Here is a 132,783-nt window from a genome sequence, read left to right as displayed (position 1 = left end):
GATCACAAACCTGACATTTCGGTGCCTGCTTCACAGTGCCAGGCAGGCAAAACTGCCGGGGACAATCAATTTTCCCCGCATCGTCTACCGGTGCCATCCAAAACATTTAATCAACACAAGATCAACCCTTCCGGCAGCTCCCCGCTCGCTTTTTTCCCAGCCTGTGAAAATACGCAACACCCCAAAACCGAGGGATGCCAGGAGTAGAGGTTGGAGCTGGGTGGGAGCATCCCTGCTCCAGGAGGGTGGGAAAGGTAAGGGGGCAGCTCGGAGCAGACCGAGCAATGGGGTCTCAGCAGGGAAACCCGTGCCCCCTCCGCAGACAAACTGGTTTCTGCTGGGATGGCTGTGGAACCGCTCTGCCTCTCCTCCAGCATCGCGTCTGCAGCCCAGTGAGGGTCAAATCATGCGAGCAAAGGGGACCCCAGCCTGCTGCCTGCCTGAAAGCGCATAGTGGAGTCTGGGGGCTTCTAGGGAACAGGATTAATTGGATTTTGGGTCCCAGAGAGATACGCTGGGTCAACACTTCCCTGGGCTTCAGGGGGTGCAGCTGGGTCCTCGGGTGCCACGGCTGGGTGCTCAGCTGAGGTCTGTGCCGCCAGGCTGGGCGTGGGGAATGCACCTACCGCTGGCTCCGTATCCACAGAGGGACCCTCAGACCCCTCCCGCAGGGAACCCCCTCTCACCAGGGACGTGCAGGCACGCTGGTGTCGCCATCCCATGCGGTGGGTGGGGATGCTGCGGCACAGCGTCAGGAGCGAGCCCGGGACGTAATAACTCCCACTGCAAACAACAAAGCGGTGATGGGGCCTCCCAGTCCTCCAGTGTCCTCCCACCAGTGTCCCACGGGCAGACGAGGGGACTCCGGGAAGGGGGTAAAAGTGGAAAAGCTGGGGCTGAGGTTGCCATGCACAGATGGCATCCCCTACTTCTTCCTCGCGTGTTCCCGGGGCTCGCACCCCCAGCTCCGCACCCAGACAAACTCCTGGGGGTCCCAAGGTGGAGGAAGTTCTGGGGGGGTCAGTTGTGGGGGGACACGTGGCTCCAAATAAAACCCACGCATGCCGATCCGCAGGGGAAATGCACAGGCAGGGAGGGAAGAGCCAAAGTGACGCCCGTCCCCCAAGAATGCGTGTCCCCCTCCCTCTCCTGCACGCCTGGCCCTAATCCGGGGGTGGCAGCGGGATGTCTGGAGACAGCTGTGCCTGCCCCCCGCAGCACTGACATCACCCACCCGCTATGAAGGCGCTTGCCTTGGCCAAGGGGTCTTTCTCCAAGCGTTTGCAGGGGAGAACGGGGGCAAGAGACACCCGTGCTCCCCTTAACCCTCTGCTAGCAGAGGGGAAACCTCGACCCTCTGCTTGCAAAGTGGCTCCAGGTAGCGCGTGGCTCCCTAGGAGAAATCCTTTCACGAGCGTGCAAGGCAGGGTCATTCCTGGTGCAAACCCTGCTGCTGGGACAAAGGCGGCGTGACACCAGCCTGCTGGAAGCACCCGAGTGCTGCGATCGGACAAAGAGGCACCAGCTGACCAGTCTCATGGAATAGCCCCAATGTTCCCCCCTCCCACCCTCCCCAGCTGCCCAGAATCCAGCTGTGAGCTTTGTTTTCTCAGCCCCCAGTCCAGGCTACTTGTGCCTCAAAGCAGGGAACAAAAATAGGTGGAAGGAGGGAAGGGTGCAAGCAAGCTCCAGCTGGCTGGGCCAGACGGACACCCAGCAACGCGCCTGCTCCCCTCCTCTCCTCCCTCTGCAGCTCTGGGTGCTGCTGTGTGGGGGTTAGGCATCAATACTGCGCAGCAAAACAAGTCCCAGGGTGGTCTGGCTACAGCTAAAAAGGATGCTGGTACCAAGGGAGCTGTGCTAGCATCCTCTGCTTCATGTAACAGCTAATTCCCCTGCTCCGAGCCGGTAACCGCGCTGGGGCTGCACGTTAGCACCGCTGCAGCTGGTTACCTTCGGCATTGTTCTGCACACTCAAGGGGTTTGCTACGAAGGGCAATTTTAGACTATACACCAGAGTGCAGCTACCCATACAGACACTGGGAACGCCACTGGGATAGTCCGGGGGTTAAATGGGCAGGCAGCTTTCCATAGCTGGCCTACTGGCACCCCAAATTCCCTGCGAGGTATGCTGGGGAGAGGCTTTCCTCCAGTGTTTCCCATCACCCAGGGCTGGACATGACCAAACCTTCCCCTAAGCTGCTGCTAATGGCTCAAGGCTGCAATCAGAAGTGACACACCCAGGCACGAAGCTCAAGCCCCAGAGAGATGCTGATTCCCCTCTGCACCTCCTTTGCCCTCCATCCCTGGCTGGGTAACAAGTGGGACGACTGTAACTGGTCCCAGCTTGCTGCTGGTCTTGCCAGCGGGGATAGGATGTCAGCCGGCTGCGCCTTGAAAACGTGATCCCCCCTGGGCCGCTCTGCCTGGTATTTTCACTGGAACCATCAATCAGCGCAGGAGACACGATCATATTTTATAGCCAGAGTGGCTTGTGAAACTCAAGCTCGTCATGGCAGCCGCTCTCTGCTCACTTGGCAGAGGAAGGCGAAGCCTGGACACGTCTTTAACCCCTTGTGACAGGGTCCTTGGAGCTGCAGTCCTGCAGCAGCTCTTCTGCATGTGTGATTTCATCCCCCCAGCCTCAGCAGCCGATGCTGCAGATGCAGCGCAGGGTGCTAATGAGACGCCAGCCTCTCCTTACGCTCCCGAGAAGCTCTGCACAAGCAGGCGGCACGCAGAGAAGCACGGCTGCACACAGATGCTCCTTCCCACATTATTTACAGCCCACAGCTACACATTCCCCTAGACTCGCTACAAACAGATGACAGCATAAAACACAAGCAGGTCTGCACGTTCCTCCTCGGCTCCCACGATACCCAGCCCTGACTGCAGAGCCCAAGATATCCCCAACGCATTTGCAGGCTTGCAGCTAAAATAGATATTGCACAGGCGGCTCCTTCTCCATGCACAAATGCAAGCAAATCTCCCCCCTGGAAATGCTCCTCTTTGTCAGACCCCCATCAGCAACGCTGCTGCTATTAAACTCAAGTCAAAGCAATGCCCTGGCCGGAGAGCCCGGCTCTGGCTTCAGAAAGTTTATCCCGGTGTCCCGCTCCTTTTGTTTCCCCTCTCCTTGGGGAGCTTGTTGCTGGCCATCGTCCCACTGTGCAACGCTGTTCTCTGGGAATTGCTCTGGTGGCTTCGGTTACGCTTGCCCAGGAACAAAGCGGCTCTCCCCGACAGGCGAGCATCCTCCCCGCAGGGGAAGAGGAGCCTTGCTATTGAGACCAGGGGCATTCCGGAGGCCACCAGGATGTTTTTACAGCCCAGCTATGCCAGGCTGATGGATTGCTGATTGGAAATTAGATTCCCAAAGCTGGAAGCAGTCATAAGCATTTGGAGAAACGATGGCTCCCACAGGGAATGAATGCAGGCAAGGGGAGGACGCGGCTGAGGTGGAGACAAGTCCCTGGGAGCCATCTGGGACGGCTGCATGCGGAGATGCTGGGTGCCCGCTCCGCACCACACAGGCTCTCTGCATCCCCGAGGCAGAGATGCGATGTGAGATCGCTGGCTCTTCTGCCCTGGGCACTGGCTGTGGTGTAGTTCAAGAGCACAGAGCAGCTGCATGACGTAAAGCAGCGCCTGAAGGATACACGTATAGGCAGGGAGTATTAGGAATTAGCTAAACCGAATTTTTGACGGGGTGAACCACCCGTGCCACACGGCCCCATCCCTCCTCCAGCACAAGGATCCCCAAGCTGGGATGCTCAAGGGTACCAAGGCCTCTTGGCACAGCCCTGCCCGCCCTTATCCAAATGCCAAAGGCATCGGAGGTTTGCACCCCCTGCGCGTGCCAGCCTGTGCAGCCGCTGTATCCGCCACGAGACCTCACTAGCAAACGGCGGATTACAAGCGAATAAATCTGTCGAAGGAAGAAATTGAACGCACACCAAGGGAACGAGCTGGAAGCAGTTTCCACGCTATCAAAAATAGGAACTGGCTGATTAAATCAGGCTTGATTTCCAAGAAGCTGACTCCAGGACTGTACAGTCCTGTACCCAAACACGCCATGAGCTTGTGAAGTCGCAACTTCGTGGTTTGGGGAGCTGAGGGGGGATGTGACGGTGCTGGGAATCAGCTAAAAGCCTGACACTGGCCCACCCGTGACTTGGAGGAGCCAAGAACTGAGGGGTTTAGTCTACACCAACAATAACTTGCTGTCGGCTATGACCAAGCAGCTGCTCCCTGCCTTGTCCCGCACCTTTTGGGTGCCATCCTGCTCTCCACCTCGCCTAGGGCTGAAGAGGGGTACATCAAGCAGATCAACGACTCTTGGAGCAGAATTTCTGGTTCCCTGTTGAGGGGCAGAGACTAACTGAACATAGAAGGAGAAAAGAGGGAGGAAAGAGGCAAAACCACTGCCTTTTCCTTCTGCTTTGGTTACTGAACACACAGCTGGGGTGTTTTGAGCCCCTCAGAGGACATCGGTGCTCACCAAACCCCTGAATCCCAACTGGGACACTGTCCATGTCAAGCACCGTAGCTTGGGATCTGCTCCCTGAGCCCAAACTCCCTGCTGGCTCCGAGCATCCTCAGCCCCGCAGGCGATGGAGCAGGGCTGATTTACTGCTGCCCAGGCTGTGGGGAAGGTGATAATTCCTCGGAAACACCTGCATGTACAGTCTGCTGGGCCGGGCTGCCTCCCCCACTTGTCAGCTCCTTTTAACCACAGCTGATAACTTGTCAGAGGCTCTGGCCGTTGTTTTTTCCCGGAGCTGGGCAATGTGGCGAGCAGCTGCGTGCGGGGAAAGTCTCATCTTTCTGCTCCAGGAGGGAGAGCGCGTCCGTAACCTCCCCACCTCCCGTTTTCATTAGGGATGCTAAGACTTTGGCACCACTTCAGAGCCTCCCTCCTGTCCCAGGGACGGGGGGAAGCCAGCTGGGATGCCTTCTCACAGCCTGGGAAAATAGTTCAGGGCTCTGCTTTTCCCCGAGAGCCCTGAAATTCAAGTGGCCAGCACTCTCGCTCCCTGCTCCCTCCTCCATCCTTCTCCCTTTCCTTTGCCCTCCTCTTTTCTCACCCCAACCTACGAAGCCCTCGTTTAAAATTAAGCACTCTTCCTTCCTCATTAGGGGCGAGATCAGGCCACCCATCCCGTACCCTACCTGGAGCCTCAGTGCCCTATGCATCCCACACATTTTCCCTAGAAATATTAACCCATTCCTTCTCCACCCCATGATTTTTGGGATAGTAATTCCAACCATTCCAAGAGAGTCCTTAAAAACGTACTCTTTATTTCCATTTCACTGCATCCATACCTGTACGGTGAGGCTGGGAGCACTACTGCTGCTGGCCATATGTTCCTATTCTTCAGGGTTGCAGTTCCCACAGAGCCCACTTCTATGAACCTCCAAGACCTCCCAATTAATAATTAAGCTGCCAATGCATCCCTGTCTTAAGAAGTATCGTGCTGTTCCCCCGTGACAGGTGAGAACGCTATTTATCCCTCTTTTATAGATGGGGAATTGAGGTGCAAAGAGATTTTACAGGTTCCCAGTACAATAGAGCAAGGCCAACGGACATGAACCTAATTCCCACAGCTACCCAGGGCTGCTATTTCGGTGAGCTTATCCCTGTTTTACCACTGAGGAACTTCCCCAACACATCACAGATGGTGATTTCTGGAGTTCAGGCATGAAACCACGGTGCAAAGCCACCTATTTCCCCAGCAGGGAGTTGAGGGACAGCCAAGGCTGCTGTTTTCCAATTGGATTCCCTATTTTTGCAAATATTTGGCATCAAACCCAGGTAATGGATGCAAAATAGGTCATGCAAATGGACTAAATATCCAGTAGAGACCTTCGAAACATCTGTCAGCACCTCCAGGCAATGCCTTGCTATGCCCTTCTTTGTGGAAAATAAGACTTTAGTGCTACTTGGCAAACAAAGGACCCAGCTCCCTCCCAAAGCTACTGATGCTCATGCAAAATGCCACCGAATCAGAGTAGTAACGGTTTGCACTCATTTCTGTACTACAGAAATGGTGCAGTACTACAGAAAAAGATGCAGTCAATAGCCAGCGCGCAGAAATAAAGCCTCTTCATGCAGACAGAGCATCAATCCCTGCCCAGGGTGCACTCAGCATCCAGACAGAAGGGTGGCTGCATCCCACCGGTGCAGCTGGACAGAGGGTACAGCTTGAGTGGTTTGGGAAGGAAAGGTGGGTGTCAACAACATACGTTTTACTAAGGTAACACCCCTCTCGCCTTCCTCCTTTGTTGTTCTACAGGAGGGAAGGGGCTGCTCGAGAGGCCGGGGGTCTCTCCAGGTCTGAAGGAAGGTCAGTCCCGCAGGGACCGCTGCTAGAAGCTTTGGATGAGCATCTCGGTCCCACGTGGTGGATGATTTGGATTAGCGATTTGTCACAACCCCCTCAACTCCTCGGGTTTCAACGATGGGAAAGACGCACAGATGTAAAATCTCACTTGTGTGGCTTTGATTTGAAGTTGGATTGACAACCGTACGGAGCTCGGGGTTTGATTCAAGTTTAGACACAGCTGAGAGATGTTATCCCAGAATTGTGACCCAATAGGATCAATAAATTTGGTGGCGGGGACAGAAACATGCAGGAAGATTTTCAGACGGGGAAATCCAAACTTCAAGACAAAGCCTGAGCTCCTCAGAGCTCCAGCCTCCACCTCCACTTGCCAACCATCACTCAAACCACGTTTGCTTGAAATTTGGCCAAAACACCACGTACGCGAGAGGCTCACAGATGTTGCAGAAGCTGGTTTCTGTTCTCCCCCCTGCCTGCAATCGGATGAGTTTGGGGAAAATGAGATCTTGTACCTTTTCCTGCAAAAGGAGGATTGCCAGCGTTCCCAAACCAGCCAGGTCGGCTGGATGCCTTCTCTTCCAGGTGCAGGCAGGGCGGCCTTGGCGGTACCCTGCTTGGGATGCTGCCGTTCTGCCTAATCACTGCAATAGGAGGCGGCAGCTTTTAACAGCTGTGAAATGCTGCAGGGATCAGAGCGGCGATGCTCTCGCCAGCTCGCTTCTTCCACCCCTGACACAAGTCATTTATTTATTAACTTCCCCCCTCGCCTTCCTTCTGTCTCTCTGATGCTGGGGGTGGGCAGAAAGGGTTGGATGCCATCGAACCATCCCAGAAAGGAGGAATCCGCTCGCAACGGTGGCAGGTTCAAAACACAACCCCCCAGCCGACCCCCTGTCCCCACCGCTTACCGTCGCAGGAGGCACGAAGGGGCAGCAGGACGCTGGGAAGGCCAGTGGGCTGAGCCAGGCTTGGGGGAGCTGGTTTGGAGAAGGTCGTCGTTCCTCTTCGTTGCGTTTAATTGCGTTTACACCGCAGCAGCAGAGGTGGAAGCAGCTGCTGATGACCTGAAGCCCATCCTCGGCTCTGGTTAGAGGAGATGTCTTTACGTGAACACAAGGAGAGCGGACGGCTTTCCCGGAGGGGTCCTCAGCGTCGGAGATGACCCTTCCTCCCACAGCCAGCGCTTCTCCCTGCGGAGAAGGGTGAGAAGTTGTGTTACAAAAGGGAAACGGCCAGTCTGGGGAGGCAGAACCAAAGGGTTGCATGGAGGACTTGCAAAGAGGATCAGAGCAAATGTTGGTGGGTTTTCTTAGTTTTTGGCCGGAGGGGGTTCCTAGCCCAGCCGCTCCCCAAGGCAGGGCTGCGGCCAGCACCAGCTCTGGTCAGCCACCACTTTCCCCCGCAGAGCCTCAGTTGCTCACACTGAAGAACACCCAGTTGCTCATTTTGGATCAGCCCCCCCCCACCCCCGACGTGAACAGAGGGTTTAGCCCCCATGGAGAAGTTTGGGAGGTTGTCGACACCCACATTTCCTTCCCAACCCATGAACTCTGGGCAAGTTTGTTCCTAATCATGAGGCCTCGGGGTCCCGTATTCCCCTCTTTTACACCAATTTCATCTCAGGGTGACTCTTAACAGCTCTTGCACCTTAACCCCAAGGCAGAGATCAGGCCACCGTGCAGCCCTGTCCCTGCGTTTTTGGGTGCAGCTTGGTCTCCCCGTCCCGAGCAGCGGGTTTTCCCAGCCCTGCGCACCTGGAGGATGGAGGACGGAGCAGGACACGATGGGAAAAATGACAAACAAAGCAGAACAGCACATCTGACGCCCTGTGAATTAATCAGAGAGCAGGGCCAGCATGCTGGGCAAACAAGACCTGGAATTGCATCTCTAACCTTGATTAAATTAGAAAGCTCTCCAACTAATGCAAACGCCCCTCGGTAAACAAGGGAACGGGGGCTAATGAAGTGGATAAGAAGCAACTTGACAAGTGACAGGGCTGGCGAGGGAGAGGCAGGAAGGGAGCAAGGCAGGGCCAGAGATTTAGAGAGGAGAAAAGGGAGGACGGAGCCACAGACAGACAGGATGGGGAGAAGAGAGGGATGAAGGGAAATGGGAAAGGTGATTTCCTTCCAAAACATTTTCCTAAAAAGCCAACACACAAAGCACCTCTCCTCTGTTAGAAGAGCTCCAAACACTGAAAAGTCAGAAGTCACCGGCGAAGGCGAGGGGTTCCGGCAGCGGTGCCGATGCCCACAGAAAGGCACGAGGAGGGCTCAAGGCTGAGAGCAGTCAGGCTCCAAACTGGCACGGCTCTGGCCGCTCTCGGCTGACTGGTTTTGGTGGGGTCAGAGCTGGCACCACCAGGCCACACATGTCCGATATGTCGATTAAAACTCAGTAGCTGCAATTCTGCAAACAGGCAGGTGGCTTTGCTCACCGGCCGGTGCCAGGCTCCATCCCTACACCCACCCCATCCATGGGCTCCTGCCACCCTGCCCCTTACATGTAGACCCTCCTCACTTCCTCATTAAGCTGTATGTAGAATTTACTTAATTCAGATGCAAATTACAGGACCAGCTCTGGTGTAAACCAGGAATGAGCTGACTGAAGGCTCTGGAGATGCATCAGTGTCCCATGGGAGTGAGAACAGAACCCAGCAAGCCCCTTCTCCTTCCATTTTGGGAGCATTTACCCTCCACAGCCAGGCATAAGGAATAATATAAACGTTGCCGAGACCCTCGTCCCTCCCCACAACTCCCCAGAGCCCAGGCCAAACCTTATCTGAACAAGTACCACCCAGCTACGGTGAAAGGAACTGGGGTAAGGGAAGACAGTTTCTTTCCTAACACCTTGTCCAGCATCAGAAGAGCCAGAGCAGGGAGGCAACGTCCACCAAGGGCTGTGAAACGATGCTGAGCTCGATCTGCTCACGTTTATCCTTGTCTCCCATCCCTCCTCACTCACGCATCCTCCACCTTCTCCTGCTGGCTAGTTAGAGAGAGGTAAGTTTTTTGGGTTTTTTTTTCCTTCCTTCTTCATTCTTTTTCTTCTTTCTTCTTTCTTCAGTGCATGGCAAACCAGGAGGCAGAGCAAGTTGATTCCCACCCCTCCCCACCTCCGCTATGCCAGCGAATTTCCAATTTTCAGCTAATATCAAGGTCGTGACAAAAAGCGCAGAGGCCCTGGTAGGACATAATGGCAGAAGAATTGTAAATGTTGCTTTTAGTGAATGCAGAATGAGGAAGGGCCAAGGAGGGGAAATTTTCCATTCAGCGCCGGCCTCTGAAAAGCGAATACATTTTCTCCTCCAGTGTGTCGCATTAGATTTCCAGAGGTGCTCGGCACCAGGTACATGTCATTAGTAACAGTTTGCGTGGTAATGAATCCTTTTATTTCTCTTCCACACAGCTCATGAATACATAAAGAGGCTGGTTTTAGTCGCATCTGGTTCAGCTGCAGGAGCCTCACATAACTTAATTTCGCATCCTCTTCAGTAGGGTAGCAAACCCAGCTGGGGCCAGCCTTAAAGGCACAGGGAGGTTTGCAAAAAAACTAAGTAAAATCTAGGCTCGGAGGCGAGGATTTGCTTGAGGGCGCCTCGGAGCTTGCTCTGTTCCCTGATCATCTTCCTAGAGACGCAGCATCCTTTGTTTGAACGTGGAGGAAGGGATGTGCTTGAGTTCAGCCAAAAGTTTGCCTGCTTGGGGCAACAGTGGGTACCTCCTCCTGTAACATGCAACGCATGGGGCTAGCTTGTGCTTTTGGTGGAGGAAAATCCTCCTTCCTTGCCCCGGGAGGATGAAGACTATGCCCGTGACTGTAGGTATTTGGGTCTTTCCTGAAGTTAGAAACTTGCAGCCAGGAATTCCGGCTGCATTAATATACTCGTTCTGCATGCAAGGAACTGCTGCCAGCAGTGTAATTGCTGTGCTTCCCCTTCTGAAGTTTTATCTTTCTTAATTAAAATTAATTGCTTTGCTATTTTAATAATAATAAAACAACTCTGCTGCTTTTGGCTCTCTGCACCCACCCTTCGGGGCCACGGCTGCAAAGCCTTGCTGCAGGAGCTGTCGAGCGGTGTTAGCAAGAGGTGGCTGCAGGGGAAGAAGGATTCCCCAGCCCAGCAAAAGCGCCTGTTGAGTGTGGCTGGGGAACAAATTAAGCCCAAACCTCCTGGAGCCACCAGCAAACCCAGCCGAGGCCAGACTTGCACAACATCTCACTCACAGAGCCTCAGTGACCTTCCTCCTGCGGTGCCCAGCTGGCACTGGGGCTCAGGAGCATTCCTTCAAAGTGATTTCTCTAACAAGGCACTGTCTGCAGCACGGGTAGGCTTCTAGCTAGAAATAAGATGCCACGAAGATATTAAACATTCAGGTGCCCGGTGGACCTACAGCAGGAATGAGCTGAAGCCACCCATTGAAGTTGAGGGTTTGGGAAGAACACGGCTCCGGACAGCACTAGGCTCCCCAGGCTAGGCACAACCCACCCCGGAGCAGGGGCTTCACCCGAATAACAAACGAAAACTCATCACCTCCTGGTGTTACCAGACCCCACGGGCTCAGCAGGGCCAGGCTGGACCTCTCCCAAGGTTTTGGGTCAGTCTCAAGGGTGGCTCTAGCCGAGGGCAGCTCCCACGCTGCTCTCTGGAGCTGCTCGGGAAGTTGCTTTTGAAAAAAAAAAAAAAAATCGAGAGGTGTCACCTCTCCTTGCCCAGGCAGGGCTGGGATGTAGGTGGGGTGTGTGACAATCTGGCTGGATGATGGGAGCTTTGGGGTGAACATTATGGTAGTGAATAACTGCCCTCTTCCAGCATGGGGGGCTGGATGCGGACGTGCTCTGCCCGCATCCTGATCACTAGGGATCTGCTGGCTCCCTGGGACCAGCTGCACCTCTGGAGGCAGAGTTGTTTGGGTTAAATGGCAAGTGAAAACACGTGAAGCGTTCTTAGCATAGATTTCAACCCAGGACAGGAGAAACCCGTTTGTCTGCAGCTTTGGTTAAAAGAACAAATTCCCGGTGGAATTCAGGGGACCCAGCCCTGCATGACCCATCCCAATCCAACCGTCCTGCTCACTTTTCCTTTCCCTGCCAGACCCCTCCTGTCCTCACCTTCTTTAGGAGATGGGGTGGGATGAAGACAAAGCAAAGTGTCTTGAGCTAATTTTTGGTTGTTTCTTTTTTTTATTTATGGGCAAACAGCCTCCACGCTGCCCTGCACCGCCTCTGCAGGCACCAGGCTTGGAAAATGGGAGATGCTCCTTGGGATGCTTCTAAATCCAGAGCATCTCCACTGCAGGCAGGGTATTCAGTGTAGTGGTTTTACCCGAGCAGTTAAAGAGAGATCAGAACCTGCCTCTTCTTTGTGTTTCAGGTGATGCTGGGGCTGGGCTGGGATCCAGTGGAGATCGGCAGAGATCTGGTTCCGCTGGCTGAGGCCATACAAACTCAGTTCAGCTGTGACCTCAGCCCCTCCATCCCAGCAGCACAGCACACCTGGTCCTCCCCCAGCCCCCATCCCAGATGAGGGGGGATGCACACCACGTTTGGTTGCCAGAGAGCAAAAGCAGCAGGTCCAGCTGCTGTCCTAACCTTTTTCCTTGCCCAAGCAGTAATAATTTCTTAGCTGAAATTACTGATTACATTCAAAACAATACGCAGCATTTTTCTGCACTAAAATAAATGTTTGTTATTAAATATAAAGAATTGCTAGATTTTCTAGATGAAGACAGGAAAATGTAAAAGAATACATTAATAAAAATAAAAATGTTTATAATGGGAGAGGGAAATAACTTCCTGGCCAATTCCAGTATCCTTCTCTAGGTTGCTCCTGCAGAGGTAATGGGGCTTTGAGAACTCACACGAAACAATTCTTAGCTCTTTCTTACTCAGGAGCACCCAAAGCACATGATTTCCACAGGGACAACTAACAAAACTTTCAAAATTTGGTTAAATACCCAGCTTAGATAATTAAGGAGTCTCAGGCTGCCCAGTCCCTCGTGGTGCAGCACGAGCAGGTCCAGGGGATGCTCACCTCTGCCATCTGCAACAATATTTTGCCACAAGCTCCTCAGAATCTGCCGATTGATAGACTACTTTTATTTTTCCCCCCTCCCCGACACGCTGTTGTGCTGAACCCAGATCACAGGGTGTGAATTTTCAGTAAGAAATGACGCTGCTCGCAATTTGGGGAGCAAAATCTCAGAAACGTGAATCAAGGTCAACAAACCTCGAAGCAACAAAGGCTGGACCCACCACAGCAAGCTCCCTGTGCCCCGTAGAGATGACGCATACAGAATTTGGGAGGGAGGAAGGGATGGAAATCACAAAGAAAAGTTATTCCATGGCACCCGAAGCGATGATTATGTGCTGCAGTGGTGTTCTCTGCCAGGGGAGGACCGAGGAAGCAGGACAACCTGTGCACGAGGTTTCTGAAGAGCACTCTCCACGGTGTAACCACACACAAAAAGCCACAAACATTTTAATTAAAGAGCTGGTCACGCCCACCGTGAGGCCAATATTCAGCATTATCCCACCTCACACTGAGTCTCCACGCACATGGTTTTAAACGGAGCCAAGTTTTAAATTCAGGCCACACCACAAAGCAAGTAGGACACCTCCCAACGCCCATCCTCCCAGTTTATTATCCCAATATCCCAGTATCCACAAGAGATCAGAAAAAGAAAACACATCTCTGCCAATTGTGTGCTGCCACAAAGGCACAATTTCAAGACGCTTTTGGTAAGTGCTACAAACCTGACGGGGACTCTTCCAGCACAGGATGGGTCCAACTCCTCCTTGGCTAACAAACGGTGGTGCGAAGGCTTTGGGCTTCATGACAATGGCTTTCACCTGTACAACATGGGGTTCCCATAAAGCTTTGGGCTTCATGACAATGGCTTTCACCTGTGCAGCACAGGGCTCCCATCAGCAGGCTGCAAAGGCACGTCTAAAGGACTCCGCTTCCCTTCCCAGCTACAGAACGTGATTAATTGTATCACACATTTACCCTCTAAAGATATTCGGTTGTGTTCTAGGTAGCAATTTAACCCCAGCACGCACCCACCTGGTAAAATACTCCTAGGACCCATTTTATAGAGGAATTTTAAAAGGACAAGTCTGATGCAGACCTACCGAAGCGATGTCGCTCCTTTTCAGGCACAGTTCATTCTCCCAGCCCACTAATGGCTTTTAATTGAAGTATATGCTAAATATGAGCGCAGGTTAGGCAGGAGGACAAAGGGACAGAGCTTGAGACCAGTTCCAGCCCGCCACCCACCCCACAGAGCATCGGTAGGTGTCTGGGTGTGATGCTACGAGCCCCCAGCAAGCAGCATCACTATAAATGGGGATGGGTTGGTGAAACCTCGATAGAGGCACCTTCAGCTACTCAAGCACTAAATTTTACCCCAAACATTTGTCTGATGTATCAGAGCCGGGTGTCCAGCTCCTACGTTGGTCCCCACGGTGCGTTTCCTTGAACAGTGGTGGCAGGGGGCAGGAATCACGGCGTGACCTTGGCACAAGAAGCGGTCAGCGTGGGTGAAGCTGGTCGAAGGGGACCAGCAGAGAGTGTGGCACTGCTCCTTTGCAAAAGCTCCTTGCAAGCAGGCGGGCGTCCAGCCCCCTCTCGCCCACCCTCCTCTCCCCACTAAAGTCCACCTACTCCTGCAAACTTCCCCGTTGTTATTTCTTCTCCCCCCACCCGCTCCACAGGCAAGCGTGTGGGTCACAATTTCTCTGATTTGCCTTGTATCTCCAGCTATAAAAAGAGAACATAATGGAAAAATAATTAAAAAATAAAAGAGAGGAATAAAAAACAACATTTTAAGGGAGAAAGGGGAGGGGGGCCAGGAGATCTGCGGAGCTAGTAGATAACCAGCAGATGTGATTTTTGCAGATAAGCGTAGTAATTTAGATAAATCTGGAGGCTTTAGAGCCTTTCGCTTGCGTTCCTTTTCTTTCTGTCTGATTTTTTTTTTCAATTTTATCTCACAAGTCAAGAGGAGGGGGAGTGAAAAGGAGGGAGGGGGGGAAGCTTAATCTTTGGGTAGTTTTTCTTTTCTTTTTAATGTGTTTTTCCCCAGAAGGTGGGATAATGCGAGCTGCTCTCCCCCCCCCCCGCACATACACACACACACATACGCACATGCACACAGAAGCTGGGGCTATGTTTTTTAAAAGCAGCGGACAAAAATCAAAATATTTGAAAATGTATTTCATGGTAATTATGTCATATTTCATGGACTGATGCCACTACTGAAAGAGAGCCTGAATGCCTTAATTTGTATAGAAATTGTAATCATTTGTTCATTTCAAGGTGAAAATTGCATTTTTTAATTTAAATTGTATCCTGCGTGATAGTCTATTATCTAGTAAAATTGTCTCCATGTCTGAATGCCTTATATGCAGCTGCAATGCTTGTTACAAATCCAGTTATATTCATAAAAGCTTTGTCGATGTCTCGGGAAATGTGAACAGTTTCTTGTGGGTTTCTTCTCTCTCTTTTTTTCTTTTTTCCCTTCTTCCCTCCCATTCTCATCCTCCCTCCCCTTCCCCCTTCGTCTTTTTTTTTTTTTTTTTTCTCCAGTTGAAATAAACCCATATCTACTATTAATAATAATTAGCCTGGGTATATACAAAAGACAATTCTGTGTGCAATAGGGTGAGGGACGTGCAGAAAGCATTCAGGATTCCTGCTTATTTATTTATTTCCGAGCAAGCCACCTTGAGGTTGCGTATTGCTGGGGAATAAGGGACGAGAGAAGAGAAAGGACACGATAAAGGAACGCAGTGAGACTAGGGGAGAGGTTTTATGTGGCAGCTCCTGTAAATAAAGCTCGGCCCCAGAGGATGGCACGGGCAGGCAGGGGCAGAGGGACTGGCACTGACGTAAGAGAGAGATTTCAGTCCCTTTGGTGTTCCAGAGGTTTGGGACCGTGGTGAGGAGGGAGGAAGGGAGGTAGAAGGTCACTTTGCTGCCAGCCCCTGGTTTCCAGAAAGCCTTCGGATTTTCTATCCTGAGACTACAGCGAATTGCAGCCTTGTCTCTCCTGGTGTTTGCTTTGATCCCCGGTGTGATTTAGGGATGCCCAGCATCTGCTGGAGGGGAAACAGAGTCTCAGAAGTTAACCGTGGTGTCCAAGATTCCCCTCAGCACTGGTAAAAGGCCAGATCTCCCAATTTCCTCTCCGCTGCCACGTTCGCTGCGTATTCGAGCTCCCTTACTGTCTCGCAAGAGGGAATTTGGATAAATGGAATCGCAGCCACCCCACCCGCACAGCCCCCCAGGGAGAGCAATCCTTCCCCCCTCATCTGACTTTGCCTGGGAAGGCGGAGATGGATGCGCCTGCATCTCAGCCTCCTTGCCTTCCACTCCTGCTTCAGCCAAAGAGCCGAGGACACCCCACCTCCCAGCACCCGGCTTTTCTAGGGAAACGACAAAAAAAAATAGTCAGCTCGGAGTAGAAAGGCTGGGAATGCTGGCCCAAGGATGCACAGCGTTAGGGGAGGACTGACAGGGATGTTACAGGAATGCAGGATGAGCTCGCCGGCTAGTGTAAATCAGCGAAACCAGTTAAAATTCTGGGCTGGTTTGCACCAGGTGAGAATGTGGCCTGCCCGGGACAGGATATTAATCATATTAATCCTTAAAAAAGAAAGAAATCGGCCTCACAAGGAAATCCTTTTTCAGTCGTTTAATTCCCTTTCATACACCTCTCCCTGTTCAGAATACCCTGATTTTATGCAGGTCCACAGCCTATTATAATAAACTTCTCTACACCTATTCTGAAAAGAAATTGCTCATGAAATGCTGTAAAGCTAAAGGCTGCTGAGCCAAATTTGCCGGCACAGTCACTGTCTGACAGTAGCTATAACCACGGAGACGAGCAACGACGGATCTAAACACAGGTCATGAGATGGGTCTGACCTCCGAGCCAGGCAAACATCCCCCAAGGATTAAGTCTTGGAAAGGGGGGTACCAAAATGCTGATAGCATGACGGTTCCTGCAGGGATGCTTTCGGTTAAGCATGCTTTGTGTGCACGTGCGGCTGTCTTAGGATTGCTGCAATCATGCCTTTTGCAGCTTCGTTCGTAATCTCCCCAGTTCATCAGAGAGATTTAGCAGCTGTAAAGAGCGAAAATAGCGGCAGCTGAAATACAAGGTGGACCCTGCATCCAAGGGGACGTTGTAGGGCAGGAGGCATTGCTCGTGACAAGTGATGGAGCTGGAAAGAAGCAGGTAGGACAGCATGGAGGAACCGTCATCCCAAAAAAGACGTGTCAGTGCCCTCCTCAGCCCCCCTGCCTTGCTATCCAACAGGTTGCATCAGCTACACACAAGACATCTGAATTAATCCCACAGGGGATTTACAGCGGTGTCTGAGCCAGAGGGGAAAGGCCGGTATTTTCCAGTGATTCAGGTTGCTACCGTAAGTAGACCCTCATGTGCACAGGATGGGTGCTGTGCACTTCCCAAAAAATCAAGCCACTGATGCCAACTGGAGCTGAGCAAAAATGACAAGCCGGTTTTAAAAGTCTCGGTGCGCTGCTTTAAAGGGCACCTGGTGCCCTTCCACCAGTCTACAGACTGGTGTTTGGAGGTGGAGATAGGTGCTGGGACAATACCTTCCAAATTTCCCTTGGGGTTTGCCTAGATTTCCTAATGCACACTGCCGTGGTCCCTGAATCGCACTTTCAGAATGTATTTTCGGCGTCAATGCCAAACAAAAAACCAAAACCTCTGCCAGCATTCGCACCTCACTGGGCTCAGGCCAGGCTTTCTGCCTCCCAACCTCCATCGCACCCCAGTCGAGGTTTGGGGTTTGGTCCGTTGAGGCACAAACGAGGTTCGGCCACTTAAACCAACGTGATCCTGCATAAATCACTTGACTTTCATCTGTCAGTAAAACACCTTTCGAAACCATTACGTTACAGCGACGCTGGAAAAGGTGATGTGATGGAAAAGAGGAAAGATTAAAGGTGGTTTAAACAACTTTTTCCAAAACATTTTGGTTTTATAATAAGGACCTTTCCTTATTGTTTCAAATAATTCAATTATTTGAATTATTCCTTTTTTAGTAAAGAGAAAGGAGGAAAAATTTTAGTTTCTTTAGTTTTAGCTAAAAAAAAAAAAAAAAAAAAAAAAAGATTTAAATCTCAGGTTAGAAAGGCAAAAATGTTTTGCTTCCCTTCCAGGTAGTTCTCTTTTCTTGTGCACCTTTTAAAATGAAAAAGAAACAGAAAAGTGGGAATATCCTCAGTCTTTCAGATATTATTTATTCCTTGTATTTCCTCTGAGAAATATATTTGTGAGAACATCCAGGAAAATCATGTTAATACATTCAACTGTTTTTTGAGTCATTCAAAGAAAAGTGCTCGTTACCCTGTCAAGTGCTTCTGCCCTCCAAAACCACGTAGCAGTGAGAAATCTGTGTGTGTATTTATTTGTGCTCTGTGTCTCTGCTCGCTCGGGGTCGTGCTGGCGGGTGCTTTCTGCAGCAGCTCAATGCAGAGCGCCGGGGGAAGATGCTGTGGGGGACTAAGAAGAGGCACGTGGGCGACGGCTCAGGTCCCACAGGGCTGTGGAGGGGGTTGCTGGAAGCAGGAGGGAGTGAAACCCAAATAAAAACCCAAATAAAAACTGGAATAAAAAGCAGAGCAGGAAAGGCACACAGAGTTGAGAGAGGAACAGCCCCTCTCGTGCGAAGCGCAGGTGGCCGCACGCGGCGCCCTGGGTCAAGTCCAACGCCACGGGACCGACACGGACGCGATGCAGCGCCTGGGGTCAGCGCCCCGTCCCCAGCACGCAGGATGCAACGCCTTTGCCAAAGTTAGCAGCTGGTGTCGGATTGACTTGAATTTGATTTATCGCCAGCTTATCAGCAGATTAAAGTTGACGACAGCTTGGAGCCATAATTGACCAGTGATACTCGTAGCGGGAGCTGTATCGGCCTGAGCAGCTCCCTCGTGGGCTAGCTTGCGCCCTTGATGGCTTTCAGAGGGCAACGGAGCGACTCTGGCAAGGCCGGGGAAATATCCTGCGCTCCTCAGATAAGGTCTGAGTGGTTGGGAGAGAGGATGAGGAGCTCGGGGAACAGCTGAGGGCAGTGTTGAAACGCTCGCAGCTGCAGGGCCAGCAGCGACCGAGCCTGAACGTGACCATTGCTGGAGCAAAGTCATTTCGGGGGGTGGGCTGGGAGGAAGCACCAAGCCGTTACCTTGCAGCAGCAGGCCAGCACAGACTGAAAAAAGGGGGACGTGGCTAAGAAATAATGTTGTCCTGCTTGGGGGCTCCCGGAGAATGATGGTCCCTTTCTCTACAAACGCCTCCACTCACCAGCGGGCAGTGTGGCTGGCTTGGCCGCTGCCCAAACACACCGGCTCCGGGGTGAAAAGCAAGTGCTGCTAGCGAGTGCGGGTCTGAGGTGGGAAGAGGGGCTCCAGCATGGGTGAAATTTGCAGATGCCAAATGTAATTTCCGTAGGACACAGCCGGGGATAATACTCCTCCTCTGATGGCTGAACTTGGTTACGGTTCCTACACAAAAGCAAGCCTCTCCATTTCATAATTATCACCAAAAAAAGGGGTTTCTGACAGCACAGTGCCCTTGGCATCACGCAAGAGCAGCAGTTTCCAGCCTTTTTCCCATTTGGAGACTTGTAATATTTCCCAGGGCTTCCCATCGAGGGGGAAGCTTCAGCGTGTGCAGCCCCTGCGTGCCCTGGCCCAGGCACCCTGCACTCCCCCGTACTGCTGCCCTGCTGCAAACCCATCGCTGGGGTGGTCACCCCTTGGCTCGTGTGTCCCCCATTTTCCCATTTTCCTCCCAAATGTGAATTATCCAGACAGTGGGAGCAGGCGTGGAGTCACACCCACACTTTACCTGCTCTAGGACAGGCTCTGCTGCCCAGATTTTTTTTTCCTAGGACCTGAGGAGGCTTTTCTGTCTTGGTGAGGGAGGCTGATTTTCTTAGCGAGATGTTTCCCTCACTCTGATGGACAGGGAAGCTGTGACCAGGTTTTCTATAGCCCACCTAACCTGGGGGTGGCTTTGCTGGGCACGAAGCTTCAGAGCCCTGCTGTGCCCAGGGGACTGCAGACAAGGCCCACACCTTCCCTGGAGGTCTCTGACTCAATCTGGGGCTCCAGGCACTGGATCCGTGTTTCTTCAAAGACATAGTACCGAGGGGAGCAGAATGGAGTTATGGAAGGATCTCAGCAAGTGCTTGATAACGAACTAACTCTGATGCCAGCCACGACCAGCGTCGAGGACCAGAGGAGCCCTTGCTCCTCCGTGGAGCCTGCTTGTGCCGTGGGAGGCTCCAGGCTGGCAGGTCACTGCCTTTTTCCTCCACAAAAGACAAATGCATGAGCAGCATCTCATCCTGCAGTTGGTGTATCTTATCTAATGGTGATCTCATCTGGGGTTGGGAAGCCACTTAGCTCCTGTGGACTGATCCCTCTGCTGAGAGGCAACCAGGGAAAAACACCCAGCGGCTCATTAGGCTGGTTTCTGTGTGCGGATATTCGTCCAGCACGACTTGGACGAAGATCAATTTATTTTACAGAAAGCCAAAACGTCTTCAGATGGGAACGGCTTTTGAATTCAGTGCTTTGTTTAAAGGCAAAATGCTTTATTACTGATTGCCGAAGCCCCAAGCCATGTATTCCTCCGTAGGGTTTCAAAATATTTTTTCCGCCTGTTGATGCTGTGCTTTGGCATTTAACGAAAGCCAGGTGCCTGCAGAGCTCGGAGGTAAGGCAGCAGCCCCGGCCAGCACAGCCTGCCTTCCTCGCCCATGCAATAGCTTGCCGAAAACATGAATGCATAAAGAAATGGTTGTATTTAGAACAGGCCAGGTAGTTGTTCTCCCCTTGTGAAAAGTCACAGTGAAATTAAATGTTTTATTTATTTACGTATTAATGAATGAAGCACAGGATTTTGCTCTTTAGCGAAAACATCTGTCGTTTGTATGTATGTGTATTTTTGATTTACCAGCGTGTGTTGGCACGCTGCAGAGCAAGTTAAGCAAACAAGCCACCCAAAGACACTTTTAATTCTTTTTTTTTTTTTTTTTAATGTATAACAGTTATGCCTGAGTTACAGAGAGACACCTACAGGCAGCAGGTAGTTAAAGCAAAACCAGTTTCTCTTTCTACTATACTACTCCATATAGCTGAATAAATTATGGTGCGATTATATATATACACAAGCACGCACGCAGGCACACACGCGCACGCACGCACACTCACACGCAGGCATACACATGGAGCAAAATGGCTATGAGTCAAACACAGAAGCAACATATCCGCAGTTACTAGGAATAAGGAATGTCCTATAGTGCTATGTAGATATTCCCCAGGTGGGTATATGGAGGTGTTAGGGATGACGAGTTAGAAGCATTAAATACACAAAGTCTCTGAGCGACAGGAGCCAATCTGCTGAGTTACTGGACACAGTGAGGAAATGTCCATATTGTGGTCTCAGGATGGTGCTGAGAGGTGAAGGCAGGGGCACGGGGAGGTAAAAGAAACCCGCTCGGCGCTTTTCCTTTCCCCCAGGGATGTCAGTTCTCATCTGCAGGCATGGAAGGAATGTCGACCTGAGAGAACATCTCTGGAGCGTGTCCTTTCGCTTGGCGGTTTGTTTGGATGAGGTGCAGAACGAGTCTTGGATTCCCAGGCACCCTCACAGTCACCAGTAGTGGAGTACCTGCTCAGTCCCCGCTTGCTCTGCTTTGAGCGACCGTGACCGACCGACGCTCTTCAGGGTCCTGCTGTCCAACGCTTGTCTGCTGCCCATTGCTACTCTTCCATGCTCGGTTTTGTTTCGCCTTCAAGGCACCTCCCTCTGTTCTGTCCCCCCCTTCCCCATCCCACCCCACCCCCTGAGTTTGTCTCTTTTCAGCAGAACTGAGGTTGGCAATCCATAAAACCAAACCAAACCAAACAAAAACAAAACAAAAAAATACTTGGACTTTCATACATGAATGTACCTTAAAACAAAACAAAGAAACCAAAAAAATTCCCCAAATCAATCCCATCCCACCCCAAAGATTCTGGAATGTATTTTGAAAAAACACGATAGGCAAATTTCTACAGTTCATCCCCCCTCCCCCTCTTTTTTTTTTTTTTTTTTTTTTTTAACTAGCACGGCACTCACTGTGGTTTTAGTATAAAAAAAATGTCAACTTTCTATAAACATACAGCACATGACCAAATTTCCAACTAATGTACAAAGTGCGACCACGAGGGAAAGGTCAGAGAATAGCTATTTGCGCTAGCATGGGGTGGTTTTCATATTCCTCTAAGAACTCTATTTACAGCAGTGCCCGGGTGTTCGCGGACTTTCTGGTGAAGGTAATTGGCAAATAGGTTTCTACAGTGCTCCCTCTTTTTAATCTTTTTTACTTCTGCGGTCCTGCGCTGTGCGCTGAGCTCAGCTGAAGTCCTCCTTGACAACACGCTGGCGGCGAGGACCGACTGTCCGCCGTTGAGGGATGCTCAGGAGACGCGTGTGCACACACGGGAGAAGAGATCAGAGAACGGCGGGGAGAAGAGAGCTGACAGGTCTTTGCGAGGGGGAGCAGCGGACAAGCAATTCTCATGACAAACTGAAACTCTCCTTCTAGTTTAGCAGGCAGCTAGGAATGCATTTGGTCAGCAATTTCAGTATAAAGAACAAGGGGTTGTGACTGTTGGGGGTAGATATGGGGCCAACAGTCACCGTCTACAAATTTCATCTTCCAGTGGCAAGGAGGGTGTAGATTTGTAGGTGCTCCCAGATGGGGTGATTATCGGCATTTGGCCTCTTAAATACGATTAAATGAAGCACAATCATGTGCTCTGTTGTTTTAGCCGTTGGCTCAGGATGATACTGAGACACTGGAGCAGATTCAAGCAGGTGCTTCGGTCATTAATCCCTACACGAGCATCCGTCACGGAGACACCCTTGCTCCCACCCTCAATCCCCCAGTTCAGGTGTGGCCGAAAGTTACTGTTGTTGAGAATGACATTTAAGCCAGGAATGGAATTCTTTAGATCAGCTCTAAAGTGTAAACAACATAAACCAGCAGCTTTTGTTTCTTTCTGAGATCTCAGACTGGCACAAAGCAGGGAGAGCGCGTCAGGTAATGCAATCGGTCCCAGGCGTTTTGGCTCTTCAGTCACCTCAAGGAAATCGGTACCTTTGGCCTCACCTATTCGTCCAGCTGTAGGTGCTATACATTGCCCTGAGAAAGGATGTGAAGAATGCAAGCCTCGAGAACTTCAAAAGCTTTGTGAGCCAAGGAAAGACTTTAGCAAGCAGGGGGAAGCTTTATGTCTGATACAGCTGGGCAAGCAGAGGCTGAATTGGGATCTCTGGAGCATAAGTAACAGCAATGCAGCCTCTGGATGCCGATGTCGCCCTGCAAAGGACTCCTGCACAGAAACATGCATGTGAGAGGCCAAGCTGGTGTATGAATATGTTTTTAGGAATGTAGAGTGGGCTCTGTCACAGCCGTAAAGCAAAGCTGATGAAAGCCAGATGTGGCTTTGATAGGATGCTGAGCAACATAAGCAGCAAAACTCTGCTTTGGTCAGAACAGGTACTTGTCCATATGGCTCAAGAGAAAGTGGTTTGGTGGTTCATGATAAATGATGCTGGGGCAAGGCAGGGGATAGTTCCCTAGAAAAATGTTGTTTCAGCTGCAAAAACAAGATCAGATTATTTGGGAAGGACGGAAGAGGCAGCAGCAACAGAAGACAGCGCAAGGGGAGCGTCTCCTTTAACAACATAGAAGCGTATGCTAGACCAGAACTCACCCCACCACGTGGTCCCCCATTACCACCAGTGGACAAAGCAGACATTCATTATGGGAAAGCAGACATATAAAATAGTAAGTGTGTTATAAACCCTAACAGTCTGTGGATGACTTTAAGTACTGCCTGTTGCCGTTGAACTTTACACATCAGCTACTGGCTGACACAGATTCTGTGTCTCAGGGTGGTTATCTCAGGGACAGCTTTCCTCGCCCTCTCCAAGTCAAATTTCAGCACGTTCTTGAATGGATCCCTCTCAACACAGGAAGGTGAGGGGGGAAAAAAGTCTGTAATATTAGACATCTGCTTAAGAATAATCTAGGATCATCACAACATGCAAAAAGGAAACTATTTAAAAACCCATGTGGGCCATGACTTGGCAGTAACCTCTTATTGTTGGCTGCTTTTATCTGAGCAGCGTGATGAGCAGAATTGTGAGGCAATACAAAAGCGAGAGCACTGGCCGCCTACAGAAAAGTGGGGTGATAAATCCAGAGAACAAGATCTGGCTTAGAGAGAGACAAGCTCCACGACCAAAATGAAAGCAGAGGGAAGGGACTGAGAGATTTGAGTTGTACAAAACAGTACGTGAAATAAGAGGGGTGGGGAAGAGCCAGGAGGATGGACAAGGGGAAGCATTTCTCCTGGCACCTAGAGGACAAAGAATGCCGTTGGTAAGGTAAACCTTTTCCTGCAGTACAAATAGGTGCAATGCTGCAGCTGAGAGCACCTTTCCTTCCTAGCTGCTGTTAGAAAGACTCTTCAGGTCATCTCCTCTCTGACTCCACGGCTACATTCATCCCTCAGTGAGAGGCAGCTGCGGGAAAGCATCTTCAGAACAAGCACCTTTTTCCTCCAGGTGGCCCTTTACTTGTAGAAGAACCTGGCTTTGCGTACTGACCCCTCCAAGCAGGCAGCTAACGAACACCTCTGACTCTTCCCTCTCCTGTCTTAGTTCTCATGGCCAGCTTCTCTCCTGCTGAGCGAAAGAAGGGCCACTGAAAGTCCTTGCCCTTCTCGACTGGACAGGCAAAAGCTCCAACACGACCGGGTGCCCCGATGCCCTTCCTCTGTGTGTGCAAGGCCAGCGGTCCCTATCGCATCTCCTGCTGCTATCTGACGCCTGTGTCTTTTCAGTGATAATCAGGTCTAAATTGGTCCCTAAGAGGAAAAGTAAATGTTGCTCGTGCCTGTGCCCATAATCTCCAGTCCTCATGCAGCAATTTACATTTACACTTTCCAAAGGTCCCAGGCTGGATGGCCTTACATCCTGCCCCTGCTTAGCAGCAATCTGGCCTGCTTTGGCCCTGCTTTGGGAAGCCACCAGTGAGAACGGAAGGGTACAGTGGGGTGGGGAAATTTGCTGTCACTTTAATATATGTTTTTCTGGTTTTGATTGTGGTTTTGTGTTGGTTTTGTTGTTGTTTGTTTGTTGTTTTTTTTTTAACAAGTTCTTATATTTGGTCCATAGGTCTTCTGTGGTCTTGAATTGTATCACCCTTAATGATCAGCTTGGTTATTCCTTCCTATACAACATTCACCAAATTTACAGCAATGGAAAGAAAAGGAAACAAAATGAAACATTTCTTTTTTTACAAAGAAAAAAAGATCAATTTGGCTTTGACTATGCCAACTACCTAGATCAATGGAAAGTCCTTAAGTGTGGGCAAAATGCCATGGCCAGGTAGGTTAGAGGGAGGGCATGAGCTCGGGGTTAATAAATGTACCCAACCCGTTGTCTCTGGCCACAAGAGGAGTCAGGTCACAGAGGCCAGGCTTGCCTCTGAGAAGAGTGCTCCGGGAGGAGCTGGATACTTGGAGAGCCCTCCCTCTCTTTCCCGTCTCCTTCACAGCTCAAGTTGATGCGAGGTGGAAGGGAAGGAGTAGGGTCCGGGTACAGGTAGATCCCTGGAAGGCTGGTGGTGTTTTCTCCAGTGGTACCAAGTTGCTGGAGTGGGTTGTTGGCACAGTCGGACTCTTCAGTAAGCTTGGCCTGTCTCTACTGGTAGGAGGCCCAGAACGGCTGAGTGTTCTCCGAGCTTCATCCTACGCTGTGTAGACAGACTCACGTTCTTGGCCAAATAATCAACAGCGGCTGAAGAGGAGGGGGGAAGAAAAGAGGGTGAGAAAACAGCAAAACGTTAGCATTTAGTGGAAATAAGGCTTTCAGCATCAAAGGGTGTGTAACCAACGGACCCTGCCGACTGACTCTTGCAAAGAGAGGCCCAACACAGTGGCTGTCACAGACATGGGGGTCCTGCTGCACCCCTAGGAAAGACTGCAGGCAGATGATGGCCCTGCCAGAAACACCTGGCAGGTGCTGCTGGGGTTAAGTGCAGCTGCAGCGTGCAGAGTACACTGCACATGCTGCTGCAGTCCCTCGAACCGCTCTGTGAACCTACTGAAAAGAGCTAAAATTCTACTTCTGCCATGGAAAATGGTGTTTCCAAGGGAGCTGCCTGAAGATGAGCCTGAGCAGAAAGCCAGCAGGCTAAGCTTTCCAGCCTCACCTCCCTGTATCATCGCACAGCGGCAAAGCCAACTCCTGCACTCAGTGATGCTGCTGTAAATGATTCCAGAGATTTCACTGGGAGCTCACCAAATCTGGACAAGGCTTGAATCTGACTCATCCGCTGCATGCTGACTCATTTCTGCGAGCTCTGCCACCTGCCTTCATTCACCCTTCCTAAGGGAAAGTGCTTTGCTTATCTCCAGCTGGGAGAGAAACACAGCCACAACTCCTGAGGCAATGCGTGAACCTGTACCCCAGCTCCCCTGACTGCCCCATGGTCTGAGGGGGAAGAGGACCAGGGCAGGATGGTGACATTGCTTATTAGCTGAGCTTCAGTCAAAGTCTCTCCCTTTCACTAGCTTTAATGTCTCAAATTAGATTAATAAGGAGCTGGCAGGAGACGTACAATTGGTGCCAATGAGTAAACAAATTTCAGCCATCAACGTCTTGTCAGACGCCTGCCCCAGAGGAGGTCCCTTCCAGACACAAATTCTTATTAGACTTGTCATATCTATTAGAATTCCTTTCACGCTTCTGCGTTCCATCACCGGCATCATTAACACAGCTCCGGCCTTTGGGAACCACAAGGACCACATTAATCTGGCATTTCTGCTCCTCACTGGCTGGGACAGCGAGGCTGTGCGAGCGTGGGCAGGCTGGCACGCTGGCAGCGAGCAGGCTTGGCGCAGGGTGAGTTATCCAGGGCCGGAGCGATGCCTGCCGGGGAGCCCAGCTTCTGCAGGCGGCAGAGTCTGAAAGGAGCGGAGTTAGGCAAGTGGAGCTGGCTGACTGGCACTCCTCGGGGACTGGGATCTGGGATCCTGGAGCGCCGGGCTCTGTAATGGTGCACTGTGGTGCCTCTAGCTTCAAGGGGGGTTGTACAGAGGATTAGATGCCAAGCTATGGCGCTTGTCCAAGCCTTATCAGCTTGGTCCTCTGGTATTTCAGGTAAACGTATTAAATAATGTCTTGGAGAGGCTGGAGGTAAAGAGGAAATTCACTCCTCAGGCACACTGTGGGTGCATGGTGGCTGTGCCTCTGTTCCTGTTGTCACCCGTGCTCTGGGTGAATTCAGATGGCTGCTTGGGAAAGGAGGGAGGTGAACGGCCAGAGCCGGCCACCCCACTCCGGGCAGTATCCAGCAAAAAGGAAATCTGATGGCAATCCCTTCCTTCTATAAAAACCCAGGCTAAACTCCCAATATTGTTTTTTTTATGCCAGTGGGAAGAGTGGCTTGTTGGTTTAATACAGTGGAAACCAAAATAAAACCAGAAACTTACCAGAAGTACTCTGGGTGTTTATTTGCTTATGGGAGAAAGTGTGGTTTTGTGTTTCTAAAATAGAGAGTAAGAAGGAGAGAAAGTGGGGATAGAGAGATTCTCTGCAGGCCAGGTTGAAAGCCAGGTACCAAGGCTACAGAGCTCTTATTTACAAGCCCTGGTTACGTCCATGTTACACAGAGCCTGCCCCCACCATAACAACCCCCCGTTTTTATTCTATCACAGTGTTCACTAAAAAGAGTTTTGATACTTCTGTGCCGCATCATATAAGCAAGAAACACACGATTTGAACTGAACATCAATAAATGATCTTCTGGAGCTCACCTCAAACTGATGGGCATTTAAACAGCATTTGAAAAGAAGCAGTGAAGAATTAAAAAGCAGGAGGAGTTAGAAGTACCTGCTAAATACAACACGCACTGAGAAAGACAAGGAATAGTGGTGTTGTATCAAGGTCAACTTCATGTGATTGCTCTAACAGGACTAATTACCAATGAAAACTGTTTCCTTGCATAGAGATTATTATAAATGGGGGTCATTATAAGAAAGGTTTATAGAGGAGTGGACTTATGGACTGCCTGTGCGGAGCTGTAAATACAAATATCTATACATACACATGCACACATGTGGAATTAGCTGCTTAACATAGATCCTCCCTTAGAACAGCTACAGCTGGTTGTGCAGCATTGCCATGCAGCGTGGCATTGGCTTTGGCTGTAAGACCTGCCACCCCACTGGGTGTGACTCCAGCTCCCAGCACTGGGAAGCCCTGGCACTGTGGTTGACGCATGATGGTTTCTCACCTACCTTCCTTGCCCCAGCAGGAAGAATGCCTTCATGACTACCTCCCTGCATGTCTCTGGGCATGGGGCACATCTGGACTAACTCTGTTGACCATGCAAGACTTGATGCTGGGCATAAACCTGTTGGCAGCCTGGACTCTCATGACTATTAACAGGAAAACGTTGCTGTTCTGAACCGAGCCCAGTGGGCTTTAAACTGGACTTGTAAATTGAATGGGTGTCCAGCAGGACAGAAGCCATGCGACAGAAATCAGGAAAGGGGGACAAATAAAGCAACATAAATAGGGCTGTGCGAGCAGTTTTTCATCAGCACAAGGAGAGGCCCAAGTAAAAATTCCTGCAGCAAACCAAGACAAACCCTTCTTTCTCTTTCCTCCTCCTTTGCTGGTCTCTCTCTCTCAGAAAATGTAGCTCGTCCTCCTTATTTTATTTTTTACACACATGGGTGTGACTAACGTCTTGCCCAAGGGAATCTTTATTGGAAATACATGGTATTGGAATTTGTTTAAGATTTTTATCAATAGCACGTGTGTCCAGCCTCACATCCAGAAGCGAGGGGAAGGTCAAGGGGTCACAGATCAAACTCCCGAAAAAAAAAAAAGGGAGGGGTGGGGGGAAGCTGCTATTGATCCCGTCTGCTGCCACAGCCGGTTCTCATTTAGCTGTAGAAGTTAAAGACATTAAAGGGCTGTGACGGAGAGGGGAATAAAAAGCCACAGCCAAATGGAAGGAAAGGTCACTAAGGACAAGCTCTGGGCAAGCAGGAGCGCTCCCGGAGGAAGAGGATGCACCTTTAACCCTCCGCAGATCACTCTCTCACACCACCACACTTATTATTAGTTTAACACCGGCAGGTGAGCCCTTTGCCAGGCTTGCTGGTGGTTTTGTGACCCAGCCATTCTGGAGGAGAAACAGACTCTCCCAGGATCCCTCTGCCTTTCAGGTTTGAGGTTTAGGTTCAGGATTACAATTCCAGTCTCACTTCAGCTTTCACAGAACCACAGCCCAGTTGACAGGCAAAGGCTTAACGTATTTTGTAGCAAAACCTCTGAGCGTGGACGCAGCCCTTGCCTTACAGGGGGCAGGGGGGAAAGCAACACATATAGTTCTGCATCCTAAGGGACGGCATTAAAATCCCAGCTTTCCTTTGGCTGAGCAGGGTGAACATGTTGTAGGGCTTTTGGAGAAGTAAGAATTGGATATGGGGAAGGAGAGAGGTCTGGAAGTTGTCCTTTTCTAATAGAAATGTTTTACCTCAAGTGTTTCAAGCACTTTTGAATTGGACTGCGAGGGTGTTGGGGAGGCTGTGTGGAGCAATAACCATCTCTGTCTGGTGAGTAGAATCCCTTTTTTCTCTCTAGATGGACAGATTTCCATGGGAATCCCCTCCGATACAATATCCATACTTTCTTACATTTGCTCCCTCTCTTCTCCTGTTCCCTATGCAGGGGGAATACAATCAGTGCACTTACTTTGTCCGTACTGTCCGTATTGGTAGCCAGCCACTGGGTCCACACTGTAACTGGTGGTGCTGTAGGTGGGAGGACAGTAGGACTGGGAAGTCGGGAGGCTGTCCACAGACTTGATGGAGTCACTCCGCTGGCTGCAGCTGGCAGAGATGGAGTTGGTGGTGTCTAAGCCACCGTGAAGGGGAGAGATGGAGAAGTCAGCTTGGGGTTGCGGAGGAACCCCGCTGGGGTTGCTCAGGATGCTCATCACCTGGAGAAACACAGGAGACAACACGTCAATGTCTGGAGGAGAAAGGGTAAGCGTGCAGCTGCCTTCATGCATACCAGGGAGAAACAGCCTGCATATAATGGTGCTCTATCAGTATAATATACAATATCAATAGAGGTTTGGCCGGGCTGGAGAATGAAGGCCTGCTACCATAAAATAAAACCTCCGCAACTGGCTCCTCTGCATGTAATGCTTTATTTCAAAAGCTTACTAGGGATAATTCAGAAGCTGCTGCCCAGCACACTCAATCTTTGGTCTGTCTTTGCTGACCTGCCAACGTTAGCTGTGCTTTTCAGCATGAACGCTGGAGAAAGGAATAAACGGGACAAACCCTCTCGACATGCACTGCCGTAGGCTGGCACGTCTCCCTTTCTATGCCCAGCCCTCACAGAGGAAGAAACACATAAGACAAGGAGCAAACCCCCTTATTTTCAAAAAGGGATGCTGAAGACTTTCTTTGGAAGTTTAAGTGGAGCTCGGTTTGCAAAGGTCCCTAACCAAACCAGATGCAAATCCTTTCTGGCTTTGATGCAGATTCAGCTTTAGGGACTGAAATGTCAAAGTTCTCTTTACCCTCAAATGTTAAAGGATAACAGGTCCTGGCTCGGCTCATTTCAGTGTAGTGCTTGGTTTGAAAATGTAATTAAATTTGCACACAAGCGATCTTCCTGCTTTGAGACCTGAAACAGATGAACTTTTTTTTTTCCCCCCTTCTTTTGCAGCGAAAATGCCAGATTTGTTCCTGCGGGTGAGTTTGGGGTAAGCCGCTGCCTACAGGCCTTCACACAAGGACCCTGATCCCACTAGCACTTTAATGCAATTGCCTTCTGCAATCAGCAAAATTACCCCCGGGCTGCCAAGTTAAGAGTGTAAAGAGTTTGCAGAAGCGGGGCTGTGGTGAGGGAAGGAAGGGAACTCCTGATGCCTCTCGGTTGATCTCCGCAGCCGCCGCAGGCGTGCCTTGCCGTATTTGTGCTGGGGAAGGGGGGGGAGAGGGGACAGCCAGTCACCTCGGGGGGCCAGGCCAGTGCTCAGATGCCGAGCGGCTGAAAATCTCCAAATTTAGCATAACCTTATTGACATCAATTAAAGTGGCAAATTGGAAATATTTGGAGCCTGGCAAGTGGTAAAATGAGCCCTTTATCCCCCACCAGCGGCCTGGTGAGCTATTGTGCAGAGGATACATTCTCTGCAAGGACACAAGAGGGGTTGTATAGAGCGGCGTCCCCCCTTCCTGCTCACCCCGACACCTTCCCCATCCCCTCCTCCCTCACCTTCCTGCCGGAGCAGCGGCTTAGGCTGAATGACCAGCTACGTGCTGCTCTTTGCTTTCTAAAGCTTCTCCTCTTGCCGGAAGGCCTCAGGAGTCCTGCAAAGATGCTTTCCCTTGATGTCATGCCACCTCCCGACTCAGCCAGACGGAGATCCTTCCCAGGCATTTGTCTGGGAGGGGAATTTGGGAGCAGGGGTGGCTGGACCCCCGTGGAGGGGGAGGCAGTGGGGAGGGACTGGGGGGGGCCGGGGGGGGGGGAGTGTGTTAGTTAAAAAGCCTGGAAAATCAATCTAACCCCAACCACTGGGTTTGTCTGCCGTGTGGTACAGAGGCACAGGAACGAGTTTTGAACAAGCAAAGTAAAAGCAGTGTAGCAGCAGCAGCATAAAGCTCAGGCAGTGGTCATTTAGCTGCTCCTCCTTCAGGGGTCTGCAGCCTGTGCTGAGCTTAGAGTTTGCTGCTGGTCCCCAGAAGTTAAAACTGGCTTAGCTGTCTCTACGCCACGGGGCAGACCGAGTCTAAATTATCTCCAGCTCTCCAGGCCCTCTGGGCACAGCTTCTTAATCACAGTGATTAAGCCTCGAGGTATCTAGATGAAGTTGTTTAGCCATAACACCGTGCAAAGTGTGCAGGTGGAACTCCCTGCCCCATGACAGCCCAAAGACTGAAAGATGGGGATGAAGAAAGGAAATTGCATTTAAATATGCAAGAGAGTAGATTAATATGAAAATAGGGCTGTCATGCTTTTCTGTGTAGATGTAATGTAAACCTCTCTGCCTCCAGGCTTATGCAGCAGGGAAATCACGTGAGTGCAGCCTGAAGGTAGGTTTCCCAGCTGCAAAGTTATTTGTGACCTTCCACTAAAGCTGGGTCAGGAACTTTGACCTGGCTCAGCTACGAATCCCCTCAAACACCCCTCGATCCCACCGGCTGCAGCCAGCTCTCACAGCTTCAGCACCACCTTAGCTGCAGGTGTTATACCCTGTGCACCTCTTTGCCCTGACAGATAACCAGGACACTCGCATATACAGCAGCCACAAGACATTATTGGGTTTCATTCGCAAGCAGAATCAGATGTTTAAAACAATGAACATCCTTCTTGCATGCGCCACGATACAGTCATATGAATTACGAGTTATTTGGGGAAAGCTCCACCTTGGGCAGCACAAAGCTGGGCCATTTCACTTCTCCCTTCCTGAGCTGTCCAGGGCTGGCAGTGCTGCCTGACCAGGGATGTGCTGCCCGCACCGCCAAGCCCTGCAGGTGCAGAAAAGAAATTGTGCACTATAAAATGAAGGGCAACTGGAACCACTCAGAGACCAGAGGGTTTTCTAGTGCTCTCCCTCCTGGCCAGCTCCCCAAAAGAGTCAGCTGCTTTATATTACCCAGAGAAAATAAAAGGCTCTTAAAGCAAGCAGAAGTCATATTAACACTTCCGCTAAAGCCTTTTTAAAAAGAAAGCAATGTTGGTAAATGAAACCCAGATTCACAGTCTTCGGGTTCAGAGGAGCTGAGACCGGAGAAGACACTTGCACAAATCCTACTAAAGACATTTAATTGTCTTTAATCAGTCAGAATCAGGACTGATTTCTAATCCCAGCTCTGCTACTGATTCACAAGGGTTTGTGCAAGTCACTTAAGCTAGGACTCAACTCAACTAACCTTAGGCATCTGAAGTTAAGTTTCTAGTCTCTGCTAATCCTCTAGAATCCGTCTACAGAGAAACTGACACTTCTGAAGGACAATTCATCCCCTCCTAATACAGGCTGAATTTCCTCTGGCAAAACATAGGTGCGCCAATATTTCATCACAACAATGCCAGGGTGGTGAACGGGTATGTAACTCTGCGGAGGCTGGAGAGGAGAGATGCTGGAAGGTGGTTACAAGATGCACATCCCTGCTAGGTGCTCCCATGGAGGCAGGGTGGTCTCAGAGCTGCAGATGAACGCTGACAGAGGCTGAGCCAGGAACCCCAAAGATCTCTGTTCCTTCTTCAGCAGCACTGACGGTGGGAAGCATCTGCCTTTTCCAGGCACGCTGACAGCAATTTGGAGCTGAGTTCCCCTGAAACTCTGTTTGCACAGGTTTATCAGAGGACAGCATCCGATCTCCCCAACCCCAGGACAAGAGTAAATCGGAGATTTCTATTCCCTCTCTGCTACACAGCCACCCAGCATGGCTAACCCTACACAAGCCCTCCAGCCTCAGCAGGCCCGTGTTATCTGACTTCTTGTTTCAGCTGGATAAACTCATTTTCCAGGCAACTTTTGAACTCAGGAAAGTCTGGGGCATCTGGAGAAATCCCCTCCTCAAGAATGCAAAGTCCTTTTACCTTTTCTTTTTGACCTTGCTTTCTTATAATTTATTACTTCTTGGTGCATTATCATCACTAACTAAAAATCAATACCCACTTCACATCTGTAAGGTTTTATCTGGAGGGAAATCTGCTACCTGTCCATCACAGTGATTGACAGCCTTCCCTTTCCCCTCCCTCTCGTCAGTTGTCCCTCTCCCTTGCCCCATCTCCTTTCCTTTTGCTGCTGTCCCAAATCAGTCACAGGCGTGGCGTGGGCTTGCACTTCGGGGTAAGTCAATAACAGCCATGGTGCTAGGAGCCTTCAGCCTTGTTCCTACCCTTTCCGGAGGTCATTTGTCATGGGGGAGAGGGGGTAGGGGTCTTGATGTGTTGGGGAGACCAAGGTTAATGCACAAAGACCCTCCTGGATGAAAGAGCCAACCCACCCCCCCTCCCCACCTCCTTCTGCTGCCTCCCTCCCCACCCTCATCTCTGCAGCTCCCCCCTGTTCCTCCCCCCCCCGGGACGTTTCATCACTCTCTCCCCTACTTTAAAAGAAGGGGAGTTAAAAAAATGTAATTAATTCCCTCCATTTCTGAGCTGGCCCTCAGGGCCTCTGGCCGTGGAAACTGTAGCAGGGGAAATGTGCACCCTTTATGATAAACGAATGCGGCTTTGGAAAGGGAAGTGCAATTAGGGCCTTCAATCTGTGCAATCAGGCCTTCAGATTTTAGGTTGGGGGGGGGGGGGTTGGGGGGGGGCAGGAGGGGCTCAAGGGGCAGACAAGCAATAGGGAGACATACCACTTAGCTGGAGCAGGGTGTGAGGACGTCAGGGAGGGGAGCGGGCGGGTGGCAGGTGAGTTCCATGACAAAGCCTTGTCCCAGCAGACCTGGCTGCTGCACCTCTGCCGTCAGGAGCTCTACAGCAAATACCAGGGCAGCCCAGGCCATGCCAGTCATCCTGAGAGTCCCTACACCTCCTACCCTGCGTTCCCAGTTTGCTTTAGGCTTGCTAAGATACCCAGCTGATAGAGACATCAGGCCCTGACCACAGCGGGCTTTATATATATGCTTCGTGATGCTGCGCTGCCCCACGCCCAGGAGGACACGGAGGTGCTGCGAGGAGATCAAACTCAAGCAAGCAAAACGATGGGGAGGCAGGAGCCTGCAGACAGCATTTTGCAGAATGACCCCTGATTCTGTGGTGTCTCCATTTGTGGACACCCAATTTGACACAGCACAAAGCGTCCAAAATCAGAGGCTGCCTTAGAAAAATGCTGCATTTAGAAACTGCTGAGCCTGGCTAAGTTCAGAATAAAGGGAAGACGTAATGATCTGCAACTAGCTGAAGGGTGTTAACTCCAGAGAAGCTGCCGGGTGGTCCCAAAGGAATGCAAACTGGATACCAGGCAGAAACCAAAAAGGAAAGGTCTCTTAGCAGTCGGCAGTATTTCTGAGGCTGTGGTACAGCTTTCCTAGGAATGGGTAGAAATCCCGTCTCTTCAGGAAAGGCTGGAAATGTGATCCGTTGGAATATCTGATACTACATCACTAGGAAGTTCTCTGTTACAAAGAGTGTTTGTAGGCTGAAATCTCTGTTTCAGCTTCTGTGGTGTTAACATTTATGCCACTTCCTAGGGAACAGAAAGTGTGACAGGGGCCTGATGGCTGCGCTGGGAAACATGCTGGATCTTGTGGATTCACTAACGACATGCACCAGACTAACAAAGTTCCTCCACAAGGGCTTGGACTCTCTGCCATTTGTGGTTGATTCAGCTTCTGCTCTACATAGGTCATGCTCTGTCCTCCAAGACTTTCTTAGCTACTTGGTGGGGACCCAGCTTAATCTTTTCCATCTTTGTTTTGCAGCCTGTTCAGCTAATCTTTTCCTTCTCTCTTGCAGAAGGCAACCCTTCCTCATATTAATGCTTTTTGATCTCTGTGGATTCATTTTCACTTGGTGGGAAGAGGAAGAGTCGATTATTCTATACATACATTAAATGGAAACAAAATGAAGAGGTGACTGTAGGACTATTGAAAGCTGAAGAAAGAGTTAGGAGGAGATAAATACAGTTTCCCCAAAGATCTTCACTTGAAAGGAGGATAAATATATGCAAATATGCCCCTAGGTAGGACTAAAATGACTTATGTAGCAATCACTAACACTGCACTCACAAAACCAAGCAATTAATTTTGAATATTTTCTAAATCACTAGACCCAGATGAGTTGTATCCCAGTATGCCAAACCAATCCGGTAAGTACACCCATTAAATTTGATTTTGCAATCAGACCAAGGATCCAGACAGTGCTTCACACTTCTTGCACCCAGAAAATGCCTGATCTGGGTAACAGCAGTCCCTCGCATCTAATGTCACTTCCAACTAAATTTTGGAGCCAAGGGAGCAAACTTCACATCAGCCTTCTGTAAGAGTAAGTACACTCGCTCCAAGCACAGTCCTGATTCACACTGGCATAAATGAACATGTGACTCATCTCTCCCCTTCATTTTTGTTGTGGGTTAAAGTTTAAAAAACCTGATGCTCCACTGCCTCATCTAGCCAGTAGTGCTAAAGAGAACAGTGTTAAGAATACAAGCTAACATCATCTTACAAATCTTTACGCTGCGGCAGGACTCTGGGGCTGAGGTGGCTGCTGCTGTATAAGAGTATTGTCTCCGTTTCCTAACCTTCCCCACTCCATTGGAAAATACGTGGAGGCCAGAGAAATGCCTTTCCCAAGGCCACACAAAGTGTGTCAGAAGCAAAGCCGGGAACAGAACGCAATGTTCCTGAATCCCTTCTGGTGTGTATGGGACATATCATACCAGATCCCTTCAAACTGCTCAGAAATGGTTACTGTGGGCCTGTGCTTGAGCAGTGGTACAGTTTGGCAGTGAACAATAAACCCAGAAATATCATCAATGCCTTTCAGTGACTTAAAACATCTGAAGGATGTTTTAGCGCCATAGGGGAGTGGTCTAGGACACAGCGGGTGAAATGGAGATGAGCATTTGTGTCCTAAAATGACCCTGTTCACTTAACGGATGAAAAACTGCCACACACTCATGATGGAGAGGGCTTGGGGAGATGCTGGGGGTGAGATGGAGCTGAGGATGCAATGGTGAGCTGCAGCAAAGCAGACCAATGCAGGCTGCACAAGGGGAGGATTAAAAAAAAAAGGCGATGGGAAGTTATTACCTGATTGTTCAAGGCTATGGTGAGGTTCCACCTGGAGCACTGCATCTTGTTTTGGGCACCCTGCTTCTGTAGAGATGTACAAATTATAGAGAAGGTCTAAAGAAAAGTTTCTAAGCTATACAAAAGAATGGGAAGGTCTTAGCTATAAGGGTAAGAGAAAGTGATTAAGTCTGGATGTTCTGGGAAAGAGGAGTGGGCTCTTCTTGCAGTGGAAATAGCGTAAGGAAATTGGAAGTACCACAGGGTTATACATCCACTAAGGGCTACGAGAAACCCTGCAGCAGAAGTGTAATTTGGAGGGGAAGGGCGGAGGCATCACTGTGAATAGGAATTACATTAAAACTGCTTGATCTAGAAACATGAGCCACTATCCCTGGCATTAGGGCACACAACTCTCCTATCACTTACATAAAAGCAGATGGCAAAGTTTTTAGTAGTCTGGATAACCAGAGAGGAAACAAAAAGCCAAGCTAGCGCGGGCTGTTTGAGGCAAAGGGGGGTCCTAGTTCTATGGGCATCAATTTCACTACCAAGCAGAATCAAGTAACATGGGCTCACCCCTTCCAGAAATGGGAGACACTCAAGCCAAAAGGCTAACTAGCACCTTACCACCCTGAAATGTCAAAGGGGTTTGATTTGCATGGACCGCTGAGCATCTCCCCCCTGAAAATGGGCAGTTTGTGCTTTACTAACCACCAACTTCATTATTCATCTTCTGCTACCTAAGCATGAAGTGTTTTTCCTGATTATATTGCAGTTGCTATGACATTTCATATAACAGTAACCAAAAGAAAGCCAATGCTCCCCAAACGTGCTGGTCAGCAAACTGAGCCCCCCCACGTTCCTTACTTCTAGGCAGTAGACTGCATTAACAGAAGTCACCACAAGCAAACTACGCTGATGCTGTTCTCCCCATGAATACATTTTTCTGTGAAGGCCAAGTGAATACATTGGGAAGGAAAGTCTCCACAGGAAAATCCCTTTGTTGAGATGTAGAGCATCTCTGGGCAACTTGACACAGGGTATTAATTCCAGGAATACAAATCTTGCTTGTGGCATTTTGGAACTCACAAAGTCACCAGGGATGAGAAAGCAGAAATGCACAACCATGGAAAACTGGAATTCCTAAACTTTTCCAAACCAGCAGAAGGAGTCAGGTTAGGTTTGGTTTTGGAAATGGGCTGGACTTGTGCCTTTTCTTCTGCACCTATTTTTCCATTCTTAGGTAAGCTCAGACATGCTGATGGCAGGCAGGGAATGAAAAGCTTTTGGGGCTTGGGGAGAGATTAAAAATAGCAAGAACTAAACAAAACAACATACACCAATGTTTCCTGCTAAATCAACCCTAAATCTAATTACTGTGCATCTGCCTGATGTGAATAATGGCAGGGTGGGGAGACCATGCAGTACAGCTAAGTCCCAGCAAATTAAAGCTGGTTTATAAACTTCTGTTATTCCTCTCTTCAGCAGCCCCACGCTGGCAGAGACTAACAAAGACAAACCAAAATTCACAGAAAGGTCTCCTCTTCCCCTCCTCCCTTTCCATTTCTCTCCCTCATTTTTTTTTTTCTTTTCCATTTCTCAGCTAAGCTGATCTGTGCTCGCTCACTATCACAACCCCCTGCGGACACTGGTAATGGAGTGCGGGTGCTGACTTACTGCTTCGAAACAAGATTTCCTGAGATCCTTTGAGTCTGCTCCATGCCCCCCCTCGCCTGCTTTTCTCTCTCTCCGTCTCTCTCTTTTTGGAGAGTGGAGGGGAGCCTCTATAAATGTGAAAGGAGCTGCACTACAAAGAATCCCCCGAGTGGCATATCCCAGCCCCAGGCGAAGCTGCTTGGTGCACTGATAGTCCTTCGTATCTGCTCTAGGACTCCTCTTTCTCTTCCCCTCCCTCTTTCTCTGATCAATCAAGGGCTGTAATCAGTTAAGGTCCAGCTTAACTGCAGTGTAAGATACACCAGTTAAGCAAAGCCAATGCCTCCAGGGTTCCCATCGTAAATATGGAGAGGTCATGGGGAGATGAAATAAGCCTGATAAGTTCAGCAAGTGCAGGGCTAACTAGGCTCGCACCAAACACTTAATAACTCAAGCTGGCAAAAGAATGGAAGAAAGAGAAAATCAGAAGTGATTCCTATCGCCAGCTCCTCTGCTGCTTGTTTGCTTTCTCTCCCAGTTCCCTGCTTTCCAGGGGGAGTGCTTGGTGCATTTTTTAAGGTAAGGGTTTTTCTTTGCAGCTCACCCTAATGAATGAACAACCCAGATCCCGCTCCCATCTGGAAGTGCCTCAGCTCACTTTGGATATTCTGAAGGATGAATTATTCAAGTCAAGACCATTTTTTCTTCTCACCATAGGAAAATCACAGCTCCTGAATCCAAGGCAATGCCTTTTGCAGCCCTACATAGTGCCATGTGCTCTCCCTTCGGACTCCTCTCTGCTGCTAGGGAGCACTGTGGTATTTTCAAAGACAGGGAGCTGCTTGCTTTTGCCAAGCACGAACCCCAAAACCCTCACAGGATCTGAACTCAGGGATAATGGAGCTGCATCCACCAAGGTGCAGAGTATTAGTGTAAACAAATAGCAGAAAAGTGGGGATTTGTGCTGAAAACACTGGCTTAAATAGAGGATCACCCTTAGAGCTAAGAAGTTCTAGCTCAACAATCTCTTTGCCTGTTTTGCTCCATAGTAAGGCTTTTCCTTTCTCTCCAGAAATTTCCATTCTCAGAGATGGTCCAGGGAAAACAAGCCCTTTGTATTCATAATTTGCAATCACTTGTACACAAAATTCTTGTTGGTCTGGATCCAAAGAGCTTGTAGTTCCACAATCCACTTCTTGAAGAGGAGGCTGAGGACTATCGGACTGTCCAGGGGACTTGCCTGTGCAGGACAAGCTACTGTCTGTTTCTGAACCCCAGAGCTCATTTCTGCCCCTCAGATGTGAGAAATCTGGCAGGATTCGATCACCATCAAACCCACCCCCAAATTCTACCTGGTCTTAATCCAAAACTCATATCTCTAGGTGAACACAACATGAGGTTTGGATCCAAATACCACTGCGTCGGCTCCCGTTTAATTGGACATTGGCCCACTAGGCATTACAGATAGGGGGGAAAGAAAGCATATAGGATTTATTAAAAACGATGCAGACATACAAAGAGCAGAACAAAATCTTTAACCAGGAGCGATAAGAAAGCCCTAAAGGATTTGAGTTTAGATAAGTATCCCTCTTTGAGTCCTCCAGCTCTTTAAAAGCTATTTGGACTGGAGTTTTCCTGTGGTGTTATAGGTGCTTACTTAAGCAGGGGATGAGATTAATTCTTCCCTGGGTATTTTGGCACTCCTGCACCCGGGGTCTGCTGAGGAGCAGCACAAATGTCGGTAAGTTTGCAATGATTATTTGAGTAACAATCACAAACAGGTGAAGTCTTTGAACAATAAAGTATAAATGTATAAAGCGTAAAAGCATAAAGCTGAGCTAACACATCATTAACTGCACTTCCTTCTTATTTGTCCAGCACAATTTCATTTCAGCTATGTCTGATGGCACTGCAAAATAAAATATGTTTTAGAATTATAATATGAAGCCACCAGGAAGCGATCTCAAGCATCAGACTAGTGAAACACCAATTTCTGAAACCTTGCTCTTCTTATGAATGTAATTTACTGCTTTGAACTAAGTGATTTTTAAGAAGAAAAAGATACACTGATGAAAGGTAGCTGTCTGCTGGCAAAGCTACGTCTGTGCCAAAGGGAAGGGTCTTACCTCATTAAAATTAAACCTCTTCCAAACGAAAACAGCAATACATTTACTAAGTGGGTATGTAAACCAGCACATAGCTTGCTCTCTTGTACAAATGCAAGCAAAGAACTTTATACATTAACCCCACAACTCCTGGCTGAGCTACAAGCTCTCTTTTCTGAAAATATCTTGATCAAAAGCCTCCAAAAAATGGCAAATCCTCTAACTTGCTGAGTAGAGTGGTGCCCCTCACCTGTCCTCCTTGCTGCAATGCCAAGGGCAGGAGTGAAGGTATCGCACCCTTGTATTACTCAAGCAGAGTTTTTAAGGCATCTCCTGCATGCAGAAGTTTAAAAGCATACAAGCTACTGCTGATCCAGAGATAAATGGTGGAAAAGGGATTAGAGATACTTAGCAGAGGAGAGGGAAGACTCAGGAAGGGCTGATTATTTTAAAGATATGACTATTTAAAGATAATGATTGCATAAATTTAATTAATGCATTTTCATGCTGCAAATGGCCGTTTTGTAATTAATGTATCTGGCCTCGCTAAGCATGGGAGATCACATCTCCCAGCCCCCCCTCCCTTCTCAATTCCCCCCTCCGCCTCTCGTTTAATGAAAGACAGAAAGCAGATGACAGAAACAATTTGTCAGCCAGTACGGGTGTCAGATGCCTAATTGGTTGCGCTGAGTTAGTGGAAAGTAAAGGGGGAGAGGGTCGAGGCTGGGGGGGCTCTTTCCTCTTTATCCGAGGCTTCAGGGTGGGTGTCCGTATTGGTGGCGGGGAGCGAGGGGGCGAAAAGTGTTTCTTGTTAATTGATGGAGATTAGGACACAGATTGGCTGTGGCAGGGACTGGGCAGTGACAAGAAGGGGACAGGAGAGGCTGGTTAACACCCGTGCAAACAAGCTGCCATATCTCACAATACGTTAAGTCCCAGCAGCATTGACAACACCAATGGTTTTCTCCTGTGCTCCCCGCTCCCACTGCACCCCAGTACCCCCCGTCACAACTGCTGGGGGAAGAACTTAGCACAGAGATCTGCAGCCCTGGGCACAGCTCTCCTCTGGTTTGCACTCTCCAGTTTGGAGAGGAATCAGGACCCTGGCGGAAAGTTCGGGATCCTGGGGAAAGGGTGCTGTGCATGGGAGGATGCAGGGCTGAGGCCATGGGCAAAGCAGAAAGACCAAAGCCCAAAACCAAGATCACTGCCTGGGTCTTACTTGCTCAAAGCCTTGCCCTGGGTTCAGACCAGGGTGTCAGTGTTAGCACGTAAGAGATCCTCAGAAAATTTGTGTCCTGTCTCCTCCCATCCCTGCCCCACCAAGAGACTGTCTTAAAAACTGCAAGATTAAGTAAAACTGGAGTTAACGTATGTACCAGCTGGAGCCTGAGCTTTGTGGGTGCATTTGGGTCACCAGTAATAAAGCGTCCACCTGATTAATTCTCCTCTGGTCATTATGTGGAGAGGAAAACCTCCTGTCCACACAAAATGGCCCAGGAGTCTGGAGCTTTCTGTATCGGGGAGCTCACCCCCTGAACTCCAGCAAGAGCTGAGCATCCTGACCCTTCAGACACAACCCAAGAAAGTAGCAGGACAGATCACGTGCTATCCAAAGTCACACCTACGTAAAAAGCAGAAATGTGTCTTCTTTCTGCAGCATTCTTCTTTCTTCAAAGATTGTGGTGACCTGCTTTAATGTATTTATCATCAGCCCTAGGCAGCGTGGGGCTGCCACCTCTCACCTTACAACTGGAAAAATGAGCCCAATAAAGGCTAAAACTCAAGATGGTGCAGATTTATGGGGGAGCAGGAATCTGAACAACCCAAAGCCAAGGCTGATGTCCTCCTTCCGGACAGCCTTATAATAAGTTAAGCACAGCAATGAGGGGAACTTCAAAACATTAGTGCCACATGATGCTGTTTGGTGTATCTATAGGCCTTTCCCTGGAAGATACAAGAAAGTTTTACAAAGGTGGCAACAGCTTGATCAGCTCTGTTTCACTGCCACACACAAAAAAGGTGGTGGGTAGCAAGGAATGGGGAGCTAAAAATAGAAAATGTTGAGTTTTCATGCTGGGTACTGATCACATTTAAACATGCAGCCTGCAGTAATGAAAATACTATGAAGCTTCTGCATTATATTATAGGTCACTCCAGAAAAGGTTTACAAAGGGTCGACAGGTGATGAATAAATACTATGAAAAAGATAAACAACATTTTCTTTTACATGAAAGAAAGCCTTTCAAATAGCATAAATGCAAATGGAAAGGAAATGGGTGAGGGATGCACGCGCAAATACAAACTTCTCATTGAAAGATCAAAATGAAGTAAAACACTGCAATTTGTAACAAAAAGATACTGAAAATAAAATATCCAGCTGCAACATTTTTGTCCCTTTGCTTATAAAGAAAGACAAATAAGCCCTGCAGAAAGTGTTGAGTGAAATGAAACCATTTTGCTTTCCACAATGTCCCAGCAACCTGTCCCCTCATCTGTGGTGATCTGTTATCCTTTCTACCGCAGGGTAAGCGTGTTACAGACGCACCACAGGACTTGGCAATGTATAATGAAGCCATTCCTACTGCTATTTATTTGTGTTGCAATGACACAGAAGTGCTGTAGTCAAGGAGCATGTCCCACTCCTCAAGACCCTGCACAAAAAAGCAGCAAAATCCAAAAGCCCCCAAATGCCAGATATTTCAGCTCTGGGGACTGGTTGTCTCCCCTCAGGCCTCGCTCTCTTTCTGCTCCCACCCCAAGAAAGCAGACCAGAAGAAAAGGAAAGAAGGGGAATGCACCAGATTCCTGAATCTCTTCCCCTGCAAAGTCAAGAGAGTAGAAGCCAAGTCTGGTCCAACTCTAAGAATGAAAAAAAGGGCCTAAGGTGCTGCAGATAAAATGGCAGAATGGGAATTATTAATTAACCTCTTCCAAAAATTCACCATGCACAGGCACTGAAGAAGTACTCTGCATTTACTCCTTCCACAAACACAACCCCCACACACCCTGGCATAGTCCTTCAGCCTCCTGTGTTGAGTGTGAACCACTGAGCGGTGGAGCTCTGCTGACGAGGAATGTGGTCTATTGTGTCTTAAAACAAATGCTAAATGATTACAAGCACCGTACCGGCTGAGAAAAAAAGCAGGCTGCCGTGAGTTGTGCCTGTCACGTCACTGCTCCTGCTTGGCAAATAAGTTCTAATGCACAATTGGTATTTATTAGATGACATACAACAACTGCCTCATTAAATCAGGGCTTGAGTGTAGGCCGGAAGTCTTAATTTAAAGTGTCACCAGCTATTGAAATCAGATGGTTTAGGCAGGAGCGGAGTGAAGGGAAGGGGAAAAAAATTGGGACCTCAAGAAGTAGGAAACCGTCACCGGTCCTAACTCACCTTTTGAAATGGGTTGCGATTTTTATGCTGGTCGGGGCACTGGTTCGAAAAATATTTGTTCTGCATTTGCTTTCTCTACGTGCACTTTCAAACTCTCCCCCTAATAAACGGTTGGGCACCTTTCTGTGTGTTTTAAATGCAGTGTCGAAAGCAAAGGTTAATGCTGGAGATTGCATTCCAATTGAAAACGCGGCAACCGGTAAATTTGGTTTGTTTAGAGTGGAAATGCTTGAACTGCTGTAGATGGGTGGCGGGTGCGAAAGCATGGGGAGAGGGGGGTGGGAGACGCTCCCTGCGCCCCAGCTCCTCTCTGGACAAAATTAAATTTCAAAGTTTAATGAGTTGCGAAGGGCGCTGGATTAAAAAGCCTGGTCCCTGCGCTGCCAAAACTGAAGCAGTGCGATGAAGAGAGAGAGAGAAAAAAAAAAAAATCCCACCGAACCCAAAACGTCAGGGAACAGAGCAAGTGAAAAATGTCAGGGCAAATTGTTCTTGACAGTGTTAATATCTGCACCTCATAGCAATAATTACATGTAAATAAATAGTGAAATAGCTCTCAGCTGGAGTCTGTACTCCGAGTGCAGATGCCACTAACAGCCAGCTGGGGACCTTTCGCTCTTCGACTGCCGTTTCCCCCCTTTCTTCCCTCCCTCCCCCCGTTTCATCTATGCCAGAGCAATTGCTAGCGACTGCAGATCTGTTCACAGCCCTCCCCCCTTTCTCATGGCACCGTGTTCGCTCCCTCTTCATATCACCCTCCCAGCCAGGGGCTGCTGTCGGCTGTCAAGGAAAAGTACGTTGTTTTTAGCCCCTTGCTAGGGGAAAACAAGCTTTACTGGATTCACGTCTGGCCATCGCATGAATAAAGCTGAGGGAATGGGAATGGCGTGGCTGACTATCCTTCCATCTCTGTGGGCTCCTAAAAATGTCAGGAGGGATGGAGCTATCTGTTTCAAGCACTGGGATTATGTTCTTCTTATCACCAAGGTTGTCTATATTTCTAAAGGACACCAGCGAACATACGGTTTGGCATCAGGATGCAAAAAGATGCTTCATTTCCACAGGAGATGCATCTCCCACTGCTATCAGTAGCATCCACAGAGATTTATAAGCCTGAGCCAGTGCCTCCAACCCTTGCCCCAAACCCACACCATTCCTTCCAAGGGCATCACTGCAAAAAGCTGCCGAAGAAATCATGAATGATATTGAGAGGGTGAAAATCATGTGAGGCCCAGGAAAGCACCCTATGCCACATCCTCATGCAGAGTTTATGTTTATGGTTGCTATCAGCGAGGACCCACTGGGCGAGGCAGAGCTCAGCCCCAAGCACTGTGGTTGTCCCCAAGCTCCCGGCAGCTCCAAGGAGAAAATTCCCATCGTTTCCCAGGCACTCGGATCATATGGCCAAAGGGCTGTGGGCCTCTGAGTGGGGAGGCAGGAAGGGAAGACTCCAAAGGGCTGAAAATAAACAACAACTGCACAGGAATATGGAATTACTAAATACAAAGCACTTTTACAGAGAAGGCCTTTTGGGCTACCAAAGGGCCTTGACAAAGTCTCAGGTTCCTACCTTACATTTAAACAGGATAAAATCTCTGTGCCTCCATTCTTGGCCTTGCAGATAACAACGTTCCCCATGGGACCGCGAGGAGAAACACATCCCAGGATGATGAGATGCTCAGATATTACGATGAAAGTCTTAGATAAAGTTAAGCTCATTATTTTAGCCCTATTCTCTTCCGCTCAGCCAATTTCTCTCTCTGTGCCCTCAGTTTAGCTCCCAGCCCTACAAGTCTGGGTCTAGTGGTGAGCCATAGGGCTCTGCTAACCATTTAGGAGACCCGTGATGCTCACTGCTGAATGAAGCTGGCGTGTGCCTGGCCCCGCCACCAAAAGATGCCATGCTCTCAAGCCGACACAGCTCATTAGCCACTCCCTAATCAGCATCACTCCGGGGCCAAACCACTAGACCAAAGCAAATAAAAAAAAATAACCTGCCACTGATAGGAGGGAGACATTCCTGCTGAACCACAGCCTTGTGTAAGGGAGAAAAGCTTTGAGGCCTTTCCTTTCAGCTAATGAAATTCACAACACCACCCCACACTGCACTGAGCAACAAACACAGCTCCATTATTTGGAAAACAAATATGTTCTTTAGAGCTTCCTGGTTGTCAAACACCTTTTTGTTTAGCTCAACAACTAATCCACTTATCAGAGGATAAAGCTGCCAGTGAATCACCAGTATGATAAAAGCATGCACAAAATTAGCAAAAATTTGCCTATGGCTCCTGCACATTTAACAAACACCAGCTAAGAGAAAAATGATTCCTTTTTTTTTTTTTTTTTTTTTTTTTTTTTTTTTAATAACTGAGATCCCCATGAGAGATTCTGTCAGATAGTGGCTTTTATTTTGCTTGCAGTTTTTTTTCCCCTCTCTCTCGCTCTTCCCATATAACCCAAGCACTGAGGCTGGGAGATGCTGGGAGCTGATATGAGATCCACGGAAATTGGCAGTATTTGAATAAGCAATAGATGCAGCCAGGCAAAATTTTAATAAGTTAGGGGGGTTTTAAATAATAATAATTAAAAAAATAGCACTCAGGCATTGGCTGCTTCCCTAGAACCTCAGCGCTGCTGGATGCTTTGCTGCTCAGGAGGTTTTAACACCTATAGGATTCCGGATTTGTCCTTCCCTGCTCTTCAGTGTGTTTTGTAGCCCTTTGTGATATTAGTCTCTCTGCATTCCTGCATGGCAGATCCACACTAACTTTCGTTGTTACACAGATGGGGAAACCCCTGCAGACAAGAGCAAGTAGTTGCCAGAGTTGGGCCACCAAGTCAGCAGCAGGGGACATCAGTCCAGTGACTTCCAGTTCTCTGCTGCCACAAACATTAAACCACCTTCCCTTTCTTGAGCTTTTCCACTAAAACCTTCGGCAGGACCCTGCACAGCATTAACTGGGCAAATGGGATTTAACTACTCTCTGAAATTCACTCAGCTACGTAAGCCTTGGGGATTTCTCCAGCGTGGATGTGTGCAGAGATGTCCTGGTGAGATTTCTGGCATTTCTGGACACTGTTACAAACCAGCGTGTGTGAAAAAGGGAATGAGAAAGAGGGAAAAAGACTCAGACTCTAGCAAAATACTTGTTCCAATAAAGACAAAATATATGTCTCCTTAGTCCAGGGCACTCAGTAGAGTGGGATTCAGTTTTTCTGAGGTCTGACCCATTTTCTGAAGATTCCTGTCTCTCTGCACTCGTCATGTAGAGCATCTAAAATGACTGAGCCCCTAATGGAGTGTGTTAGTTAAGAGGAATGAATTTGTGTGATACTGTGCTTTGTTACCTTTAAACGACGACAGTCTGAAAGGGAGAATCACCACAGCATGACCATGTGGCCTTCAAGATTACCAAAATCATGCTAGCATAGCTGTTACTGGTCAAGAACCCACACAAGCTGACTGACGTACTTAGCAGCAGCCAGACCTCGCAGAGCTCACAAACCTCATCAGAGCCCACCTCCAAAGGCTCAGGCCAGCTCAGATGATGAAAATGCTCCCTTGATCCTAAATCCTTATTTTTTTTGTACCACATCATCCTCAGCTGGACATTTGTGTCACTGTAGATCAGCAAGAAGATGCAGTTAGTTCAGAACTGCACCATAGCAGCCGTGCTGGGAGAACTGGGGGCTTTGAAGGTTTCTGACTTTACTTTCTGAGTACGCATCTTTACTTGAAAGTACTGTCAGCATGACAAGTGCTGGAGGTGAAGATCTGCAACTGTTCCAGGCCATGATCCCACCGCAAGAGCTGGAATGGACAGAACCTGATGCATTCCAATATTCTCCTTTTTTCACCCCTAACTTTGCCTAGGCTTGAACGGGACTAGAGCACATGACGACGGGAGCATTTAGGGGAGCTGGGAATTAATCAAGAGGCACCCACCTGTCAGGCTGGTATCTGGAACTAAATGGAAACACTTGCTAGTGCTTGACCTCTCGCCCTCCAGACAAGCCTGCGGCTCTTGAGTGGTTTGAGAAACCCTCTTGCAGGGACTGCAGCTCTGAGACCCCGGGTGAAATAAAGCAAGGGGAGCAGGCAAGGAGAGACACAGGAGCTGGGTTATGAGCAGCGGGGGAAGGAGGAAGAGGCTGTAGCTGGTGGGATTGATGGGGAGACCGGCAATCTCCTGGCATAGCTGGGAGAATGTAGCTGGAGAGCTGGTGTAATGACACGGACACAGTGGGGAAAAAACAGAGCATGCAGGCCAACAGCAAGAGCTGTCTGAGGCTCAGTGCTGTAGGTAAAAGAGGCTGGATAGTAAAAGACACTGGAAATATTTAGAGTCACATATCCCCATGACTTTCCATATATCCCCTGGATGGGATCTGTGATAGGTGAGATATATTTGATACATCAGTGCATGCTGATTAGCAGTCCAGCACATGTTTCAGTGTTAAATCAGCCTTTCTTGTAGTTAATGGAGGCCAAAACTCTGTGCTGATGATTGTTCAAACAGCGAAACCTGAGGCAATGCTAACTCCACTAAACAGCAGAAGAAAGCCCTGCATGCATGCCAAGGGATTTTGAAATACCAATCTTAAAGTATGGGATTAAGATCTTAATTTTTAAAGAGATGTAGGGCACTTGCTCTTTAAAATGCATGAACAGATTCTAAGCTGATATAAAATGGCTTGGCCACTCTGATAACATTGACCTCAGACCCAGATGATGTGACCAGAAAGATGCCACCTTAGTTCTGACTTTCAGATTTTCAGTTTTAGGACTTCTGTGGTGTCTGTGTAAACACCTGTGAGAAGGGAAAGGACAAATACTTCAGGAAAACCAGCCCTTTCCACCAGACCCAATACTGAGGAGAAGAGAGAACAATACAGAACAAGTTCGCAACAGTGCAAAGGGGTTGGGACACCCAATGCCAAGCTGCAGCATCCTATAAGTTTCCACACTCTAACAAGTGCAAGTCAGTTTGCCAGTACAAAAGACACTGATGTTCCCAACAGGAATCTGTTACACCTGCTTCCTCCTCATCTGAAATAAAAACCTCTCCTTTCCTCGGCAGCAGAAGTCACTCAAGCATTGAAGTTACCAAGAGCCTTAAGTCTTGCCTGTGAGAAACCTTAATACTTCAGTTCAGCTCCCCCAAAGGCCCCTGGATCTATATGGTATGGACAGAGTTTCTGCTAGAAACCTGCTGGAGCTGGAACACAGACCCTAAAATTCTTTGCATGAAAGATGCCACTTTATAGATGGTCATGGAAATGAGGTAGGGAAAGGGGAATGGATATTCATGGGAGCTGGGCAGAGACTGAGAGCTAAGGGAGCAGCTCAGAGCAAGGAATTTATTTGTTTTGAGAGGTATAATGAGCCCGTGGCCTGGTGATGAGAGCAGGAGGACAGAAGTGGCTGCTACAGAAACCAAGGAAGTATTTTCTGCAACTAGTGCCTGCTTTTTCTTCTTCATTGCTCCAAGCAGTGTTGACTAAAATCCCTAGGGAGAGCTCAGAGCCTCTGGTGCTGTACAGAAATGTGGCTGAACCATGTTTCCTTGGTCTAAAAACCTGGAGCTATGGATTGTGCTGCAAGAAATGCTTTTATGGAGTCTCCAATGCAAGGAAGATCAGGAAACAGCATGGATCCAGCCAAGGATGCAAAAATGTCTGGGACACAGCAAGTAGCTAAACTGAACTCCTTAGAATACCTGCTCTGTCTGGCACTGAAACCACCTTGGTCCCTGGGAGAGCAAAAGGCACTGTGAAACCATGCCACAAACTAAGGCAGAGCAAATTCCTGTAGAAGCAGGCAGAACCATGTCCCTTTCTCACTGCAGCGTTAGTGGCCACCTCCAGCCCAGCTCTCCTGCATCACTGACCTGCTCTCACCGCTGCTGTTCATTTTTAGGGAACCCTGTGCCCCCCTCCTCGCTGCAGCCTGCAAGTCCCATAGCAGGAATCGGTGCCCACCTGGGATGGCTCCTGCCCTGTCTGCCAGGCCGGAGCAGGGCAGAGATGCTATTAGCAGCACGCATGGCCCAGAGCTTCATTAGAGCTGGTGGACCCACGCCCAACAGAGCTGCTGAATCCGGTGTTGGCTTTTAGGGTCAGGGAGACCCCATGTGGCTCCTAATTCAGGGCTGGATTTGTGCTCAGCTGTGCACTCTAATCGCTAATTAAAGGTTTGCCATCATCCTCCGGCAGCTGTTAGTGTCCTACAGGTCGATCCCCAAGCAACACTCTGCTGAGCCAGAGCTGCCAATTGGAAAGTTCATTGGATGGGCAGTGTCCAACCCCCTCCCCAATACACCCAGGTATTTATTTCCTCATCAGAAAAAGGTTGCAACATCAGACAATGCTCTACTTTGCACCACTTCTTCCTTTCCTGCAGTCAGCCCCCAAATATTTCTTGCTTTTCCCCTCTCATTCATTCTTTATTTTCCTTTCTTTTCTTTTCTTTTTTCTTTTTTTTTTTTTTTTTGAATGAAAAAATGTTATTTTGTGCCTCCTGAGCCTTGCCGGCTGGGCTCGGCGTCTGTATCAGCTGGAGGAGCTTATGAGCCTCGTCTCCTCGGATTTAGACTGAAATTTTGATTTTCTGCCGCGCTCAGATAATGTGGAAATCCTGTTCCCCGATATTTACTGTTTATCAGTGCAGCACAGCGCAGTTCTGGGGGGAAGGGAATCTCTCCCTCCGTGTGTCCCCCCTCGCTCCCCTCCACCCCCTATCCTGCATGTTAATAGAGTTTGTCTTCCCAGCAAAAGCTGCAACAATAGCCTAATTACAGCTAGTGGAGGGGAAGGGGAACTCCCTGGCAAAGAGGCTCTGTGTTTCTGGGATGAACTCTGATCCCTGTCCCCATCACCTGAGCCAGCCAGAGCACAGGGCTGGTCCCTCAGCCTGTCAACCACCTGCCCCCCTCTAGGCCCACTCCTAAGCCAAGCTTTGTCATCTCAGGCAGATCCCAAGTCCCCTCCAGCTTTATGAAGTTGAGGATGGAGAAGTGCAGGAGCACGGTGAGCCATGCCATGTCTGCTTTCCTCCAGCTCCTCACCTGGATTAAGCAGTCCTGTCTTGCATGTCCAAGCCAGGTTGCCCTCAGCACAACGGTCTGAGGCCACTTCCCTGTCCCTTTCGCATTGTGTTTGTCCTGGAGGGATCCCATGTGTTTGGGGACGCCCCTGACAACCTGGCTGCAAGCACAGTCCCTTTCCAAGGCATGTATCCTGCTCCCCAATGTGCCAACCAACACGCACACCGAGTCCTGCATCCTCCAGTGAGGATTAGCATCACTGAGCCCTTGCAAACTCACTCCTGAAAGCAACCTGAAGGCAAGAAGGGAAAGGGGGGGGACACCTCCTTGCATGACATGAACTAGGCAAGAAAAATAAAACAATCATAAAAAATCTGGGGCTCAGCAGCAGGGGAACAGCTCTAAGGACCACTTAAGTGGCCAGTGGTGTATAATGCCTTGCTATTAATGAGGCCTGCTGCCGATCCCTAAAAGGATTGGTTATTGTCAGATAACATACGGGGCTTTCTCTCTCCCCTCCAGCCCCTTGCGGGGAAGGCAGGCATTTCCCTGTGGTTGGGATTGAGCTGAATAATGTCCTGGCCACCTGCAAAGGCATTGGGTTTTCTCTGCAACTGCATAATTAGAGGTAGCATTGGGGTAAGGTGGCAAGGTAGCACAGCATGTAGAAAGAAGGGAAAGAAAAATGGGAAAAAGAGGGTTTTTTTTAAAGAAAAAAAAAGGGTGGGGGAAAGAAATGGAAAGGGAGACAGGAAACATGATAAAGCTCAGCCAGGCGCTCTCTGCTCGGCTGTTCTCTGTGCAGCTTGGCTGTTGGCTGGCTCTTCTGGTTTAAAGTGACTCCGCTTCTTATGGAAACGGAGAGGCGGTATTAAAAAAAAAAAAAAAACCACCCAAGACACAGAGAGCTTCCTTATCTCATGGAGACAGTTGTCAGGAATCACTTTGACTGAGTCGTTTTGTCTCCATGCTTTTTTTCCGCTGTCAAGCAGGCCTCAGGACATGGATCAAAGGAGAGGCGCCGAGCGCTCGCTGAAACTTCTGATCCCTTCTCGGTACAGACGCACGAGTGGCAGACAGCTCTCCTCCACATCAAATGGAAGGAGAGAGGAGAGGGAGGAAGAAGGGAAGGGAGTGGAAGAAGGGAAGGGAGTGGGAGAAGAAAAGCTGGGAGAGACATAGAGAGAGGAGGCTGTGAGGGGCTCTCTCTGCCGCTCTGGATCTCGGGGGAAAGAGAGACAACAGCAGACTTTGCCTTCCCTCTTCCCCATTCCCCATCAGGAGCATCCCCCCGCCAGTGTCCCTCTGAAAGGGCAGCTGGAGGGATGTGTGGGGCATGCAGCAGCGCAAATATTCCCCCAGACAAACAGGTGAGCTCCCCACAGGGCCTACCTCAACCCAGGCTTGGCCCCACGTGTCGGTGGGTCCCAGACCAAGCATTGCACTGAAGACCTGTGGTGAGCAGCGTGGGCTGCTCAGACATCCCTATGTCGGCTCTGCACTGGCTTGGTGGGTGAATTCCTACCCCAAAACAACCCCCTTGGTGCCAGCCTTGCCTCTTTCCCTCTCTTAAACCAGTCCCTGTGATTTTCTTGTATCTGCTTGGCAAGCAGCTCCCTACCCTTTCCCCTACGTGGCTCACAATTCCCTTTCAGGTACTTATTCCCTGAAATAAGATCCCCCTCATCTTCAAACTGGATAGGCTTAAGGGCTGACTCCAGCTTAATGCAGCGAGCTAAGACCCTCCGCACCTTTGATCACTTTACTACTCACACACCCCAGACCCTGCTAGGATTTCTGATCTTCAGCCCCTGCTGTAAATTGATCTCGTGCACGCCTGTCTGATGGAGGCAAGAAGCAGCATCTTGCAGCAGGAGGCCTTGCTGCACCCAAGCCATCTTCCCTCACATCCACCACTGTGCGAGGGGGAAGCTCCCGTGCGGCATGCACCCCACAACCCGATAGCCCCCCATTAGTGCTCGGTTGCGCACGCAGCTGTATGCCCTCTCCTTTGCACTTCGCATGCTCCCTGTGCACTACAGAAGCCCCTGCGCAGCCCTGTAACCCCAAACTGCTCAATGACGTACTGCACAGCCATATGCTGCTCCCCTCTCCACACGCAGTGGATCAAGAGAGTTGGCAAGATGAACGCTCTGCAAGCTGATGCGGTACCCAAACTCCCTTCCATCTCACACAAAAGACCAGGGCAGCATCTTTTTAGGGTACATCTCCCCCATAAGCCTCTCCTGATGCTTCAGGACCTAATAGCTCTTCTGAGCAGTCCTCCAGAATGCTCCAGAGATGGATATAGCCCCCGCCACGTCCTCCCTGTCCTCTTAGTCCCAAAATGACCTGCTCACAACTTGCACCCCAGGATGATGCAACCTATCTGTCAGCAATCCCAGCAGCTGGCTGGCTTTGGGATGGGAGCGAATGTGGATTTCTGTTGTCGTTAGCACACAGATGATGAAGCAAACAGAAAATAAACTGTACAGAATAATGACCCCTTTCAAAATGCATCCATTAGCTCTGGGAAAGCTGGAGATCATGGCATATCCCCCTAAAATGATTGAGCAATGCACAATCTTGTGTCCATCTTCAGTGTGTAGTGTTCCCTGAGGTGGTGCAGGCTTGAGGCTTGCAAGGACAGCAATAGGCCCACGTACACCTGCGATACACTGTCCCACTCCCTTTCCCAGCATGGGATATCGGCTGTTCTGTCACACCCACTGAAGTTAAAACACTTTCCACAACCCTTCTTTGTGGGAAAAAAAAAAAAAATAGTGAGGCAGGTTGGGGTTAGTGCCTGATCCACTGCGAAGTATGTTGCTGTAGATTTTTCCTATCATAGATGGCTTTTCACAACCAGGGCACAGCTGGAGCACAGCTGTTACACCATTGCTCGATTTTAATAGGCACACACAACACATGGGCACACACACTGGTGTGCACACGCAGAATGTGCACGCAGAACATTGATGCCCTTGTGCACACAGGCGTGCGAGAGCACGCGTGCATGCCCCTGCCTCTGAATCCTAATTATTCCTTTTATTGCATTCCTCCCTTTTAAGCTTCCCCTCTATCTCACTTCCCTCATTCCAGGGCTGCCTTTCCCTGCTGCGGTCCCTTGATTCCTCTCACGGCTCAGCACCAGCTCCCTAGTCCCTGGGTTATTGCAGCTCTTCGAGCCATGCGGTGAAACACTCGCCTCTGAATGCCAGAGGTCGCTCAGAAATGCCAGTCACCAGGCTGGATGCTGCATTAATTGCTAATCTCTCATTTTCTCTATCCGCCCTGCCTGCCTTGTCTCGAGTTCCCTTATTTAATCATAAAGCAGGGCAAATCCTGCATTTGAATTCTCCAAGTCTGTGTCTCCTGGCCAAGTCCCTCTTACCCTCCATGGTGTAGAAAGGAGACAGGACCCAGAGGAGAGGTGCTTCAGCAGAGCTGAAAGCCCCACCAGTCCTGTCTGGATTTCAGCAGGAATTACAGCCCCTGCAATGCCTGTTCCATCCACCCTGCTTTGGCTTTGCTCCCACCACCCCATAAGTGGGTAGCAGGGTCTGGGTGGGAAGGGATATTTAAAGATTTATGGGTACAGATTTCCGTGTCTTAGTCCAGGGTATGTTAAATACATGCTCCCTGCTCCACCGTCTGGGGGCTTATCAGACACTTTCACACCTCCCTCCATTTCTTCTTCCTGCTGTCATCAGTCTCGTCATTCTCCTCAGGTGGTTTGTTTTTTTTTTTTTTCCTGTATTTCTTCTCCTGTTTTCTCCTTATTCCCCTTTCTCCCCAATTTGACTACTTCTGACATTTGAGTTTACAAATAGTGCAGTAGTACCACAGGGGCTGACCCTGGACCCATCAAAGGGAATGACAAAGCTCCTATCGAATTCAAGGCTCAGGAACCAACTATTTGCTCTGAAATCTTTCAGTGTTTCTAATATTTTAATATCACAGTAATATACATAGAGAACAATGTCTGGAGTGGAAATCACATAGGAATAAATGCAATCTGTGCCACCCAGAGCATTAGAGTTAGGGTTAAGGTAATAAGATTCTGGTTTAGTTGTTTCTAATCAGGTTTCAGTGGGACCAGAGCATCCAAATCCATCAAGGAAACTCATGAAACCTCAAGACTGACAGAAAGTGAATTGGCCCATCAGATATGAATTTCCCCCTTCCCACTCTACTCCTTTGTTCACAGAAACAGAGTCATTAGGAATCAGGGAAATAAATACGTATCTATTTTCACATGAGAAAAATGTTCCATTCTCCCCTTTTCCCGTTGCTGGGAGCAGAGGCGTCTAATTGACAAGAGCAGATGGGCTTTGTTTGGTTAAATAAAAAAAAAAAAAAGAAAGCAAGAAACTTTAGTGGAAAAACTACCAGCTTTCCTGGGACACATAGGTTAAAAGTTTAGAGAGATGGAGCTGCATTTGACACCAAGCGAGGGAAAACGCCAACGCAGTCTCAACAGAGCCAGTTTCTCCCAGAGAGAAACCCGGAGCTCCCATGCCCCCTTTCCATCCCCCTGGCAAAAAATGGACATGGATTTTAGCACATGTTCACCTCCTTCTCCAAAAATGCTGTGTGCAATCTGCCGCAAGGTCGTGGGGAGGCTGAAGACAGCTCACTGGGAAAGAAACAGGGTGCGAGGAATAATTGCAATGCTGAAAAGGGACAGCAGCCACTTTCTGAAGGGCAGACACTTCATTTGAGGGAATCATGGTCCTCTAGAGAGATGGGGCTGCAGGGGGAACGTGGAGGAGGCAGCATGGGGGGAAGAGGGCAGAAATGACATGAAAAAAACTGGAGTGGAAAAGGAGGGTAGGAGAAAGTGGAAAGAAAGAGGGAAAAGGGAGGTAAAGGAACCCAGGAGACAAGGTTAAAGAAAAGCCCTCGTGTGGGGTGGCACCCAAGAGCGTCAGAGGTTAAAGAATATTAGAAGAACATGTTCCTACACTAAGATAAGCCGGAGAAATGAATCCTTATCCGTCCAAAACCAACCCTTTAAAATTCGAGCGAGAGAAGGGTCTCCTTTCAGGGAAACGGGGAATCCTTAATGCTTCCTCCCTCAGCAACTGTAATGCCAGGATGTTCCCAATCTGCTTTGAGGGATGGAAAGATTAAGAATAATAAAAAAATTGCAATAAAATATGTGTGAACGAGGGGGTAATTGTGGACAAATGCAGCATTCAAATTCATTTTTCAGCTCTTTTACACACCATTTCAATCTTATTTTCTGCTTGTTAATGAGATCTTGTTGGTTGGGGTGGGCACGGCTGCCCAGTATCGCTTGGGTAATTGCACATAATTTTCTCTCTACTAGTGATTTGCATCAGATTTTTTTTTTCTAATTCTTTGCTATTTAAACCCCCTCCTCCCTTTCCCCCTCCCCCCCCAAATCTCATCCTCTCCTCCCCCTCTTTCTTCCCCTCCCCTTCTCCTGGCCCAGCAAGACTCATTTTGAATGCTTATTATAGGCACAGTGTCTCCGACAAAAAAAAAAAAAAAAAAAAAAAGAGAGAGAGAGAAAAAAAAAAGAGAAAGAAAAAGAAAAAAAAAGAACCAGACAGAAGGGATCCGTGTCACTGAAGGAAGGAGCGCTGTCTCGCTGGAGCCAGACACCGCAATGCCTGCTCCCCTCTCACCAGCTAACATCGTGTCCTTCCCAGTTGCCAGGTTTTCCCCCCAAAAAAGGGCTCAGCTGGCTCTTCTCATTCTTCTGCCAGGATCAGTGTGCCTCTGACAGGGATTCAGATGATCTCTAATCCCACCCCAACGAGGCTGAGGAAAACCTGATAACCTGGATGGTGGAAGAGAATGGAGCCCTGGGATGATGTCAGGAAAAACAGAATTGTGCTATGGTTGTACAGACTAAGAAGATCTCTGAGTTTAGAGTGTAAATTTGTTGGCAGAGCCTGACCTGTGCCTCAAGTGTCCCTCCAGGAACACTATCAAGAAATGGTGATAAACCAGAAATTGTAAAATTTGGCTCCAACCTTCAGATACTGCCACTACACTGGAAATGAATTTGCTCATGGAGTAAAAAAAAGCCAGCGAAAGCCCTGAGAAAATTAAAGCAACAAATACAAGATTGTGAACAAGTTTCTCTTGGCTCTTCATATTTCTGGAATTGTCTTAATCTCTGGGTGATCCTGTGGGTTTGTTAAAAGATTCAAAGGTCTCAGAAATAACATGTTATGAAAGTACAGAAACACCTGACTCTTAACTATATCTTAGTATGTTCTCCAGCTACACAGGGGCCACCTGCAACAAACTAATATTCTTTTGCTTTTGAAGAACCCCTTGCACAACTTGAACATGCTACAGGGAATGGTCAGACACATTTAAGATACAGACCTGGATCTAAAAAGGCTGCAGAAATTTTAGGAGGTGAAGCAGTGGGCAAAATGCTCCTAAAAACCACAAAGACATTTTAAAAGGCAGAAGAGATGTGCTAGTGATGAAAGCAGCCCAGAATACAGTATGGTGCTACTTCTTTGCCGTTTGAAAAGCACCCGGGGATCCTCCCATCATCACAAATGGCAGAGGCAGAGTCAAATGTGGCCCTCACTTTTCTCTTTATGTTGACTTGTAATGTACTGCTTAATTCACCTAATTTCCTCCCACCTCAGCCTGCACTGCAGCATACACATTTCTTGAAGGACTGTCAGATGCTCCTCAGGATGTAACGGGGCTTAATACTGAGATAAGCACTATTTTGTGCTATTTGTCACAAGCCTTATCCCAGCCACAGTGAGGGGCACTACTCAGCTAGCACAGGCCTGAACTTCAAAACCAAGAGATGCAAAGTTTGTTCTCGTTGACAGTGTGAAGCAGGAGCTAGCTGAGGAAGCCTTGGTGCCTGGCCTTGTCCTCATTGAGGTTGATAGGTATTCTCAGAGAAATGGGAAATGATTCCTATGTGGGATGAAAATGAGTTGGAAATATTTACAATGTATTTATGAGATCCCACCCACCCACACTTGTTTTTACAACCCACTCTTGTGAGAAAAGACGAGACAGAAGCTCCAGGGCTGGAAATCATACTCTGTATGACTGCTAACCAGTTACTCACTCTTCAAATTTAACTTTGCTTCAGGAGTCCACATCTTTGCTGAGTTTTGGCACAGGCATGACTGCCAGCCTGGAGGCAGTTATGAGCCACTGAGTCAGCCCAGCTGAATCTGTGACAGCTGCTGCTAACCCACACGACCTTTGGGGAGCAACGGCAACCTCACTGCTGCACATTCTGGCTCCCCAGTACTGAGCTACCTTCTGATCATCCATGACTGCTGCAGCCACCAAGTGCATCCTGACAGATGCAGGGTGACTCATCTGGCTGCAGCTGGCCAGCCTGTGAAGTTGACTTTCTCAAACAGGCAACAGTCAGAGCAAAATCTCTCTCTTAAAAAGGCTGCCCCAGCACAAACCCATCACAAATCACTGCTCTGGTTACCCTAAGGTCTCTCGCTAAGGTCTAGGAATGAGTATGACATGAAAGATCATGCCAGGTAGTGGTTTAATCACATGGGACTATCCATTGTACAACCAAGTTGGTGTTCTTTTATGAACTGTCACAAAAAACATCATCACGGGATGAAGTAGCTGAAGACAAAACCTCCCAGCTGACCTCTCACTCCTCAGGTCTGGAACAGAGGCAGGACAGCCTTGACACCGGGGAAAGCGCGTGGGAAATGCTTTGGGGATCCAGCAGCAGAGCTGGACAGGCACAAGGCTTCGTGTGCCTCAGGCTGGAAAACAAGCGAGAAATGGGCCATTTCCCAAGTGAAGGCTGGGTAAAACTTGCAGCGGTGTCTGCTCATTCTGTCAGGAGGGGGAGGACTAAAGTACGTGTGTGCGTGGGGGACTGAGCCCACAGTGGCCAAACGTAATCCCCTTTTCTCTGTTGTGAGAATGGAAATGCCACACTTCTCCTCTAGAATTTCAGCTGCCAGCACCGAGCCCGTCTGGTGGATTCTGGCTGGGACACCCAATCCTGGGGTAACTGGATAGCGTGCCGAGCGGCAGCAAATGCTGGGAGCTCTTGGCCAGGCTGGCCCCCACCTCCTTGTCTAAACTGCAAAGAAATCTCCCTCCTGCTGCTGCTAAGGGATGAAACCAGAGAACTGTCTGTTTGCAGCTCAGACAAACAGCCATCATTTTAAGTTCCCAATTTTTTTTTCCTGTCTCCTGAACTCCCTCCATTCCTGCAGTTGGTATTTACCCCTGCAGAGAGCAACCAGATACCGCAGATAGCTGTACAGGAGGATGAGAGGATTGAGGTGCAATGGGTTTTACCTGTAATGTCGGGGAATAGCTGCATTATGTACGGAGAAGCATCCCATACTGAGACCTCACAAAACTCTTAGCCACGCCAGTACATAAAAGAGGACATCTAAGAGTTCTCATGCGTGCTGTTAGGAGTATTTCGTGCATCCCTCCACTAGGAACAGCAGAGGGCTTAGGAAGGCAGGAAGGTAGCATGATAAGTAAATATAAAGCAGTCATAAAATAACCTGGGTTAGCCTTTCTATACACAAAAGAAATAGAAGAATTTATATGCTGATATCTTGGCCCTCACATGATTAAAAGCATTAGGAAAATGGGAATCTCCCCTTCTTGGGGGTGCAAAGCTGTCTTTTCTTCAGGTCTGCCAGATAATGTATCCTCTTTTTCCCGTACAAAGGGCTTATTGGCTCAGGACTCTATCTTCCCCTAGCCTGAGCCTGGGGGCAGGGTAATTTGGGATAGGGATAAGCATAGAAAAAGCGTTGGTCTGGTCATTTCAATGAGCCTCTGATTTAGTGAGCAGGACTAGTAAGTAGATGATGAAGCTACAGAAATGGAAATTGCATGATGGACTTGTATATGTCTACTGCTTGTGCAGCTTATCACACAGATCTCATCCTTAACTTATTCTATGGTGCTAAATTGCACTTGTGATAATCTGAATTAATCACGTGCCCTGGACCATCTAACCTGCAGTCTGCCTTTGAATTCCATACTATATGCCTATCTCCCAAGCCCAGTGCTATTAGAAATCCCTTGTCAGAAAGATGTCTCCCTATTTCCCCCACAAATTACACTGTTTGAGGCAATATTCAGCCTCATGCCAGTCACACTTTTACATTTTCCATCTCGTGACCATTCAAAGCTAGAAGTGGGATTTTTATACCATTTCAGAGAAGCTGCAAAATTTCCCTCTTTCCATTGACACTCAATGTGTGTTTTCACACTCGAGAGATCACGAGCTATTGGACCTTAAAATCTATATACCTCTCTGATGTCCCCGTTTATTGGACTCCTCTCTAAACAGTTGTAGCCTTTTCATTTCAGATGCCTACCTAATTTCTCCTTGTAGTTTCAAATTATTTTGCACTTCCTGTCTTAAATAGTGTTACTGGCCACTCTGAAACAACGGCTAAAGCACGCTTCATACGTCTCCATATATCACAAGTGACTGACAGCAAAAGTAAAATGCATTTGGTACCCCTTCAGGATGGCAGGCACCACCTGAATATGAGTCCTTGCTGTTAATTTTAAGCGTACAATACGTGCCTTGTTCCACTTAAAAGCAAATGTGCATTTGGAAAACAGATTACATCAGGTAAATCAAAGAGAAGGTTGAAGGCTTTATCTAATGAGGTGACAGAAAATTAGAATTCTTATCCCAGGACAGTGATAGAGAGTGGGCTGTATTCTCAGGTGGCATACATCCTGGCATCTCCACTGACTTCAGTGGAGCTCACTGGCCAGGAACGTAAGTCCGCTGCCATAACACACACATAGCACAGGCTCTGCTCTCTCTAGACCTGCTGGTGCTGGAGGTTTAACCTCTCTGCACTGCTGAGCCTTGCTTCTCTGTCACATGCAGCACTGAAAAGCAATGTACACAATTGGCAGCAATCTGATCAAACCTGGGACAGGGCACTTCAGAAGGCAGCTGCGCTGAGGCTTAGAGCACGGGTCCCAGAGTCAGGTCATGGGCGCTCTATTCTGAGCTCAGGCAGTGATTTTAAAATCAAGGATGTATTACATGGGGAGGCTGTGGCTGTTACCTGGTAAACTTAAAACACACGCCTGTGTGTGAAATATATCTTTTCCTCCTTTAAAGCTTACCTACACCTCTTATTCTGACCTTGTGGAAAGCATTAGCAGAGTTGTTTGCATGACAATTACTTTCTCAAAACTAAATCCTAGATCTACATCTCTGTGTTTTGAGGAAGCTCAGATCTGTGGCACTTTCACGTTCCAGACTTGGACAAGCTGGCTTCAGCTAATCTCTAAATGAGTTGCCCACAAATCATGGACTGCTTCAAAAGGGAGCCTGCAAAAAGCAACTAAAAAGGTCGAGCGTGCTGTCATTAGGCTAATATCCACACTCAAAGGGCCCACACCTGCACTAGAATTCTTTTGGAGGGCTGAGAAGACAAACACCAATGCTTTAGGTCCTGGTGTTTGTGATTACAGTGTGCTAACCCGAACATAGGAACTAACAGGATAAAAATGCTCTGGCAATACAGTGCTGAGCTCAGGATAGAGATACTGCTGATAAATTAACTAATTGCTTTAACTAGGCTGCCTCCAAGAATTTGTGACAATAACAATAACTCCCTTGTTAACCATAATACACTGTGATAGCCTGAAGCTTGCCCTGTTCTCAAAGGATCTGAACCAGCCAAATACTGTCAGCCAAAGAAAGAGAATGGAAACGGGTCACATACCTGTGGAGAGAGGCCATTGCTAACAGGATTCATGTGGTTGGCAGGAGCTGCTGCATTCATGAAACTGTCCGAGTAGCTGGAGAAGCTGTGTCGGGCCCCATAGGCAGAGCCGGTGTCAGCAGCGGCGGCTGCAGCAAGCCCTCCCTGGTGCATGGTGGATGGCGGCAGGGGCTGGGGTCTGTGTACAGTGCTTCCCCCATCTGTGGAGAGAGCATTCAGAGGTGAGCAGTGGTGGGGTGTTACAGCTGGGACTGTGCGAAGCACGGATTGATGGTATGCCTGTCCTGATCTCAGCTTCGGGGTCCCACCACCTCTGTGCTCCAGCTGAACACAAGCATATCATGTGACAGTACAAAATATGCAAACCTGGGATGAAATATCATCATTTTCTCTTAACAGACAGAATCCATAAATTCCTTTGTAAAAACCAAGGGCAAAGCCAACTGGAATTAGCAATACTCCTTCCCTGAACTCCACTATGGAGTTTTATCTAGAACAAGAGATCACCTACATGATACTCACTTTATAACGATCTGCTGCTCATCACTTTAAAGCTGAGCAGCACTACAGTCATGAGACAACATTGGTCCAGCAGAAAGGACCATGAGACAGAGGAGAAAACTGTGGAGTTTCCATTGACTTGAGGAAAAACCTGGTCTTCCCAACTAAAGAAAAACCACCTATATATTACAAGAGCCTCAGTGGGATGTCACAAATCAGAAAGCGAAGGGACAATGGGATGATGCAGGGCAAGAAAAGAGGAGCAGCGCAGGCAAATGGGTGCTCACCTTGGGAAATGGTGGTTGTTGGGTAGGTGGAGTCCGGCAGCTGGTACGGGGGGAGAGTCGGCATTCCTGTAGGCGGGAAGCCCCCCGGCAACAGGTGATTGAAAGCTGCAAGTTGGTTCGCTCCCGCTTGTTTGCGCCATCTCGCTCTTCGGTTGCTGAACCACACCTGATGGGGAGAGGAAAGACCACGTGTGAGCTCTGGGCTGCTGATGGAAACACACCTTGAATTACACCACTGGCCAAAAATAGGTTCAAGTTGCTGCCTGACACAGATTTTGCGAGTATTTGTCGCCATTCCTCAGTTTCCTTTCTCCCAAATGACAGTACTACTACAGCCCTGTCTCCTGGGTGAAGATACATGCGTTTAAAATTGTTACATACCGCTAAGAGCATGGGAGGGTGCTATCAGCCATAGCATGAGATGAAGAGGAATAATTTAGCCTGTGTATTCCGAGAGAGTCCATACTGAATAGATGCATTGCTACCACCTGGCCATTCTGCCTTGTTATCTGACAACTATGTGAATTATGCTGAAGGATTAAGTACCATAATAGCAACACGGCTGCACTGTTAGGAGGGATAAATAGACAGATTAGCATCATGGTTTCTATGTTAGACAAGCTAAATAGATAGAACCACACCGGAGGGAATACAGGGTTTTCTTAGCTTCTCTGTACTGCAGCAAATCACCGTTGTCTGTTGGCTAAGACACATTCTCCTTGCAAGAGGCACTGCAGTGTGCACTAGAATTGTACTGCAGCCAATTTAAATCTCTGTGCATTAAAATAAACCCAGTATTAATGCATGTGCAAAGCTGGGCTCATGTTTCCTACAGTGCTAGTTTACCTGTAAGACTCAAGGGGAGATTGTTCTAAATGTATTTGACTGCCCTGATGTGTTTTATCATGGGCAATCTCCCTTCTGCATAGTGGAAAGGGCTTCTCAAGCTGTCTCTTGGGCTTGGTTTACTTCATTTAATCAGAGAGGCTCTCAGGCCCGATCCCTGTTTGGGGTTCAGAAGTATGCGGATAAGCTTTCAAGCCAGATGAGAATGCAGCTGCTGGACTTTGTGAGGCCTAAAGGGCTAGAAAACACGATTAAATTTCACAGCAACAAGAAAAAATGGAGCAAAAATCAAGAGTGTAAAGCATTTGGGGGGAAAAATATCCTCCATCAGGCTTCCAAGCTGCTCAATGTCAGGTCAGAAGCTGGGGTTACAAGGGTTTGAGGCACTACAGTCCAAACTGTCCCCACATCTTGTGAACCAAAACAAAAGTCTCTTCCCTAGATACATCAGAACTTTAGTCTGATGCACCTTGCACTTCAGACATGATCCAAATCTCCAAGTGGGTATCCTTCTCTGGCCTTTAAATTGAGTTTCCCTGTAAAAGGTCACTTGTTAGTTTGCCTTTTTCTTATTGGCACCTGTGGGTGCATACAATTCACTTGGCACGACAAGGCAGCAAGGCAGCATGTTTTCGCTGAGGACTGCTTCTTTAATGGAGTGTTGGCTCTCAGTCCACATGCACTAAAGTGTGCTTGCCACAAAAATGAGCACGCACTGAGCTTCACACACAGATTTCTGTGAGGTTCTCTGCATCACAGCCTATTATTGCTCTTTCGATGTGTTACTCATCTACTAGTGTGCTGTGGAAACAGTTTGATTAAAACCTGCTAATCATAGCTCTGTGTGACCTGCTGGCAGTGGCTAGGAAGGACCTAGCCCTGCAGAGTCCTTCACTTCACGCTGTTATTTACATCCATGTACAGTGAAAACAAAAAAAGCCCAGTTTTCTTTGGAAGAGTTGGTCTAAATTAAGCCCCCTGAAATGTATACAGTGCTGATGTCAGGTCCTTGGCACCAAACACATCTTTTTACAGACCTCTTCCTACTGCACTACTGGCTGAAGCAGCATAACCTCTTAGCACCTTCCAAAAGCGTGACAGAAATAGGTCAGCTTACATCCGATCTGCATTGATCAACAAAGTCCATGCAGGTCAGAGTCTCTGTGTCCATTTTTGGCACCAAGAGTTGCTAGCAAAATCTAGGACAGAGTTAAGGAGAGAGAAATGAATGAACGTTAAGGTCTGTAGCACTTCACAACTCTTATACAATCCTATCCGTGGCACAGTTTCTAGGAGCAATGAGCAACACAACTTAATAAATAACTTTTTGTTTGCTCTGGTCACGCAAACTGGACAGTCCTGTCTCTTTCTCATGCATGCAAGTATGTGTAATTCATGCCTTGAATTAGGGATACAGAGCTTGGCTCCTCCTCTCATATAATTTGCTTCCACTTTCACACTTAAGGTCATAAAAACTGTCTGAATATTTCTGTTAGCTGAACATAAGGAGATAAATAAACCTCCTCTCTCCAGAGAAAGGCCCAGTCCCAGGCTGGAAGAGGTTTCACTCCAAAAAAAAAGGATCTCAGTGCTGAGAAGGACATATAAAATTCAAACACCTGAAGGGAAAACATAACCAAGCAGCTATGAATGCAGGAATCAAAAGGGAAAGAAAAATTGAAATTGAACTCCAAGAATGTAAAAGCCACTCTAGTGATTTCTGACACACTTCTGACATCGCAAAGGGTGGGAAAGTTCTTTTTTTATAACCAAGAGCCAGATGCTGGCAAATCCACTCAGGATTAGAAGTTCAGAAGAAACATGTGGAGCAAGATGCTCTAGTACGGGACACGTTTCTCCAACATCCCCGCAAGCACTCAGCTCCCTTGTGGTGGTTTGTCAGTTGGCTTGGCTAACATATGATCAAAACAACTTCGAAAATATTTCTGTTGTCTTATGTTACACCACGTGAGGTTGTTGCTGTCCATACACCAACATACACGTTTGCATCTGTTGTTCAGAATTAAAGTTCACACATGCATGTATGACTCCTCCTGTCTTGCTTCTCCACATCCAGTTAACGGTGTGTAGTTCCTTTATTTTTTAGAGGGAGATAAAAGGATGCTCTGGATCCTTTTAAATCCAGGTAGGGTTGACCAAAAAGGCCTGTGCATTGGCTGTTCTTGGGGTGTCTTGGTCTACAATGGGCACGTGAAGAAAAGAAAGCTAACTTTCAAGACAGTGGACTCCCACCAGAGAAAGTCAGTCAGTTCTTAATTATGCTACGGGCACCTTCTGTGACTTCAGGAAAGCTACTGCTTTTCTGATTTGAAGTCAGTGGAAGCATGGCTGCATTCGACAAATTTTGCTCCTTGCACAACACGGGTATCAGATCACCACCTCTAAATGGAGGATAAAAACCATTTTCCTACATTTTGGTTTATTTCAGCAATCAGCCATCTAAGATAAGAGGCTCTCTTTAACTGCCAGTAGGCACCATGCCCAGCACAGCAAGATCCCTATCTTGGCTGAAGCATCGTATCAAAACAAATAATAAACGATAATAATAGTAAATACACATACACCAATAAAATTCACAACTACATGCTTAAATGTAGCGCTTCCTAACAGAGACTGGCTGGAGAATCCAGCCACAAATACACTGAAACCTTCCACAAAGAAACTGATAGGATTTATCTTCCCGTGCAGAGGAAGGGACATTTCATGGCCCAAACAGGTTGATTCTACCCCTTATTTATCACCCACAGAAAAAAAGAAGATACATTCCAGCTAATGACGTTAGCAATTCTTTCCCTTCCCCCGCCTTAAAGGTGGCTCAGGCCTTTATGCTTATAAATCATTTTATTGGTAGTTAAAATATAGAGGCTAGAGAATCTAACTGTAATGCGAGGTGTACTTCAAAGGGAACCTGCTTTCATTTCACAACAGTTAAGGTTTTATCAGCCAGTAAAGATTCCCCCCACCAGAGGATCCTGTTACACCATGTTAAGCCTGGGGTGAAGGCTACGGCTGCTAAAACCAGACTGGTGGGAAGAAGATGAGGAAGAGGAGGAAGTTCTGAAGCTGCTGGTCTGCCTGTGGAGACATTGCTCTAGATGCTGCAGGGACTGGGTCACACGATTGTGGTTTTATGCTGGGAGAAATGTAGCCAGCACTTGGGAAAATGGCTGTGTGAAGAACCCAACAGCAGAAAAAAGGCATGTCAGAAACCTCTGCTTTTTCTTAAAAAGACAGGTTCTTCATGATTATTTCTCTGTGCATAGCAAAAAGATCCTGTGCTATGTAAATGTGCTGCTTTCCAAGGGTATGGCAGTGTAATACAGGCCACTGAAGACAACTGTTTGTACCTCCTAACGACATTTGAGGGGTTTGTCCCTGTGAATTGCCTTCCAAAGAACGTGTTAAGAAGATGGAAGATGCATTCTAGAAACTGCTCAGCTCTGCTGAGGGAAAGTGGATAGATACAGGAATTCCCTCATGGAAAATAACTCAAAAGAAGATATCCAAGCGGGTTTTCCATGTTCTAGTCATGCCTATCATCCAGGTAAGACCAGAGTCACACACCATGCCACGTGCACCTTGCTCAGTAAGCGAGTATGCTGCTACAAAGAACCTGAACACTAAGATGTTCACCGCAGAGGAGCATCACTCCATCTGGTACCTTCACCATCCCCTTCCCAGATGGGAGAGGCAGGCATGGTGAGATTTAAGAAACCTCTCCAATTCATCACTGTCTGCCTTGCAGAACCAGCTGATTTCAGAAGAGCCCATCCTCCCGGCCAGATTGGGTTTGGGGCAAAGGTTAGCACTGGTTCTTATTTAACCTGAACGCCTGCACCCAACCCTGCCAAGGGCCAGCTCGAGATGTCCCAGCCACTTGTTCTCAACCAGCAGAGCAGCAGGGAAGGGCTGCAGAGACAGCTGCCTGCCAGGATGGGGCTGGACTGAATTATCCCTGCAGCCTCTGAGATGTGGGTCAGCTCCCACAATTTGTCAGACAAGGAGAGGAAAGGAAGGTCAAAAAGAGCCTCCTGTGGGAAAGAAAGCCTGTTGTGTTCCTGCTCAGCCTAATCAGGACTCGATGTTGGAGAAAGATAGATGGGATAAATGAGCTCATAAATGGAAACAGGGATGGAAAAGCCAAGTCATGCCTTTGCTCTCCTGCAGAATGGAAGAGATGCAACATGTGTTTGCTTTCACAGGCCCAAGAGGTTGCAGAAACCAGGTGGAAAAGTGTCATGTGGCCATTTATGGCCCAAGCACACCAAAAAAATTCCACCAAAGTCAGAGGAGGTCTCTTCCCAGGTTGCACAGAGGCAACTCTGCCAGATCAGGTGCTCTCCACGTTCTCCTTTGAAACAGAGTAGATCCCTGCAGTGCCGTGCCTTGTCCACACTAGCTATAAATGCTGCAAACCCCCGGCTTCCCAGGAGGCTGATGCAGAAGGTTTGTAGAGAGGAACTCTAGCAGCAACAGTGATGAGAAACCAGGGATCATTATTGCTCCACCTGAACGCCTCCTTTCAGGTGGTGCTGAGAGGCAGCCCTCCCAGACTGGAAAGGGTTGAGGCGTTACAGTGAGATGGGATCCTGTAAGTCTGCACAACAGCTGAGTGATGATTACACTTCCTCTGCCAGGTGCTCAGGAGTGCAAACAACACCCATCAGAGACATATAGGCATCGTTGAGGCTACTAAGGTAATTCTTTCCAGAACAAGAGAAAAAGCCCAGGAGAGTGCGCGGATTTTTATCTGCCTGTGCAGGGATACGGCTGTACCTAGTGACACTGCCTACAAACGCTGAGCCCCTGTCACTTGTGGGTGATATGGTTAAGATAAATATTAAACAAGGTTAGTGGAGCAGAACAAATGACTTTTCACAAATGAGATTATCCAATGAATTTAGCCTATATTTCCCCTGGCATATCCCAGCTCCTGAAGGTGTTAGCTACTTATAACAATCTATTGAAGAATTTCAACAGTTTGTGGTATGTGGATTTTTTTTTTTTTTGCAAAGCACTTTTTTTTTAAACCATTGTTAGCAGTGAAATATTTGTAACATTGATTACTTTTGCCACATTCTTTATCTTTGAATTAATCATGTCACAAACACTTCCTCAAGCAGAAGGCCATCTCTACCTTTAAATGATCATCACAGCATGAACACTTTGTAACTACTAATAAATTTCAGACTCTAGACAGGAAAGCAGGCAGACAGACCTGTCCACTTTCTGACTGAGACAGACTAAACCCAGGTTTGCACTCGTGGCTTCACAGCTCCAAGCCCAACCCTGTTCAGTAATGCAGCTTTACCACTTACTGTAATATAAGTTAATAATATTTACAAATCTTAAAAAAAATATTATTGTTGATTGAAATAGCTATTGGATACTGAGTGATTGTTTGCAAAGGTTACGTTTTCCACCTCTACATTTTGCAAACTGTGCTTCTCGGTGATTATTCCAGCTGTCAGAGGAAATTCTATTAAAATAAAATTTGAAATAAAACACCTGTTTTACTTACCTGTTTATCTCTTTATAAACCCTATGTCTGAGGATGAATGGGACTTGTGGAAACTGAAAGACATTAGGATGAGTTCACTGCTGTCAGAAAGCAGCTGCAAGGTAGTGTATTTTATGAAGTGCTTTCTCTCCACTTGAACACTTGCTTCTTAGATGGCCAAGTCTTTATGGTGTTAAGAGTTGCATTTAAACATTTTGAAACAGGCTTTGATGTTCACACCTCACAGAGGTGAATGAGATGTTGGAGAGTAGATTTCCCGCTGCTGTTGTTTGGCTAGAGATAGGCTGGGCTTTAGCAGCAAATCAGCAGCACATCAATTCCTGCTATCAAGATTTTCTTTGCAAGAGAAAAAGCTATGAGCTTTTAAAAACGGCTTAAGCACTACAGGGAAGTGGCTCAAAGATTAAAACACCCTGGCAAACCCTCCTCCTGATTATTATAAACATTTTCCATTGTTGACCAAACAGAATCTATTTAACCGGTGTCCCAGTAAACAGCAAGCCTCCTTAGCTAGGGAGATTGAGAACAGAGGAGAGCCACGCATGCTGGCTGCTCAAAGCAACGGCACACTTGCTCACTTTACTGGGCACACACTGAGTGGTAGCTCTACTAGAATGAGAGGTTCAGCACAAGGCATACGAGCCAAGTGTATGAGAAATATTTTGGTCCATGCCCTCACTGGACTGGAAATTTTCTGATAAAGATTATTCTCGCTAAACCTCTGGGAGGCCCTATTTGTTTTTAACACAATGGAACAGACACTCCGCTGCTATAAATCAGTGCAACTTCACTGACTTCCATTTAGACCAGCTAAGTGTGCAGTGTTAGACACAACTGCTTCATCCAGGGAACTGGGATCTCGTTCATTGCTTTGGCCTCTGGGCCCTCTGTCCTTTGTAAGGAAATCAAATCATTACCACATTGTGTAGGGGATCCCTTTTTCAGCTTGTGACCATGAGGCTGGCAGCTCTGCTCCTTGGTCCAAAGCGGACCAACAAAAGCAGAATAGGACAAACAATCGAAAAAAGTCAGATCCAGGTTTTGCATCTCAATGCAAAAATCCACAATTTTATCTAAAAAAGCATGTTTTACTGAACTGAATGGATTCCTCCACCTGCAGAAGCCAGCCAGTTCAAACGAGCACTTTCTGTCAAAATTCCCCCATTTGTTTCATACAGATTCCCTGCCCCACACGTACAAAACAAGCTAGTCTTGCCAAATTATGCTGCAAGTCCTGAAGTTTATATTCATTCCTGTTGATTTCAACCAATGCTTTGCCAGAAGGACTACAGGATTAGGCTTATCATTTTCATCTTCAGTAAAGTATAATATACTTATAACGAAATAGCGCTGACTCTCTCCAGCAAGATGCCCTCAGGCTTACATAGCTGGGACTATGTCCTCTGTCACTGGGACATTTTTATTTCCAAGGGGGCTGGTTACTGTAATTCTACTACAAATACCAAAAGTGCTGATGTTTTTCTGAGCAAACCCTTAGATACGGACATAGGACGTGCTTGCAATTTTAAGAGATCATCTCCGGCTTTTCCAAAGTTCAGGTGGAAAAAGACTTGCCACTGCAGTTTGGATACCTGGTAATTTACTTTACGGTTCAGTTCTGTTCATTTTTTATGTGACTAGTAGGTGGACTGAGGACTTACTTGGAGCATGTTAGCTGAGGCAAGTATGCAATGGGTTACTCTTTTCCTTAATCCAATTGCATTTCTCTTTCTAATTCAGGCTGGAGAGATGTGAAAGAACAGCAGCGATTCGATTCGTGAGACCTCAAGCACTGATTTGCTAAGCAAACAGAAAGCAACGTTACAAGCCTGCAGCCAACCTCTCTCTCTCATCAGCCACATCCTTCTGCAGCAAGATCTCCATGAGACATGAGGGGGAAGTGCCTGGACCCTCCTCATCATCTCAGCTGCATTCAGCCCTCGCTGGCTTTACCCTGGGGAGCCACTTCTTTAAAGCTGGCTGGAACAGCGCGCTACCCTCGTCCCGACCTCTCCCAGGAGCTGGATGCTGCTTGGCATCACACCACCAGTCCCTCGACGTGCCTGGGCACACGCACCGGCAGCACCACCACAGTTCTCACGGACCGGCTGCCGCAGTGCCAGGGGCTGTTCTCACTGTGGGCCCTCTATCTGGACACTGCGGTGTGCGAGAGCACGGGCTGGCCCTGTGCCTTGGAAAACGAGCGTGCCAAGCCAACCTCTGCCAACGAGAGCCCCAACTGCCGGCTCCTCTGCTCTGCCTCTCGGTGACCCAGCTGCTGCCAAAAACACAGGGCAGCTGTTGTGTCATAACCTCATCACAGCCCTCTTCACGAGAAATGTAAACTAGTCAGACCCTCAGGAAGAAAGAAAACATTCTCAGCTGACCTTAAAGGCAGGGGGGTTGCCTCAGAAGAGCCAGTTTGGACACATCTGAAAGAGTTTGGGAAGCAAAACACCAGGCAAACAGCATTAGGCTCCAGCAGTTTTGCATGACTCTGGTTAATGCGTAGAGCCAAGGGAAGACCTGCTTGCCACCGTATCGTCCCTTCGCATAACACCTTCATCTTCAAAAAGCACCATCCCAAGGAACAGGGCAGACAGCTGGTGAAGGGGCACTGCAGTCTCCACTAGCACACCACAGAGATGTTTGAGAAGTTCCTGAAAAATCCATGTATTTTCTAGAAGCTAGATTGCAGAGTACTGCTGGGTAAACGGTGGTTTTCAGCTTCTTTGCACTGAGAACAGAACTGCTTTGTGAAAATTTTCAAGCAAAATTGAATGGAATTTCTTTTCTGGTGCTCCACTTGGCATGTCCAAGCCACTGCAGCACGATCTAGAATATGGCTGTTTGTTTACTACAGTTTGAAACTGTCATAAAATACAGATTATGTGAGTAGCCTAGAAATGCACCAAGATTTCAGAGACAGAATTGCTCTGAGCCTTTTTATTAAATGAAACATCCATTTTCTCCCAGGCAGAAATCACAATGGTATCCATCATAAAAATGATCAATAAAGCACTGGGTTGCGACTCCTGCTGTCTAGTTTAATTTTGTTATTGAAATAACGGTTTCTCAGTGCACAGAATTTCCTGGGGATTAATAACAGACATCAGCATCACAACGCACCCACCCCTTCACGCTTATTTATTTCCAGAAAGCACCCACTGCCCAGACCATAGGAACCAGGATTAATGTACTTGCTAGCAGTATGCGTGCTTGTACCCAGCTGCCTGTGGTATGACCATCTGAATCATCCGCAGGTGATGATGAGAAGCAAAAGCTGCCATCTATTTTTTGGGAACAATCTTGGTAGATTTCTGGGAATGTTTGTTAAGATAATGCTTAGGAGCCTGCCACATCTGCCTCATTATAGCACCAGAAAAACCAGAGATGGGCTGCTTGCGTTGGAACCTACACACCACAGTCTATTCGTGAAAAATATTTCCAGTGCACAAATTTCTAAGTGACTTGAGATTGCAGTGCTGACCTGAGGACAATTTGGGCATATGCACTGCTTTGTTTTACCTTATATTTCTGCTGGTATTGTTCAAGACAAAAATGGAAATAAGAACCGAGGTTTGTTGCTAACTAGCCTTAAATATGCAATACATTTGTGCAAACAGATCCACTAATGGGATTGTCCAGCAAAAGGATTAGTTTCAACTCCCTAGACCCATGACTGATGTACCTGGTGTCTCTTGATATTAACATTGCTTTGAGAAGTCCCTTCTACACCTAGACAAGAATTTCTGGCAAAACTGTTTTCTTATTGAAAAACACTGTACTGACAAAGCTAAACTGTTCATGGGAAAAGGGTTGCTCTGAAAACTGTCCCTTCTCTAGAAATGCCAGGGTGAAAAGTTTCAAAATTATCACGGAATCCCATTTAGTGGGTTTTTTCCATATAAAAACTTTGACATCATCAGCTAGATAATTGCAAAAACTGGTGTATAAACCAAAAATATATTCAGGATTAAAATCAAAGCTTCCATTAAATTAGCTAAGTGAACTGCTTAGCTGTTAGACTTAATTTTTAAATCCATGAACACTTGGCATTCAACAGCTTGTTTTCTGGAAGGCTGGAAATGGGAACTTGCAGATGGGCAAGAATTTGTTCAGCACTGGACGATTAGTGTGGACATATGAGTCAAGACATTGCCTTGCACAAAAACAAGTCAGTGGGAATTTCCACTGGTGGCCTCACTGGGCATGGATTTGGCACTGTAATCCTGATCCTTCCGGAAATCCATGGCTGTCTTGTCCCTGGCTATGCTCAATTTGGGATTAACCTTTTAATGGCTCATACTTTGGGGCGTGTTGAAGTCTGAAAGCTGGAATCCTGCTTCTCAACCACACAAACACCACAGTAACCTTGCTAAAATATTGCTCACCCTCCCGTGATCTTCCTAGCAGATGAGAAACCAGAGCCTGGAACTGCTCCCCACCACCACCCCCTCCTGTTGTTCAGCTTGTGAATTTTATTAGCTGTCAACATGTCAAACTTCCACTTAGCTGGACAGCTGCATGACCAGCCAGACTCTGAGGCCTGACAATAAAGTTTAACAGAGCTATCAGCTTTTCACGTGGAAGAAATTATGGTATGTGAATACTCAGGTATCAGAATGAATGGGACTTAGGTAAGTTCACCTTTGACGTGGTAAAGCAAGGAGAGGTGAGGAGAGGAAGCAAAGAGACAGACAGGCCCATTTATTTTTGTTCAGTGCTTGTACAGTGATTGTCAAAATGGGATTCTAGAGCAGGAATGTTGTGTATGTGATACAGTAAGAAAGCCTGATAGCAACACCCAAGCCGTGATTCAGAGACTTGGGTGCGATCTGGGGATTATTCAGCTACAGCTGCACAGCAGACAAGGGGCACCGAGATCCAGAAGACAGATGAAGCAATGACCAGACATCAAGGAGCAGTGAAGGTGGCTCTCAAATCTCTTTTGTGACTATGGGTCACAAAGTACTTTTCATATGTCTGCCTCCCATTTTACATGTTAACATGATAAGCTTTTGGGGACAAGATAAACAGGTAGTTGTTGGCATGGACCTTAACACCCAGAATCCCTAATCTCAGCTGTCCTTATTGTTATTACAGCCACCTTCAATCCAAAGCACGTCTCCTGGCCTTAACAACTCTGTTGAAACAGGAGTAAGACTAAAAGGTGGTAGAAGATTCCCTGCTGGATGGGTGCATGTGTGGATGTGTGTGTGTGTGGTGCTTTTCTTTTTTTCCACAAGAACTTGATTGACTAATGTTTGTAGATCCTGAGAGCCAGTAAAAGATCTGCTCTGATATCCAGAAAATTTTACAAGGGGCGGCAGGCTTAAAAGTGGTGGGAAGAAGCTGACTCTGCCAGGATGTCGGAATGAGAAAGCCATCAGGAATGTGCCTCGGAGAACAGCTGCTACTAGAGCCCTGGCAGGAACCTCCATGCAAGCTGCCTGGGAGCAAGTAGGGGGATTCAGAGATCACAGCTTGAGACGAGGGAAAAGTTCTCTTTATTTATTTATTTAGCTTTCCCTTTCTCTGCTTTTACCTCCATCCCTTCTCCCAGCCTTGTCACAGTGAGGTCAGAATGCTTTGGAAAAGGGAGAACCTGCCTCTGGTTTTTGCACTCCTTGGCACTACAGGGCTTTTCCCTTCCTCCCCACCATGCCCTCATCACAGCTCATGCAACGCAGGTTTTCTCTCACCCCATGAAAAGGTGTTGCCTAAACTCTGTTCTCCCTTAAAACTCCTTTTTTTCTTTTTCAGTCTGTTTCCCACAGAATTTTTATTCCTCCCTTAACATCTTATGTCCATCTACACAAATAAGAGCAATTAGAAACAGAATATGCAAAACAAAAATGCAGGAACTCACTCGTTCCAACTTTTTGTAACTTAGTCACCTTAATTAGCCACTTTGCCAGGCTCCATCTACCTATGAACCTACACAGCTAGCAAATTAATACAATATTACTACTGAATGCTCTGGCATGGTCTTTAGGCTAAGGTCAAAACTAGAATCAGTTTAAAGTTTGCTAGATTTCCTTTCTGCAGTCTCCGTAGCCAAATTGTGAGGGATGATGGATTCAGGAAAATCCAGTACCTCTGAAGAGAAAGCTGGAGGGAGGTGAGGGGGCATCTGCTGCAGTGCTGTGACCGGCTTAATACTTCTTTGGGAAAGAAGGCTAAAAGGAAAAGTCCTTAACGAACGTCCCAGGTGTGTGGGGGAATATCCATTCCCAGACAGCTGGGGGAAAACAGCAAAACTTTTGGCGGTTTTGGCTTCTGAGCAAGCACATCAAGCTCATTATCCTGAGAACCACAGAACAAAAAAAAGCCTGTTTTGTTTCAGAGGAGCTGGTTAATTGACTGTTTCCCTGTCATAAGCCTGGAGTGCTCTTTCCCTCCTCTCTCAGTGCCTGCAATTCAACTCTCGGCTGCGTGCACAGAGATCCCGTGCTTAGCCTGAAACTTAATCGCGCTGGCCACACGGAGGACGGACTGCTGGGGTCTCCATTTCACTTCTTTAACGCAGCACAATCCCCAATCCCTCCCCCTTTCCTTCCCTTTCCCCAAGGGACTCTATTATACCCCCCGATCTGTTCACACTCCTTATCCCTCTGCGTGTTTGCACACACTGCTGACCCAGCCTTTATCTGGAAGACATAAGGGTCTCTGTGTGGAGTTCCCACAAGGGCTATTAATCGTGTAGATGTCAGAGTCCCCTGGCTCCAAACCCTCCCTTCCTGCTCCTCCCCTCTTCTTCCCTCCCCCCGCCCTTTTTGTGCTCTCTGGAGATCGAGGAAAAAAAAGTTTTATGAAAATTCACACACAGAACTTGCAAACTTTGCAAAATATGATCTGCTCCCTTGGGCAAGGTTGGTCAATGGTGTGATTTCTCCTAAAACACCAAATACAAACATACACACACACTGCTTCCTCCTAGGCAAATGGAGGAATTTCCTCCAACAGAAAACAGAGCTAAATGCCTTGCCAAGTTAGGGAACATTTGGCTCCTGGTCCCAACCTGGATGGAAACCCTCCAGGTGGTACCTCTGCAACAGGCCAAATCCAGATGGCATATCTGCAAATCCATGGGAACCTGCAGAACTGCATTTCAGTCTCCGATCCTTGTGGATGCAGCTCTAGAGAAAAGAAGTGTGTCCACACTACTGCTTTTCAACACCCTCAGCCCCAGCACTACCATCTCCTTCCCCAAGGTAAACAAGAAGCTGTGCCACCAGGCTGACTTGCCATGCACTGGCTCTAGTCCTTACCTGCACTCGGGCCTCGGTAAGCTTGGTTCTCTGAGCTAGCTCCTCTCGTGTGTAGATATCTGGGTAGTGGGTTCTCTCAAAGGCTTTCTCCAGCTCCTCCAGCTGCTCAGCGGTGAAAGTGGTTCGACTGCGGCGTTGCTTGCGCTTCAAAGGCAAGTCTGGTTCAGATTCAACATCAGAGCCTTCGTCCAGCCTGTTACCTGGGGTGGGAAAGAAATGGGAGATGAGGCTTGTATGGTTAAAAGCCATACAGAGAAAGGCTGTTGGAAGAGTTAAGCAGCCCAGCAAAGTAATCTCAGTTCTACCATGATGGTGTCCGTGAAAACAAACACTCTGTGTATGATACATCTACCAGTTTTATGATGTTTCTGTAGTTTCCTGTTATTATTTTTTCCCCACATTGTAAAAAAGACAACCTATGAAAATCAGAATGGTTTGCCGGAAAGGAATGGCTCAAAGTCCTCTATTACTGAGACAGAACTTCACTTGTTGCCTTCAGTTATTTCAAGAGATTTCTATTTTTTATTTTAAATTACTGTTTCAGAGTTTACACTAAAAAATGTGGAAGCTGAAATGAGCACATTAAAATGTCAATACACAATGTGTTGGCTTGTGCAGCCTAATCCTCTTGTGTTTTGTCAAGTGTTTAAGATTTCAACTTTTTAAAACCAACTTAGAAGGAAAAAAAGAAATATTAGGAATTCGTACAGCTTGGAAAAACCTTTCCAGCCCCTCTTCACCTGTAGGTTGGGCTGCCCAGAGGATACAGTTAAGTTCCTCCTAACTTCCCAAACTTCAGCAGCAGTTTTGCACAGGGCCAGGCTCCTACAGCACTAAGACACTATGACAATCCTTTACCAATGTCTAATTGATCAGTCGCTTCTTCCACCTTCACTTGCCCTGGACCTCTGCCTTTCCCTTCACCCTGCCTTAAGCCCAGCACCACATCTATTGCCTTCTGAGGCCCTTATCAAACCCAAATGAGGACAGCTGGAATAAGTAAGTCCAGTTTTGCTCTTTTGGGTTTCTTTTTTTGTCTGGAGATAAAGGAGAAGGCACTTCATTGATATTCACCAAGCTTACAGTCAGACTCAGCAGATTTGAGAGGGGACGCAGCAAGAACGGTGTTAGCTGCGACTCTGGTGTTTGCCAGAGGCCTCTCAGGGAGCAAGGCTTGGGTTTCAAAGATGTGCGATATGCAGGTTATAGGTTCCCTGCAGTCAGATGTTGATGTATGGAGGATCTCAGCCAGGCCAAAACTTTATGTCTGCCTTTGGGACAGTGAAAAATGTGCCACTGGTTCATGGCAGCAGAGAAGGAAGAGTATGATATATGAAACCTTTCACCTAGGTGACAGATCTGGCCTCTGTCACATTTTCCTTCTCTCTCATGAAAATAGGAGACTCATTAAATGCACACTTATTTTTTTTCCCCTACCAAGCTTGACCGCTGTCTTTCAGAGTGACTGCACAGGCAGACTGAGAGCCAGAATCTCCCTGAACACTGTGCTCACAGTGAAGTATTTCTTCTTTGGGGTGGTAAACCTTTGCTAATTTAGAATTAAAGCAGGACTTACATATGCTCATCTCGATGATGAAGTCCCCTAAAGTTACTAATAATGTTTTTCAGTCCTCTCTTTTTGTTCAGCTTCTATACTATCATCATCCAAAAATCTGCCTTTTTCTTTTCAGAGCTGGGAACAGCAGCTGTGACTTCCCCAACAGCTGCTCGAGAGTGGCTGCAGTCTGAGGAGTACGAGGCAAATATCCCATCTGAGCTCACTTGTTTATACTGAGATCATCACAAAACGCCATCGCATTCAGCTTGCTACAATACAAAAATGCTTTTATGTCTTGGGGCTTCATAGGGAGGATGCGGTGTCAGAACTCAGCTAACTACAGTTGCACCAGAGTCAGAGAAACTCTGCTGCAGAGGAGTGGATGGCTTGTTTTGGGGGCAAACACATCACCTTGAGAGGTGTTCCCTTATTCTAGCTCTGGCTTAGCAATACATAGGGTCTTTACACATGCTCAACTTTTTAGGCCAAGAACCTTTTGTTTCTCACTGACATCACTGAGAAATTCACTGTTGACTTCAGAGGAACAGCATCTGTCCCACATTTTAAAGACAGTTTCACTGTACGTAGTAGAAATCTATTACTAAATTAGCTTTTTGGTTATGTCCATTTTCAGGGAAGGTCTAGAGTCTTCAGTGGTGTAAAAGGAACATCTGCACTTGAAAATAACAGCCCTCCACATCTGGCTCCCAGATGATTCAGGGCAGGTAGAAGCACATCTGGACCTTGGGAGTACCATGCCATGCAAAAGCACATCTGGAAACCTGCAGCACACAGTACATTTTTTTTTAAGTTAATCACTTAAGTCACTATTATTGGTTTAATTAGTTAGTATCTTTTCTGGAAATATTTGGTATGAAAAATAGTAAGGACAGAGGTGTGTTTGGGTCCAGGATGTGAGAGGGCCAGTGTGAGAAAGGGGAAGGAAAAATACACTAAGTTAAATGTCGTTTAATTCTGGAGGTGAGTAGGTGAGTATATTTCTTTACAGTTAATACATATTTCCATACAGTTACTATGCATGCTTACTAACAACTTTCAGCTTGTGAGCTCTTTAGCACAGGAATTGTCATTGATGGTATGTTTCACACTGGTGTAACAAAGCCCCAAACTGGTTGGCAAGTACTATGGTGACAGTAATGTCAAAACAACTAAGATCTCACTTCTCCTGCCCACTTGATAGCAGTGCCATAACCATCTACCTACCGCTCACCTGCTTGGTTGGTCCAGCTGCTTACACAGCATCCAGTATCTCCCCAAGGGAAGGGAAAAAAGAAAAAGAGGAGTCTAGAAAAGGATGTGTAACATGTTTCATCACCCACACTTCACTTTGCTCATTTTTTTTCTGCAAAAGTCTGGAAGGGAAAACAGCCAAACTTTCTTCAATATATTTATGCTCCTAATTAAGGATCCCTGATTTGGCCACAAAGTTTTGGGAGACAACAACTGATTGTCATGAGCAACAATCTGTCCTACTCACAGCAGCACCAGCAACTGCACTGGCCATCATGCTGGCTACAGGGTTAAAAAGGTAGAGAGGCAAAACTTGCAATATAAACATTCCTATCTGCAAGTCTCCAAACAGCTCCTGACTGGCATTATCTCCTTTTTACAACCATGGCAGGGATGGCGGAAGTCACCCACCTACGGTTGCCTGTGAGTCAGGAGCAAAGCTGGGAAAAGAAGCCACAGCTCCTCGTGCCAAGTCCGAGGCTCCAACAACCCAACTACAAAGATGAAACCGAGAGAGCAAGAAAATTCCCAGGGTATGTCTGGAACCAGCTGGTCTTAGTACGATGCAGCTGCTGCTGTCAGACACAGATTCATTAAACAATATAGAAAGTCTTTCAGCTGAGACAGGCTGCAGTACGAGCCTATTATCTAACACATCTATTATCAGGGGGCAGTCTCCCTTACCTGCCTAAGATGCAACTCCAGGATCTAACAGGTCTTTTTCATTCCTAACAGCTGAAATCTGCTGGACAAACCATTGCCATAACTTCCACAAAGTCTCTGTGCAATTAGAAGTTTTATGAAGCTGCAGAAGTAACTCAAGGGGACTCCCTCGCTAGGCAAATCCAGGGGGATTCATCCAAAACGTGAACACTTCATTTTCTGTGGCACATGCCTTATGAAAGAAGGATGGGCAGCAGTGCCAGCAGCATGAGCAGGGGGTGAATCCCCGTTTGCAGCCTCCAGCACAACAGGGCTATTGCCACAGAAGTAATCATTAGCATGTGCCGGTAGCATTTTACACTTACTCAGCACGTATGGCAATGAACACCCTGTAAATATGAAGGTGGAGAAATATCTAGCAGCAGCTTCTTGTGTGGCTTACCAATCGTTAGTTGTGATGAAGGATGGGAAACAGCTAGCTGTCCAATATGCAGGTCCCCTAGGGTAGCATACTGGCTAAAGACTGACAGAAAAGAACAGAATGGAGAGGTGAACAGGGGGGAAATCTCATGGCAGGACAAGTCAGAAAAAAGGAAAAAACTGACAGAAAAGCATGTGTATTACAGGACACACACACTGATCTCATTACATATATATTTATTTTTTTTAAGAGCAATTCTAGCTTTATTATTTAGTGTAACTGCTCTGTAGCTCAGAAAGAAAAAACTCCAACTGCTCAAATCTCTTTGCTTTGCAATACTCTAAGAAATAAGGAGACGTAGGCTTCACTATGGGAACAAAAGCAAGGTTGCCTGTGTGAAAATTCGTAAACTCTTCCCTCTGCTCAGGGGGAGCTATTCAAATGTACAGGCAACTTCTTGAACAGAGACACAACATGGCTCATGCAAGAGGGGAGAGACAGCCGTGTGAAGGGACTTGCTGAAGGTTTGCACGGAGTAATGTCATCCCACATCTTCAGGGAGGATGAGCTGGGAAAAACTGAATAAACCAAAACGGTTCTTTCTCCCTGTGGAAATGAGTGCAGCCAGAGCACGTGTGCAGGTGTGTGTGCAGGCTGGCATTGGAAAGGTGACAAATATAAGCCCAGGCTTGTCCTGGGACCCATTCTAGCATGAGGAAACATGTAAATTATGGCCCACAAACTACATTCCTGAATAATGCTGCTGATTCAGGTTGGGGTACAATTAGCAGGAGCTGGGCAGAGCTCTTTGGAGGGCTTTGAAAGAAACAGAAGTAGACTAGAGCTCAAGCAAAGGAACAAGAAAAACCCTCCATAATTATGGACTGGATGTGTCCTCCCTCTCCCCATTCCCTTCACTCTTCTGTTTCCCTTCCACCCCCTCTGCCTTTCTCCTCTCCACCTCCATTCACTGCTTCTGGGTGCCTCTTAGCCCTGGAGTTAAATTAATCAACAGGATTAGGCGGAATCGGCCACAACAAGACCCTCCAGGCTCAAACTGAGCCCTTGATGCTCTACAAGGACCTGCTGCCTTGTCTTGAAGCACCTTGGTGCCGTCTGGAAGGATTGGCAGACAGGACCAGACATGAAAACGCATTCATTAAAGTGGGGATCGGATTTTGTTAGAGGGTAAAGGGGAGCTGCACATTCTCTCCTTCAGTATTTCTCATCACATTTCCTCTCTCTCTTTCTCTCTTGCTTCCAGCTGCACCATCCTAAAAATTAAATGTGTATTGGAGGGGAGAGTTGAAGAAGGGGGGAAGGGAATGGTTTTGTGAATGGCTTAGCTGTAACTGCACCTTTTGTGCTCCAACTGGCTTTAGCAAACTCACCCATATGCTGCTGGAGCAACGGCGATGCTCCAGAAAACCAGATCTGGAGGTGACTGACTGAGAAGCTAATGCAGCCGCAGGGGAACTTGGATTTAATGGCATGACAGAAGTAAGAAAATGTATCTTACTTTGAAGGTACCAGCAATATCTGACCACCCCCACGTTACAGCCTCACACCACCCCCTTCTTCACAATGCTCTCCAACACCAAAGCTGTCATGCTTGGTGGCCCCAACAGCCACCCCTGCATAAACATATACAAGCACATTTTTCCAGTCCTGCGTGTACCTGAACTTCAGGTACATAACATTACTTCAGGTTATTTTATGCCGGAAGACAATTAAAGAGTCTCTCCGTGGCCTTGAAAAGAACAGGCTTCACCTGCCACATGATGCTTTTGCTGCCTGACGTTCCCTTAATAAATAGAGTCACATTGCCATGAGACAGTGAGGAGGTACTCCTCTCACAGGCGAAAATATCTCGCAGTTGAGGTTACCTAGTCATGAGGGCCTGAAATAATGATATATTATAGCTGAGAACCCTGCCATGGACTTTGGCTGTAGTACCCCTGTGGAGCAGGAAGGGTGGGACCGCACACCTCACACTTCCCACTGTCCCAAAAAGATGTGGTATGAACAAGGACCACCGAGACGCAGGCATTTATTCACAGAATATGTCTTTTGTGCTGGACTTGCAGTCAACGGCTTTAGAAGCAAGAGCTGAAGCTCTCCCTGACTTCTTAGCATCTGCCTTTCCCTCTGGCAGAAAGCAAACAAAACCCATCAAAATGCAAACAAGACTATGAAAAGCCTGAGAGAAGGGTGACACAGTGGCAGTGTCACAGGCACAGAATTGGATTGCCTTGATTTTTCTTCCCAATATGAAAACCAGAACACCCTTTTCTCTCTCTCTTGTTGGAAAACGATGAAGTCCTGAGTTCACAATGAGAGAGAGGTGCACATGTGTGCACAGAATAACCCCTGCTCACCTCCAAACCTATTCAACAGCAGGTGGGACTGCAAAGGGAGACAGGTGTTGCAAATTCATCCCTTGCCCCCCTTTCCCTTGTCCAAGCACATTCCCAGACACAAAAATCCAGTAATCGACACAGCACATACAATAAAGCTTGGGTTTCCCCCTCCCTCCCCTTTCCAACCTGTAAACTCCCCATTCTCCAGCATTTGCTCAAGCCTGCGCAGCTGTATTACAGTTTAACATAGTTTAGAGGGCTGTGGTGTGGAGCAGCAGCAGAAAACGAATCACATAATAGTTGATATGCGTTTTAATCAAGTAATTCGGCCCAAGCAGAATGATAGTGCCTGTTGGTAGGGTGCCCTTGAATACCAAACAGACTGGGTAGCAGGCCTAGGAAAATGAAAAAGTCATTTACAGCTCAGCTGGGGACTGCAGCGTTCAGCAAAGCATTAGTGTGGGGGCCTTAGAAGATAAAGGTTTGGGTATTTTCCTTTTTTGGGGGGTTGGGTGGGTTTTTTTGTTGGTTTGTTTTTTAATTCAGGCACTGAACTGGCCAGCTGTAACCAAACCACAGACTCAGCTAATGTCCATTATGGGCTTTACAACCTGGAAATAATACTCACAGTGGAGCTGATGCTTTTGAACAGGGAGGCAGAGACAGTGTGTGTCTTGTCTGTCTGGGGTGAATACAGGAAAGGAGGGAGGGAGTCAAAAAGAGAGGTGTTTCACAGCTGGATAATTCCCTCATCACATCAAATTCTCTACTGAATGAGCAAGATCATATGTGGAAGGAGAAGCTGTAGGAAGGAGGCAGAAGGGAAAGCTGGAGGTTTAATGGATGAAAAGGGAGCGTACACAAAAGGTATCCAAGTATGCGCACCCCTCTGCATGTGGGTGATGGGACACACAGCCAGCAGGATGACCACAGTGAGAACCACACAACCTGTCCTGGCTTGGAACAAAGGATCCAGTGATTTCTCCATGTCTGAATTCCAAAGATTCACCCAGGAGGAGCCCCACATCCACATGCTGGGCTTCAAAAGTCAAAGGTGATGTAATGTGTTAAGTTTTACCTGGTTCTGCCTGTCCTACTTCCATGAGCACTCACCCAAAACTTATTTCCCCCCAAGCTCTGTCAGAATTTGCCTCTTAACTCATGGATTGGTTTGGGGATTTTAAGAAAGCTCTTATACAGGGGTATCTCACCTGGCACTTGGCCATGAAATACATATATGCCTCTAAACAAAAAAAATTATTAATTTCTCTTTAGTTAAAATGCTAGTTTGGGATGCACAGAGGTCCAAAATTCACCTCAATTTTCCACTATAAAAATCCCTGCATCTCCTTGAACAAGCGCCTTAGCTTTCTGGGCTCAGTTCTAGCCAGGTTCACAGGTATAACAAGTGGAGCACATTTTAGAAAGAAAAAGCTAGAGACCCTGTTTTCCTTGGAACAGTCATCCATCACCAAAAGCCTCTTGCCAATACGAGGCTTTGCACTGAGTGAAGATATACCCAACAGCTCTCTCTGCATTCCTCTCTGTATCAATGGCAGCCATTCCAAGTAACTCTGTTCAGCTTGGAATGTACCTTTGCCTTCAAGCTGGAAGCTAAACTCGATGAAGGCTTTTCCAAGCCCACAAAGAAGAAGGAACTGCATCCCTAACCAGATGCTCTTTCAATAATCCAAGCCATGCATACAGACCAAGCAAACTCCTTTGCTGACGTACACCAGTGCTGTTCTGGTAAAAGCCAAGAAGCTGTACTTATTTATCTTGGTGGAGGGATCTGGCCCCGGAGGCTCCATCTACTCTGCATGTGAAAGTAGTAAGAGACATCAGGACCCCAGCAAATCCTAACGCAAATCAGGGTCTGGCAGCATAGGTACCAGCTGCAGTGCCCCCACGCAAAGACACATGGTCACAAAAAACACAACATATTCTGTTCCTTGCGAGTAGTGAACAAAACCAAATCATCCAGAACATTTGAAGGAAGATAGGGAGGGAGGGAGGGCAAAAGAGAGTATGTCTCCAACAGCCTTTGTTAATTCCCAGCACTGGCCTGAACATAAACAGATGGAATATCCATCAACTCCAGTCGTCTTTTCTTTTCTTTCAACTTTTTTCTAGTTCTCGCCTCCCTGCCCCCTCCACCCCTAACACTCTTTCTTCTGGCTTTTGTTTGGCCTTTTAAAGAACCCCGAGGTAATGAGGCCTGCCCCAACTCCCCAGCACATCTGTGAAGTCCATAAAAGGCCCCTTTTTCACTTCAATATTCATAGCCGCGTGCTTGTGGCAGGCGCAGGATCCAGCGGAGGGCTGTACGAGAGGGACCGCAGGGGCTTGCTGGCTCCTCTACTTGAATTGAAATGATGTAGTTAGATGTAGAGAGGCATCAATAGTGCTCCCAAAACTGGGAAGCAAAGGGAGACCAGCTGAGATACAGGGGGAATAAAGAGGCAGGGAGAAGAAAAGTCTGTTCACTTTCTCTGGAGTTTTCCCTTTTTTGCTTTCTTCCTTTTTCAGCATCATCTCTCCAGTTCCCTTGAAGCAATTTCTCATAGATACAGGGAAGCTGATGGACCCACTCCAGGGTCTGAGCTGCAGACCAGAACCCAGAAGAGGTACCCAGGATGCTGGAAGCCTGCTAGTACTAAGGATGGGAGATCTGATCCTTTGATAACTGCCTTGATTTCCAAGTTAAAGCAGCAGGTCAACAGATTACCTGGCCTGCACCATATGAAGCATTGTATTGCAAGAAGGACTAGTGGGTATATGGTACCTGTGGTCAAAAAAACAATAGGTGACTGACCAAAGGGTAAAATTAAATGTTTAGCTTGGTACTCTGTGTTTTGTTGCAGCACTTTTCCTGGCAGAGGTACTCAGCGCTTGCCTGGGGCAGCAATATGGCATGGCCCCAACTCAGCCAGCAGCCTCTCCTGCCGGTGCTCAGCTTGAGCCCCTGACTCTCACTCGCTAAGTTCATGCCATGCCTTGACCAGGCTGCAGTTCCAGCTGGGGGCCAAGGAAATGCAAGGAAAGCCCAGTGATGCCCAGCTTGCTGTAATCCTACTCTTTGTGCTCCAGCCCTGCCCGTTTTCCCCCAACAGCAAGTGTACATAACATCGCAGCCACTGTAGTAAGGGGGCGAACCTCTAGGAGCCTATTACACCAGTTTGCCTCCTCATTCTGAGCACAATACAGTGTCTAACTGCTCCCCACAAGCGTTACGACCACCCTCCAAGGTTGCCAGGAGATACAAGAACCGTAATAGAAAAGACACTGTACTATTCAAACACCTTTAGGAAAACAACACTCAGATCCACAGGAGAGAGACTCTGAACTGACCCTGTACAACAGGCACCTCTGGGCAGTTTTGCCCTTATACCTCAGTTCTCACCTTGGGAAACCTGTGTGCTTCTATCCCAGACCCAATCCCCCATACTTCATCTATCCTAGTACTTTTTACTTCATAATTTTCCCAAAGCTGACTGAGCAGAAGCACCATAGCTATGTCTCAGATGCTGGTGATACCTAAGCAAAAGTTACCTTTCCCCAGATCTGGGCTGGATTCCACTTGGTACGATGCGTTCATCAGCACATCACGTATGCACAGACATGCCATCTCAGATGTCTAGCATCCTAGTGAGGTGCACAAATCCAGGTTTCACAGTTTCTCATCTGTGACAACCTCTGCTCCCCCTGGCTTTGTCCCAGCATAGCTCGTGTACTTGAAGTACTGCCACCCCTTCTGTTCCAGCTCTGGGCCCCACACGCTCTGCCAGCACATCTCAATCTCAGCCGATAGCTGCCTGGCTATTCTTACCCTGGTGTCCCTGCACAGCTCTGTCCTTGCTCCTCCATCCCAATTTGCAACACCCTCTTTTATTTTCATCCTAAACCCCTATATAGCTCTGCCAATGGCCCTTAATCTTGTCCTGTAGTTCCTCTGCTGTTCCAGCCCTGGGCCTCCCTGGCTGGATACATCAAGTTAAAGACCTTTCAATATAAGACTCTTTCAGGAAAGATAAACAAATTTAACCTCATAAACCTTTCCCAATCCTGAAAAACCAGCCCGTGAGAATGAGGCACCAGAGACCACTTAACCACACATGAGAAACACATTCCTCCTGCTGTTTGCAAGCCCTGCTTCATTTATCTGAATGTCAGACCGACTGCCTGAAGCCAAGAGGTGTGCGAGAGTGGGCACGAGCAACCACTTCACTTCCTTCACTTTGTCCTCCACCGGGTCTGTGAAAACAGAGGGACGCAGCAGAAGTCGTTAACGCAGTTGTCCTTGGAGAACATCCAATTCTTTTTCCCCTCTTCAGCTTCCTTCACTTTCCTGTGTCCTTATGCTTTTTTATTTACATAGATACACACACAATATATACACAAACATATGTGTATATATATGCACACATCCTCTCTCGCTTCACTGCTACTTCCACTTGCTTTCCTGCTCTCTCTGCTGCACTTCTGCTGGCTCCTCCATCTTTCTCCCTGTATTTATGCCCCTCCCCTGCCTACTTTTCTCCCAACACACACAAACAGTCACAGCTTTACATTAATTTCAGCCCACGGAGAAAACACCAAAGTACGTGACTGTAAAGAGCTCCAGGAGAAAGGACCCACAAGCAGAGCGTGCCCCTTGTCAAGCTGGCCAACAGCAACTCTGGCTGCCGCTGAAAATGTGTTGAGAAGCTGGACTGTGACATTCGCCTGCAATTGAACCCCTCTGCTTGTCTCTGCTGTTTGCTGCTAGCCGAGCCGGGAGAAGAAAGAGAAGAAAGAAAAGTATAGGGAGGAGAGAATGCAAGTGACAGAAAGAAGGATTGAATGAAGGAGTGAAAAGAAAGAAAGATATCCCTGCGCCGCTTGGTCCTTTATCAGCCCTGTCATCTGGTGCAGGGCCCTGTTCGCATTGTCTCACCTTGGACAAAACAAAAAGGCGTTTTTGTGCAGATTCCTTTAGAGCTGCCAGAGCCCGCACCTTAGGGGGTCGCTAAGGGCTGAATGTGCAGCTGACAGCCCTACGCAGCCCGATGTGATATCAATAAACTCCGACACGTCAACTCTTCAGCACAGCTCATGTGGAAGGTACGGCTTGAATATTAAAACCCCCAGCGGCCGGGAAATAAGCTTGGGGCGGAGAGGGGGAGGAGGTGGCTCAGAGCAAGATGAGGTCGACAAGCGAGGGGGCTGCACGAGCACAAGCAAGGACAAGGCAGCCAAAAGGAGAGACACCATTACAGATCTGCTACCTGCTGTCTCTGTAACTGCTTGCTGTCTTTTTGCTTTTATCCTTGACCACCAGTAAGGACAAGAGGCGTACAGACTGATACAACAGCTTCTGCTACAGGTCCTGGGACAGGGATTCTCCTCGAGAACCAAAGCGGAGAGGAGCTCAACAGCCAAACCAGAACCTGTGCTCACCTGCTTGGTATTGCATCCTGCCCAGCAGGCATTTGCTTCAGAGCAGGCATGGTGTACACACACGTGAGCAAATATACTACCTCTTCATGCACTGCTGTTTCTTATATGATGGTGCTCAAAGGCATCCATCAATGACAGAGCCTCAGTTGTCCTGCCAGCAAAACTTCCACTCCAGAGTGACAAGCCAGGCAACAGAAGTGCCTGTTTTGCTGACTGGATCAGCAGCAATTTTTTTTATCCATTTCTGATACTATAACAAGATGCTTTCCCAGAGGAGTAGGCACAGTACCACCACAGAAGTACTGGTGGCCTTTCATGCCTGTTAGCACTGGCTACAAAATGTTCCTCTGCTGGCACTTTCCATCACTAGGTTCCAGAGTGAACATGCCCAGCTGAAATAAGAGAAGCAGCTTGCTCCAGGAGAACTGAACTATGTTAAGCTCAGAGCCAGCTAGGCTCTCTGAAGACTACATAATGTCCCTTAGTGCTGATGAAGGCAGGACACAACTGTCCCATGAGGCCACCATCAAGACAGAAGTAAGTTTCGAAGTCTCCAGCCCTATGGAGTTTTTTTCAGGAGGTAGATAGCTATATATGCATGATATTCTGTGGGGTTTATCTGCCAAGTATTTCTCAGGATACATGACTTCATTCTTTAGGTATTTTAAAATGTAACAAGGGATCTTTCAGGAGCTCAGGATGATCTCTTTCCCTCTTGGATTGTGATCCTATGAGGCAACTGTGCCCTGACAGACATGGAGCATAAGCTGAAACCTTTCACAACTCCTTCTTGCTTAGGAATTCAAGATGAGGAGCAAAGTCAAAAACATTTCCCACCATCACTAAACCAGAAGGATGTGTGCAGCAGAGCTCTGCTCTTACCAGATGGAGACACTGAATACGTGGGGAATGATGTTTCAGCCTGTCAGTCACAGATGGGAAGAGGTATTTCTGCTACCAAATCTATTTTGGTTAGAACTGTGCAGGTCTTGAGTTTTTCAGTTTAACAGTCAAATCCCCCAAATGCAGGGAGATGACAGTGTTTCAAGATAATCTTAAAGAATGTCTGTTTGACTGGACTGCTTGGTTTTGTGTTTGTTTTGTTGTTTGTTTTTTTTAAATAAAGAATCAAAATATTTTAATCTAAGGTAGTAGAAACATTTCAGCTGACCTGAAACAAAAAAACCTTGCTTCGTTTTCAAACTATTTGATCATAATTTTTTTTTCTGTTAAGGAAAGGCAAGGAATCAGCTTCATTTCAACATGAAGTTGCAATTTGAAAAGGCACTGAAAACCCCTTTTATCTTTTGATTCCCCTCCCACATGTGGCCAATGGTCCTGCGGTCTTTGCAGAGGCTTCTGGTCTTGCTTTAGTTCAGTTCTGAGCACATGCCCTTTGCCAGTCGCAGAAATCAAGACAGCCAAGAGTTGGTACCATGTTGTTTAGAGACATGATGTCTCTAACATCAAACTGTTGGTTCCCCTGTGACTACTGCTGTGCAGAAGGGAGAGCATTTGTGTGCCTGGCTCTCTGGGACCTGCACAGACACATGCAGCCTTCTGTGGTGTGAGCTAAATTCTGGCAGTCAGGCCAGCAAGGTGGCAGGCATGTGAAAAATATCTCATGAGCTACATGTAGGACTGGCACTGTGAACAAAAACAAATTCTGAGCAAAATCAGCAAATAAAATAGATACTAATGACACCCACTTGGGAAAAAAAAAAAAAAAGTCAGAACCCCCCAAAAAAATACTTGAAAACCAAGCAGTGAAGTGTTACAAGAAGAAAATTCTCACCCTCAGCTTGAACGGACAGAGCAAGTGCACAAAGTGTCACAGGAAAAATATTTTTCCAGCTACTGATGAGCCCACATGAGAATCACTCACCCTTCAAGGGGCCCGGTAATATGTAAGTTAGTTCCACGCCATGTACAGTTTTGAAAGCTGAGCACTGACCATGCAAAAGCCTAACCCCTTTCATCCACCCCTTCTTCCCAACCAAATTTTACAAACCAGAGAAAATTAGCTGGAATGTTTAATGAACCTTTTGATATTCATACTTCTTCAGCTGGTAAATAATTTCATTCTGCACGCTGAGGACATTGAGGGTGCAAGCACGGAGATTTTCCTCTTGGGATAGGGTAAGTTGGCTTAGCTAAATTAAGAAATTACCTCCCCCTGAAATTTGAAACACTTCAAAAATGCAGTTGTCTGAATTGTCCAGATTCTGTGTTTCAGAGTGTGAAACAGTATTAACTGTGATTTGTATTTCTGTAGTTCCTACAGCCCATAACTAGGGTTTGGTAGGGGGGTTGCACCGTACCGAAGCAAACATGGACAAGCGATGGCAGGAGGACAAGACGAGGGAACTAGATGGTGGAAATTCATTTTCACTGGTCTGAGTCAATATTGGAAATAACATTTGGATGCCCTGACTCCCAGATGGCTGCTGGTTGATCCTTTGTGAACTACAATGCCAAAATAAAAAATCATGACTTACTCTGATTCCTTGCCAGATGTGCTGCCTAACTCCTATATCAAGTCCCAAACTCCTGCTTAGGTGAAAACATACCTTTTTTGCAAGACACCGCTCTGCTGAGTATCACCTGCAGCTCTAACACATTATTCAAGTAATTGATTAGCCTGCCCTTCTTACTTCAACACTTTCCTCCATGCCTAAAGATTCCCATTTCATGCTTCAAAAAATCCCAGAAGAGAACAAGCTCTGGGGTTGCATGAATTTACTGAACAGCGCTGGAGCTGTTAGCAGCAGGGACAAGGCAGACCCCTCTACTAACCAGCAAGCAGAGCATCCAGATGCCATCTAACAAATCCAACAGGTCAGCAGAGGTTTGAAATCCAAGGCGCCCTTTGAAAACTAGAGTGTTTATTTGTTTTAATGGATGTTTTCTAAACAGCACAACAGAGAAGCCAACATCAGAACAACTTTATGCACAATGCAAAATGAACTATGCATTGGGACAGTTGGAAGAGTAAACAAGAGCCCTAGACTTGAAGCCTGAGCAAAGCACAAGCTGAAGAGCTGGATGGTGCTACTTCGATATTAATTTTAACCCCGGGTGTGCTGTAGTTTCGGTGGGGAGAAACCCCACTGGGATATTCAAGCATTGGGCTCCAACTGGCAGCAGCGGGAGCCGAGCCCTGTTCTGGGAATGGCAGGGCTGCCCCAGGTCATGTAGCCACCGTTCCACTCCCCACTGCGAGGGGCCCCAGCACTGGATATTTGCAACCGGCTTTAGCGTCACAGTGGGAGCTGGAGAGGACTTACCAGCCCTTTGTGATGGATACGCTTTTCGGTCCAATGCTGCCAGCGCTATCGCTATTAGAAATGCCACCAGAATACAGGATAGATTTTCCACTCCCTTCTCATCCATTATCTTATCTGTCTGTATTGTCCCCTGTTTGGTATTGGGCTCAGGGACAGCTGACACACACAGACACAACTCAAGAAGTTCCAGCAAGCCTTGAACCTCGTCGCACGGGCCACGACTGGGTCTTTTAAAGGCATGCTTTGCACACTGTGTCTCTGCGATCTGCGCGAGATGCTGATATTTCTGGGAAAAACTTTTAAAGCGTGGTGCATGCCCCACACCTACTTAGTATTAGGTGGAGGCACCCATCTCAAACCAGCAGAGACTGAGTACTCCCTTTGTACCTACGAACAATCTTCCCCTCGCATTGATGATTAAAGATTATCCATGCACTGCTGACTGCACGGGAGCTTTGCCACAGTAGGTGCTGTGTGGAGCCATGAAAGCACATGGTAGTACCTGGTCCACAAGTGAATACCAGCAAAATCCAGCATATGTATATACATTTCAACAGCCTGGTCACAAATGTTCACACTTAGCTAAATTCATAACAACCATCTATAGCCAGTCTTAGCAAACCCATAGGAATGGCACAGATTTTTCTTTACTAGAAGCGCAATCTAACATTTATATTATTTTATATTCTTGCAGAATTTCACTGGGATTAATTTCATTCCCAGAGGGCAGAAGAGTTTCTCTTCCAAAACCTGCAATTTCCATCAAAAACATGTACAAACTTAGATCAGGTACATATTTTTATATAGCTAAAAAAATTAAACACTATTAGCAAAAATAAGAATTTTTAGGCACAGAAATAATTATATTTAGTTTTAAAATACTTTCTTAGTCCATACCAATGCTACATTAAAATAATTCCTTATAATTCACTATCAATTTTCACAAAACCTAACTTACTTTCTTTAAATTTTAATCCATTCTAAACACTCAAACTTCAAAGTTTTTGTTGATGGTACTCAAGATATTTCCCAAACCTGCACAATGTCACCCTCTGCTGACGCATTCAAATAGAAGTTTTTATAACAAAAGAGATAAACGGTCAATTTGATCCAGTATCCTGCCCCTGACAGCTCCCAACACTAGGTACTTCCCGATGGAGACATAGGCTACTCTGTCATTATCTCCTGCACCATTACTTCTGTTGAGTGAAGGCTAATCTTCCCAGTGCCAGTTAATTCATGGCTGAGTCATGCAAAAACCTGCATTGCTTTTTTCATTAAAAATTATTATTTGGTATGTAGGATCAAACCAGGGCACTACTCAAAAGTTCAGCTGCTATCTAGGACAACTTGAGCCTGAAAATCCGGGCTGGAAAAAAGTCTCCCAAGAACTGCAGAACAATCAACATTTGAAAGACATTTACATAAATAAAGAAGCAGGGGATACAAACAGCTCATTACTTGCCAGCAAATTCTGCCATGAAAAACTGGAAATCTGAGCAGAGTTAGAGGCTGTCTAAATAAGGTCATAAATAACTATTCTTTATTAGAAAAGCTTTCAAATTCATGAAACAAGGCCTGAGTTTGCTTGCCGATCTTCATCCCTCCTCAGCTTACTCTGCAGAGGTGCTCACTCAATTGTTTTGTTTGCCTTCACGAAGATTGAAGCCGATTTCACACTGGTCTCTTAGCACTTTCTAAACCCTGTTCGATAAGCTTTAATTTGAGATGGAAATTATAGTCAAATGCTTTCATCTGGTACTTACTGAGTCCAAAAGGCCAGGTAAATTTAAACAGAGCAACATATATGACTTACTAGCAAAGGTACACACCTAAATAAAGATGGTGAAAAGCATGGTAAAGGTTAGAAAACTACATACTAATAATAGCTGGACCTTCTTATATGCTTACATATTCTGTGCATGATACCTAAGGATCTGGCCAGACATGGAGAACAGAAATACGACTGGGGTAAGTACTAAAAGGGATAAATATAAATTACAGGTATTTGAATGAAATTGTGGCTCTGAAATTCTCTGTGACTTCAAAGTGCCATTGACAGAGGCATTTACTGCACTTGTGTCCTGCTGTAGTGTTGAGCCAGTGGGCTCTGTGCTGTTGTTTTGTAAGAGAGGGGTGGGATTTATCCTCATAAATGTTCTGGAGTTAGAAACCTTGCTCCAAAGTAACTGTCACTTATCAGGGGTGCAGTGAATGTAGGCAGAAAGAGAGATACAGGGGACTACATGCCTGGTGGGTGGACAAACAATAGGTGAGGTTTCCTTTTAACCTAAAAATTGTCAGCAGCTGGAGAAGAGATAAAGTGGCAATGACTGAAAACAAGAAGTGTACTTTAATCAATATTTTAGTACCTCAAAATAAAACAAGAGGAGGAGAGAAAAAAAAAAAAAAGTCTGGATCATCCGTCACCACAGGCCAGCAGAGCTGTCATGAAAGAAATAAATGGCCTGGATTGTCTGCAAGGGTGACTCCAAGTCAGTGACATTGATCCACATGTCCATCTGGCTGAAAACTTGTTTGTGGGCTGACCCTTCACTTGGTGAAAAGTGCCTCCTATGGCTCCTTCTGCCCATCATTGCTCTCTCCTTTCCCTCAGTCAGAGATAATGAAGTTACAGAGCTCGCCAAGAAGGCAAGGAGGTTGCTGGGTTTTTTTTCCTAACCCTTCAGCTCCCTCTGAAACAAACCCAACAACAACTCAGCTGGTCTTCTTCTGTTATTTTTGTTGGAGAGACTCCCCCAGACCCCCCTCCCTATGGATCTGCTGCTAATAAGAGTCGTGTAAGTTTGTTGTACACCTGCCAAATTTTCAGATGGGACAAGGAGCCAGCTTGCAGGGTTTTCCTGGACAAGAAAGCCTGCAAGGGCAGGCAGGAGTGCAGCAGTACCTGAATGCTGGGGTTAGAAAACATGACAGGAACTGCCCTGCACTGCATCACCATGGTGGGAGAAGGAGTGAGAATAAAAGAGTTGGAGAAGTATGGAGGAGCACATGAATATTAGCACTCAGTGAGGAATGCCCTTGGACAATATTCAAAAGCAAACCCAGCTCCTGCGGCATGCTTTGGGGAGAGACACAGCGGCTGAACCTAACATGATGTTTACTGTTCACCGCTCTGATCGCAAAGCACAGACTTTGGCTGTACTAGTACCTGGGGCTGTACAGACACATGAGCACAGAGCACAAGAAAGGAAGGAAAGCCCAGAAAGGGCTAAACTCACACACCAGCAAACCCAGACACCACAGAGAGCACTGCCTGGAGGCAGCCAGCAATTTCAGCACAGACTGCAAGAAGGGGTCTGACCTTGCCAAGGCTGTCACAGGGTCCCCAAGGCTGCCGCAGTAGCACCGCGCTGTGCCTGGCCAGCTCTCCCGAGCACTGGGCCCCACTGCCCTGCGGGCTGACCACAGCCAGGCAGCTCCCGTGGCCCACACCACCACAACCAGCCCACACCAGGGCTGCCCTGACTGGCTACCTGCTCACATTAGGGCTGTCTTAACCAATTACCCACATCAGGGCTGACTGACCCTGCCACAGCCACTACACTGAGCCCGCAGAGCAGAGCCCTGCCTCAGCCCACAGCCACCCCGCTCCCCTCAGGTGCAGGGGGTGCTCCCATTGGCTGCCCTCGCTGCAGGCCCACCCCCTGAAGGTAGCCCAGCCAATCAGGACTGACCAGGCACCTGGGTGTGGTGGAAGGTGCCAGAAGCAGGATTTACCTCAGGTGCCTGGCAGCCATGACGGCAGGGATGGGATGGCTGTTCCCTGAGGGACTCAGTGCCCATGGTGGCCTGGAGAAGGGTTGAAGGGGTAGAAGAAACTCCATTTTCCTTTAGCTGACAGCAGGCAGGGCCCTGCATTAGCTTCCCTCCAGCCTGAAGGCAGAAGGGGGTTGGGAGCACCTGAGGCGTCCATTTGCTGTGAGGGAGCGGAGGGCAGCGCCACATGCAGGCCCCTCAGCATACCTGACCTGGAGGGTGATGAGGAAGGGGACACAGCATATGGATTATACCCACGTTATAGCATCATACCTGTGCTGTTTCAATGAGAGGGATGTTTGGCCTGTGTGCACAAACTGTGGCCTCTGGGCTGCTGTGTACATCGCAGTGGGATCGGGGGGGTGGTGGGCAGGCAGCCATGAGCTGACGGCAGCTTGAGGGGGGCACACCGAGTTAAAAAAACAAGGCAGGAAGAGTTTTGGGGAAAAGGTGGTTTAAGGGACTAATCTCTGAGATTTAGGAAATAGTTCACAAGGGGTGAAAGAAACGGGAGAGGAGAGGCTGAGGGGTGCAGGGAGTGAGGCCAGGCAGTTGTAATTGGGGTAGATTGCACAGGTCCTTACACAGAAAAAGCCAGATTTTGATGTCTCCCTGAAGAGAGATGCTTGCACAAAGGCTTGAGGAGAAGATAGATTTTAGCAGAATAACTTTGAATAACCAAGAAGCCAGGGAGGAAGAAACTCAGGAGCAAGGAAAAAAAAAAAAAGACTTAGTAGTTCATCTCCTGCACACGTCCATCAGCACAAGGCTGTTCTTGCCAGTAGGAACTTTTCCTCCTAGAGTCAATAGTTAAATTTAAGTCCCAGCACTTTCCCTAGCATCCAAATGCCGCAAGAGAGGGAAACCGGACAGTCCGACTTCACTAACCGCTAAGTCCTAAAATTTCTTTTTTTTTTTTTTTTTTTTTTTTACCCCCCTGTCCCTATTTCTTTTGATTCAGACAAAACTCCCTCTGAAGTTGAGTGGACCAAATACGAGGCCATTTACTCAAAGCTCAATTCAGATGTCACTGGGGGTAAATCTCCATAATGCCAGCTGGCGCTTGCTTGAGTGAGCAGTCATTACTGTCTAAGTCAGCCATCCAGTAAAACCTGAACCGGGCCCACAGGAGATGTAGTAGTAAAGGGACAAGCCTGATACTGAGGAAAATGGGGTTCAGAGCACCATAGACTTTTATTTAATTAAAGGTGAGCTGTTTAGCATCTGTGTTTGCAAGCACGGATCACAACAGTCCCCAAGGAAAGGCAGTTTGCAGATACTGTGGTAATAAGGCCAAGCAAGCAGCATTCCCCATAAATTGTACCAACTAAGACAATTCAGTTTGTGTCACAGCATCCCGATCTGGTCTGTTGAGTTGTCTGCAGAGAGCTTTAATCATAATTTACGGAGGCTAAGTGCCTAAAAGTGAACCCATTTAAAAATCACAGGCTCTGTTGAAATTAGCGGTCTGCTGGTTTAGAATGGTTAAAAATATGTCTCACAGGCTGCTAGGAACTGAGTGAGATGTCCTTGATTATTTTTTTTTTTTTTTTCCTCACTCTGCAGGCAGGACCTCATGGTTATTTCTTCCAGCTTAAACAGTATAGGACACATTAAAACAGAACAAAGCAAAAAAGCCCAAACCGAAAACCTCGATGGTAGGAGGGGGGGAAAAGTTAGCAAAAACTCAATGAAGGCAACAGCCGTTTCTTCCCGCCTCAGGTCTGATTCAATCAGGTCTTTCAAAAGAAACTCCTGTCACCACAAACTGCCTTTTCATGCCAGATTCCTCCGGCTCCCCCTCTCTGCCCCATCCCCTCGACTTCAACAGCACCGATCAATCTCCAAGCGACACCCTGCTCCCCCCCCTCCCAGCTGCCTCCAGCCACCGCCGTTCCCAAGCAAAAGGCAGCTTCACCCAGGAAGGTGGTGGAAAAAATGTGGACAAATTTCTGATTTGCAACACTCTGGGAATGGGTTTATTGCCATTGTTTGAGTGCAAATGTATAAATAAAGCAAAACGAAGATTCCAGGGTGAGTCCGATGAAAAGCAGAAAACAAGAAATTTTATGGCCATAAGTGGCGTGGGCTAATGGTGATTTTTGAGGCACTGGACCATGGTAGTTACTTAGCTAAATGATTGCTGTGAAACCGGGCAAGAGGCTTATTTCTTAATTACTGTTACATATTATGTCAAGCTGACACTTCAAGGCATGCTCGGGCACTGATAAAGTTAGCCAAAAAAAAAAAAAAACCACCCCAACCATACTAAACCCAACCAAAACACCCTTACCATTCTGAGAGGCTGTTTTTAAAGCGTGGTATTTGGAGGTCACGGCTGGCACCCAGAAAGGGGTGCAGTGGGGTCACACTTTCCTTACCTCTAGATCCATAGGATAGGGCAGGAACAGGCAAACCTCTGGGAACCTGGCAGCCTTTCAGCTGGCTGAGCATGGAGGCTCTAGGGGACTGGTAGGAGCCAAGAGGACCAGTGGCACTAGGACAGAGGAAGGGGACAGTCCCTGCTGTCCAGCCATTTGGAAAGAGCGAGAGACAGGTTTTCCCCTTGGCCACAAGGAACCAGCCCACCATTTTCAGAGCCGAAAACATCATAAACGGGAGCACAATTCAGCCTTGAAGAGGGACGTGGCATGAGATAGATCACGGAATAAGGCAAAGCAGCATATTGTCCCCATCTCAGCGCGGCTCCTGATTTCTAGTGGCTACAGAGCTCACTCAGCTTACACTCAAAGCTCTCCACAGTCCTGCCAGGACACCCACCTCTCCTCCTTCCTCTGCAGATCCAGATGTTTGAATTCAGTTTCCCTGGGGCCACCTCTTTGCTGCTGCGCCCTGAGAGCAGTCACTGGCAACTGCTTCTCTTTTGATTGCTTTGCCCCCATGCAACATCATGGGTAACGCGGGGCATGAGCGATCAAGCTGCTAATTCCCTACTCCCCGATCTATCTATGTAGCCATCATCAATTATATTGTACATATACTTTGATCACATATAGCCTGTATGTAAAAATCTCCCTTGGAGGTAGCTCAGATTTGCAGTTCCTTATGTATCCCATAGGTTTACAGTCCAACAGACTGTAGTTCTGTTACTTTACAAAATAAATATATAGACTTCCCAGGGTGCTGTTCTCTCCCTCACTCTTTGCCCAGTGCACCAGGAGGTGTACAAATCCTCAACAAAAGCATGGTCTCTGCACTAAAATCTTATAACCCAAGCACGTAGTTTTGTCAGTGAGATTTCTTCCCAGTCTAAACCAGTGCACTCCAGGAGAAGAGGGAGAAATTAGGCATTTGGAATGCCTCAAGAAAATTGGCTCACCGCTGGCATGAGCTGGATATAAAAAAACACTAGAGAATATTGAGCTAGGAGAGATGGACAGAGCAGCATCACACAGTCCTACATGATCCCTGTTTTTAATTTTATTTAATCGGCCAAATCAACACCTCTGTCTCCATGTGACCTGTCAATTTGTGGCATGCAAGATTCAGAGATGAGATTTACACCTAGGCCTGTTTTACCCTATGTAAGTTGATTATTCCCTACATTTAAAAAAAAACAACAACAACAACAAACCTCCCTGTGTAAGAATGCTAATGGCAAAATATATTCACAGCTTATTTAATAACCCAGACTCCATAATTGCAACAAGTAAGCTCGTCCTGAGGTGTTTAAGTTACATTTTGTGAGCAGAAAATTCTCCCTGAAAAAAAAGAATGGAAAATGAGAAGTCGTCACTGAGACTCCTCAGACTGAGAAATTTCATTCCCTTGGAATTAGTTTCTGTCCTCAATACTCTTCTGAATAAATGTAATTATTTGTAAATTGTGGGGCTTGCTTTGCGACTAGCTGGCCATGCTCCCGAAAATGCATTGGTCGCCCATTGATGTTGGAGAACAAGTAAGGGCACTCTTTCAAAACTTTGGGAAAAGGAAAAAGAAAAAAGAAAAAAGAATACAAAAAGTCAGGGTTCTTTTTTTCTTTTCCTTTCAGCTCTTTGGAACAATTTGCCTTCAAGAGCCCTGGATTTGCTCCAGTATTTTTGAGGTAGGAAACATGGAGAGGTTTAATTCTTTATTGACTCCATCAGGTTCAGGTTACAAGTTGGGGTATAAAATTATAAACAAATGGATGGCATTTACATTTCTGAAGTGTTTCCAGTCCCCTCACCCTCATGCCCCTCTGAAAGGTACAGCACAAGCGGTGCTGCCTGGGTAAAGGGAGCCAGGTGGCTTCACCAATAAACAAGACATCCTTTCTATCCTCTTCCTAGCAGCAGGCTGCTCTCTCCCTCGGGTCCCTGGCTTGAATCCAAATTGAAATCCTACGTGAGCCACGTAGGTCAGTCTCAGGTGAACCCTGAGGAAATCAGACTTGTGTCCCGAACCCAGCGGTCTGAGCAATTATAATTTTATAATCCCAGTAATACAGAGAATAAGCTAAAAGTTCCCTGTTTTCACGAGCAGGTCAGCCCTAATCAGGATCGAAGAGAAGGTGTCAAAGAAATGGGACAGGAGGACGCCCATCAATGTTTACTGCCACCCCCTTAGCCATTGCCACTGCATTTTCTAGGGGAGCATCGATTCAGATCAGCTTGGCGAACAGCTCCAGAGAGGTTTTCTCCTACTATTGAAAATAATTGCTGTCATTTGCTCTGTTGTCATATTTGTGACTGGGAAGTGAGGAAATGGAAACTGTAAAGTCACACAACTCTAATCGAGGCTTATGGTTCCCAGAGAGAGGAGGGACAAAGTGACAGCGGCACTGCCGATGTCACTTTTTGTTCTAATGCGTTTCAAGTAGACAATCCTGCCCAACCCTCCGAGCCTCCCGCAAAGATCAGAGGCTTGAATGGCAAGAACACGCAGGCAACTGGAGGGAATGCTGGAATCAAAGCCAGCCAAGCCCCGCAGAAATCACCAACAGCCCAAGTTTTCCCTTGATATGACCGTTTGTCATGAGCAGTCAGAAGTGCGGCGCTTCTCATGATGACATATAACCTTGATCATGAAATAGTAAAGATGCTGCTTCACAATTAATATCAACAGGCTCCTTGCACATCACTGTGTGACAGCAAAGGCAGTGCAAGTTGTAGTAAGGGCTTATTTGAAGATCCCGACTGATGTGTAACTAGTGCAAAAAGAGGAGTACGACTACAACGGGGCAGCTTTCCCTGAGGCAAACTCTTAAATACCCAAAATGGCAACAGCCTCTACTGAATAGACTTAAGGAACCGATAATTATTAAGAGCAATTCCTTGGAGCCTTGACAGTTACAACATCTTGGCTATTTCTGCAATGTGGTGAAGAAGTACTACTCCAGAGCTGGTTCACATTCACCTACGGAATTATTAACAGTGGCTCTTGCAGTGCTTAGGTGTTTCTTAGACGTCCTCCAGCTTCAGGAGACATTTAGTTAAACCAGAGCAGCAGTGATACATGTTACTACTGCAAGAATGAAGCGGCTTGGTCATTTTGGGTCCCCATTACGCTGGACACTGAATGAACACAAGGTAAGAGACTACCCTTGGTCAGACAAGACAGAGAAGGGAACAGAAACAGGGCCACAGAGAGGGGGAGCATCTTGGCCAAAGGCAAAGCAATCCAGTGGAAGAGCCAGATTTTAAGTCTTCAGAGCCACGGTTCAGTTCCATGGTCTTTAGACAAAATAGACAGCACATACAAAGCAGGACTAGGTTGCATGTTTGCAGATTAACCAACCTGGTGGTGCTGAAATAAAAATCCAATATTTTTTTTTAATCAATATCTAGAGCTTGCAGATGAAGTTCCTTATTTGGTACAAGCTAAAGCAGGTCCATCAAATTCACTGGTTTATGGCAGAATCTCTCCCTTAAACTTGGCGTGTGAGCACAGCTCTGCTACAATGGGTGTATAAGGAGATTCTGCACCCTGGGGAACACTTATTGCTAACTGAGCTAATGATCCCTTTTTCAGCTGTTCACTTTTGTAGGAGGTAGTAGTGGAAGTATCTTCTTAATCGTGTCTGTGTTTCATACTGCGAGGCTACTCACATGTGTAACATTAAATATGCACATAAGTAATTGCAGATTTGGGACATGAGACAATAAGGACCAAATTTTCAGTGGCTAAACCTAGGCCTCCAAAACTGCATGCCTTAAATTGGGAGATGCGGTTATGAATGATCATGTTTTCATATGCCCCAGAGCTCTGAAATACACACAAACATCTTTTTCATGCACCAATCTAAGTTCCGAGCAATGAAACCCAGACCAAAAACGTATGGATATGGGGAAGGGGGGGGAGTAACTGATCCCTTCTCTGATCCAAATGAGGAATCTCTTGTGAAATAGCTTGTTTTCCTTGCGTGTAAGGAACATATTTCTAGATCAGACCTCATGAGATTTCTTAGATGTATCGGCATGGACGATTCTTACCAACACAACTGGGTGGAGGGTGGAATCCTTTGCCAAATAATCAAAATGCTACACCTAAAAGTGTATTAAAAAAAAGGAGATGCAGAGCTTGTGGATCACAGACCCCAAATACCAAAAGCCCCTCCTCAAATCCACAGTCAGCTATCTACTCAGTTTACAAAACTCCATGAAGCAAAGCCATTTTACGTTATTTGAGAATCTGACCCAGTGAGTGGGTTGAGTCTCAGCATGGAGATGATTTGTGGAGATGGAGGAGGTTGTTCCTTGAGACGCAGATTCAGTTCCTTCTTTAACTCTGAGCTCCCAATGGGACACACCTATCTAGCCTGTGCTTTAATTTCCTCACCTATAAAAAAAAACCTGATCATATTGCCCTTCTTCTGGGGTAGGGTGACCCAAAATCCAGTAACAATGCGCTGGTGAGTATATGACATATGTGTTCCCAGATAGATTTTCCAGCTGGTCACATTTCACTGTGACCTTTTAAAATATTTGTCTTGCTGCTACAAAATACAAAATGCCTGTTACTGAGTGGAATAAACCAGTGAACATCTATTCAGTGCTTGCTTGAAAATGAAAAAAACCACCACCCACAACAGTCAGAAGAGATACAAGTGCTCACAGGAGCCTTTAAATATATATTTTTTGGTTAACTGTGATGTTGCCTGTAGCTCTTTATAGCACTTTTAAAGCATCAAAGCTCAGATTTGTTATATTGAACCTGGAAAGCTTCAAAAAGTTTTTGTAAATTAAAATTTAAAAAAGAAGATACCAAAAGCTATGAAGTGGTATTTTTCAGATGGGAATATGCTTTGATTTCAGTGGTTAATGCAAATAATACTCTCTCCTCCTCCTCCTTCCCCCTGCACCCCCAACAGAGTTTTCAGTGCTGCAGAGGGAAGGTGGGGAAAAACAAATATGACATAAATTGTCTCGGTAAACAAGTAAATAGTGTCACTTAACTCTTCCCCCTATGACTTCTTGCTGGAACTTGGAATTAGTTTATGGCAGGGCTCTGTCAAAAGGCCCCCCTCCCTGGAAACAGAGGTGAGCCCTCAAAAGCCATTGTCTCTTTAGTTAATTAATTAAGGTAATATTGAGTAGAGCTTTGCTTCTAAGTTCAAGGAACCCAGCTGGGGGCAGCAGCCTCTTGTTTGATGCCATGAATACGAAGGAATGAGCTCCGGGCCCTGCATTAAAATCCAAAATCGTTTAAAACATGCTGGGGAGGAGAGGATGGGGGGAAGGACCTGGCGGGGGAAGCGCGGTTTATGGAGCTTTACAGCAGGGTCCAGCCTTCTTCAAACAACCACGGGGAGTCACTTTGCATTTTACACCACTGCCAGCTAAGTAGCGACCAGTTCCTCTGTTCATTACTTGTGTAAGAGAGGAGGAGGCTGTTTAAGTTTTGCAGAGCTGATTTCTTTCCCTGCGCAGCCTCCTTCGGCTCGGGAGTGCTTCTTACCGGTGCCTGGCCCAATCCCTATAAATGTCGTATTGGTCAATTTTGCTTACATGGGGAATCCTCTCACAGACATGGGATGGGATGACTCATTTGGATAAAGTCGCCCACGAACGTAAGCCTTTGCAGGCCTAAGCTGGAAATGTGTTTTATTTCCAAGTAGCATCTAGTTGTTTGCTCTGTGAGCTGATTTGCCTCTAAAGAAAAAAAAAAAGAAAAAGCCAAATCTCCCGGTCCATATTCAATCTTTGGGTAAAACTTCTGCAGATACCATGGGAATTTTCCTGCATAAAACCACCAGGTTTTGAAGAAAAAAGGCTGTGGACGGGGCTCTGCTTAGTAATATTTACATAAGGTTCCAGCTTTGGCTTTGCTGCTGATACACCATGTGAACCTGGGCAAGCTGCTTCACTTCGGTTATCCCCCGGCTCTTTTCTATGCCACAAGCTGGCTCTGGCTGTGCATCCCTACACTGCCTAACACACCGGCTGCAAATCTCAGTCCTGGCCCATAAAGCAAATAATATTTAGCCATTCCGTCCACAAAGCAAGGCATGATGCCCTGCCTCAGTCCCTACCCTCATACTGCAGGCTCCCCGTGCCTAAACATGGATCTATTTCTTTTGCATTTCCTATAAAATGGGAAATAACAAGCCGATGGGTGCGGTATTTAATGCCTGGAGATTGCATGATCTTGGTGGATTCAAACCTTTCTTTTTTTCCCCTCATTCCCATATGCTGTGTATTAATATCTGCCGCTGTGTTAAGTCTAATTTAGTTTGGTATCTTCTCAGGGGAGAGGTTGGCTCTCATCTGTACGTGGCTGCCGAGTGCCGGGCACACCAGTGGCACTGGATAAATAACAGTGATCATAAATAGCTGACAACACCTGCTGGTTTTGAATCGGCAACAAGTGATAATCCTGCAAGCAGCTAAATGGGACTTTGGGATTGCGGGTATTGGCCTGGTTAGCTGGCTCCTTGGTTTGATTTTGTGTTTTCCCATTTCTTTTTTGCCTTTGCAATGCCTCAGGGAGCTGCTACGGGAACAGGAATGACCCAAAATCTGTTGGTCTTTCATCACGTCAGTTCCTCATCTGTTTCTTTTTTTCCTCTCCCCGGCCCCATTTGTGATGCTTTCAAGCAAATGTACCTTATGGAAGCCCCAAAAGGAAATAATAAAAATATCCCTGCACTTGAGGGGCTGCAAAGGGTCCCCCATCAGGCAAAAACCTGAGCCCATCAGTAGGTCCATTGAAGCCGATGGGATTACTTGTATCAATAAAATCAAATATGGACGCATTTGCTTGAAGGGTCAGAGGCTTAATTAATTCTAGCATGGGACCAAATTGTCATGCTTCTCTGAAAATGAGGGCTTGGGACTAGGGAAGTGCATAGGTTTATTCCAGAGCTGGGCTGAGGCAGTAAGATGCTGTCACTGCGTGCACACATACACACCGTCCCTTTGTGAAAAGCGTTACCACCACTAAACTGCAGCTGAAGATGGGGATGATTGTCAATTGCTAAAGTCTTCCTTGGGTTTGCAAAAAGTTAAACAGGACTGTCACCAAAACTGCACCTGGGGTTCCTACAATCCCCTAGGAACTATCATCCTCACTGATTAATCAGGTATTTCCCTAGCTGGGAAACACTTCTGGTTTGGCTGCTGGTTTTTTTCTTTCGCTTAGTATTTCTTCTCCCTGTTGCTTTTCTGGGTTTGGGTTGGGTGTTGGGGTTTTTTTTAAATAGATTGGTTTTGCCCTTGTGGCTCCATCTCCATTCAGGTCAACTCTCCAGGAGCACATCTCCTTTGGAAAGCACTAAGTACAGGTTAGGAGGGTCATAAGTCGCATAACCCCCTTGAGGGAAGTTTGACTTTAGCCAGCCATGAAATAGCAACTCTTCTGCTGCAGAAGGGAAGGTGAGGCTGGGGAAAGGGGGGTAATTTTATTATTATTATCATCGCTTGACCTCCCAACCCAGTGCTCAGAGCTGTGTCTTGTTAATGAGTGTGCAAACAGGCTCTGTGAGTGCCAGAGACCAGCTAGACTGATCCATCATGCGAGTTATCAGGCCCCCAAATGCTGTTACAGCCGCTACGGCAGCTGGGCCAAGATGCTCTCACCTCGGAGGGGTCCCCTTTATGTAATAAGGATGGAGGAGACCCACAGACACCCAGGACTAGGACATGAAGGCGAGGACCGAGGTGTTTGGGTGGGCTGGAAAATCTCTGCATTCAGGTTTGCGCCCTACCTGGGCTATTTCTTGCAGTCTGCACCCTAGAAGTTATTTCAAGGGCCAAAGTGATGAGAAACTCACTCTTTCCCTGTTTTTTCTACTGTCCAGGCAACAAAATACCCTGAGATCATAAAGCTAAAACACCGACAACTGCCAACACACATTAAAGCCACTCTCCCCTTCCAAAACATTTTAAAACTTTTCTGAATTAACCTTAATGAAGGTGGAAAACATCTGAAAGAGGTGAAGGGAGGGAACCGAGCGCTCGTACACCTCATCACAATTTTATGGGAGAGAGACCAAAGCTGCACGGTATTACCCAAATTTACCCAAACGCTACTCAACCCTGTCTCCTCTGGCCATGACACAGTCTGGAGCTGGGAGCAGTTGGTGAAAGCGAGCAGACCTGCAGCTTTGGGCATTAATTTTGGGACTTTTCCGGGCACTCAGTGCCAGGTTTTCTGTCCTCTGCCCCTCTCCATGGGATGCTTGGGGCGTTTCTCCCTGCCACTGCGCTCTGACAGTGCAAGGCCAATATCCCAGGGAAAGGGGAAAAAAAAATAAAATAAAATAAATCCATCAAAGCCTATTAGTTAAATTGCTCTGTGCAAACCTAATTGACCACGAGGGATCTCCTAGACAAGCAGGCCATAAATCGTGATTTTAACAGCGGCAGGGGGAAGGAAAGAGGAGGAGGGGGGAAAGGGAGAGGAGGAAGAAAGTTTGCGATTGCTGGGGATCATTTTAGGCGACTGCCTGGCTGGAGGCTGCGGAGAAAGGAGGGCTGATCTGCAGCATATGGTGCAAAGAGCCAGTGCTGGGGGTGGAAGAATAAAAACCCCGAAGGCCGCAGATCCTAAGGAGCTATTTATTCCTCCCCCTGCAGATGTACATTAATGCAGGAGGAGTAGGGGGAGCAGATCTTTGGGTTGGAGAAAGAGAAACAGCGCTCCTTCCTTTTAACATGCTGTTGTCTGGCTTGATCTTGTCACTCCAAAGGGACCCATTCAGAGGTATTCATGCATCTGCCTCAGGGGGACAATGGGACCTTAGTTTATAAACTGTCTGTCCAGTTGCCTGCGGCCTTTAGTCCTTTTGTTTTCGCTTCTCTTAATAAACTTTTTGGGGGAGTTCATCAATACGCTTGAATAGCTGATGTTCTCATTCTCAGAGAGGGGAATAACAGAAGGTCTCGAAGGTTTTTTTGGTTGTTTTTTTTTTTTTTAATAGGGGTGGGGGTGGGTTTTTTCCCCTTAAAGGGGAACCGAGGCTTGAAAAGCATCAGAATAAACCCTTTAAAAAAAAAAAAAACAACACACAACTGAACCAACCCCAAACAAAACCTCTATTCAAAAGAGATGGAGAAATGCGCAACATTTAATTGCGCCCCCCCCCCCCCGCCGAAAGCAATTTTTTTCCTCCTGCCGACAGAATTAAGATGATCTCCGCCTAATTTTACAGCTCTCAAAATATTTTGGGTAGGGGGATTGGGAAGGAATTTCGGAGACCAGGCTCATTTCCAGGGGATTTAGGGCTGAAAGCTGGCTCTAACCTTTCCCCCTCCGTTCCCCCCCATTCCCCCTTCCCCCGGCAATTGCAGAAATCGCAGCCCAACCGATCTATTTACACACACACGCTCCCAAATCGCCGGGAATGTCCCCAAACCGAAGTCGCTGGCCCGGCCCGGCCCCTCGGGCAGCCGGCGGAGCCCTCCCCTTCCCCGGCGCCTCCTTTGTAGCCGAGCCCGGAGGCCGGGGGGGTGCGGAGATGCCCCGATTTCTAAGGCACAGCCCCCTCCCCGTGCCGGCTCCCTCTCTCCTCCCTTGATTTCTCTTTTAAGGCGTTTATTTCCCTGGCAGCGCCTTCCTCCCGCCCCGCACAGCCGAGGGAGCGCGGCTGCAGCCCGGCGCGGAGGCGATGCTCGGCTGCCCCCCCGCATCCCCTTCCCGAGGCAGCCCCCCACCAACCGCTCTCCCCAGTGACTCCAGTTCAGCGTTTTAAGGCCCTAATGAGTGTTGACAAGTTTAATGAGTTTGTTTTAAAGAGGAAAAAACTGGTCAAGTCGAGATTTCCGAGTCAAATCCATTAGGGGATCCCATTCAAACCCCTCCTGACAGCTCAGCCGCTCTCACACTTCACCAGCCAGCGCAGGGCCGGGCTGCTGTGTGAACCCGAGCCCCCCGCCCCACAGCGGGGACACTCCCCCGGGAGCCCCCCTAGCCGGGGGTGCCGCTGCCCAGGGGGAGCCGCCCGGCCCCGGCGCCTCCTGCAGGAACGGAGCGCGGTTTGCCGGGATGGAGGATCGGGCCCTCCCTCCCCTAGGGAGGGGGCGAGCCTCGGGGCTGTCCCTTAAAGAGGATGGAGAGGGTTCTCCCCCCCCCCCCCCGCGGGGGTGTAGGGAACCCCCTAAACCCGCCTTACGGGTCAGGGACCGAGAGCACCCGGCAGCCAAAGGGGACCGTCCAGCCACGCAATAACCTCACATTTCTGTAGGAAATTTCATTAAACTCCCCACCATACACACACACACACACCCCGCCTCCCCTCTCGCTTTTTGTCTCCCCCCCTCCACCCAACCTTCATATAAGCAAACAGCCCTATGAAGCCGAGGTGGAGGTCACGTTAAGTCATGCAGTCTGACTTGGTGAACTTTGAGCTGGGTGATTAGGAGGGGGGTTCTCCTTTTTCAATTTCTCCACTTCCTAGGTCTCTCCATTGTTCCAATTCCAAACAGCTGCTGGTGCTAATCTTTCGGTTATTTGCAATCAGGAGGAAGAAATACCCACACCCTAGAGTGCTCCGATATTAGCCCTGCCAGCGGAGTAAAGAGACCACTGGAAGCTGGGGAGATGGAGGAAAACAAAACAGACCCAAGTTATTGAACTCAGTTTGACTCTGAGCCTTTCAGGTACCTCTCAATCTCAAATCCGCGCCGGCAGAAAGCCATGGAAATCAGGCTTACAGGTACCACCACATCACTTAAGGCCAGGCCTGATTTTTTTATATTTTGCCCCAAAGGTTAAACACCTCCATCCACTGACAGTCTGGCCAGGGCTGGAGAGAAGGCGGAGGGGGGGAAATACCAACCGAGGGTGATCTGGGAGGAAAAGAAACGACGACAAAAGCCCAGTTGGAAGCAAACCTGGAGAGCTACGCCCAGGAGGGTTTTGCTTGAGCTGGCTCTGAAGGATTTTAATTTTTTTTAAGCTATTATTAAGAAGGGATGGAGAAACTAAAGGGTTGGAGGAACCTGCAGTTGCCCTTGCACAAAAGAAACCATCCGACTTACATGTGTGGAGGTGGTGACAGACGGGAGTGCTCTGTCCCATACGAGCGGATAGGAGATCCCCTTTAACTCATTTATTCCCCTAATAAATAGGGCGATGGGTGCCGGGTAACGATGGGTGCCTCCCTTGCAGTATCCCAAAGGAGAGACGGGAATCACCCCCGGCTTCCCAGGCAGCAGAAACAGCATCACCAACTCAAACCTTTGCCAAGAGCCTCACAAACCAGGCTCCTAAAATTGCTAGGGTGGCCCCACACGTGTCCGGGCCGGGAAGAAACCGCCGTTTTCTCGGGGGTTTATTAATATGCTGCCCTGGCACTGCCGGGGGGAGCCCATTAGGCCTTGATAGTCTTACACAGCCCCTGCCTGGCCCGCAGCCCTCTCACCAGCAACGCGGAGCTTTTATTGGTTTACTTAGGTGTTAATCCCTTAACAATCAAGTTGTCTGACCATGGAGCCCCGTCTCTATTCTTGTTTACATCTAATTACGGGGCTGAAATGCCACTTCCCTTCCCACCCGCTTCCTCCCCTCCCCAAGCCTTCAAACCAACTTTCATTTCACCCCTTTTAAGCAGGTAAAACCCCTTCTCCCGGGGAAGCAATTGAAGATAATTACAGCAGCGGTGGCTCGGCAGCATCTCGGGCGGCTTTGCCGGGCGCAGATGGCTGGGAAAAAGGGAGGCTGGCCGGGGGAGGCAGGGGGTCTGGGCCCCAAAAAACCTGTCGTACCCCCCCCCCCGCCTCCCCGTAGCACAGCCCACTTTTGGAGGTGGCGTGGCCCTTCTCTACTGCATCCCCCCTCCCACACCCCGACGGTCCCAAAGATGTGCAGATGAAAGGAAGAGCTCTCCTATCCCTCTGTCAGAAGCATCTCAGAGCTTCCCTTAATTCAATTAAAGCTCGTAACTCCAGGAAACCAGCGGAGATCCACCCGAGCAAGCCAGTAGCCAGGACTAACAAAAGGACCTTTCTTTCCAGAGGGCGTAGGGACCCCGCTGGCCCGTGTGTCATCCACACCCGGCGACTCCTGCCTCGCCGGGGTTAACGATTCAGCCACCACTGCGAGCTCTGGGACTGCAACTTGGCTTAGATAGCGTCTCAGCCCTGGGGCAATTCCTCTAAATCAATTTTCAAAACAATCAGTTTAGGGGCTTTTAATTAAGCTTTAAACCAGTGGTTAAAAATAGCAGTTTACTTCTTTGGGATGCAAACTAGGCTAGCGTAAAAATAAATCAGAGACGGGCCCGCTGCCTTTTGAGATTCAGGGAGACGTAGATTATATACGTCCCAAGATTACGAGGATTTTTTTTCCTTTCTTTCTTCTAATACTTATTCTGTCTCTCACGGCAGCTGCTCTTTCCCTGCCAGGCAGTGAACTGTCCGTAGGACCGCAAAGCCGAGGGATGCCGTGCAGCTTTCCCAAAGCAAAGCAAAATTTCGGCGAGGAAACCTCACCACCCCGGTCCTAGATCAGCATCCCGCTGCCACCAGCAGGTTCACCGCCTTTTTCTGTGTATCATGAAGGGGGGAGGGAAAGAAAAGTAAAATAACCTCAAATAAACTATCCGGCTGGGCTTGTGCAAGGGGGGGAAGCCCAGCCAGCCCCTCAGCCCGCGGATGGGAGCTCTGCGAACCCAACCTGCTCTCCACAAGGATGAATTTCCCCTTAAGAGATGAATTTAGGCTCCTTTTGTGCCTTTGTAGTTTAAATCGGGTCCTTCAGGTTCTTCCCACCTCCCCGCCACCCTCTTCCTTTGTTTAACACTTCTGTGCTCACAGCGAAAGGGATGCTCGCAGGGCCCAGCCTGAAACACACGCTCCACACCTTGAAATCCCTTAAGCTGGAGCAGGTTTTTGGCTCTCCAGCCTCGGCCGGGAAGCAGATGCTTAAACGCAGCTCTTGCACCAAATGCAGCTCTTTAAAGGGACCACTGCGCTAGGTTGATTAAAGAGTAATTAAGGGCGGTGGGACTCCTTTGGTACCGGCTTCTAGGACTCACCGTACCCGGAGGATTTCTCCCTAGGTGAGCCAGATAAATTACAGATAGGGCTAAAATAACTTTTGTCCATGCCGGGCCGGGATGAGCCTGGACCGCAAATCCCTGCTCAGCAGTGGCTAATGAGGCAGTCATGCAAAACGCAGCCAGTTAAACCTGAAAAGCAGCGGTGTGGGGGGACTTCTTCTCCTGCCAGACGCGCTGGGGCTTTGCAGGCAGGTTCACTAACCACCACATCACCCCTCGACCACCCTACCACCCCCCGATTCACAGCCCTTCTGCGGGGCCAAGCCCGGGGAGCAAGCGGGGCTCCTCGGCCTAACGCGTAGCCGAGACCTTGACCCAGTTTACTCCCAGTTTAGGGAGAAAATCGCCAGGGTTTTGCTCCGTCTCCGTGCTGCTGCAGCAAGGAAAGAGTGGGGGGATTTCCCCATGCCCTGTGCCAACCAAAAACTCTGCGGGGATATCTTGGTGGTATCCCCAGCCTGGGGAGAGATGCCTGCGCCCAGCCCGGGGAGGATGCACAGGTCGGGGGAGGGGGGGAACACCCCGCACCATCCCGGCCGTGCCCTCGGGAAGCAGTACTTGGGGTTTTCCTCCTTTAATTCCCTCTCAGCGGGAGGAAAGACCCAAATTTCCCACGGGGAAGGTAGAGAGGAGCTTTTAAAAAAATTAAATCTCACCACGAGAGAAGGGGGGAGGGGGGGCGGGAATAACAGAAAGCCAGTGGGAGCTTTCCCCGATCAACCTGTTCTGGGGTGGGGAGGGAGCAAAACCTTTCCACAGCTGGATTAATTCCCCCCCAAACTCTCTCCTTCCCCTTCCGCGCTACTTTCAAGCACTTTCTACTGCTTTTCCTCTGCTCCTTCCCTGAGCATCCCCCCCCCCCCCCGCCCTACCCGCCAGCGCCTTCCCCCCCCTTTAGATCTCAGCGTGTTTGCTCTTGACTTCATCCACTAAGTCAATAGTTTGGAGATGCCCTCATCCTCAGAGGCCCGAGCCCCCGTGTCCCCTCCCTGTTTTCTCCTGCGGATAATGGCAGCCTTTTGTCGTGTAATCAAGCTCCCGAGGGGTTGGGAGACAGATATAGATTCTTGGCATTTGTCGGTGAAAATGAAAGCTGGATTAGGCAGAGGCGGCTGCACACTCCATGGTAAAGGACAACAACTATTCCCCCATTGAAAGTCCCATTCTGGTTTGGTTATTTTATCTTTAAAAGTTGTTTGTATTTCTAAAGTGGCTATTGATGCACTTAGAAAGTGTAGCAAGCTGTAAAGCCTCGCTTCAAATGAAAGGCGGACAAAAAAAAAAAAAAAGGGAGAGGAGGTTAAGGGGAGAAAACAGAGTGAGAAAAAAATACCGTCAGAAAAGGAGGGGGGAGAGAGGCGGGGGGTGGTAAAAGAGTTAAAAAGATCAAATTCAGCCTGGGTAAAGTTTAAAATCGGAGAGAAAACTCACGAAGTCGCAGAGCCGGGAGAGGAGCGAGGCCGCGGAGGTTTCGGCTCCGCTTTTTACCTTCCCTGCCTCGCAGGGAAAAAATAATTCCAATATTGAGGTTTCCTTGCTGACGGGGGGGCGTTGACGGGGATATTTTTTTTTCTCCGCGGGGGACACTTGACTTTTTGCAACCGAACTCTAAACCCAACCAGCTTTCTGCTCTGCGCTCAAGTTATTTTATTCTTTAGCAACTGCTCACTACCACCACCCTGTTTTCCCCCTTGACAGAGATTTGCTGAGACGCTCTTGCCAAGCAGAATTGGGGAAGATTGTCCATCTCTGCACTATTAACCTTTGAGCATTTTTTCTTGAGAAGCAAGGAGATTTTGACATTTTATGTATATACTTATATATGTATGTATAATTTTCCCCAAAACATCACTTGGCTTTAACAATCTTGGATCCCTTCGTCCTTCAGATGCGTCTTAATCTGGGGCTGTACCGTCTCTCCCTCTTTACATACACTCCTCCAGTGAATAGGGGGCGGCAAGATCTGAGTTATTTTGTTCGTTTGTTAAAAATCAACAACAACAACCACCTACATTTGTTAAAACCTCCAAACTTTTCTCCTCCTTATGCTGGAGTTTCAGGAATGGAAATTGCAGCTTACCCGCTGCGAGCATATTCAGCCGCACACACAAGGGAGGGTTTGTGGCTGGAAGGAGATTAAGGGGAAAACTCCAGGAAAAAGAAACAGAGCAACAAGGTACAATCCAAATATTCACATTCTTAAAAAAAAAAAAAAAAAGCTTCAAATAGCTCAATAGCTCAATTTGCTGCTATTTAGCATCAAACAAGCATCTTCTCGACAACTGGGGAAAGTGCTTAAAAAGAATTAAGTTACTGCACGGAAAAATAACGAATCCCTTTGCAAAGCGCCAGCCTTTTACTAAATACGCGAGTCTATACGTGTGTATATATATACATATATATATATATATATATATATACAGTCCTTTAACATCACCGGCAGCTCCGGCTATCTGCCCTCTCTGGATAATTTACACCATACAAAGGTTGGGGGCTATTAATCCCGTCCCCCCCAGCCCCCATTCCTATTCATGTCAGTGTTTCTTTCTTTTTCCAAGCAATCAAATGTGCCGGAGACAATTGTAGCGAATTTAAACATGACTGTCCCCTGAATATCCCTCGACATCGAAGTGTCCTTTGTACCTTCCCCCTCTCCTTTTAAAGATGCTTATACATTTAAAAATGCAAAATAATGCAGCCAGTGGATCTTTATTAAAGTGCAAGACGAGGATCTGGTATGATTTTTTTACAAGAAAAAAAAATCTTTACGAAGTTGTTTAACAGTGGGAAGTTTCACGGACTATTTAAGGACCCTTCTAACTTTAGGCGATGCGAAAATCACCCGAATATTTTTAACTCCACTCGGAGGGGAGTTGCTCAAAAGCAGCTTCTCATTGAGCAATCCTGTCGAGTCAACTTTCCTCTCTCTCCTTTAATTCCCAATAAAAATGCAAATCGATTAGTCCCCATAATGGGAAACGAAATAAATAAATAAATAAATTACAGAATTGCTGGCGCTCCGGACTTTCCCCTCCACTCTAGATTTGGACGCCAGTGGAAACCGCAGTGGGGCAGGTTTCCCCCCTTCCCTTGGAAAACAGGGAAATAACATTTTCTGGGGACACAGCCGCCCCCCCCCCAGGTTTGGGCACCGCGGTTTCATAAGCGGCTCCCCCCGGCTCTGCGCTTCCCCTCTCCCTCTTTTAAAGATGCCACCAGGTCACTTTGATCCGCGGTCTTTAGGGTCTCCGGACAAAGGCGGCAGTGAAGGCTGAAGGCTGCCGGGTGTCGTCCCCCCCCGCCCCCACCTCGCCCGAGGGGAGCCCCGCCGGCAGCCCTGCCCTCAGCCCCCTCCCCAGGGTCAGGCAGAGTGCTGCCTTCCAATTTTAGCAACAGCAACAACGCGGGGGGGGGGGACGGGGGGGGACGGGGGACGGGGACGACGGACACCAAACCCAAAACAAGAGTGAAAACCAAGAAGGGTTTTTCCTCCCTCTTCCAGAGAGCAGGAGCGAGCCCGGGGGCAGCGGACGGCCAGCTCGAAGCGGGGGGAGCGGGTGTAAAAATAGTTCGTGTTTCCCCTGCCTCCTCCGAGCCCCCCCGAAATATCCCTCGGGGCTGTGGAGCATCCCTCCGCGCCCTCCCCGCCTCCTCCCAGCCCACCTCCAGCGGGGCAGGGCAGCGGGGGGCCGAGCAGCCATAGAAGAGGCAGCCACCTCTCTGAACCCCAGCTCTTCCCCCCCCCCCTTTTTTTTAACGTTGACAGGTGGAGGTGCAAGGGGAGCATCCCTCGGGTGGGATGCTGTTGAGGGGAGGGAAACGTTCCATTTCCAGCGCGACCTCCTCGCGTCACTTGTCCTCTCTTTAGGAAGACTTGGCTAGGTTTTTTACTTTATTTATTTATTTAATTTATTTATTTTAAAGCCCTTTCCCTCCTCTCAAGCCCCAAACCCTCCGGGAGCCCCAGAGCTGCGCAGCCCGGCCGGGACCGCAGCCGCGCACAAAATGGATGAGCTAAGATGTCTCCCCAGCCACAGACTTCATGAATGAGCGACCCCCTTCCCCTCTCCCTCCCCATCTCCGGCTATAGATTGATAGATATAGATATATTTCATGAATGAGCCGAGGGTCCTTCCCCGCCTCCCCCCTGCCTTGGCTATCCCTGCAGAGCCTATAAACAGCAACGGCCCTTTACAACAATTCATCACAGGACCCAGAGCCATCCAAGCAAGTAATATGTAGCCTCAGATCTAGTATGTCCCACAAGACAGAGCGCCTGCTAATTAATAGACAGTGATTCCTGCAAGCAGCCCTAGCAGTCTGTAATATGATGAACTTCCTTTGTACCGGTGTCACCACAAATGTTTCTGATAAGGAAAAGCATCCAAGGATCAAAGACTATAAGCTTCTCAATTTCCTCAAGCTGCCTCTACTTTTCCTCACCTACTTTTTCTCCCCCCCTTCCCAGCCCCTCCAAGGAGCTGCAATCCTCCCTCTCCCTTCCGACAGCCCTGAGGTCCGCTCCAGTGCAGGGGGCAGCCCCAGACTGTACCCCCAAAATCTTATCACCATCACTTGCACGTTCATAGTCTGCCTTTAAAAAAAAAAAAGCAAAAAAAAAAGCTCCGATTCCGGTCCTCGCCCTCCCCCACACCTCCGTATCTCTTCCCCACTTCTCCCCAACTCCGGGTGACAAATGTCTTTATAAACATGCATTAGCTGACATCTAATTTCTTTTGTGGCAAGATCATGCAAAGTGCGAGCGCACAGGCGAGCCCTCCCCAGCGGGTACCATCCTCGGGTCGGGATGACCTGGGAAGGAGGAGGGCTTTTTTTTGGGGGGGAACAAGCTGGGAGGCCGGGGGGGGGGGGGGGGGGGGGCGGGGGATGCAGCAAACCTCCCACCCCAGGGCACGCCGGCAAAGCCGCATCCCCACCCCAACCTCTCCTCCCTCCGTGAGCTGCACCTGCGCTTCCCAACTCCTTCATTTCTTTTTTTTTCCTGGGCTGATAGGGGAGGGGGAGACCAGGAGCCCCCCAAAATCCAGCCCCCGAGGGCTCTGCTTGCTCCACCTGCATCTTCAGGCTCCTGGGAGGGGGAAGCGATGCCCGGCCGGGCATGAGCAGCTCCCACTCGGGAACACAGGGCTTCCCCCTCCCTGTCCCGGAGCCTTCCGCTGCCTCCAGGCCTGGGATCCCCCCAGCTTCTTCCCCCACCCAAAAACCCCCAAAAAACAAACAAACAAACAAAAAAACCCCTACCCAGAGCCCAAATCAGACTGAAGTTCAGAATAAATTAAAAAAAAAAAAAAAAAAAAAGCAAAACCCAGCAGTGGAGAGAAATGTGGCAGATGACTGAAATGGGCTTCTTTATATATATATATATATTTAAGAATAGACTCTATAAATATATAATATCTCTAAAGCTCAGGTCTTAAGAGGGTCCCTTATTTGCTTATTTCTTTTGTAGCAAACGTAATTTTCAGAAAGATACTTCCCCCCCCGCCTTACCCTAATGCTCGAGTAAGTACCTTACAGCTTTAAGGCTAGTGTTATATGTGCTTTAAAATCCTGCCATGTAAATTCCCCTGAAAAATTTGGAAAGCTTCTCGGGGGGGCTTGGGTGGGGGGGGACGGGGGGGACGGGGAGAGGGGGAGGGGGAGAAAGGGGAGGTTAATCCGGGTTTAATGCTATGATGCAGTCACAGGACCAGGGCTAGGCTGATTGTGTTATCTCTTCCCAACATTTGGGTCTCCCATATTTCACCCAGCCAAATAGCTGCGAGAAAAAAGTGCGTATGGAGGCACTCCTGACGCCTCAGGAAAATATGTTATTAATATCTAAATAACTTCCCAATACTGTCTCTAAATCTCCCCTTCACCACTCCAGATGATGAATTCGTTTGAAGTGTTCTCCCGTCTCATCTTTTCAGTGTCTCTCTCTCTCTCTCTCCCTTTTTTTATAACCAGGCTTATTTCAAACTGGTAAATATCTAATTCCTTTAACCACACTGCAGACACGTCTCTCCCCTCTTATATACAATTCTCATTTGGAAAGATCCATATATACATATCTCTATAAAAGAGAATAAGCCCCAGCACAGCCTTAAACTACTTCTTTAAATTATTTGGGGGTTAAGAGCAGGCTTTTTTGGGGAATCTGTTTGTTTCCGAACAACCCCTGCACACACCTGGATCACACATTTCTCTCACGGCCTTCCTGCTGCTTAATTAAATCTCTGCCTCCTCTCTCCTACCCCAGTTACGGGCGAAGCCTGGGATTAGAAATAGACCTTCCAGCTTCCTTCCTCTCCTTCTCTATCACGGCATCCATCTCCCCCGCATCGCCAAATATCTACTTCCTAACCCTCCCAGTACAATGTAATCTACCATCCACCTTTAATTTATAGATTATAATGCCTAGAATGTATTTCCTTTCCCGACCGAACTGAACCCCGGGCACCCCACCTGCCAGCCAGCGCTTCTGATATCAATATTTCCCTTATATTTTCCCCGCTCTGTAATTGAACCTATTCTTCTCCCCCAAAGAAGAGGGGGGGCTATGTAGAAAAGGAAAAAAACCAAACAAACCCTGGATCACAAACATCTCCCTTATATTATTTCACTTCCTACTGTATAATTGAACCTCTCTCCCCGCATCCTTGTCTTAAGTTTGTTTTTTAAAACGTCTTGTATTAGATTATACTCGTTTATTCCCCCTTCCAACCTTATCTCTCCTCCTCTCTTCTCTCCTTCCCGTCACACTTGATTTAGGAAGGAGTTTATCTTGCAAACATTTGCCTACTTTGTTTATGTAGACCAGGTTCTGCAGCTACTTGTTCCCAAAAGCCACTGTTTGCCTTTGTAATTGTTATCTGTGTTTATTGTTGTACCTCATTTGTCTCAGCTTTTTTTGTGACATGTAAGCTCCGTGTGTGCTCACATCCAGCCCCCCCTTCCTTCTCCCTCTCCCTGCCTTTTTTTTTTCCTCTCTTCTCCTTTTCCCTCTTCTCTCTCCCTGAAATATGCACAGAATAACTCAGCCTAAAGCCAATGAATTGCTTGACACTACCCTATCTCTTTCCTGCCCCCCATTATTAGAGCTGATCCCACTCGCAACACTCACAAATCCCGCCTGGTCTCTGTTTGATTAGATTGCCAACCTTTCGTAATCCCTTGATTTGATGAAGTGTCTATTCTCGCCCCCCCCGCCCCCCCCCATCTCCCTTCTAAACATACATTTACAGAGAAAGCGCTTGTTGGTTTTAAATCAATGCAGATTGTTTGCTGATAAATTGACTCCATATCCCCTCTTCCCACCCCCGCACCCCCAGCTTGGGAAACAAAGCCCCTTTCCAGGTGTGGGGGGGGTCCCCCCTCTTTCCCCCTAGCCCTTCTCCGAGCCTAATTAAATTTGGCAGGACCTTGCACACCCAGTCCAAACAGCTCCCTCCCCGCCAAACCCCTATATAAGCAGCAGCGGCTGCTACCAAATTAAATTGTTATCACCTCCAAGGGTCCGAACAACCCCCCCACTGCTGCTCGCACCTGTACGCCTTTCCCACCTCCATAAAAATACACACACACCCCCTCCATCCTCGCCTTTCCCTCCCGGCTTTCCCACCCTATGCATTATTTTCCACGCTGCCACGGGGCGAGGGTGGGTATCGAAGCAAAAATCGATCGTTGGGAGAAAGTCCGTGCAATCAAGAGGAGTTCAGAGAAATAAATTAATTTAAAATCTCTGTTTTCATTCCAGACATAACCCGATGCCCCCCCCTCCTCGGTACCCTGCCAGCACCGCCCAAGCCCTGAGCATCCTTCACCGGCATCCTGCTCTGCATCCCGAAGCGGTACAGGGCGCAGGACCGGCTGCCCCCACCCGTGACCGTGGCGTGACACGCGAGCTGCCGAACTTCCCTCTCCTCCCTTCGCCTTCCCCATAACCCCACCGACACACACCGTCCCCCCTCCCCTTCACCCGCGTCTGGTTGCAATTAATACCCCGCCAGGATGAGGCCTCGCCCCCGCCCCTCCAGCACGAAGCGCTGAGCACCTTCCCCAGCACCCCCTTAGGTTTGGGGTTGCCCAAAGGACCCCCCATCCCCACCCAGCACCTGGGATCTGCGGGGTGTGGGAGAACAGCGCATCACCCACGCGTGACCCTCCCTAATAAACCCCACCAGTCATAATAAATAACAACAACCAAAAATAATAACAACTCCGTCTTAACAAGGATAAAAAAATAAAAAAAAAATAAAGTGAAGCCTCATGAATATATGCCCAGGGCTAGCTGGAGTGAGCCGTTTAAAGATGAAAGTGCAAAGAAATAAAGGCTCAATTTAATCTGCCTTAAAACCCTTCAACTTAACGTTTGTGCTGGGAACTCAGAGAGTGAGTACTGATTGGGGATAAATACATTTCTTAGCATGCCTTGGAGCTATTACACCCTTCTCCAACACAGCTCCCTATTCAACAGCCACAGTTTTCATTACCAGCTCTAATAAGTCTTAACATTATTAAATGCCAAGCAGACGATAGAAAGAAACAGGCGCAGGGTGGAAGCTTTCTTTAACACTTAAAAAGAGAGAGCATTTAGGGCTGTCTTCCTCCGGCTCCCCGCAAGGAGAACCCGCAAATGGAGCAAAGGCGTTTGTCAAGAGCAAAAAGGCCAAAACAAAGTTTCCCCCCTCTCCCTCCCATCCGCAATAATAATAAAAACGCGTTATAAAAGAAACAAAACAACAACCCCCCAAACAAAACTCAAACCCACTCCGTAAAAACAGAGCTAGAGAACAAGTGTCAGAAGCGCGTTACTATTTTTATTTCATTGCAGACCAGGAAAATCGGTAGGACTGGGGGGGCAGGGGGAGAATAAATCGCTAAAGACTATTATTTTCCGGGGGGGGGGGGGGGGGGAAATTAAAATGAAAAATATACAATGTACACTCACCGCCTCCGAGTCTTTTACAAGTTGAATCATCAATTACCTTAATAGGGCCATTAAAACTTTTCCGGACGCGAAAATATATACATTGACGGCAGTAAATTTAAAAAAAATGAATGGTTATTTTTTAATCGCATTTTATCTGGGGGATCGCGGCGCAGGACCCAACCCGCTGCCAACTCGCCGCTTCTGCGCCTGATGCTCCCCCCGCCAAACCCCCAAATCGGAGCCTTTTTGGGGTGATTTCTCCGCAGTCTACAGACTCAAGGCGCGATTGCGGGGGAAGAAAAAAAAATAATAACGACTGATAAATGGGGATTTATCTCAAGGGATGGGAGAGGGAGCGGAGCCTGCGCGCTCGGGGGTACCGCGGCGCTCCGCGGGCTCCGGCATCAGGAATTTGCCCAAATTAGCCCTCGATTCAAACCGGGCTGGTTTCATAAAGAAATGGGGGCTCGTGGTTTATTTGTCCGCGATATTACCCATGGAGGAAGAAGAGAGCGTTTTGTTTTGCTTATTAACACGCACTTCTGCATGTTATTAATGAATCAAAAGCCTCCGGCTCCTTCACTCTTTTTTGGGGGTGGTGATGGGGAAAACACGCACGGACAAGGGAAAAAAATAATAAATCAGCAGTTTAAAACGATTTTTTTTTTTTTCAAGCGGTGAGATTCTAATAAAATAAATCTTAAACCCAAAAATCCGACAAACACCCCCACCCCACCCCCAATTAAAAACACCCCAAAGTGATGGGGGGGAGCTTTTCGCGGGCACAATAGCCCCGATTTGCAAATGAGCATCGCCTGTTTCCAAATCACAAGCAACATTTTGCAACGTCCAACGGCTATCCTTTTTCCAACAGACGGTCCTATAATATTACAAAACTATCTAACAGCAGGGAGTTTTGAATAATTTATCTCCCTTTCTTCCCTTCCTTGGCCCTTTGTCCAAACTTTTTCTCCTCCTTGCAGAATTTTGAATGAGAATAGACAAGCCCTCCCTCCCCCATCCCTTTACTCCATTTTTAAGGCAGCCTAGGGTTTTCCCCCCCTTTCCCCCCCCCTTTCTCTCCCCCCCTTTTTTTTTTCCTCTCTTTTTTTTCCCCCCCTCTTCTTCTACTGTTTGCTTTTGTGGTCAGGAATCTTTTACTTATAAAGCTTCAATAGACTTGAAGGTCTTTGTAAGTGAAGTTCATCTTCAAGGTTGGAAAAAAAAAAAGGATCAGATCCTTAAAGAAACCCCTTTTGTGCACCTTCATTTAAAACTCCCAGTAACGTTTGATGGTGACACGGAGAAGTTTTTTCTTGCCCCAAATTCCCCCCACTTTAGTATTTCCCCACTCACCCAGGCCTTCCCAAAATGAGGAAAACTTTGTAGCTATTGAGAAACTTTATGAGCAATCCCTCCCTGCTTCCCACCCCTGGGCTGGAGACCCTCTCCATGTGGAAAATACCTCTCACCCCGTCCCTCTTGGCCCGACACTGACGATATCACAAATCCCCCAAAACACCAACCGACACAACCCTGACAGGCCCGGACCATCGCCATTTTACCATCAATTTTGGAGAAAAATAGCAACCCCCAATTTCCTGATGCCTGTCCCCAAGACTTGGATAATTGCCATTTCCCCACCAAAAGAAGCGCTGAGCTCTGCGACACGAGGAAATAATTTTCTGCCCAGGCTGATACAGCAGCTCCTCCCTCCCATTGCTCAAAACTTCCCCTTCTTTGCAAACACACTCATTGATAAACCTCAATTATGCCTCCTAAAAATGCCACCTTTCTCCCCCCCCCCCTTTTTTTTTTTTGGGGGGGGGGGGGGAAGGGGAACTTCAGCCTCCACTGAACTTGCCAAAAATCAAATTACAAGTGCCACAATGGCTGGCTCCGGCCATGCCTCATCCCCCACCCCACATTTCCAGCACAGGAGCTTGAAAAAGTTTAATTTTTCCTCCCATGAGATGGAAGTGCCAACTGTGGGAGACGATAACAGGGCCCTTGCTCTCCCCCACTGCCGGCCTGGCCTTAAGCCTTTCATCACAAAAGCCAGATTTGTTTACCCAGCTTCCATTTAGGGGTGCAGATCCCCCATTTCCTCTGATCCAAGGATCCCCTACCTCCCCTCTGCACCTCCCCAGCGCCGGTGGCTCTGCGGCAGCCCCAGCGCAGCGCCGATCTTTGCTTCTCTAATTGATATTGATTGGCCAAATCGGTCAACTGTCAGCCCGTGTTTCAGGGGACCACTTAGAGAGCAGGAGAGAAATCTGTTTAACAAATTCATTTAGGAATCAGAGATGCCTCGCCCCTGCCATCTCCTTTCCCCCTTTATAAATAATTGATCCAGAGCAAAACACCAACAGCTCTTCCTCCTGGGAAAGCATCCTCAGCCCGCAGGGCTGGGTACCACCGTCCCCTCCCAGGGCCCTGCATCACACCCTCCGCTCTGCCATCACTCATTTTCCAAAAGGACAAATGCAAGAGGCTCTGGAGCCATCCCATCTTACTCTTGGTAGGGAGCGACACGTCCCCTCTCCCAAATGTCCCCTCCAGCCCAGCCCTGGGGCACGCACAGCCACCTTTACCTTTGTCACCCAGGATGCCGTCTATGCTGTGCTTGGCCTTCTTCTCTCCATCTTCCTCCTTCTTGTCACAATCCTCCTCTTCCTCTTTCTTCCCGAATTTGATGCGTAGCACACGGCTAATCGAACTCACTAAACCTCAGACAGTCAAAGACAAAAAGGCAAGTATAAGCTGCCTGGGAAGGCAAGGTGGGAGCTGGCCAGGAAAACCCAAGCTGGGGCCACACGACTTGGGCATGAGGCCTCACACATGCACGAAGGGCACCCGCACCCCCTTTTCCCAGGGGTACACACCTGCCTGGTCCTCTGTGCCTTCCAAAACATCCCTGAGCTCACTCAGGTGCCAAGGTGGATGCCCAAAGTTGGACGCACTTGTCGCCGTCCCCTTGAGACGCTTGGCACAAGCGGCACCCGGTTGTGTGCAACACCCCAGGGAGCATCGCAGCCGGTGGGACACCCCAGAGTGTGCACCCCCAGGGTTACCACCGTCTTTGTAACAGGGAAAGGGCCCCCGATACCCACCTACCACCCCAGTCCCAGACAGAACCTCACAGCCTGGATTCAGACATGGGCCCTGTCCTGATTTGGGGGAGAGGTGCCCTACAGAGGAGTCTCAGCCCCCCCAAAACAGAGAGGAACTCACAGCTAGGACCTAAAGAGCTCAGCAGACCCTAAGCACACCCCCGCAGGCCCAGTACTGGGGTACGGGGTATCTTTCCTCGGGTGATGGGGATCCCTGGCCGATGGAAACGCCACTTTGCAGCCCTCACTGAGGAAGCAAGTCCCAGCAGGGCAACCAGGGTCCCCTGTAACGCCAGAGCTGGGGTCTGCCTGCATGCCGGCTCCCTCTGTATCAAGAGAACCTGGCTTTCAAGGGAGTTGGAATAAGTTGGGAAAATTGGTTTGTTTGTGTGTGTTTTTCCAGCAGACCGCAGCGCGGCCAGGGCACAACACCCCCTCACCTGCTGTTTATTTGCTGCTGTGAGTTTGCTTGAGGTGGGTTTTTCCCCCTCCTCCCTTATCAAAGCAGAGGCTGAGAGGATGGCTGTAGCCTCTGGAAACATTTTTGGTGGCGATAATAATTTCCCTCCATGTTCCTATGGGTATCAGGGTGTCCTTCTGGCCAAGCTGCCTTCTCACCTGAGGGCACGGTGCTCCGGTCGCAGTGCCCATCCTTCAGGAGCCTGTCTCTGATCTCCCAGCTAAACATCCCAGGATTTTCCCGTTTGTATTCCTCGATTTTCTTCTCTACGTCGGGAGTTGCAACCTGCTTTTGTGATCAAGGGACACCGGTGTGTGCCCGCGTGTGCAGAGAGAGGGGAGAGAGAAGAAAAAAAAGCGCTTTTAATTGAAAAAGAAAAGGTGTTCAGCTCAGTGCAATCCTCCTTGCCCTGGCTGCTAGTTTTGGGGTTGAGAATAAGTATCTGGAAGGGGGAAAAGGAGGAAAATTAAGCTGGGGAAAGGCCCTCCTTTCCCAAATGTTGGCCATCCTAAAAGTAGATCCTTTGGGGGCCAAAGAGATCACCCAGGATGGACTTATCCTGAGCCCCAGGGGCAGAAGGAGGCAGGGAGGGGGTGCAGGGGACGCTATTTTTAGTGAGGTTATATACACCCAGGGATTTATTATTCCCCAAAACATCCCGGCTCGCCTCCTCCCCAACACCGGGGCCGAAGCAAATGCTTGAACGCGCGCCACTTGTTGCACAGGAGAAAAAAAAATCACTTTAATTTATTCATAGCCTTCAACTCGGCACTGGTTTCTACCCATCCGAGCCTGAAAATTGCAGCTTTATTAAAGCCCTTTCCCCTCCTCCCCGTTTTTCCCTGCGTACCCATTTGAAAATCTTAATACACTCCCCACCCCCCCAAAGAAATATTTCATTTTTTTAACATCAGGAGATGGTTTAGCTCAGCTCCCGCATTGCACTCACCCTGGGCTTGCTGCCTCCGATGGCTCCGGGACGGATGGAGCCCGTCTCCTGGTACCTGCAGAGGATTTTGGAGACGCAGCCGTGGGAGACCCGCAGCTGCCGGGAGATCACGCAGGGCCGGATCCCGTGGTGAGCCATCTCCACGATCTTGTGACGGATGTGGTTGGGCAGCGGCCGACCGTTGATGAACACCCCGCCGAGCTGGTTCACCCTGCCCTGGCCCAGCGGGGTGGAAACTGGAGAGCAAGGAAAAAAAAAAAAAAAACAAAACAACAAACCAAAACAACCCAACAACAACAAAAAAAAAAACACCCAACAAGGGGGAAAAAAAAGTTAAAAGAAAGGAAAATCCAGCAAAACGGGGCACAGCCCTCCCCACATCTTCAGCTTCTCTCCCGGTATTTGAAAGTTTAGAAGAAGGGAGAAACCTCTTGCCCATTCCCCCGGGTGTTTGTCCCGGCAGCACGGGGAAGACTTTTCCCAGCGATAGATGGAAAATAAAATCAGCCCGTGACCCACACGCCCGTCACCCCGCTCTCCGAGGTGGCCGCTACGTTTGTCTCTATCCCTATATTTTTGGCATTTCACACCTATATTTTAATTCATACCCGACCTTTTAAATAAGGGAAGATTTAAACCCGCATGGCAAAGCCCCCCCCAAACTTCCCATTTCCCCCAAAAGCGCGCTACGCTTGCTTCAAATTACGGAGCTATCTGCTTCCCAGCAAACTTTTGGAAATAGCTTTTTAAATACCCTCGAGGGGCTTTTTTAGTTTAGGTTTGGTTGTTGTTGTGGTGGTGGTGGTGGTTTTGGTGGGTTTTGTTAAGGGGCTTGGGGAGGTGCGGAGCAAGCGCCGCTTCCCCGACACCTTGCAAAGCGCATCCCCGCCCGGAGCGGGGACCAGCGGCTCCCTAACCCCCCTCCCCAATTTGTTTAATATCTCGCAATGTAGATCTTGCAGATTAATGCGATTTCACAGGCTGGAAATTAAAAAAAAAAAAAAAAAGGCGGGGCGGGGGGGAGAACTCAGCTGGGTAATTTGCAGAAAGGCTGGAGGGGGCGAGGGACAGGGAAGGCGAGGGGGGTGATTTTTCTCTTTATACAAAGAAAAGTCGATTCCAGAAATTGCCTCGCGATTTAACAAGAATCATGCACCACTAATTCCAAGTCACTTGGCCAGCACTCCCTGGATATATCATTATCGACAGATAACACTCGAGTGGCCAATTTTACATTCAAGAGGTACTAAAACCGCCGGCCGCTCTCTCTTTTCATTATTCCCAGTCATGTTGTGCAAATATTGTTGTAATCCTTTGATCCTTTCCCTTGCCGTCTGTTTTACTTCATTTGCTACAGAAAAGCACTTCAACAAATCCCCCCAGCTTGTATGTTTTGCAGCCTGCGTGGTTTTCCACAGGTTTGAGTTTCGCCACTTGATCACGGTCAGGATGAAATTTTCCTGTTTAATAAATGCGGGGAGAGGGGTCCTGCTCTAATTTTGCCTTTTTTTTGTGGTGTGTGCCTAGAAATAATAACCCCGTAACACAAAGGAAAAAAAAAAAAAAAGCAGATGACGGGGGAAGTTGATGCACTGCGAGGTGGGGATGACACTTAGCGAGGTGACAGCTACAAAGTCCCCCCCCTCTCCCCTCGCCAGTCCCGGCCAAGGACATCTCGGCTGGCCGCAGCTGGAAGTACCCCCCGTTTAGAGGTTTTTGCCCTTATTTTCCCGCAGAAAAGTTGAAATAAATGAGTTGGGTTGGTTTTCCCCACCTTTTCGGGGAGATTAAAGCATCGGGACACTTGCGGGTTTAAAAAAAAAACCAAAACAACAAACACCACCCCCCAAAAAAACCCAACCCCAAGCCTAAAAAGCAACCTAACCCATGAGAATTTGCCCCCAAAATCTGCGGGATGCCTGGAATGACTTTAAATAGGGGGAAAAAATAATAATAAAAAAAGGCGAAGCCCGGTAATTTCGCGGGGGGCAGCCGCTACAGCGGGAAGGGAAGGGGCTAAATATTAGCGAGAAGTTGGATGCTCAGATCGGGAACCCCGCCCGGCTGCAAAGTTTAGCTGCATCCCCCACCCCCGGCAGCCCATCCCGTCCCCTCCCGGGTTATCCCGGGGTGCTGGCGAAGGAGCAGGGAAGAGGGGTGCTTTCCCACCTACCTTCCAAGGGGAAGCCTGTGCGAGGGTAGTTTTGCCCCGGAGCCGGGCGCATCATCCGAGGCACCGTCCCGGGCAGAGCTGCCATGGTGTGTGTGGGGGTCGGGGCAGCAGAGAGGGTCCGGTCCGAACCGGGGGGGCACCCCTTGGCCCCGGGAGAGCCGGGGGGGGCGGCGCGGGGGGGGCTGCGGGGATGTGTCTCCTCAGAGCCGAAGTGCTTCTCTCTTCCAGCCCGCGGCTGCAAAACAAGGGAGAAATCTTTGCTCCAAGGAAAGAAGAAAAAAAAAAAAAAAAAAAAAGGGGGGGTGGGTGGGTAAAGGGGGGGATCACCCACCAGAAATTCCTCTTAAAGTTTTAGGGCTATGTCACAACCGGCCTGAGCGGGCGCTCCGGAGGAATGTAACCCAGACTGCCGGGAGAAGCAGACACATCCAAAGTTGCCTCGGTGCTGGGCTGGGCTTAGGGCTGGGGGGGGGGGGGGAGGGGGGGGCGTGGGGAGCCGAGTTTCCCCCCTTATTTTGTTGTTGCGTTTGGTTTTTTTTGTTGTGGTTGTTTGTTTTTTTTTTTTTTTTTTAAAGTGGTTGGTGCCGGTCGCTTAAGGGATGCTGCTGATGGGGAAGGGGGGGGGTAGTAGTGGTCGGGGGGGGTGGGGGCCGGGGGGGGGTGGGGGGTGTCAGATGGAGGGTTTGGAAGTTGTTAAAGCCTGAAGTTGGGGCCGTGGGGAGGACGAGCGAGCTGTGATAGGCTCCAGCTCCTTTCTTTTATCCGCGGCCGGGGAAGGGGGTACCACGGCGGGGCCGAGGGACCAATAAGAGCCCGCAGCATCCCAACGCGCCGCGCAGCCACGGGCTCGCCGCCTGGTTTTTTTTTTTTTTCCTTTTTTTTTTTTTTTTTTTTTTTTAAGATGTTATTATTCATTACTAGGCTTGGCTTCCTTTTGATTGAAAGCTGGGCGCCCCCCTCCCCCTGTTTGAAAAATATATTGGGGTGAAAGGAGCGAGGAGGAAGTTTAGGAAAGTTTTTTTGGGGGTGTGTGTGTATATAAATATATATATATATATATAGGGTGGGGTTTTTTCCCTAAGAAAGTTGGGCATGCCTAGAGCATCTGTGCGAGTCCCAGCGGGATAAGGCCGGTCCGGTGGCTGCAGTATGGGTTAAAGTGTTAATAATATAGATAATAAAATAAATAACATAATAAATAACACCACAAATAAATAAAAATAATAATAGATGAAATAAACCCGAATAAAATAATAATAAAATAAATAATAAAATACCCCCACTTAGCTGCTCCTCCACTCCCCTGGGAGAGGGTTGGACCCTCTGCCCAGCAGTGATGGTTTGAGGCTCATCCCGCCCTGCTCGCAGCATCGCCGGCCCGCAGCATCCCGCCCCCCCCGTTATACGGGCCGGGGTCTGCGAGCAGCTGAGCAGCCCCACCGCCTCCTTTCCCCAGCCCCAGGTAGCCCCCTGCGCGCCTCCCTCGTTAACATCACGTCTTTAATTAAAAGACAGGCTCCGTGCTGCTCAGCTGGTATCTTTTTTTTTTTGAAGGGGGGGGGTTTGGGGGTGGGGGTGGGGCGGCCGGTGCTCCCCGCTGTTCTCCCGCAAACTGCCCGCTCGCTCGCTCGCTCGCTGACCCGGGTCGGGCTGAACAAATAGCCAATGTTTTCCCCCCCAAAATAGGAGCGGGGCAGGAATCCTCCTCGCAGCGGGGCATGACGCCAGGGCTCACGAACCCTTTTGTTTGCAGCTGTAAAAGGACTTGCCGTGCAAACCGCTGGAAACTTCTCTTCCCCCTCCCCTAAAAGCATCCCGGGAGGGGGGAAGAAAGCAGCCAGCGACACTTCTGACCTGTCTGGACCCAAAATGCGGTCCCTAAATCTCCTCCCTGTCCGCCCCCCCCCGAAGGCATCGCCACCCCTAATCCCCCCCTTCGCCAGTGCTGGTTTTTGCTTTGAAATTAAAGCCCTGGCTGGACCCCTCCCAGCCCGGCCACATCTTCATCGCTCACCTTCTTCTTCCTCTTCTCCCGCAGCCGCCAAGCTCAGCCTAAACCCGCACCCGCCTTTGCTTTTCTCACGTTTCACGCCTGAAATTCACCCAAACCCCCAGAAAAACCGCGGGACGGGGACAGTGTGGGGGAACCGAAAAAAAAAAAAACCCCACAAAAAACCCAATATTGAAATTCTTTCCAAGGTGTCAAGTTGCTCCCAAAGTCTCAGCCCGGCTCAGCCCTGACTTCGGGGCTCCAGCAAACGAAAATCAACCCCCTCTCCTCCCCCCCGCCCCAAAAAACGCCAATTCCCTAAGTTTTAGGCAGAAAAATAACGGGCAAGGCTGAGCTGGACCAGCTCGCAGCCCTTTCTCAACCGCATTCCTCCAGCGCGGCAGTAATTCAATTATTTGCCTTTCATTTGCTTAGATGGGGGGTGAAGAGCCTGGGAATAAAGTTGAAAATTAAATGTTTCTGCTCTCCCAGCACCGGAGGAAGATTAAACTCAAGCACCCGAGCCCGGGTCCTTGCCTTCCCCGAGCTCTAGGGTTACCTCGCCGGGAGAAAAACCTCTCACATCAAACACAGCAGTTGTTTTCCTTCACATCTCCCCCCCTCCTCGAATTGGGGCAAGATTTGACACTTTCAGCCAAAAAAAAAAAAAAAAAAATGCCCAAACCCTTCACTTTCTCCTCCAACACTTGCTGCCAGCTCCGGGCAGCCACTAAGCAAAGAGCTACCTTAATATATATAATTTTTACTATTTATTTTTATTTAAGCGATGCTGTGGCATGTGGCTGCAGCCCCAAATTTTGTTTCGGGGGAGAGGGGGGCTAAGGGGGTGCCAGGGGACTGTCACAGCCAGAGGAGGGGGGGACACTCCTGCTGGAAAGCAATTTCACAAATCATTTTTCTAACAATTAAGGAGTGTGCAGGGGTGAAATGGCGATTTCACATGCAGATCTGGGGGCCGGGGTGTTACCTGCGCACCCAAGCAGCCAGCTGAGAAAGAGGGAACCCCTCTTAATTTTTTTTTTTTTTTTTAATATTTTTCCCCCCCCTTTTTTTTTTTTTGCCCAGTGCTCTGCTTCATTACCCATGTTCACAAAAGAGAGACCCCTTCTTTTTTCTCCTGGGAGCAGCGAGCAATAGATTAAAACAAGCATCAATCAGGAAAGGAGCAAGTAACTGCTTAAAGGAACAGGGGCAGAATTCCTCCCCGCTTCCCCCTTTCCCTGCGCATCTCCATGGTTTCCTAAGGTATGTTTCTGGTTGATAAATGCCGTATATCGCTATTCCCTTTGGAGAAACGGCTTGTAAATCAGTGCTGAAAGCCAGCTCATAAGCAGAAGGGAATGGGGTTGGCTTTTTTTTTTTTTAGTTTTTTTTATTATTATTTTTTAGGAGCATCTCTCACCGCAGCATCCATCCCTTGCATCCTTCGCAGGAGGAAGGGGCTTTTCAAGTGTGAGGTGTTAGATGTCTCCTTAGAAGGGGCTAACCACCCCAGGCTTGGGGGGGCAAAGGGCTGTCCAGCCAATTCTCTACTCAAAAAACCCCAGATGCACACAGGTTAGCTAAACCTGCCCAGAAAATGCACCGGAGGAGAGCAGCCCCAATCATCAATCATTAATAACTATGATTTTCCACCAAAGAAAGTCCTACTTTTTTTTTGGGGGGTGGGGGGGATGCTGTCCTGCTTCTAGAGCGATGTGGATCTAGAAATGAGAAATCTCCTCAGAAGACAAGTCAGATGCGTCTCATCTGGTCATCTAAAACCTGAAGAATTTGATCATGATCCCCCACCTCCTTTCACAAGTAGGATGCAAAAAGAGAAAAACCCACCAAAACCGCCCGGGGATGAATTATTTAATGAAAAGTTGCTACCTTCTGCAATTACAAGAAGATTACTAATGTGGGAAGGTTTTCCATTTGAGATCCCGGAGTAATAAGCATTATTTTTTTAAGCGATTATCCAATAAATCTCTCTTTAAAGGGCGATAAATCCACCTTGAAAACCAGGGATTTAAAAAAAATATTTCTGAGGGACTTCCGCATTTTTTAAAATGACCATTGAAAAAATCGTGAAAGCAAGAGTAACACATTCAGCCTGAAGTGTTTGTTTTTTCAGAAAGCCCATAAAGGAGAGAAGGAATATTTGCAGCAAAGGCAGGCTCAGGAAAAATGGACTGCTTCGTTAAAAAGGTGGCTGAGGGCTGGCAAAGCAGCTCCTAGTCCAGGACCAGGGAAGCCAAGTCCACCCATCCTTGACGTAAGAAAAAAATTTTTTTTTTTTGGTTATTTGCATTAGAGCCCAGAAGCTGCTAAAGGAAGCAAATGGAATTTGGGTGCAGACATTTGGTGCCTGATTCCACGGCAAGCCTCTTGCAGCATCCCTGAGCCGCTGGTGCAGAAGTGCCCTCCCACATCGCAGGTCTCAGAAGACCCCAAGTGTCACCAGGTATCAGCGGTCCTCAAGCAAGGCAGCCACCCACAGCCAGCTATAGGCAAAAAATTGACTGCATTTATTGCCGAGATCTGCTCTTGGTTGCAGGTGGGTTAGAAGACGACAAGACAAGGTAGAAAAGGGAGGTTTAAAGGCTCCCCAGCTCCAGGGCATGGCCCTTAGGTTGCACGTTGGCCTCCAATTCTCCTCCTTCCTCCCCTTTCTTAGGGGACAAGGCTCGGCTTATTTGCCAGAGATGCTCCTAACTTCATTCCTGAGGAAGGAAGGGAGTTCCATGCCATCAGACCATGGGGTTTTTGAAGCCCTAAAGCAGGGAGAAAGCGGTTTCTACTTCCAGTATTATTTCTAAAGGAGAAGTTTGCTGCCCCCTTTTTTTTTTTTTTTTAATGCAGAGTACTCCTGCACCATCAACCCTGACCCTACAGACTTCCAAAGAACTGGGTTAGCCATGCTGTTCATTTGTGCATGTCACAGGGATTCATTTCTTTTTTTCCCCACCCCTCCCAGAGAAGGCAAGACCCAAACCCAAGAATAAAACTCCTCCAGCTCCGCTCCCTGTCAGGATGCTGAACAAAAGGCGGAGTGTCACACCAGCACCGGGCTCCTTGGATCTGCCTCTCCACTGGGTCAGGTTTAATTTGCCCAGGGTGCAGTATTAATAGGATGTAAGCTGCGCCCTTGAACAATTACCTTATCAAAGCATAACATCTATGGAATGAGCAAAGTATTTTCGTTAAACAAATCAAAATAATAAGGCTGGCAATGGCCTTGTTCATTCTTTGAACCTCTAAGTGGCTTTAGAGATATTCAACAGTACCGCACCAACTTCTATTCCACTGGTAGTCCCTGCTTAGTTTTTCTAAAGAAGATTAACTACTCCTTGCTAAAAGGCTCAGTTCTACTTTTGTCAGGGTGCACAGACTAATTGGGTTTTCCCTGCATACAACGGGATTCCTATACTCCCGCTACCGCTCTCGCTTCCCATTTCATGTGGCTTTTCAAGACAGGGAGAACACTTTCCTCCGCGCATTTGATTTGTTCGGTGTTAGGCGTTAGAAATAACACACCGAAATACAACCTGACTGTGCAGGGAGTATGACTGCATGGGGCAGAGTAAGGGTGCAAGAGGGGATTTTCCTAACTGGTACCTTCCTGGAGCTTAGCAAATAATATATCTCAAGGGAACAGGCTGTTGGAGGAAGGTGACAAGGGACACAGCTGGTCCCAGGGGGAAAACATAGGCTGGGCACCGAGGGACCAGCACGCTTTAGGAGGGAAAGGACAGCCTTAGAGTAAGGGAGATTGTGATTTTAGGGTGCCTTTCTATTCAAGACACCCAGCTTCAGGCACATTAAAGATGGATTTACAAAAGAGAGCAGAGCACCTGCCCTCAAATAATTCAAGCTGCCTCCACACTGGATATACATCCAAATCCCTTGTTATCTGGCTCATAACTCACCTGTTCCCAGATTAGTCCCACTCCAGTACTAAGGGCCAGAACATTTCTCACCCCCATAAAGACATCACTCTTCCTTTCTTACGCTGGGGGGTAAAGAAATCCACCCGGATGCCTGTCTCTGGCAGCCCAGCTATCCTCAGTGCTTCTACAGCTGTCTGGATTTTCTGGGAGCTGGATCTCCTGTGTAGCAACAGTGGCCAAGGGGGACACTGAGCTTGTGGAAGCCCTTGGAGAGCCAGGTAAACCAGACCACAGGGCTTGTGTCCCATAGCCTGCGCTGGCCCCAGGGGGCTATCGGTGCAGGAAGGACCACCACGGCCGCAAGAAATGAGGAGCACGGAGGGCAGAAAACACAAAGGCTTTGGTTTGGTCTATTCCTGAAGTGTAAGGAATCAGATGGAACCAAGCTGCATATTTGTCTGGGTGAATTAAAAGCACAATCCCCTCTTCCCAGAGGGAGCAGTTGCTTCATATTTATACATTTAGTCTTACAGGTGTAAAATAGCTTCCCTTTATGCTTATATAATAATTTTTCATTTGAATTTCAAGGCTTTATTCCCTTCTTTGGATTCAAGTCTCCTACCTGAGCCTGATTCTCCGTATTGCCATTAATTCCTTCATCACAGAAATGAATTCCATTTAAGTCTCTATAGCAGTTGTTAAGGTAGATCAAAAAGTGCATTTGCAAAGGTTTCTTCCCTTTCTCCCTTATAGTTTCCAGCTCACCTGTGTCTTGAAAAAGACTTAGATTTGAAGCCATAGCACACTTCACCACCGGTTCCTCTCACTGCAGAGGAGAAAGGGGCAGGCAGGAGAAGCCCTTTTTCTCCTCCACAGCTCACAGCTGGGCTATTTCACCCTGGCTGGGATTAATAAAGTTAATTATTGGCACCAGCTCCAGCCTACCTGTCTCACCAGGTGAGTTATAATTAGGTAAGACCCAGCCCTGAGTGACTTGGAAAGCTGAGACAACTGCAGAACCCAAGATTTCTATGAGGAGGAGGATGAAGGCAAGGAAAGGGAGAGATTTAGGGAAAGACCTTGCTAAACACATGGATTTTTAGGAACACTAGTCCTGCACTTAGAGGCACCACTGAAGCAGAGCATCTCCAGACAGCTCATGCTGGTGGCGATGAGAGATCCAGCAAGGCTTCCCTGGCTGTATCAGATGCTTCTCTTTCCGATGGGGAAAGGCTTTTCCCAAGAAAAGAGGAATTAATACACAGATGGTGATTCAGGGCAGCTAGCGAATAACAGCAGAAGTTAACACTGTGCTTTTCCACATCTATATATAACACGTAAGGCGACTGTAACCATGTGGCACCTTGAAATCGGCACATCTTTACATCCTGCCGTGTGGAAACACAGTGAGAACAACTCTGCTACCCCACGTGTTGATCGAAATC

The 132,783-nt window shown here is 48.0% G+C and overlaps 1 protein-coding gene across 4 annotated transcripts; it reads right to left on the bottom strand.

The window, feature by feature from the left end:
• Positions 1-25,130: 25,130 nt before the first annotated feature.
• On the bottom strand, positions 25,131-125,540 carry PAX7 (paired box 7). 4 transcript variants are annotated; one of them, XM_037380728.1, is made up of 10 exons: positions 125,456-125,540; positions 123,283-123,518; positions 122,492-122,621; positions 121,355-121,483; positions 75,625-75,824; positions 61,963-62,128; positions 61,175-61,374; positions 36,253-36,318; positions 29,219-29,465; positions 25,131-25,246 (listed from the first exon to the last, which is right to left on the bottom strand). In XM_037380728.1, exons 1-10 carry the CDS (start codon positions 125,538-125,540, stop codon positions 25,131-25,133), a joined length of 1,575 nt encoding a protein of 524 aa, XP_037236625.1. The 4 variants fall into 4 exon arrangements, with proteins under 4 accessions (XP_037236625.1, XP_037236626.1, XP_037236628.1 ...); XM_037380729.1 differs by lacking the exon at positions 36,253-36,318 and having other exon boundaries at positions 121,355-121,489; XM_037380731.1 differs by lacking the exon at positions 36,253-36,318.
• Positions 125,541-132,783: the final 7,243 nt, after the last annotated feature.

This window comes from Falco rusticolus, chromosome 3 (genome assembly GCF_015220075.1).
Source record: "Falco rusticolus isolate bFalRus1 chromosome 3, bFalRus1.pri, whole genome shotgun sequence".
NCBI lineage: Eukaryota > Metazoa > Chordata > Aves > Falconiformes > Falconidae > Falco > Falco rusticolus.
This window is presented reverse-complemented; position numbering and strand designations above follow the sequence as displayed.

What these genes read in the sequence shown, in the direction of transcription:
- PAX7 (XM_037380728.1), bottom strand. Translation starts at nt 125,540, where the DNA reads ATGGCAGCTCTGCCCGGGACGGTGCCTCGGATGATGCGCCCGGCTCCG. An exon ending in CACAGGCTTCCCCTTGGAAG is followed by an intron (nt 123,519 to 125,455) that starts GTAGGTGGGAAA and finishes CTTGCTCTCCAG; the next exon opens with TTTCCACCCCGCTGGGCCAG. An exon ending in TCGGAGGCAGCAAGCCCAGG is followed by an intron (nt 122,622 to 123,282) that starts GTGAGTGCAATG and finishes TGATCACAAAAG; the next exon opens with CAGGTTGCAACTCCCGACGT.